Raw genomic sequence first — 144179 nt, forward strand, 5'->3', positions numbered from 1 at the left:
AGTCAATAGGAAATTGATTTGGACATCATTTTGGTCAATGATGGTGGTCACCTATAGAAACCAAATGCATCTAATAAGGATTCCTTGAGGAAAAATCAAACATAACTACAATTAGAGAATATAGTTTTATGTCTTCTCACTCACATGTACATGCACCCATACACTGGAACACATCAGTTTTTCTGCCTTGGTTAAATCCAAACACATAGGATACTCATCACATCAAATCAGCATCAGAGAATAGATGTTTATAATAGTTACATTTTGTTATTCTTGTAAAGAGTGAGTGATTCTAACAGACAGGTAATTACTTTGTCATGACTTTTGTCAATAGCTTAAATATTAAATAACGTATTCGACATAATAAGCGCCCCGCTCTAATAAGCGCCCACGGCGATATTTGCTAATATATTGGCTAGTGAACAATCCCAATTAGCACTCCTTCCGATTGATTAATGTACACAAGACTTATTTATTCGCACATAATACGCACTCGTGCGTTATATGCACCCTTAATTATGGGCAATTAAATTCTGGAAAAATATATCTGTCGTACATAAACATTTCAGGCTGTTAGCATAAACCACAAGATTTATCTTTCAACTCACTTTTTTTTCCACCAAAATAATATTCTAATTTTGAGAGCACCCTGGGCGCTTATTAAGTCGAATACGGTATGTTTCATTGTGAAAGACTCGAGTATGCTGATTTCAGCTAAGATGAATCATTAAAATCAAAATATGTCCACAAAATGTCACATAATCATTGATAGTTAAAGAAGGTTACTAACATACACAGAGACAATGGCTACATTATACAGACACTGAACGTGAGTAGGCTCTGAACAATATTCCAGTTATATCGTGGTATGTCAGCTTACTGTGGAAAGAAAGCCTGAAATGATGCAGGTCTTAGACGTTTACCACTTTGGTGAAACCCACGAGCAGACCCAGAAACAATCTGGGCGAACAAGGATTCGAAACAAGACCATAGGTTTCTGTCATGCCCAAGGGATGCAACTCTGCACTGAGAATCGCGGCACCTTTGACAGCTGGGCAACCCGTGCCCTCTACTGTAAGTGTAGGTAATGCTATCTGTCTTCAGTCTTAGCTGGGGGCATTTATGAACTTACAGATTGGTCTAAAAGTTGTTCAAGGGGTGCTTATTGAAACAGGAAGCAGGGCGCTTAATACACCGAATATGATATTTCATCTGTACATTTTCACAAATAACTTCCTCTAACAAGGAATGTGTATAACATTATAAATATACTTTTACATTCTACTACAACATAATGTTTTCAATTGTTTGTTGTAAAAGAGCGGTGGGGTAGCCTAGTGGTTAAAGCGTTTGCTCATTATGCTAAAGGCCTGGGTTAGATTCCCAACATGGGTACATGTGTTCCCCACCCAGGTATTGCTGGAATATTGCTCAAAGCGGAGTAAAACCGTACTCACTCACTGTTGTATTAAACATCATCACTTAAGTTTGTTTTAGGTGATTTGGATGAATTTCTTCAAGGTGAGTCAGACAACATTGTTAATGCCATTTATGAGGACTTTGTCAATGTGAAAACACACCATCTGATAAGGAAATATTATTAGTTTGTTTTACAAGTCAAACTAGTGGTAATAAACATATATATGCTACAACCTCAGAATACAAAACAAATAACTTCAAATGACTAAATGACAAATCACAATTTGCTTGATGAGTGTCTAACACAATGAATATATGTTGGTGCCATCATTGTCAGGACTAATGTCAAGATTGAACAGCTTGATGGGTTCAGTGTCTTCATGTGGGATGAAGTGGAATCTGTCTTTGCTTGACTTGTATGGAAAAGAGGCCTAACGTTGTAATATACTGTAGGGCTGGCTATCAATATAAATTTTAGAGATCGATAATCATTAACTAAGTAACGATCAATTATCGATAAATATCTGATAAGTAACTTTGAGCAAATATGAAAAAAGCTTAGAGACAAAACAACATATTATACGTCACTGGTGAGTAGTGACATATTTTTGTATGGATTACTTTGTGGACATTTAAGATATAACAAAATCAGTTGCTTGCCGTCTTCGGCAATCGTCAAAAACAAGTCTGCTTCAGTAAATTAAAACTTTATGTCATCAGAATAGTTTGTATAAGATATTATCAATGACACAAATTTCATATTGATAATCATTAATATTTCTTCCCATTGACCATAATTCCGATTATCAATATTTTTTAGCCAGCCCTAATATACTGACAAGAGTTACCTCCCTTTTTACATCGGCCTGAATATGAACACTGAGATATGAACAAACACTTCTTTATTACATACACATGTATATTTGAAACATAAATTGAGGTATACATACAAATCTCCTATAAAATTCATGTTTTGTATAATATCAACAATATAACCTTAATAAAGTCATATTCCATATTAATAAATTCAAATCTTATCAACACAAATGTTTTCCTATCTATGGACAGACCAATAGACAAACTCCTGTTCATACCGCAGGAATTTATACAGGACTTCAAACTAAGGGGGAGAAAAAATAATTATTTTGTTAAAAATTGGTATTATTGAAAAAAGCCAGAGTTTTAAGATTGCATTCAATGAATGACATAATACTAAGTACATAAGTATATACCAGTACTGGTCCTGTTATCAGTGAAATACACTCTACAAAACCATAACATTAGTTAAATATTATGGAATGTTTACTGATGTTTGGGGCCGAATTAAACTATTTGTATTGCAAAAAACTGAACATATATCTTCCCCACTACTAACTTAACATGTACCAGTCATATGGTGGCCATATCAAAATTGGATTTCAACCTCTTCAACAGATTCAAGTGTCATTTTAGGTGGGACCATAGAAGAAGAAAAACAAAAGAATGCCCAGCTTTCAGTATGGTGGAAGTGAAATGTGAGCTCACTAGTGACTACATGTGTACCAAGGTTTATTACATTTTGAACAAATATCACTGAGATAGTCCTATAAGGAAAAATTTCAATATGGCTGCTGTGGAGGCCATATTGATATTTGGATTTGAAACTTTTGAACAAATTCAGGTTCATCATTGGTGGGAGTAAGCATGTGAATTTTTCAGTCTGGTGAGCTAAAAATTAAATTCTTTCTATTCTCATTTGTCACAACATTTATATAGTCACATGTATTTGATGTAAGATTCAAAATTGTGTTGTTTTAATCAGTTGAACTTAATTATGAAATAATTACATTTCAATCTGTCATGTGTTCTCAGTCAGGGGAGACAACTGAAAGGTGACATTGCACCTTCTAACCATACTTAGTCTAATAGAAAAAAATGTATTTCAAATTTCAAGACAGAACAATTTATGTATTTTCATTTCACCCACAATTTTTGCATGTAATTATTTAATTAATAATCCACTGTTTGATTGTAATTAGACTTTTCAAAACAAATTGTTTTATTTATTTATGTTTTTTATGGAAATATTTATTTTCTAATCTCTTAATCAACCCTGACATTTTGTCTATTTGTTATTTTACCTCCCGTTTCTTGCCATGTTGATAAATAAATCCACAAAAAAAAGTAAAATATATTTAACAAACTATCATGACTTCCCAGCATTTTTTCTCAAATGAGGATAACCATCAACTGTGAGTTTGATCCCTTCATCAAGGGAGACAACTGGCTTGTACGCCATGTCCGTTTTGGCCCGATCACAGCTGTAGAAATGATGTGTTCCTGCCAGTGACACTCTCATCGGAGTGAAGGTGGGCTTGATCTCCAGGACAGGCTTGAGGAGTTGGCAGAAGAACTGGAGCACCAAAGCGATGAGGTACACAAGCATGAAGGGGATGTTGTACTTCGGAGCATCGTAACCCAGTCCCGTCAGAATCCTCGTCAAGAAGGTCCAGAAGAAGATAGGCTCATCATTTGTTATATGGTACGCCTGAAAAAACAAAGAAAGATCTTACTGTATATGAAGTACAGCCATACCTAGTTATACAGAGAAATAGGGTCTATCTGGGCCCAGTTAGAGAGAGACTGTATCATCACCTGATGAAGGAGTAAGCATATACTCCCACACATTGTGCTTCAAAAATAAACAAGTTGACGCCCATACATTCTTTAACTAATGTGTATCACTTCTAACATCTTCCCATGGCAAGGGAGTTAACTGACTGTAAAAGTCTAGTTTCCACCCTAGCCGAACTAGGCTGAAATTCTGGAGTTACATTTCGGCTGGACTAACGAGTCTATACATACAAAATCGGGCAATGAACTAGACATCAGATTTGTAAACAACATGGATGTCAACGTGCCGATTTCGATCGACTGCTGGATTTGCAAAGCATATGTACCGTCGACTGGGCCCCGACAGATATTTTCCAAATCTTTTCATGCTTTTAATAAAGTTGCTCAAATGATTTGATGAACTTTGCGAGGTAAGACCTGTTGTATTACAATATAGATCTTGATTATCAAGCAGATCGTCTTGACTGTGCGCCACTGTGTCGTTTAAAGCAAATGCAAGTGATGTGAAAGGGGGAATCTGATTGGACAATAGGAGGGACATAGAAGGGACATAACTCGCAATGGCCCCTGGTGGTGCTACGATCGAGCCCGAAATTCCAATATTTTTCGGCAAGGGTGGAAACTGGACTTTTGTAGTCAGTTAATACCTTTGCCTTTGGAAGATGCACGTCTAAATGCCATTCAAAGACTCAGTCAGTACGGAAACCTCTTCCAGACAATGTTTGGGGGGTTTAAACTTACTGAAAATATAGTTTTCAAAACACTGCCATGTTCTTTTGAGAGAGCAACCAATCAAGGATTAAACGCATTGAATTTTCATTATGTTTTTTGCTGGTTTGATTTCCCTATCAGGCCACAATAGACAGCCCTCATAATGTGTTTCCGCCAGCACACTAGAAGACTGCAATTTAGGCGATATGGTTTTCCTTAATCTAAGAACATAAGTCTGCCTTTTTTTACATACCGGGGTATATAACTTTTGAAGATATTAATCTATGAACATGACTAAATGTTTAAATGTTGATAAAAGTCCAGCACTCCAAGGAGGAAAAAGGGTCTGGTGTTTTAAGAATGCATATTACGCTTAATCCTGCTTAATCTACACTTAAAAGCAATATCTGGATTATTGTGGTAATCTGTAATGGAGAAATCACTTGAATATTCGGGGCTCGTTTATTCTAGTTCTTGAATCAAGAGATTTGAGTGGTTTCTCTGAATTAATCCATGTTATGGTTGAAATATAATTTGTCTACAATTTTGCAAAATGAGCTATTGTTCAGTTTTACTTCATTAAAATATATAATATAATATCAACAACAACAACAACAATAGGCTATTTATATTGAGCATATTTCCACACCACTCAGGGGCATGCTCAAAGCACTATTATTACCCCGGTAAATGAATCAATGTGCACCTATGAATCATTCTCAGCTCCCTGGGGAGTATACAACCGATGCTGCCTGTTAGGCGCTAGAAGGTTAACAACCACATTGCCCTCTCATCCTACCGTGTACCCACTCACTGCTGGGTGAACAGAGGCCCATATTTGAACAAAGACACATGCCTGAGGAGACGCCACACGTGTTACATGTTCTTCAGTGTAAGGAAGGACCAAAGCACCAAGAAACTCTCAGGAGTCATGCTGCTGAACATGGTCACCCATCCAAGGACTCTCCTCGACTGGCGTTGCTTAACTTCACCTGATTTGTAACCTGTGCGCTGTGCACAGGACCACGTGCCGCCAGTTTAAACAAAGGAATGACTGAGTACCTTCCCACACACTGCGGACCCTTCCTTCAGACTCTCCGCTGCCAGAATGTGGCCATGAACCACGTTTCCTACGTAGGTGAAGTCAACAACATTCTTGCCATCCCTGCAATAAAACAAAAACATACCAAAAACTTTTCGGCACATGTTTATATGTGTAAAAGACTTAGCTCATTTTCCTAGCCAAAGTTTGTTTGTTTGTTGTTTAATGGCGGTCTGAAAACAATCAAGTCTGGATCAGACAATTTAATGACATCATCAGCATCAATCTAGGCAATTGGGATACGATGACATGCATCAACCAAGTCAGCGAGTCTGACCCCCTGATCCTGCAAGTTGCCTTTTATGTCAAGCATGGGTTGTTGAGGACTCTCAGTCGAACAGTGCCCTGGTTCAAGTTGCAGGCAGTCCCAGCAATTTTTATCCAAATTCTCAAACTTTGTTTTTCTGCCTCTCAAATATTTTTTATTTTGATCTAGAAGTTGATTATTACGCTTATTACACTGAATATGACAATGTCTCAGTGCCAACCAGTCCATGTTTAAGCCTCTTAATGATAAGGGCCTGTGAGGCAGGGTAACAAAAAGTACCTTCTACTCTCTGCACAGACGCTCTACCCACTAGACCATGGAGGTGTTTTTTTAACACAAAGAACAAATTACAGTGTCCCAACCTGAAAACTGGCACACTCCATGGAGCATTGCTCCAACTTAAATCAATACCATCTTACATATGTGTAGTCAGAAATCATTTTCACCACTTTGTACTAAAACACAAAAATCTAAATCTTGTCTTCAATCTGTATGTTTGTTGTTGTTGTTGTCTAGTGTGTTGAGAAATGAATGGTGATTTAAAGGAAAACGTCAAGTCTGCTAATCTAACCATGTTGATACAAAAGTTGAATTAACTTGTCAATTTTTGGCTGACAATTGTTTCCCGAATTGTATGCAAGCATTTTTGTTTTTCAGCATTTCCACTATTTTAGTGCAAATTTTAGTACATTTAAAACAGCCTTAAACATATATGACTAGTATGTCAACTTGTTGAGAAACCTACCCGATGATGAACTTTGACTTTCCCCTCCTCGCCATGTCAACTGTTGTAGGCACAAGTTGAAGATCACGGGGTCCGAATATCCCATGAGGTCGGATAGCGACTGTGTAGAGGTCAGCACCATTGGCCTGGAGAACTTCCTGGAAGGAACAAATGATTATACCATTAATGAGGGCGGTAGAACATATTACAACTTAGTATTGTATGATACCAGTAACGAGTAGGACATACTGCAACATAGTACTCTATCATACCATTAATGAGGGGTGTAGAACATATTGCAACTTATCATACCAGTAACAAGATTTGTAGAACATATTGCAACCTTGTACTCCATCATACCATTAATGTGGGGTGTAGAACATATTGCAACTTAGTACTCTATCATACCATTAATCAATAATGAGGGGTGTAGAGCATATTGCAACATAGTACTCTATTATACCATTAATAAGGGGTGTAGAACATATTGCAACTTAGTACTCTACCATACCATTAACCAGGGGTGTAGAACATATTGCAACATACAGACAACAGTCAAATCTGAAACTAGTCTTTGAATGGCATTTAGAAGTGATACACATAAGGAAGTGAATATATTGATGTCAACTTCATTATTATGAGGAAACACCATGTGTCTCCTCATAATAAAGAAGTTGACATCCATAAATTCTCTTCCTTAAGTCTGAACCAGGCAAACCAAGAAGCATGAACAACGATCCAGGCCACTAGGGTACGATGACAGACCATCATCCATCGCCTCATCACCCCAAGGCCCGTGTTGGTGGTTCTAAATAACAAGCATCTGATGCTGGGACCCTGTTCTGACCCTTTCTGACCATTTGACTCCTGGAGCATTACACATAAATGCAGGGAAAGTTGTCATGATAATACATGAGTTTGATTCCCCACATTGGCATGGGTGAGGAGCCCATTCTTGGTCTTCCCCACCATTTAACGACTGGCATAGTATAAAAGTGAGGATTTGGAAAACTTCTTTAGCTGGAACCTCAGGTCACATGATTTAGATAATTAATAAGCACGACTGGCATCACTTCAGTTTCTGGGGCCACGGGTGGCCCAGTCGTCGCAATTCACTGTGCAGAGTTATGCCACTGGGAACGCCAGAAACCTCAGATTGTGAGTTCGAATCACGGGTCACCCTGATTATGTGTCTAGGTTTTTAAGCACCTTACCGCTGCTCGCTGCTTTCATCAAAGTGGTAAACGTCTGAGACCTGCATCTCTTCAGGTATCCTCCCACATTAAGCCTACATGCCTGGATACAAATGTAATACTCACAATATACCAAACTTACATACCAACTTACTCACTTTAGTTACTTTTTACCACAGAAGAGGCTCTGGTTTGTAGCATGCAGTTTTCCTGCACCCTCCCTCTTATTTACTTATCCTAATATCAAAAAGTTAATCTTTTGACAACTGTGTTCATTTAGGCAAACTTTTAGACCTGTATTGTCAACAGCTCAATTATTCCAGGTTGTCGTATACCCCTAGAATATCGTTTGTCTGGAAGGTCATCATCTTAGTGCAGTGCACCATGAAGCTCTCTGACCATGTGTGTGGGGACGGCGGGGCAGCCTAGTGGTTAAAGTATTCGCTCGTCATGCCAAAGACCCGGGTTTGTTTCCCTACATGGGTACAATGTGTGAGCCCATTTCTGGTGTCCCCCACTGAGATATTACAGCAATATTGCTAAAAGCATATTTCCTTTTGCACTGGAAAACATCTATATGACAGATTGTTACAAAAGATAGTCATCAAGCAATACCGGTACTAAAAGACTGGTAGACCTAATGCAATCAGATGACCAACACACATCACAGTGGAATTCCCTTCCAGCACACACCAGCAACACATATTGATTAACCACGTCTTGCAAAACCAACTTTAATTGAGTGAACATTGTACAGTGACCAGGGCCCTGTTCCACAAACCGATCTTGGTGTAACGATGGTCGTAAGCCTATGTTGAAGTAACAATCACCTTAGCACCAAGCTCCCTGATCTGTGGAATACCCAGAATGATCTGATCGGTCAGAAAATGCTTTCCCAATCTGTGGTATCAGTGCAGCTGGACAGGCGATTTCATTAATGCAAGAACTTAGTTCTTGCAACCTCTAAACAAAGACCAGAGAACACCTATTACAGGTAATGTCAGAACGACCTTTCTTGGACTTTGACATATGAAATGACCACTAAGAACTCGTCATTAGCCAATCAGAAAGCAGCTTTCTCATTCCATCCAGAACTTACATTCCAGTTTCCCAAAATGTTCCACAATATTTTGAGTTTCAGGAACAACCAACAGTTTCATTTGACTAAACAAACACCATTTCATCCAGGTTGTTCCAGGTTGTTTGTTGAGGTTTTAAATACACCTTTAACAAGAAGGATGAAAATCTCTACTGGAGAGATATGACATTGCAAAGGAACTAAAGGGTGGCACCACAAAATGAACTCCCTGACATCGTGCCATCACAACATTTATGGCTTGATAACCAAGGTAAAGATAGAACAGTCAAACAGCGAAGTGCAGATGGCTCAAGTTATCAGGCACAGATGTGACATAGATTGTTGTTTAACGCCGCACTCAGCAATATTCCATCTATGTGACGGCGATCTGTAAATATTTGAGTCTGGACCAGACAATGCAGTGATTGATATCAAACCACGCAATTGGGATCTATGACATGCATCAACCAAGTCAGCAAGCCTGACCTCCTCATCCTGTTACTTGCCTCTTATGATAAGTATGGGCTGCTGAAGACCTCTTCTAACCTGCACAGATGTGAACCAGCTACAAGGTGATACATTGCCAGGGGTTTTATCACTTCATGCTGTAATCATGAAATCTCTGCGTTTAAGCTACTGACTTGACATGAATAAAACAGTGCTGACATCCAAACACTTTTTTTATCTTCATACCCCTCGAGGAAAAATAGTGAACTGCTCTGTTTTGAGATTGTTGACCTCCATCGAATGTGCTTGAACATACAGCGCTGATCAGTCAACCACTATTTCCTTGTTCTGAAACAATCGGGATGACACCTGTGGATCAGGGTGCCGTTGTACAAAACAACCTTAGCGCTACGACTGTCGTAAGTCTATGTTAAAGTATGGGAGTTACGATCACCTTAGCCCTACGATCGCTCTGTACAACGCCACCCAGGCCCCTGTTTTTTCACACATTCCAGTCCACATTCAAGCCATTTGTGTAACGGAGGCTTGATGGCTACCTTAGAGTGTGGGGGTTCAGACAGTGCCGTGTAAGGCCCTCACCTCACCTGGTGACCCACTACGATTTCTTTGATAAGTAGAAAGTAAGAAGATACTTAAATACCTGATGACAAGATGGTATTTTCATGTCGCTCTTCAGATATGATTAATGCTGCGTGTATACAAGCCACAAAGTACAACTACCACTTATGAGTAACATGATTGATAAGGAGCTAATCCACATGTGGACCTTGTCTTTTAAACGTGTAAACGCTAACAACCCCATCAAACAGATTTGTCGTTTGCAGACAATATCTGTTACTGTGAGATGATGTCACAGTCAAAAAGTGATGTCACATGGTAATGTTACTGTGAGTGAGTGAGTGAGTGAGTGAGTGAGTGAGTGAGTGAGTGAGTGAGTGAGTGTACTTTTTTAAGCCGCTTTTAGCAATATTCCAGCAAAAGCACGACGGGGGACACCAGAAATGGGCTTCACACATTGTACCCATTCGAACCTGGGTCGTAAACTGATGTCACATTTTCCATGTTACTGTGAGATGATGTCAGAGTTGAAAAGAGATGTCACCTTTTCATGTTACTGTGAGATGATGTCACAGTCGAAAAGTGATGTCACAGTTGAAAAGTGATGTCACCTTTTCATGTTACTGTGAGAAGATGTCACAGCTGAAAAGTGATGTCACCTTTTCATGTTACTGTGAGAAGATGTCACAGTCGAAAAGTGATGTCACCTTTTCATGTTACTGTGAGATGATGTCACAGCTGAAAAGTGATGTCACCTTTTCATGTTACTGTGAGAAGATGTCACAGTTGGAAAGTGATGTCACCTTTTCATGTTACTGTGAGAAGATGTCACAGTCGAAAAGTGATGTCACCTTTTCATGTTACTGTGAGATGATGTCACAGCTGAAAAGTGATGTCACCTTTTCATGTTACTGTGAGAAGATGTCACAGTTGAAAAGTGATGTCACCTTTTCATGTTACTGTGAGAAGATGTCACAGTCGAAAAGTGATGTCACCTTTTCATTTTACTGTGAGATGATGTCACAGCTGAAAAGTGATGTCACCTTTTCATGTTACTGTGAGAAGATGTCACAGTTGAAAAGTGATGTCACCTTTTCATGTTACTGTGAGAAGATGTCACAGTCGAAAAGTGATGTCACCTTTTCATGTTACTGTGAGAAGATGTCACAGTCGAAAAGTGATGTCACCTTTTCATGTTACTGTGAGAAGATGTCACAGTCGAAAAGTGATGTCACCTTTTCATGTTACTGTGAGATGATGTCACAGCTGAAAAGTGATGTCACCTTTTCATGTTACTGTGAGATGATGTCACAGCTGAAAAGTGATGTCACACTGCAAGGTAACTGTGAGATCATGTGTTCACTCCCAAGACTACTGAAATAAGAAGAGGGTAAAATAAGCCTACCTATAGAACAAAGGACTACTCCAGTCGTCATCTTTCGTCAACCCATATATACATGAACAATGTCTAATCCCAGACATTATTTTTTATGCATTATTTTTTCTTATGTTCTTTATTTTCACAACAATCACAGAATATGTTACCAAGAAACCTGTTAGGGTATTTGCAAGAAAAGTGTTAGTGTGCAATGATGTCACATTTGAAAAGTGATATAATATTGTGTATGATTCAAATACTTCTAAAATGTATATCATCCAGTACTTAAAACTGACCATGATTTTCAATATTCAGTGCACAGATATTTTCAAGCAGGTGCCATTTGGTGCAGAACTGGGGTGGGTGAGTTCAGCTTCCTGTTAAAGGAACTGGCTGAACAAGCTGAAAGTTTTTTTTATTGCAGCTTTAAGGCCAGACTGTGCAAATATGTATATGTAATGGCTGTGGATAGGTATTTCACCTCAACAATAGATTTGTTTGTTGTTTAATGCCACACTCAGGAATATTCCAGCCATACGACGGCAGTCTGTAAATAAATAGTCTGGACCAGACAATCCAGTGATTCATAACGTGAACAATGATCCATGCTGTCGGAATATGATGACTCCCTCTCAACCGAATTCGACCATCCAATCCATTTGGTCGCCTCTTACCACCAGCATAGGCTGGTGGGGACAAATTCTAACCCAGAGCAAATCATGATGATGCACTCTCAACCCAATCTGACCACCCAATCCATTTGGTCGCCTCTCACCACAAACATAGGCTGCTGGGGACAAATTCTAACCTACAGCAAATCATGTGCAAATACTTTACTTCAAGGGGTGACTATTGTGTACACAAAACACATGTGATGGAGCGTGTTGAACAACCACCTCTTCTGAGGTAGCAAATACATTAATGATAGATAGGCCTCTTATGTGTACACCACAATGCCAAGTGGTGGACAGGCCTGTGAGGTGGACGGCCAAGTAGACACTGGATCACAATATTCAGATTTGGTTTGTTTAAAGGAGTCCAAATAGTTTGACCTCTACCCTGGTTCATATCATACGGAGTAGCATGTACATTTTTTCACACACATCTGAACTTTCATGATATAAAATGTATTATCCAAACAGTTTTGTTTTAATTTTATAACATTAATTTTAATAGTTTCTTTCAAAGAATTTACCTCATATCAACCCTGTCAATTTCTTATACTATTTGGCCTCCTGTATTTTGGCATATTAAGTAAAGTCTATACAAGAAGGGGAAGGAATGGCACATTTAACCTCAGATTACTTCATCTTGAAGATAAAAAAATATTCATTGCTTTTAATACCAATAGTAGAAGCTTGAGAAACGTATTGTTTATTTAATCTTTCATCCATTCATCCTGTAAATACATTTCAATCCAACTGATTCTAGTATTTTGTATCAGAATTTGAGTTGATGAATTGGAAAAACCATTCTGTTTACACAAGAATGAAAAATAACTGTCCTCAAGCCTAATAATGATCACTTCATTCCAATGTCTTTAAATAATCCATAAGTCAACTGTCTTCAATTCTTTACAAACAAAACCTTCAATGGCCGCCAGCGGTCCGGAAAATTTAAAATCCCAATCAGACATTTGCATTTAGGCCACGCCCCCTTCAAATAGCGTATTTTAGTACGACTTTTCACACACATTACAAGTTGTTACATAAGTGTTCCCTCGTTAAAGCGCGCTTCGGTTATAGCGCGTGGTAAAGCATGGCTCCCAAAATTTACTAACATATATAATAAACTCAAGTTTTCCAATGACACGATGTTTTCCCCCCATCTCAGAAAACATTATCAGCTGATCACCGCGATCACGTAACACCGGAAATACCAGTCAACAAATCCGACTGAAGTACGCAATTTAATCCTATTATTATAATATATGGTAATAAAAAAAATGTTCATTGTTTATCTGGACTAATGTTTGCAATATATTTGATTAATTATATTCAAAATTTCATTCAATAATTATAATAATGTTTACAATAATTTCGGCGAAATCGTATGCAAAGTGATCAGTAGATCGCACAACTCGCCGTTATTTACAGCAACCACGGTCAGATTACCGCTATTGGAGCCTTGAAACGAACTTAAGTCACAAGGGAATGGATACACATATCATAAATGCCGTACCATGACTCGCTAAAAGTCATATTTGAAGCAGTTTGACTAAAAAATGTCAACATAACGTTTTCGCAATTGAAATACATGTAGCGCGGGAAGTCCCTACGGTGACTGGTCAAAATCGTTCCATACATCAAAAAATATCCTGCATACAATCTGTACCAAAGTGCTACGCTTATGGTTCTTATAATTTTAAGTATATATGGTGGAAGCTGCAACTAAAATAACATAATGTACTATTCCTGATAAAATAATAATTTCAGATACAATTTCTTCCGACCATTGCATCAAAATTCTTTGAAGTTGATTCATTGGGTACATTTTAACTGAATCACCCGTAGATTGGGAGAGACGTGTGCACAGCTTATTGCTATTTCCGACTTAGTTTACGAGAAAATACACATGGTAATCTTAATCTCTGCATATAAAACAATGCCTTGGAGAGCAGGAAATACATTTTAAATGGTAAATCATCATGTCTAGTGATGGCTTATATCAAATTTCATACTTTTATTGACCAATTTTGTTTTACCTGTTTATTCACCTGAATTCGCTTAAGGGATACGATAACGCTCATCAATTATTTTGACCCCGAAGGTAGCATTGTTTGTTTTTGAAAATGTCCGGACAGAAAAAATTAAATGGCCGGTAAGCAATATTTTAAACCAGACATTTGAGATTCCCAATCGGACATGTCCAGCCCATATGACCGTTTCCCGACCCCTGATGGCCGCCTTACATACTACTCAACATGTGCTAAGGATAAAAACCTTTGTTGGCCAAAATACAGTTGCAAGTTTTAGTGGTACCATAACGAGTTGTTAATGTCGTTATCGAGACTTACCTAGAAAATTAAACCATTAAATGATTGACTTCATTGACATACTACTGTCTGATAGTTACCTTTAGTCTTTAATCCCTGAAGATCCGGGGTAGAATAGGTCTTCAGCAACCCATACTTGCCGTAAAAGGCAACTAACAGGATCGGGTGGTCAGGCTCGCTGACTTGGTTAATGCTTGTCATTGTGTCCCAATTGCGTGGATCGATGCTCATGATGTCAATCACTGGATTGTCTGGTCCAGACTCGATTATTTACAGATCGCCGTCATATAGCTGGAACATTGCTGAGTGCGGCGTAAAACAACAAGCAAACCAAACAAAGGTGTGGTTCTTGGCAGTTACTGATTAATACTCAAGCAATTCAAAATATGAACTGTTCTCTGCTTCTGTAATATCTATAAATATGTGTGTAATCCCATAAATGTTTCCATTAAGACTTTAAGTACCTCAGTGACATGTCCACAGAAATTCTATTTGCACAATTTTTTCAAGTATTATCCTAATAGATTTACTGCGCATACTTCATTGAGGCAGGTGTGTCAGTGCAGCTCCAGCCTGCGGCCTGATAACACAGGCCCATGAACTACCCCCCATGTCAAATCACCTGTGGTGTATGGGCACACATGCTAAACCGTCACTCTGGTTTGCCATCATGCCATAATCCCCACAAATACCAAATCAAATATACATCCTCATGCCCATGCATTAAGATATGTATTTGATATTTAGTACTTAAAACTTCATGTTGGTATTTTGTATTCTGAACATATTGTACTCATTTGTCACCAGTTGGTCAACAGACTGATTTCCTTTCAGACTTCAAGTAATAAAGAAGGTATTCAGTCCATACCAATTTTATTTCTTGTTTTATGGAAGAGTTTCAACTCAATTTTGCTAAAGCAGGACAATGATATCCTTTCACACCTAAGGGTTGCTTACAAACTAGAATCTGGTGATAATGTATTTTTTTCTTGTTTTACAGACGAATTTTAACTAACTTTTAAAAAAGAAAGAAGATAATATCCTGTTCTACTTAAAGTGGTACTTATGCTATGCAATCTGGTGCCCATATAATTACTGACCTGTGTCAAACTGAGACACTGTATGCAAATAGGTACCTGGTAATCATTAACTGCAAGATAGATATACTACTGTATTTTCTTGAGTATAGTGGGCACCCAAGTATAATGCGCATCCCCCTCTAGGGGATTCAGTATTGTGGAAAATAGATTTTTTGAGTATTATGCACAGAAAAAAATTACACCATAACCCTGTAGTGAATTCAGGTAAATGAACGGGTGATAAGAAACTTGGTCAGTACAAATTTGAGATAAAAAATTCACCAGACATGTTGATTTGCCATTTAAATTCTATTTTTTGTTCTGCTAGGCATTGTTTAACAAGCAGATATTAAGATTTACATGCAGATATTAAGATTACTGCGTGTATTTTCTTGTAAACTAAGCCAGATGAAGCAATCAGCTGTACACACGTTTTCTACGAATCTACTGGTGATTCGGTTAAAACTTACCCAACTTTAAAGTTAAAGAACACTTGATTTTTCCATATTATTATAGTTAATCTGTCATGATATTTCTTTAACTTCTTTTGAGTAGTATACATGAAACAATGTCAGTTTACACAAACAGCAGGTTTTTAATGGCATCAATAAAGTTTGCTGGAACTGCCAGTTGATGCAAACCTAGTCTCCCTTTAAAAAGTTTGTAAAAAATTTGGAAGACGTTTTGTTAAAACTTTTCACAACATATTACATGAATTAACCTCAATTGAACCCTGACAACATTTTTACTCTTGATGTTGCCCAAAGACCAAGAATTCAATGATAAGGAAATAATACTTTAGTGTGGCTGTGGTATAAGGAAATCTTCCCATAATTATACAGTCAAACATCATTGTGTCGAACTTACGTCTGTCTCGACGTAAAAACTTGGTCCCTGTGTATTCTTTCTTTATTCATCATTATTTAACCTCTGAAGTGTTGAATTGTATGTGTCAAAGTTACGGTTGTCTCGAAAGTTATTTTCTAGTACAAAACATGTACTCCCAGCACAAAGTTACACTGATAAGACGATCTCGACACGACTCACTGGACACATGGTTTGATTAACATGGCTTAATAACTGCATCCAGTTCAATGTGTCATGGGCCTATTGTTTTGCTGGTTACACTCAGGGACACCTAACTTCAAAGAAACGTTTAATTGATGTGTCTATTAGGGATTACCAGGTCATTTGAGCAACACAATGTGCAGGAGTGAATGGAATCATGTGATTGTCACAGGTGTACCTTGTGTTTACAAATTGTGGAATGTGTCACAGATTAGGATTTGTGTTGATATTCCTTTTGTTTCACTAGTGTCATAAAATGATGGATAGATACCGAAATGAGTTAGTGAGAGTGTTGGGTTTAACGCCGCTTTTAACAGTATTCCAGTAATATCACGGTGTGTCAGGTTAATGTGGGAGGAAATTGATGCAGGTCTCAGACGTTTACCACTTTGGTGTAAGCCACGAGCACGGGTATGGTGCTGACAAACCTAGAACCATAATCGGGGCGAACTTGGATTTGAATCCACAATCATAGGTTTCTGGCGTGCCCAAGGGACGCAACTCTGCACAGCGAATCGCGGCACCTTAGATGACTGGGCCACCCGTGCCCCCTGATACCGAAATGAATCAGTGCAGGTAGCAACGTGACTGAGCAATCTAGTGAAGGGCCTGGTTTCACGGAGAAGATAACTGGATCAGATGTTCCTACATCTGAAGAAAGTAAATAAACAGCAAAATTGATTGAGACTATTATTTGTTAGACATTATTGACTAAGTTTACTCAGATATGATTAGGGGCGGTCGGGTAGCCTAGTGGTTAAAGCGTTCGCTTGTCACGCCGAAGCCCCGGGTTCGATTCCCGACATGGGTACAATGTGTGAAGCCCATTTCTGGTGTCCCCCGCCGTGATATTGCTGGAATATTGCTAAAAGCGGCGTAAAACCATACTCACTCACTCACTCAGATATGATTCCTATTTCGTTTAATCTTTAATCGTGTTATGTTTTATATAAGCTCACAATGCGGAAGTTAAATACGTGAGCTGTCATGTTTTTAATGAGTAAGTATTTGATACTTTTAATAATACATATTTTGTATGTTAATTGATTCAATTACTACGCCACTAATGCCAATAATGAAGAATAATAAAAAAGATGTAGGTCATATATTTCATTTTCTCATTTGTTTTTCACATATGTTTCAATTGGTTCATTCTTCATGGCAATCGGTAGGTGTATGCCAAATTATTTTTCGGTTGTGTCAAACCTAAGATAACTCTAAGTATTCAGTCCCTTCAACTTCCATTCAACAGTTAGACTGTATTCAGTGGTTGAGCCTTGTAAGATATATAAGTATTCCTTATGTCAAGCATTAATCAACTATTTACACCTGTATTGAGGAGATAAATTATTATGTATATATAATCTAACATTAGTATGCTAAACATTAATCACAGAAATGACCCAGTTATTTTTAATAAGTTGTTATCAGGGTACTTAAAAGGTCATTTATCTACAAGCAGAAAACATTAATTAAATCCAGAGTACCACAGGTAAGGAAGCTCACCTTTATTCATTCATATACATAGCTAGTTATTTAGTACAAAAAATGTAATACTCAATAATTTATTACTATTTTTTGATAAAAACTTATCAGAACATTTTTTGTTTGTTTGTTGTTTAATGCTGGACTCAGCAATATTCCAGCTATATGACGGCGGTCTGTAAATAATCAAGTCTTGACCAGACAATCCTGTGATTGACAACTTGAGCATCGATCAATGCAATTGGGATCGATGACATGCATCAACCAAGTCAGCGAGCCTGACCACCGGATCCTGTTAGTCACCTCTTACAACAAGCATAGTCGCCTTTTACGGCAAGCATGGGTTGCCGAAGACCTATTCTAGTTTAGTGGATAGTTGTACCTATTCCAGTCAGTATACCCACAGGGCTTCATTGCCATACAGAACTACCATGTCAACACTATCTTAAGCCTGGGTCCAGCTGTAATTCTTATGGACTGATTCCGCTGACTGTGATATGTAATTTGAAATTTCATTTGGCTCTAATGAGACTCAGTGACAGTTTTATAGTGCAGATTGAAATTTGATGGACTCTGATTAACATTTTCAAGTTCACCTCAAACACAAAAACATTTCTGACTTCTTTCATCATGATTGTATTAGTACAATTCACTTTACGTTTGTTTGTTCTGCTGTTCAAGTATATATATATACACTCATGCCATGGACAGTTACCTAACCCACTTACCATGGACAAGTCTAATTGGGAAAGGACGGGGAAAGATTCAACAAAGTCACATAAATGGGCCCCTTTTAAATAAAGATGAATTGATGTTTTTGTCAAGGGCCAGAAAATGATATGATGAAAACAGGTCATTAAAAGATACATATAACTATTACACTTAAATAGTTTAACTAACAGTTACAAAGGGGTGTTGTACGCTATATGTGGTAAACATAGTTGGGATACATTATTTTTAAGTGCAGATATGACCTGCTTGTAGAGGCATAAATTACGAATATGACCTGCTTGTAGAGGCATAAATTGCAGATATGACCTGCTGGTAGAGGCATAAATTACGAATATGAACTGCTGGTAGAGGCATAAATTATAGATATGACCTGCTGGTAGAGGCATAAATTGCAGATATGACCTGCTGGTAGAGGCATAAATTGCAGATATGACCTGCTGGTAGAGGCATAAATTGCAGATATGACCTGCTGGTAGAGGCATAGATTACGGGTATAACCTGCTGGTAGAGGCATAATTTACGGGTATGACCTTCTGGTAGAGGCATAAATTGCAGTTATGACCTGCTGGTAGAGGCATAAATAGCAGATATGACCTGCTGGTAGAGGCATAAATTACGGATATGACCTGCTGGTATAGAGGCATAAATTACGAATATGACCTGCTGGTATAGAGGCATAAAATGCAGATATGACCTGCTGGTAGAGGCATAAATTACAGATATGACCTGCTGGTAGAGGCATTAATTGCAGATATGACCTGCTGGAAGAAGTATTAATTGCAGGTATGACCTGCTGGCAGAGGCATAAATTACGAATATGACCTGCTGGTAGAGGCATAAATTACAGATATGACCTGCTGGTAGAGGCATAAATTACAGATATGACCTGCTGGAAGAAGTATTAATTGCAGGTATGACCTGCTGGTAGAGGCATAAATTACAGATATGACCTGCTGGTAGAGGCATAAATTACAGATATGACCTGCTGGAAGAAGTATTAATTGCAGGTATGACCTGCTGGTAGAGGCATAAATTACGAATATGACCTGCTGGTAGAGGCATAAATTACAGATATGACCTGCTGGTAGAGGCATAAATTGCAGATATGACCTGCTGGTAGAGGCATAAATTGCAGATATGACCTGCTGGTAGAGGCATAGATTACGGGTATGACCTGCTGGTAGAGGCATAATTTACGGGTATGACCTTCTGGTAGAGGCATAAATTGCAGTTATGACCTGCTGGTAGAGGCATAAATTGCAGATATGACCTGCTGGTAGAGGCATTAATTGCAGATATGACCTGCTGGAAGAAGTATTAATTGCAGGTATGACCTGCTGGTAGAGGCATAAATTACGAATATGACCTGCTGGTAGAGGCATAAATTACAGATATGACCTGCTGGTAGAGGCATAAATTGCAGATATGACCTGCTGGTAGAGGCATAAATTGCAGATATGACCTCCTGGTAGAGGCATAATTTACGGGTATGACCTTCTGGTAGAGGCATAAATTGTAGTTATGACCTGCTGGTAGAGGCATAAATTGCAGTTATGACCTGCTGGTAGAGGCATAAATTGCAGATATGACCTGCTGGTAGAGGCATTAATTGCAGATATGACCTGCTGGAAGAAGTATTAATTGCAGGTATGACCTGCTGGTAGAGGCATAAATTACGAATATGACCTGCTGGTAGAGGCATAAATTACAGATATGACCTGCTGGTAGAGGCATAAATTGCAGATATGACCTGCTGGTAGAGGCATAAATTGCAGATATGACAGAAATGGCATTAGCTGAGCATGTGGTCATTGCACATGCATACAGTAAACTACGGTTATAACAAACTCAAAGGGACCACTAATTTTAGTTCATAATAACCGTAGTTCGTTATAAGCATATATACAACAAATGACCGTGACTAAAAAGTAAGTTCGTTAGAAGCGTGTTTGCTATAAACGTAGTTTACTGTAGTTTCATGCAAAAATATTCATTAGTGTGAGCGTTATGGCTGGGAAACGAAGCCTAGATCTGATTCAGTCTAAATTATTTCCATTGAAACGTAACAAGATAAAATTGAGAATTTTTTTAAAATATCAAAAGGCACCAGTGAAGAGGATTAGCAATGCATATCCCAAGTTTTGTTGGGATATGTTGAACGGTTTTCAAGATATTGCACAGAAATGAACCAAACCCTCGTTTGAGACCAGCATAACCTACTAACCCGAAATTCCCATGGATGTTGCAGTGAATGAATAAAGAGGTTGAAATCCAACATCCACCCTTGATTGATATCACAGTCTCACACTACAACTTAACTGAATTGTTTGATAGGCATTACTTAGAAGTTGACGGATAACAAAGTAGACACACTTTATGGATAACAACTTCTTTAATTACTGTAAAGGCGATGTTTCGGTATAGATCATTGTCAAGCAAGACTGAATGATGATGTTCTTGTTGCATTAAGTGTTTAAGAGGTCGCCTTCTGCCTTAGCAATTTTGGCTGACCTGTCCCTCTTTGGGACTCATGTGTGTGAGAAGGGTTCACATATCTATTGTGAGTTTGCTATTTACAGAATTTTTATTTTGCATTGATATGATTTCTATTTTCGTATATCAATATAATTTCATTTTTATCTTTGGCTGCTCTGTTTATAAGAATGATGAACATGGTACAGAATATATATAGTAGGCGGTAACAACAATTTAATACATGAGAGAGATTAACACGAGTAGGTTAAGTAATGACAACAGAGGGATAAAACTGTAACAACATGATGGACAGAGAACACTTCATTCAGTCTTCCTTGACAACGGTATAAGGATCTATACCCAAACATCACCTTTACATTAATTAAAGAAGTTGTTATCCATAAATTGTGTCTACTTTGCCTTTAACAACTCTATGATAACTTGAAACACTGTGCATGGTTGTTTCTATTTATGTATGATGTCATTTGTAGCTCAGGCCTCTGAAGCATACCCTTCTTCCAAGAGAGTTCCCGCTGGCTTTTGAAACTCTAAAAATTACCAGTCCCCCCTAATTTCTGCTTGTCTAAACTTTCAACAAATAAAAAAAAACGTATGGAAATTATTTGGTTTTAATTCTTTCAACTTCATGTTCAGTGCAAAGATGTCATCTCTGAAGTAACTTACTTAGATCTATATGTCATTCACACAAACTTCAGTCACAAATTTTATTTTTTTAAATATTTTGTGATGAAGTTGTTACAAATGGATATTTAACCTAGAAATAGACAAGGGGAAACCCTGATGGTAACAGACAAGCTGACTTTGTTCGAAAAATATGCTTATATGAATATCACGGATGTTTTGTTCAACAAAAGAGATTGATAAGGTACTTTATTTGCTGGTCCACAAGGACTGGCAGTCACATGAATTACCGGTCCAAGCCTAAAATTTTACCGGTAAACAAGAACGCTGACCAAGCATACTGTTTCTTTTCCTCTATTTGACACTACGCCGTCTATTAATTTCGCGAGAGCCCTTGACTCGGAGTGTATTAGAGACCTGGCTGGTATTAGAAGACCCAGCGTGTATTAGAGGAAATATAGATATCTTTTACAGTTCATATGGGGGTGATCGATCGGCAGCCATTTTCTGTAAATCGATATGTAGGCTATCTATGTATTCATACGCACGTTTTTTGTGTGAAAAGGCTTAATATATTTGAAAGGGGTTTCCGTAGCAAAAAGGAAACCTCTTTTTAACAAATCAGAAGTCATATTAAATTCATGCAATATTTCATAATCATCTAAATTAATAATTGTAAGAAAGATGTAATGACACCAAATGTGATACATGATCTGACACTAAGAGAAGACGTGAATAAGAATGCAGTATATATACTTTAACACTTACCTTCATAATAATCGATCTCTCCCACTACGCAAAAAATGTCAACCATGTTGAATATCAACTGCTACAAAGTGGTTTCATGTCGTAGACAAATAGTATATTTGTTCTGTGTGACTCCTGTAAGTGTTACATATTAGAAATGGCAACAGTATATCACCTTGTGATCAGAATAAACAGCTTTTAAGGACTATTTTTCTAATTATCAGGATCATATTTTTAGCCCCTGAGGCCATGTCGGTCAGACTAAGTCACGTTCATGTTCACAATGCTTACCCTAGATTTCTTAAAGGTATAAACGATAACTCAGTTTGAAGGAGAATATGTTTAATTAAAACATGTTTATATCATTAATTCAAAAGTTTCTTTGATCAAATTGTTTTTGAAAAAAACACACCGCAAATTAACTCCATTATATATATATTTTTGTTATAAATCCCTTGCTCTCTAGAAAAATATATTGGTGTAGATGTAGTGAATTTATTTTCTCTTTTTGATATGTCTTATTTGAGAGTAGGTGAGTGAGTATGGTTTTACACCATTTTTAGCAATATTCCATCCATATGATGATGATTGACACCTGAAATGGGATTCACACATTGTACCCATTAGGGGAATCAGGCCAGGGTCTACGGTGTGACAAACGAATGCTTTAACAACCAGGCTACCCCACCACCCCTCATGGAAGAAAATCTGTCGATAAAATATTTGTGTCAATGGATGTAATAGTGAGCCAGTTTATTTACGAATTAACTTCTATATTCAGAAATGTGGCACACTGTTTTTTCTTACTCTTATAAATAAATATTTCAACAATAATAACTTCACAGACTGCTTATTTATTCATTAACACACACACAAAACTGTAGACAACAACAAATCAGTGCCATCGTTCAGCGCAAAATTGCAACACAAGACCTGTCCATACTATAATCAGTCAATCAGCAAACAATATTTTTTTTCGGTTTATGAAATAAAAAGGCAAACAAAAGTGCTTCATCAGCTAATCAAATATCATAGCATCACTTGCAATTTATTTATGAAACAAAATATCAGCTTCTTGAACATGCTACAGAAAGAAGCCAAATGAGCTCTTATGTACAGACTTGATTATTTTTGTTCTGTGAATGAATAATAATATTTAGTCAATACAACACTTGTGTCTGGGATTAAAACATAACCGATGACATGAACATGCAGAATTACACATGTGTAACTGTAAAGTTATTCACTATTCCTGTGCAGATATAATTCTATATTTCTCCCTACATTCTGCTTTCTTCAAGCAATTCTAACTTTTTCAATATTTTATTTAACCATTTCTACAGGGATTGACATAAACAGTGATCAGGGTGTCAGTTATATTGATGGTCTCAAATTCTCAATAGTGTGGTAACATCTTTCATATATTATATATTAAATATTAATAGCACAAGGTATATTAAAATGTTTTAAATATGTTCGGTCAACTTTGAATAAATACTCAATCTCAAAATTGGCATAATAAATTTTGAGATCATCTATTCTAAGTACTCATGTTAGTTATTAGTCATCATTAGATATTGAAATTGTATTAGAATAATTTAAAGAGAAAGATTTTCTGCACAAGTTTTGTAAGTTTAGTTGCACATTTTATAAAATTATAATACAATATCAACGTTACAACACCATGGCAGACCTAAGTTAATACGTTTTCTACTGAAGAAAAATATCAACAGCTCATGGGGACATCAAATACCCCTAAATAACTAAATATCTTACAAGAAATGTACCTGTTTAACCTCAGATCACATGGCATGAAGTGCATCAATTGTCTGAGGACAACATTCATGTATTGAACACTCTGTACCATAGGCCATCTGGCCTTTAATACGACATAAATGTAACTTGTCCATATTAACACTGAGAACCAAACACTAAAAACAGTATCGATTAGAGTCACAGGTTTGTCAGGATGATAAAAGATACAGTTAAATGAACTGTAAATATGGTAAACACAGGTACTAGTTTGAAACTTGATAAGTTGAGAAGAATCGTCTCACATTTCCGGATGCCAATTTTATTTAACGAAACTAAAACATTGGTCAACCTATTTACGGAATATAAAAATATGTGCCAAAAAAAAAGGGAATTTGGACATATTTTTTCAGCAACAGTTAAATGAAAACCAAACCATGTTTACCTGGCCTGACATAATATACTGGTACCATAGAGTAGATTTAACACAAAGGAAAGAAATATTTAAAAATAAATAAATAAACAAAAAAACACTGGCATGTTTCATAAAAATTAATTATTGAAAGAGGAAACAATTTTTTAGAGTTTATCTGCTCTCAGCTGTTTTTATGAACCATTTCCTCCAAAAATGAAAAGTTTACAAAAGAATTACATTAAATGAGACACAAACACAGTATGACAGACAACTACGTGCACAGCAATAGTCAAATAAAGCAAAAAACATTCTGCAGCAATATGTAACAGCCTTCAGGACTAATCAAATGGAATTTGGAAGAAGGAAATGTATTTGTGGAAAGATGAAACTCTATCCAACATGGATATCACGTTATTCTGCAGCAATATGAAACAGCCTTCAGGACTAATCAAATGGAATTTTGAAGAAGGAAATGTATTTGTGGAAAGATAAACTATATTCAACATGGATATCACGTTATCTTAGCCTCGTAGCATGAGGGGGAACATTTCTTGATTTTTTGGTCTTGATGTGACGTTCATTGTCACTGTCGTCATCGTTCCTGAAGGGCTTAACCTCATCTTTCTTCTTCCTGTGTCGGATGTAGAGAAGGAGCCCCACCCCTGTCAACAGCAGCACCCCGCCCACAGAAGCTCCTGGACAAAGGAAGGGAATGTGGGATACTTCAAGCACATGCTCTTATACGTCAATGGTCAATATTTAATAACCTCCTGAACAGTGTTTTGTTTGTTTGTTGGGTACTGCCGCACTCAGCAACATTCCAGCTATATGACAGAAATAATCGAGTTTGGACCAGACAATCCAGTGATTGACATTATGAGCATTGATCCACGCAATTGGGATACAATGACATGCATCAACCAAGTCAGCAAGCCTGACCACCCGATCTCATTAGTCGCCTCTTACAACAAGCATAATTGCCTTTTACGGCAAGCATGGGTTGGTGAAGACCTATTCTACCCCGGATCTTCACAGGTCTTTCTGAATAGTGAAAGAACTTTGTTGAACTGACTACAGAACATTGTCATGTCTATATTTCATAAAATGACATTAACTGTAGAGGAATGTACTGTTATTAATCAGTCTTCATTTGACCAAATGTTTAAATGTCAGACCAATCTTGTCCCTTGATCAGCAAAAGTTAGTTAATTTCAAACGCCAACCATGTTCATGTTAGAAGTCGTGTTTATATCATTTAACTCATGAGTAATGACATAGTTAAATAACTAGAAACAATTTGCGTCGTCATTTACAATAATTTCAATGAGAGAATCAAAGAGTTTTACATATGGTTTTACATCCCATATCTCTCAGTGATTTTATGAGATCAATTCACATAATTTTCACTGCTGTTCAGACTTTTATGCCCAATGGAATCTGTTTCAGTGGATAATCAAGACTGGTTATTTTGTGGCGTTGACACTATATATTTTCAACTATGCCAAGATTATTGAGAATCTTAACCACACCTATCAATCAAAGAAATCAAAGAAACAACCGAGAAACCATATTCTGTGTCTCAGCTGGATCTGTACGAAGAAATTCAAAATGATGGCAGCCTCTGTACCAGGTTTGCGACATGAGGGATGATTTTGATTTCCCAATTGTCAATTTCCTTCTCATGTCAAGCAAAAATCCATCAGCTTCAGCTTTATCACAGAAAGACACATGTTGCCTACAGCTCATAAAGCCTTTCAGTTAAGGTTTCACCATCAGAACCTGGTTTAGTCATTCCAGAAAGTTTTACAGTAGATATACAGAGGAATTTACTGAATATGACACATTCCTATGTCATATGACACACAGTTTCCACACTGCCTTACTCACTAGCACTTACCGTATTCGACATAATAAGCGCCTAGGGCGCTCTCAAAATTAGGAATAGGGGGCTCTTATTAGAATAAAATTTTGGTGAAAAAAATAGTTAAAAGATCGTAAATTTCGTGGTTTATGCTGACAGCCTGAAATGATACAAAAGAAAAGTCTGTGCGTATTAGACACGACAGATATATTTTTCAAGAATTTAATTACCCATGATATGGGATGCATATAACACACGAGACTGTATTATACACGAATAAATAAGTCTTGTGTACATTGATCAATCGGAAGAGGTGCTAATTGGGATTGTTCACTAGCCAATATATTAGCAAATATCACCAAGGGCGCTTATTAGAGCGGGGCGCTTATTACATAGAATACAGTAATTTCTTTATGAAACTTGAATTGTGAGTGGTGGGTGCCACCTGTACAGAAACTCATATAAACACTTAAAACTATTTGGGTGCTCATAAACCATGGCAGTTTATTTGGAAAATATTTTAAACAAGAAAGAAAATTGGTCTGGTCTTGATTAAAAATTGTAATAGCCTTCTTTTAGATTAGAATGACAGTGAAAAGAGTGAAAAAAATAAGCTAAACACCAAAAAGAAAAAAGTACAATTCTCTTGGTCTCTGAAAAAGGTCCTAACATTTCGTGTATGTCTTTTCCTACCTATAATGATGGGCATGATGTCACTATCAGCAGCAGCTACTTCAACATCGTCTGGCTCCTCCACCTCTACGACAACTGTGGTGTTGACAGACCCTCCAACATTGACGGCCATCACAGTCCAGTTACCTCCATCAGAACTGGAAGCTGTCTGTACGGTCAGAACACTTCCCTCGACTCCGTATCCAGTCTTCTTGTGATCCTCATCCAATGTAGTAGAGTCTGGGACAACCCAGATGGTAAATGGTTCTGGATCTCCCGATGTCTGACACTTGATGGTGATTGTGTCCCCAGTCTGAACAGTGAATGGTCCATTGCAGGTGATTTTTGGAGGAATACATAGCAAATCAGGTGAAGGGATGTCAATAAGGTTCTGGAACTTGAGTCGATCTGGTCCATAGCATTCTACGGCTGTGTGGGATCCTATTTTGGCTGTGGAGACTTGTGGAAGATTCCTCATCCAGTCCAAAGCACAGTTGCATTGCCAGGGATTGTCTGACAAATCCAGATGGTCAAGACTTGACAAGAATGACTGGTAATCTATTGGGAGGATCTTTAACTTGTTGTTACTCAGATCGAGTGTTTTTAAGCTGGTGAGAGGGGTAAGGAGGTCCTTGTGGAGCTTTCTCAGGTCATTTCCATGAAGGTCCAGCACGTGAAGAGAAGTGTCACGCTGGAAGTTTTTCAGATCAATATGACCAAGCTTCATGTCTCCCAGGTAGAGGAAATGCAAGGATGGAATATTTGCAAATGTTTCTGCTTCAACTTTACAGTATTCATTCCCACTAAGATCCAAAGAGTCCAGATTGGGCAGGTTGTCAAAGGTTCCGAGGTGAAGTTGTGATATTTTGTTATCTTTCAAAGTCAGCAATCTCAATTCCTGCAAATCCTGAAAAGCGTCAGCATCAATGGTCGTAAGGGCTGTGTTTGTGATAATGATTGTGTGATAATCTTTGGCATTTTTAACATCTTGGCGTTTCAGGTGGGTCAGTTTGTCAAATGGCACTGACGGTGTTCCAGATATGGCCAGTGTTGTCATGTCTGTTGGCAGACCATTAGGAATGGTCACCAAGTCAGTGTCCTCACAGGTCACTATCATAGTCTGTGTGTTACAGTTGCACTCCATGGGGCAGCTTCTACTATCAGATGCAACACCAGCGAAGACAGAGATAAGGAGGCTCAAACATACAGCCTTTCCCATCATTTTGAATTCAGTGTCACTCTCTGGAAATGACCTGGATGAACTTGTTCCACTTTCAAAAATTCAAACAAAACACTTAAGAGCCATGATGAATAATATTTTTTTCAAATAATTTTTCATCCTGATAAATGTTTTCCAGTTGAACACAAATTCTTCAAATGTTTGGTAAAGCAGTAAAAGTTTATAAAGATGTTAGTAGACTCCAGAAAGAGCAACTGAACCAGTCAATACACAATTTCAACTGAAAAAAATCCAATTACTTCTCCAGTTGGGAAGCCTGAGGTATCAACACAAGGGCAAACCAACACATATATCATATATGCCACTCTATGGCAAAATCACAAAGTATGTGTTCCACAATTTCAGTCAAGAACTTCACTTTTTCTTTCATCAAGCACAACTATGACTTGTTCAAGAGCAATGCTGGGAACTCATATGAAGTTATCCAGTCAAGTGACCAAAGTAAAAGGCTTGGTTCCTTTTATCTAACCCTATCATTTATATCCAGAGGTAGGGAAAATCTTAACAGAATCTATTAAAGATCTGATAAGCCCAACGCCTACATACTAAGTTCGAACTAGAGACAGTGTCTGAATCTACCTGCTGAAGTAGAAGGGCACAGGCTCAAAGCTTCCAGCATTGTCAACATGTAAAAGAGTACTTGATGTTCAATGGGTACAGATTATGCGGATATTATGCTGTATTTGGCAATTTGATAAATGTTCCCATGTAGCAGAGCTTAACATGTCTACGGAAAGAGTAGGTGTGTTATAATGATAAGATTTCTTTGATTAATTGATGAATTTTGACAGTGGGATATATTTACTGTTGACTAAATTTCAGTTCATGGCACCCATAGTATTGGATATGGGGATTATGTATGTTAGGGCAACCTTTTTATATAAGATGGTGAGGTGAGGTGAGGTGAGGTGAGGTAAGGTGAGGTGAGGTGAGGTGAGGTGAGGTGAGGTGAGGTGAGGAGAGGTGAGGTGAGGTGAGGTAAAATGGGGCCCTGTGAAACAATACAATGGGAGAAAACTAATTATAATAAATGTTTGATTTATTTTAATAAAAGCGACAAAACCCCTTCCATATTCATAAGAAATCGCTACCACTATCATACAGTGTTTATGAACCACTAATAAACAGGGCCGATACCATGTACCAGGTGAGATGAGCGTATATCCTGCCCCACCGATGGCACCCATCACAAAACCATGCAATGGCAAGTCAATCATTCACCTGAAAAAACATGGGTACATATGGTACAAGTCAAAATAGAGAATTGCATCACGAATGCATCAAATTTGAACATGTTCTCCACATGTCAACCATAAAATGTTCTGACAAACTTTACTGAGGCATTGAATGTTATTACCTTGATCAAACAACAGCAAGAGTCGTATGACAATCTTGGAAATCTTGGTGAAAAGAGCATGCTTGATTGTAACTCAAAAATTGTGAACTGTAAAACATCCAAGGCTGGACTTGTAGGAATAGTGCTCGGCACAAGGGGAAAGTTGACTATTTGAAAGTTGAAATTGAAGCCCTATTGCCATACAGTCTGGTGGAGAGTGTTCTGTCACTCTGAATCTTTATGAAGAAATCTAGAGATGAGGCGGTCTCAATGGTCTCCTTTGGTCTCCTTTATTTCGAGTTCATGTGGGTAAATGAGTGGAAGGGAATTGCCTATTTGATGGTTATTGAACATTATCAGATCCCCGATATACCTGAATCATAAGTTAATCACAAGAACTGGAACTCACATTTTTCAGCAAAATCTGCTGACCTAAACATACAGCATGCATATATTCAACATCACCACTGGTTTAAATACGAAGCCGTGGGAGCCGTGCTAATTTACACTTGTCAGAGGGTACACAAATGATGTGATCTAGACTACCAGTTGTCTGACTTTCATTTCTTGTGGAAGCCTCGGTGGCTGAGTGGGTTAAATCGCTGACTTTGTGTGCTGGCGATTAGGTGCCTCACCCTGGCAGTGTGGGTTTGAATCATGAATGGGACTCAACCCCCAAAAAGTACGAGAATCTGTTCTTTACAAAGAAAGTGTTATCCCAAATATAACATTTGTTATAAACACTAAGCTATTTCCAGCAAAATATAAGATGTCCTTATGGAAAAATATCTGATAAGCTGGCAGGAACTTTAATTGAAAAATAATGTTCATACTGGCACAAGCAAACTCCATACTTTTAGGATTATTGCCAAAATTATTGCAAATACGATCACTATAGCCGGATATTTCTTACGATGGAACAATTTGACCAGTCACCGTCCAGGCGCCCGTGCTCACGATCTTGAAAACTTTATGTGGACATATAATAGTCAAACGACAACAAATATAACTTTTAACGTGTCAAAGTATGGCTTTTATGATATATGTATCCATTTACTGTGAACTAAAGCTCCTTTTATCACCAATGACCCATGTCATTCAAACCTGGGGTTTTCAACCTAAAATTAAACCTTTTTTGCCCAAACAAAATAGTTCCCTTAGGTAAAAATTCATGTCCTCTGATACCTACTTTTGAGTAGGGCTGTGTATTGACCTGGATTGTGTATTGCAATATATTGCCATACTTTAACCTGTATTGCGATACGTACTGCAATATATTGCCAATTTACATTTTCATGAGTTAATCAGAATTATACCCTGTATTAATGTCAGATACCATCAAGCACCTTCCAAGCACATGACACCTTCGTTATATTCTCAGTATAGAAAGCTCTGCAAACAGGCTATCGCTGTGAAGAGCTTGAAAGATGCGATGTGTACACGCTAATTGATAAAAAGATCGTCAGAGGCAAGTTGTATTAGAGTAATATTCTATTTTCCATCTCCATATCGATTAGGAACACATAAATATACTTATTTATATTTGCCCCAATATATTGCTACATCTATAAACGTATCGCAATACTTATTGCTGAAGATTTGCACCACAATATACTGGTGTACCGGTTATACCGCACACCCTTACTATTGAGTAACACACAAGTGACAGACACCATTCGGATCTTCCCCAGCTGTACATTCTTCTGCTCTGCAATCAGACACTAACCTGTCACATTTCTCTTTGATGCAAAATAAATCTTCAACACTTTCCCTTTTTATAACAGTTCGTGTCAATATTTATTGAAAATAATTCTAAAAGGTCAGTGACATTTATCAAAGGGTGTAAGTTATACCAATACTCAGTTGGCGTCTATCAAAGGCATGGGGTCGACATCCTTACCGTATTTAGACTGTATATTAAATGGCACATGTTATCAATCAAAAATTGACAGAGCAGATTCATAAACTGGGCTTGTAGAATTACTGCCAAAATTAGAAGCGTAAGTGTCAACATTTATCAACTTTTGTTACAATGTTAGTATCTAATTAAAAATATACAGCAACATCTGTTTCATATCACATAATTTGCAATTCAAAAGGTATTGAAAAAACTGAAGTATACTAAATATGATATTGATATTGCAAAGAAACAAAGATAACATTTTTAAGTTCTTAGGAATTCTAAATTGAAGGTAATAAAGATTGCACAGTTGTCAATTTCTGCTCTGTGTCATCCCCGATAATTCAGTGTAATATATCTCTATCATATAAGGATAAATATCCAAGAAATAGCCTTGCCTTTCCATACAAACAGAAGCCTTGTAGCATAAGATGCCTTCCCCTGTCTTAAAACATCTTTTCCAGCTGAAAGTTCATTTATTACAGTCTTTGGATAAATACAGATGCCTTATACATGTACTCGTAAAAAGATTTTAAATGTAGATCCATGCCAAAGTCTGAACCAGTCAATCCAGTGATAGATACTGTGATGTTTGTTTATTGTTTAATGCTGCACTTGGCAATATTCCAGCTACATGACTGCTGCCTGTAAATACTCAAATCTGAACCAGACTATCCAGTGATCGATATTGTAATGTTTATTTATTTATCGTTTAATGTCATTTGTTATTAAATTTCAGAGTTCAAAGATGGGAACTAGCATGGCAGAACATACAGTCTAAAGGGAACATGAATGTTATGCTATTTGTAGCTATTAATAGCCAAGCGGAAAATACTAGAGAATCTGCGTAATATGTTTTTGAATAGATTCTGTTATTCACATGTTTTTACACCAACAAAACATGTAATGTAATGTATCAAATGTAGTAAAGGGGTTGTAAATTGATGTATTGTACGTGGGCCTTGTTTCAGGGGGCAATACTGTATTGCCGTATCACACCACTAATACTATCCCCACATGTACTGGGCCCCGTTCCCCAAAGCGATCTTAGCGCTAAGGTGATCGTAAGCCCCAATTAACATAGGCTTACGATCATCGTAGCGCTAAGATCGCTTTGAGGAACGGGGCCCTGGACTTATGACCAGCTTCTGATGATTTAGGGTAGGGTGTCGCAAACAACCAAGTGACCTCATCTATTTAATCAACTTTTAGGCCAAGCATTGATTGCTGGGGACCTATTGCAAGCAGGAGTCCCCAGAGGGAACATTTACAATGATACGCAATTAGCCAGTAAGCACCTCAGGTCCCGTTCCTTAAAGTGATCTTACTGCTAAGACTATCATAACCCATGTTAAAGTATCGGAAGGAGCTACATGTATGATCGTCTTGGTCCTTTGACGAATGTGACCTTGATTACCTAATATGACAAGCATGAGGTGATGGGGCTTATTCTTTTCCACAATATCCACAGTGAGGGCATCTTTCATGAAGAAACACAGGTAAGATCTGTGAAGCCATTTATATTTTATTTGTTGGTTAACAAAACCCATCAACATAAAAACATAAATAAGAAGAAACCAATTGTCTTTGACAAATATTTTTCAGGACAACACTGTCACAATTAAGCGATATTATTTCGGTATTCTGCAGAGGAAAATTTCACAAGTGTTTTCATTCATTTAAGTTAATTTGTAAGTTAATTTGTCAAAATCCTCTATATAAGGCCAAGTAATTCGAAAGTTAATTTGTCTTAATCCTATAAATAATGCCAAAATCATACCAGAAGCAAAAGGACGCAGCACCATGGCACCGTAGCTCACCTTGTGTATTCAACGTTTTAAAGTTTCAGCAGAAGAAGCGACTTGAGACAGTACTCTTGTCAGCATCAAAACTGAATTTCAGGTATTGTGATTGTTAGGTTTCAGATGGATATTCCTGTAAATTTGAAAAAGGAAACATCAAGTTTCCCGATAGGCTGATATGACCAAGAGTTGTATAGCACCATGCTTGATGTTTTGCCTATCTTAGGCCATGAAACATGTCCTCATCATGAATATTTAAATTTTCAAGTGCCCAATTTCCCTAATCTACTCACAGGATAAGGTCAAAGCACATAATACCCGTGAAGATCTGGGGTAGAATAGGTCTTCTGCAACCCATGCTTGCCGTAAAAGCAACTATGCTTGTAGTAAGAGGCGACTGATGGGATCGGGTGGGCAGGCTCGTTGGAATATTGCTGTGTGGCGTTTAAAAACAAACAAACAAAACAAACATCAAACCACATAAGTTGAATCAACAGTAAAAACCTCTTATGTTGATCTCTAATACTGACGACCTTATTAGTTTGTCATTAGGATTGTTTGTTTGTTTGTTTGTTGTTTAACGCCACACTCATCATTATTCAAGCTATATGATGGCAGTCTGTAAATAATTGTGTCTAGACCAGACAATCCAGTGATTGACACCATGAGCATCGATACACACAATTGGGATCGATGACATGCATCATCAACCAAGTCAGTGAGCCTGACCACCCGATCCTGTTAGTCGCCTCTTACGACAAGCATGATAGCCTTTTACGGCAAGCATAACTCATTTATTTACAGAACAGCAACCAAGTCAGTGAGCCTGACCACCCGATCCTGTTAGTCGCCTCTTACGACAAGCATGATAGCCTTTTACGGCAAGCATAACTCATTTATTTACAGAACAGCAAAACACAGCTGGAATATTGAGGGCTCAATTAAACGACAAACAACAAAGCTGAAAAACATTGAAACATGTTCTGCAACATAAAATTCATTGCAACCTATTCTTGCAACATCATCTACAACAATTTGTTACATTTTTGTGAATTTGTGTAGATTTAATTTGGGGATTATAAATTTACATTCCAACTTTTAAGCTAAGAACTAATATTTCTTCAACATGACAAATAAACAAATTCCAGATATATCCAGCTCTACAACCCTCCAGATATATCGTCATATACCCTTATCTTGTTTTCGCTGTCAAGCATATCACTTGATATCATTGATAAGGGGATACATGCTCAGTTTCCAAGTCTGTTCATGAGAATATTTGCCACTATTCAAACACACACAAATTTCAGCCCGAATGAGGGCAGTTCCATGTCTGATGGTCGACTACAGGAGAATGTCGTATCCACCAGGTAGTGGGACAGTTAGGCGCTGGACTAGAATCTCAGACTGTTATGTAACATCCATGGACTACACAGAGCCTGTGTTTGTGCAGGATAAGCAGAGAGGCGTTACCCTGCCACTGACCCCTCCAGGATTGACTCAGACTACCTGTTAATCTTTACTGTTACTATAACTCTACGTAAAGCTTCAGAAGGAGAAGAACTGGTGCTGTGTACAAGAGTTGGCTGAACATGGGATGAGAGGGTACATGATATATGTTATTTTGACATGGGCAGATACAGGATAGAGAATATTGAATCCCTCAAAATATACCAGTATGGTTATTTCAGATGAACTTGGTAAATAAATAAATAAATAAATAAATAAATAAATAAATAAATAAATAAATAAATAAATAAATAAATAAATAAATAAATAAATGGGATAAGAGGGTACATGATATATGTTATTTTGACATGGACAGATACAGAGAGAGAGAGAGAGAGAGAGAGAGAGAGAGAGAGAGAGAGAGAGAGAGAGAGAGAGAGAGAGAGAGAGAGAGAGAGAGAGATTTTAGTGATCAAATATCTTATCTGGGCTCTTGAGAACCCATCCCCCTACACTGAATTCTTGCAACATATTTATGACAACACTTGGGCCAGGTTCAGTTATTTTATTGACATTTCAATGAATATGAAGTACTGTATATACATGTATAAAAGCAATGGAAGACATCTATAATTTACAATTCATTCAAGTATATATTGTTGACTTGAGTAGGATGACAGTTTGGTGGACACGTTTTGTTCTTCAATTTCATGAATATCATATTGAAAAATATAAAAAGAATTTATTCCAAAGTCTATTTCATTTAATGAAAAGCATTTTCACATGAAATAAATCTAAATAAGTAACAATAATAAATAGATATTTTCCTAAGACATAGTTCCCATATATTAATACTGCAAGGGAACTGAATATCTTCTCTGACAGTGTTTGAGACTAGGGGTCCATGTTATGAGTCATGACTCATTATCAAGTTTGAATCCGTTTTAATTCTTTGACAATGTCATATTAAAACATGTCGGTAACATACATTTATTGTAGCAGTATCACATTGTATCACAAATTACAATGTTAAGATTATCGTGTCCCTAGATGAATACCATAAAGAAAATTTCATGGACCAAAACTTATTTCGAACACTATATTATTTCAATATCTTTTTTTTGAATATGATTTCTATGCATCGAGGTAATATTTGAAAATTGTATCTGTTTTCTAATATTCAAATCTGCTACTCATGAAACTGAATCATGTTTTTCAAAACTGGATAGAATACGAAAATACATGTATATATCCAAAAACATATACTTTCACCTTGATTGAAGGAAACCTTTTACATTGTGGAATAGCACTACTGCAGGTCTCATACAGCCAAGGGCTATGTAACTAATATTCTGTACCAACAAACTCAGGGATGAGGATGAATTTAAGCATGAAACTCCTTGTCGTAACCTTAATGTTAAAAGTGAAAGGTTTCGCAGGTTCAAACATTCAAATAGCATTAGAGAAGACCTCTACCACTCCAGACCTCCCTTTAATTTCAAACACTTACAAGTTATCTTACTAACCCCAAACAATTACAAAGTTGCATGTTTTGCAGAATTGTTCAAGTGGAAGGCATGAAGCTGTTGTTTATAGATCCTTTATCTGGTATTATACAAAAAGCTGAAATAATAAATATATTTTCTTCCCTGTTTGAGTACTGATTAAAGAACTAGACAGAAAACATCACAGGGACTGACACAGACAAAACATTGGGGAAACAATATTAACATTATGACACTCATCTTGAAAACATAAGGAAGAAATTGCACATATGTATTCTCGGCATCTTAAAATGAACAACATCAATGACACTTCAGAACGGTTCTTAACGAATGAGTGGGTGAGTGAGTGTCATCAATATTTGTTACAAATAAAATCTAACATAAACAGTCCCCAAAATCAGGAAATAGCGTTTAAGAGCATCTAATTTTTCAAATATTTGCGAGCTCAGGCACAGTAAATTTGCTTTTGCTCGCACTTAAAATTAGCCTAGTTGCACCCTTGTTTAATCACCCTGAAAAGAATTTGAGTTACATCAGCTTAATATGGGAAGAAGTGATCAAAGTATACAGGATGACATGTTTACGCACTTGGTAAAACCAATGGGTGAGTGAGTGAGTTGGGTTTACCACCACTTTCAACAGCTGGCAAACCAAGGATCATAATCAGAGTGAATCTGGGATTAAAAAACATAATCAGTGGATCCTGGGACAAGTAAGACCAGACTCTATTTTATTGGTTTATGATTTGTGGTGAGACAAAAATTAAATAAAAAGACAAATATGTTGCCCTGTGTTCCGATTCGGTTCTCCTGGTCTTGTCAGTTATGCAGTTAAAAGATTGCATACACAATTATGTTGTTGAACTTGTAACTTTGCAATCAGCAAAAAATGAAAAAAAAATGAAGCACTTATCAGGTCTGACTTCTTTGCCCATATCATATTTCATAAAGCCGTTGCTTAAACATCACTGAAAGGATGAATCTTTGCAGACTTTGACAAGTCATGTAGGCATTATATACAACTCAAAAGAAGTTGGTATGACAGATTAACTATAGTAATAAGAAAGAATCGGGTGTTCTTTAACTTCTTTTGTGTAATATAAATGTTAGAAATATGAGGCGATATCATTTGAACAAATGGATCATATATAAACTTGACATTGTCTACTGCAGTATGTAAGTAAAACAGACTTACCTTGTCTTATCACAGATATATAATATCAAATTTTTTTGGATATCACAAAATGGTTAAACCATGCACACACAACAACACATCAGGAATATTACACATAGAATATCACAGCCAAAAACAAGTGTTTGAGTAAATCAGAATAAGTAACGCATGATCCAAACAGTCTTACACCAAAAGCATTCAAACAATCTGGTACAAGGCTGATATCACACAATCTCATAAAATCTATCAGTAAAACTTCCAACAATTGTCAATCTGAAAGTCTGAATTGTCATGAAGTCATGTTCTGTGATGCCATGTTCATGACACATCAGCTGTCAATGGATATAACAGAGTCATGGAAAGGCAAACCAGTGGTTGATGGCATGAACACCTATCCATTCCAGGGTATGTAAGACACATGGTTGTCACATGGTTATCACTGGTCCCCATGTTAGTCGGCTCATCGAATGAGCATGGCCATGTGCTGCCCCATCAGATTTTAAGCTGCCCCGGAATCCCTACCGAGATGTATTAGATCCAAGCTGTGGAGGTGGGCGCCGTATGTCCTTCAATTCGATGAACAGTAACACCAAACAAATCTTCTTCATCCTCTTCAAAAGGTTCCACTCTGTTTTTAAGGTATTTTTTGTGCATGGCACATGAGAAGATAGTAACGGCAGCAATGATAGTAATGGCTGCAGCAACAGCTCCGATGATGACTCCAGTGTTGTCTGCAGTAGCTGCTTGAACGTGATTTACACTGATGCCACTATCATGAGTCGTAGTAGACGTAGTTGTTGTGCCTGCTGTAGTTGTTGTGCCTGCTGTTGTAGTTGTTGTACCTGCTGTAGTAGTAGTTGTTGTGGCTGCTGTAGCTGTTGTACCTGTTGTAGTAGTAGTTGTTGTGGCTGCTGCAGTTGTTGTGCCTGCTGTTGTAGTTGTTGTACCTGCTGTAGTAGTAGTTGTTGTGGCTGCTGTAGTTGTAGTTGTTGTAGTTGTAGTTGGTGGGATGACAGTTACATGTACAGTTTCCATATCCACTCCTTCTTTGTTGGTTGCTGAAACAGTCCAGTTCCCATCTTCCGCCTCCACTGCAGAATGAATGACAATTGTAAAGTTGTCTCGCAACTCATACCCAAGCACCGGCGTGTCTTCAGCGATATTCACTTGAGCAGGGTTTGTAAAGATTATAGTGGGTACAGGGTTTCCTTCCACTTGGCATTCTATTGTCAAAGACTCACCAACGTTGACAGTGAAAGGACCACCACATGTTATGTTGGGTGGTGTACAATGAAATTCAGAATCAGGGATGGTGTTGAGATTCTGGTACTTGAATCTATCAGGTCCAAGGCAGATCACAATGGAATCCACCTGTGCTGATGCCACATTGGACAGGCTTTTCATCCACTTGCTCTCACAGGTGCACTGCCACGGGTTGTCCGAGATGAACAAACTTTTAAGATTTAAAAATAGGGGTTCCAGATCTTGAGACAAAGATACAATGTCATTTTCCATGATATTCAACACCTCCAAGCCAGTCAAAGGCAAAAGGATGTCTTTATCAATATCAGTGAGTTTATTACCTGGTATGTACAAACCTTTCAATGAAGGAAGCCCTTGAAATGTGCCCGGATCCAAAGATCCCAGATTCATATTCCCAACATAGAGATACTGTAGTGACTGGAGACCAGACAAGCCTCCCACCTCTACAACACAGTCCCAGTTCCCTGACAAGTCGATGTAAGCCAGGTCTGGCAAATTCTGAAACAACCCTTTATGAATTGTTTTAATATTGTTATTAGGTAAAGTTATTTGTCTTATTGATGACAAATCCTGAAAGGTGCCTTCATCAATGGTGCTGATGTCTGAATATGTAATGTAGAGTTCTAGAAGGTTTTTCATGTTTGAGAAATGACTCCGTTGAAGTTGGGAGACGCTTGAGAATCTTGAACTAGGCGTTCCCAGCACAGACAGATATTTGGTATCCGAGGGTATCGCAGACGGGATGCCGACCATCGTGTTGTCTTGGCAATAAACAAGCTTGGATGTTGTGTTACAAGAACAGGTTGCCGGGCAACCGTTGATCAACTGCAATAAAATCATGAACACTGCTAAACACTTGAGGATACTGGACAATGTATTCTGTGTGGCGTCTGACATTTCTTGAGCTTCTTGGTGACTGCTTCAGTGTTCCGTGGATTGATATTTCAAGTGTTATGGTAGTCCCAACTGCAGGAGTGGTGATTGCTTGGTATGTACTTCATGAAGAAATGGGCAGAAATAAGGTTAATATCCTCATATCTCTCACAGCTAAAAAGACCTCTTTGAGTCTGCTAACTTCACTCATATGATGACTTGTGTGGTTCAGTTCCAATAAATAAACCAAATTTGATTTTTTTTCAAACCAATTTTTTACACTCCTTATTTCTGCAGCTTTTCTTGATTAATCCACTGCCCAAATAGAGCATAAATCTCTATACCTTTTCTGATATTGTCAAAAAAAATATCCTCTTGTCAACAGTTAAGTCTCTCAGTAAATACTTTTTGCTCCTGTGTCTGTGAATAAATTTGAAACCTATCCCTTCCTGGATCCTTCACCAGTGACTTTTACACTCTGAACCAAATTACGAAACCTTTCTTTTTATACAGGTTGTAAATTAAGCCAATCAAACATTCCCTGGCTGTATTGCGTTCAAACACTCCCAGATCTGGAGTGGCTAGTTGATTTCTTGATAGGCCCTTTATCTTATGACTCTGATTTGCTTAATACTTACAAGGGAGGGACTTAGAACAGCCTACAAGAGGCTACACAAGGATACTGACCAATGGCCACTCCTGGGAGTTAAGAGCTGTTATTGTAGAATGTGGGATAGACATTTACTGAACATGGGCTGATATTAGCCCTGACACTACAGCTAGAGATCAACTGCCCAATACTAAGGTAACCTGGGCATTTGTTGAAATTCCATTGACATGTTCCTTAAGAAGGAATGTCCTTGTTTGTTTCTATTATTGAGACCAGGATACTGTAAGTCATGCTTGTTGAGTGAGTAAGTGAGTGAGTGGGTGAGTGAGTGAGTTGGGTTTAACGCCGCTTTTAACATTATTTCAGTTATATCGCGGTGTGTCAGCTTAAAGTGGGAGGAAAGCCCAAAGTGATGCAGGTGTCAGACGTTTACCCCCTCGGTGAAACCCATGAGCACGGGTATGGTGCTAACAAACCTAGAAACAGTGCCTTAGAATCACAGCGCCTTAGACAACTGGGCCACCCGTGCCCCCTCATGCTTGTTGAAGTCTCATGCATGGGAATGGGGGTTCTTAGATCGAGGGAGACAACTGTATCAACTAAACCTAGAAATATAGTTATATGGATGCAGCCTGCATGGGATGTTCCTTGTGTGAAGCAAAGCCTAGTTTAGTGAAGAAAACTGGACTCGGAGATTAACATTTGTGTGCATACCAGTAACTTCTCAAACTCATTTAATAACTTGGGCTAGGGACTTACAGTAACCCTGGGTGTCAACTTAGTCTTATCTGTCACTCAGAAAAAGAATACCAAATACAAAAAAAACCCCAAACATTTATGTGAATACTGCCAAGACTAAAACTGAATTGTTTTTAATGATTCAAACTCACAAACTTTATGTGCATCACTGGGAACCAGCAGCGCAAATTGTTTCTGTCCATTCTTGTTTTTTATGTTTATAGGACACATTATTTTTTATCATCCACAACTGGCTTCACAGGACATATCGTTTGGGTGAAACTGCATCACTTCCCTTTGCAGACCATTGTGACATCATCGGTTACCATGACTTCACAATGAAATGACATCACTATTCTCTCTGCCACTGAAGTTCAGATTTTAGTTGTACTTTTTACACTCAAGACATTGGTTATTACTGTAATAGAACTGAAAAAGTTAGCAGAATGACGTAGGAAGATATTTTAAAATATCATCTTTTTGTCTTTTGATATGAAATATATCAACACTTGCCGACAGAAGTTTAAATTGCTACTCAGCCCCAAGTCTGTCAGTAAAAATTCCCAAATGAAATTTATAAAGTTCCTAGTTCATGTAAATAAAGTTATAACTAATATGATGGCTTGGAAGAGGTATTCCAGTATTACAGAGCTCCAGATAAGCTGCGTATCTGCGTAAAGTATGCATCAGAAATGCAGAAATATGCAGTAAAATATAATCCAAGCGTATCAAATATGCAACGAACATTACAGATACGCTACAAATATAAAACTTGTGCGTATCATCAAAATATTGTGAAGTAACCCTGTGTATTCGATTAGCAAATCAGCAACTTGTTTTGAAATTATAAACAAGCACTCCGTCAACCTTGCCAAACTTCACGATGACAGTTACATCATGATCATTTGCCATCACACTTTCTTGTGGAAGTATAGTACTATACTTACGATAAAAACATCACAAGTATCAATTTAAGAATGTAAAGTATTTTCCAAAACTACTTGGCAAAGGATATTTTAGACTGACTGCTGAGTTCATTTGATCTAATTTGCAAAAGAAATATTCGGTATTTGAGTGATCATTCAATGACTTTATCAATCTCTCTCACATGAAGTGTAAGTATGTGGTTGTTTTACAATGCAGTCACCAATATTCAAGCAATACAGGGATAGTCCGTAAGTCCGAGACTACAAAAAATCTTGTTATTTTAAATAATATAGAAGCAAATTGTGCTTCAGACAATTGATTTGACCAATGTTCAAAAAATAAAATCCACCAGTCACGTCTGTGCTTAATATTTTGTACAGACCAGTAACGTTCAGGATGAAGGAATCATTTTTATAAGCTATCATGGTGACTTTGATAAATTAGTTTGCTGAATAAAGTAATCTTATCCTGATCTGATAATTAAGAATTGATTTCAATATTTTATGCCTTTTTAGAAATGTAAAAACGGTGAGCACACAACTCCATAAAACAAAAACATACTTTCAATCTGGAAAGTTTTGCGCCATGACATTATTGCGAGTGGCTGACAATAGCCTTTAACTGTTTTGCAACCCCCTGTTATGATTACCAGAGATCAAAGCTACTCTTCCACGTGGCATTTTAAGTAGGAAGCAGCTTGTGTCAGTCAATGGTTCTTACACTATAGAAGGCTGTGTTGTTCAGTAGTTGACAATGAGGGTTTGGAGTCGAGTGTTTATCTAACAGTATAGACTGGCTGGCGTATGTCTGGACTACTCCGTGTTATGTAAGCAGCTTGACAAGATGTGGCAAGAGTCAAGAGAGACAATGTGTAATGGAGAAAACATACGATGTGAGGGGTTATTTGTTTAATCATGCACTGGCTGGTTTGACAATGTGTGGAAGTAAGTTAAAGAAATATATCTCCTTACTCTTTATGTTTGTTTTTGGTCTGCAAAAATATCTGTGTCATAAAACTATTGCGAGTGTCCGCCACTCGCAGTTTTCGAAGTACTTTCCTGCTCGCAAAACTTTCCAGATTTGCAGTATTGAAGTCAATTTTCATAAATAAATATGTCAACATTACTAACTTCGAAGACTGCTTATTTTATCATTTCAATTTAACAAAAAAGAAGAAGACAACAGTACTTAATCAGTGACATCACTCAGTGCAATAATGGAACACAAGCCCCGCCCATTCTATTACATGTATCAGCCAATCAGGAAACAGTAATCCGAAGCTTGGCCTATTATTATTCAGTTTATGGAAACATAAACGAAAAAAATATATGCTTGGTTATACAATCAAATGCCATTTAATCACTTGCAATTTATTTATTCACCATTCAACACGAGAGCATCGATAACAATAATACATATTTGTTCTATTTGTAGCCACGTCACCATATCTAAATACTGAGCAGTCTAACAATGTGTCACACATTATGTGTGGAATCAAACTCAGACCTTGCATAATAAAAGCTACCACCCTACTCACTCTGCTAAGCACTACATTTCTTATCTCACATGCTCTATCATAGATATACACTTTCTACTGCATTAGCTTGTCAAACACTGAAATGACAAAATTGAACTGACATTAAAAGTTCATAAATTAATCCTACAACATATTAGACGTAAGTATATGGGGCTCTACCCTTTCAACAGACATTCATTCATTATGAAAATGCTTTCAAACACTCTGTGCATTCAGGTTCTTTGTAGACTTTTAATCATGCACTTATTAAACTGACCCAGCACCTGTACAATACGAGCGTATATCACACCACAACAGGGGGTAGTGTTCATTTCAATTGCAGTCTTGATGATTAACTGACACACACAAGCCAGTCAATCAGTTATCTTGAAGGTAAACACATGTTCAAGCTATGGTAAATTACTTGTGACATTTTTCTACGTCACGGCTGCCAATATTGAACTCAAATACACCAAGCGAGTGCATTTATTAAAACGAACGTCATGATCTACGCAGAACGGATTTTACCGGAACTGATATGACAGAGGAGATAGTAAGAGCAAACAACAAAGTGTTACACTGTAAATAACCAGCCTACATCTAAAGCACAGTGGTGGACTATAAGTCACGTTGGTATATTCAACAATAGATTATCAGCTGATTGTCATTGCACTCTCAACAGGAAAACATCAAGCTTTCCTATCACTTTTATTCTTAGAATGTCTATAATTGATTGTCTCAAACATACCACTCCACTTTTGATAGGGATATTTTTTCTCTTCATATCTGATTATCCCCATAACATGTTGGGTAGTACCGGTATATGTCTGTTGAATATTTTAATCACCTTGGAAAGTGAAATTGTCTGATCAGTAACATGATTAAAGTGAGGAAACAATAAATTAATTATCATTAATTTTCCATTGGTTTTTCAAATTTGAGGTGGGAGCATTTTTTTAATATGTATATGTTTCTTAAATCAACTTTTCAGGGCGAGTGTTAGTCTGTCATGCAGACCCTGAAACAAATATATCCAACCAGCACATGCAAGTCTATAATAGTTGGCAAGATTACTGCTGAAAATGAAGAGAGTCTCTGGGCTCCATTTTATTACGTCTTATTACGATAATTAAACAACAGTTTTTTCTGCAAAATATTTTTATTTTAGACAAGATGTTAGTCTAGGTGTGTGTGTACATTTACTATTGGTGGATGTGATTCACATGAAGCATGAATGGACCGCATCCGTGGGAGCGAAAGGTTCGGGGTTTGATCTCCGGCCGCGTCATACCAATAGACGTTTACAGATGATACTTTTTGTTACCCTGCCCAGTCGGGATTAAGGGGCTTAAAGGACAGGTCGGCTTGGAGTGAGTATACTCTGTCTGAGTGGGGTATTCATGTTAAATTGGGGCATGGTATCTCAGTGAGATAGTACTATAAATCAGCATAAGTCCGAACTATTACAAGCAGCCACACACACACACACACACACACACACACACACACACACACACGTACATGCATGTCGCTATATAAGTGCAATAATCTTGGACATGAAGCATGAATGTTGGATTAGGCAAGATACAGGTATGGTGTATTGGCACTGTGTGGTGTACTTCACCAACAATAGAAACAGGCACCACATGAAAGTTTGGGAGAACACAATGATGTGAGGCAGGCACGGCACTGTAGCTCACCTGCATAAGTAGTCGACAATGACAACTAATTGTACAAATGTGCTGTCAGCATTGCCATCCGATTATTTTCTGTTAATGATGAGAAGGAAAGTATTCACAAGTATGCAACAATGAACGTAATATTGCAAGACATTGTTGCAATACACAACAGTTAAATTTGCAACTCTGATTCTGAATATGCCTTCTGAGGTTTAAGCATATTTATCTCATGCCATGCAATATTTGACCAATTGTTCTATACACACTAAACATTCCATTTCAAAGTGTTTTATAAAAATAAACCCTGTAATTGTAACAACTATCAACATTAAATATCAATATGTAAAAATATGAACATAAAATGGAGGATGGTCAGATAAATATGATACAGTCCTAAGACCAATAAAAATGACAGGCACCTTATCTAATTCAATTACACATCTAGTCATTTCAAACTTGCAGGAAAGAGTACTGGTCACTGACCAGTTGTCGCCATTTTTTTCATGTTATTTCTAGAAGATTCCATGGACAAGGTTAACTGTGCCGATAACTTTGATTTGTGTAAAACTATCAGCAAATGCACATATTTCTGTCTGATGAAAAAGTTTCAGTAGATTTTTCCTTTGACCAACTGTTATCACCATAATCTAAACAGCACATCCCACAAGATCACGCACACCATTTCAGTTATACAAGTTATATTTTCAATTTTCTCGGGGGGCGGTCGGGTAGCCTTGTGGTTCAAGCGTTCGCTCGTCACGCCGAAGACCCGGGTTCGATTCCCGACATGGGTACAATGTGTGAAGCCCATTTCTGGTGTCCCCCGCCGTGATATTGCTGGAATATTGCTAAAAGCGGTGTAAAACCTTACTCACTCACTCAGTTTTCTCTGGTACCGCACTTACTTTTTATATTCATTACAATTAATAAGAAATGCTTTTATCAATGTGTTGTCTGCAAAACTGATGTCCACAAATATTCCCAAAATTCGATCTACACATGCTTATCCTCAACACTATGAACGATGGATTTTCGCGATATATACAGGGTTATGCATTTTTGGAAAAATAGCTCAAAAAGGTGTTAGAGTAATTTGGGGAAGAAATGACAGACAGATGGTAAGCTATGACAAAACTGAATGTTTATCATATTATTGTTGGATTTTCCTTTACGTGTGAATTAGTCACATGACACCGCCCGCGTGCCTCTTCTACAGTTGTATTTAAGCAAGGTGATTATATGGTTGTCTTTTTTTAATATTTCTTGACAAGAGTCAGTTTTGTTCATCAATTTTGGATACATATTTTTTCTCTTCTAATGATAAAGAGCAAAAGTAAACCGAAATGCGATCATCTGCAAGCAATAATGGAGAGTTGATGAGAATTGGTCCTCGCCGACAACTGGTCGCCAGAAAGTAGGCATTTGAAAAATCCATGAAGCAGTGTGATTTAGTCCACTAAACACAGTCAGTTGACTGTTCAGTCACGTTTTTACACCACGCTCTTGTTTCAGGAAGTAGGCTTAATTTTCACCATGTATAAACAGTACTGTTATTTTAATGTCAGGTTTATTCCTTTTTCTACTTAAGAGTATCACCCTCGCATTACCCCCAAACAGTTTAAGAATGGACCTCAAAGAGAGAATGTCTCTTAACTTAAAGAATTTAATCTCAGCAGACACCCACTGATTATAGGAGCAAATAGTAGACAATGGCTCCCTTTCATCATATAAAAAATATAAAGTTTTATCAAACTCCTGATAAAAATGTTTCAGGAAAGGGTCCTTAACAAGTGAAACGTCATGACTTCAAAATAAAAAACATTGTTCTTCATGGAAGATATAGCAGTAGTAAAAAGGTAGTCAGGATTAATTTTGATATTTTAAAAATCTATTTTTCATACTTAGGCAAACATCCAAACCTCTAACAATTTATTAATGCTTAGTTTTCCATCACGAATAAATATACACTTTGGTAATACCAATTTCCTGAAAAACATACCTAGAACCCCCTGTGAGTTTGGGAGTATGCAAGTCTATTGATATTTTAAGCTTCTGTCGGCAATGCGAAAGCAACAACAGTGTGGGTAGCCTGGGTTAAAGGAGACGACCAATGCAAGGCCTACACTACTGGGAAGAGTGGTGACACACAAGTGGAGCCAGGTTCTAGAGGGTGAGCTACATCCTGGGTTGAAGAAGATGACTAATGCAAGGCTACACTATTGGGAAGAGTGGTGACACACAAGTGATGGTTGAGCGTGGTTAGCTACATCCTGGGTTGAAGAAGACGACCAATGCAAGGCCTACACTACTGGGAAGAGTGGTGACACACAAGTGGAGCCAGGTTCTAGAGGGTGAGCTACATTCTGGGTTGAAGAAGACGACTAATGCAAGGCCTACACTATTGGGAAGAGTGGTGACACACAAGTGGAGCCAGGTTCTAGAGGGTGAGCTACATCCTGGGTTGAAGAAGACGACTAATGCCAGGCCTACACTATTGGGAAGAGTGGTGACACACTAGTGGAGCCAGGTGATGGTTGAGTGGGGTGAGCTACATCCTGGGTTGAAGGCGACGACCAATGCAAGGCCTACACTATTGGGAAGAGTGGTGACACACTAGTGGAGCCAGGTGATGGTTGAGTGGGGTGAGCTACATCCTGGGTTGAAGGAGACGACCAATGCAAGGCCTACACTATTGGGAAGAGTGGTGACACACTAGTGGAGCCAGGTGATGGTTGAGCGGGGTGAGCTACATCCTGGGTTGAAGAAAACGACCAATGCAAGGTCATCCAGAGCGCCAGACAACTTTTTGAGCAATTGAGTTTTTACTTTAGGGTTTCTATTTTAATTGGGTTATTACATTTTTCATTGGGTAACCAATACTTTTTCACTCATCTAATCAGCATTCTATCGGGGGTTTTCCCAAAATAAGTTAACATTTTAAGATTTAAAAAAAATGAAATAATGCTTTAGATGTATATAACTGTTCTAAATATATAAGCTTGACTCGGAAAATGAATTAGCTCGTAATTTTTTTCCGGAAATTATCTCCTTTGCATGCATGCTGAAAAAGCTTCATTGGGTATTTACGTGAACTGTTTATATAATTTGAGTTCTTCATTTAATGTATGCATTTCTGTACGAAGTTAATTGAAAGTAATTGAGTTTTGAATATTTTGGGGGGTTATTTATCGCAAATACGCTGCTTAACGGTAGGTCTGGCCATCCTGGGTTGAAGACCATACTCGCTCCTGTTTCTAACTAAGCACTGAATTTCATTCATTCGGGAGAGTAATTTGATTGGACTGCTATTTTCAGGATTGTCTTCTTTGTATCTGATTCAAAACAAAGGAATAGTAGAAATGGGTCCAGGGTATTTATCTAAATAGAATGAAGACAATACCCTGGATAATCGATGATGGGTGAGTTAAGAAAGAGCTTGGTTCTCAGTGGCCAACACAAAGCTTAACCCAATTTCCAGTTTTTGACAAGTCGTCACAATAGTATTCTGTTTGCCTGCAATTGGCACAAATGTATTGCAATATATCTAATAAAATAGAAATATCTGGTAAAATGTAATATTGCCAATCAATGTTAATATATACCCTGTACCCAGGTAGATTAGTATAAATGAAACCATGACATTTTGATGTCCAGCATTTGTCACATGTCATGGAGGGGAGCATGGCAGTAGAGAGAATTGCCATTGCATCAGTGGGGGTCATCTGAAAACTCAGATTGAAGCCTGACATCACATTCTGATTAGTTAATTTTAGAATGTTGCCCCACTGTTGCCTGTATCACTGAGGCAGCGATAGAAATTGGTACCAGTCCTATACACTGCCTAATAGTTAAGATATCATCAGGACTAAAAAAATAAAATAAAATTGCCATGTTTAACATGTTTAAGGGTTTTGCTATATGTTATCATTAAAAGGACTAGTGGACTAAAATGTTAGTTTTTAAAGCTGTTGAAGCCATCTTGACACAAATAAACTGGCTTGATATGTCATCCAGAACAAAAGTTTTGAGGTTATTCTATATATTTCTCATTAGGAAAAAAATACAAAATGTCAATCCAATAGAGAAACTTCACAGAAGTCAGATCATTATCAAATTCTTATGTAATCCATTTGTGACGCCATGAACAATGGATGACGTCATATCGTATTGCTCTCAACACTGAATCACCATGATGTAACACCACTGCAACTGATAATTCAGCACTAAGAAAGGGTTAATTGAAAATTATTACACTAGATCTTTCTACTTTATTGGTGGTACATAGTCTGGACACTGAATAACATTTAAACTTGCACTGAATTATTATTCAGTATGTTCATACACCAGGTGTTGTCATAAAATACATGAGTGTTTGTTTGTGTGTTTGTTGTATGCAACACTCCAGCAATATGACAGCAGTGGCTAAATAATCATATCTGGACCACACAATCCAGTGATTGACATCATGAGAGAATAACTATGCAGTTGGGATACGAAAGACATGCATCAACCAAGTCAGTGAGCCAGACCACCTGATCCTGTAAGTCGACTCTTACAACAAGCATGGGTTGCTGAAGACCAATTCTCTTCACATAGTGAATGAAAGAGTGAGGGAAATTGGTTTAACTACTGCTTTGAACAGTATTTCAGTTATGTCACTTCATTTAAACTAAAGGTCACAGATGATAATCAGGGCTACAAGGGCACTGTTACACCAGGACTCTGAATCAAGGGGATTCTGATTTCTGAACCAATGATCATGGGATTGTGGCATGCCTAAGGGATGCAACTCTGCTCAACAAATTCTCCTAACAGTAATAACCTGAAAATCAATCCATCACAACTCACGGCAATAACTCGAGAAACTTGTGATCATGGTGATACAAGGGAACTATTCTGTTCAGGTCCCGACATGAGATGTGAAGCAGAGATCTGAACAAGACATGAGATGTGAAGCAGAGATCTGAACAAGGACATGAGGATGTGTAGCAGGGGTCTGAACAAAGACATGAGGATGTGTAGCAGGGGTCTGAACAAGGACATGAGGATGTGAAGCAGGGATCTGAACAAGGACATGAGGATGTGAAGCAGGGATCTGAACAAGGACATGAGGATGTGAAGCAGGGATCTGAACAAGGACATGAGGATGTGAAGCAGGGATCTGAACAAGGACATGAGGATGTGAAGCAGGGGTCTGAACAAAGACATAGAGATTTTGAAGAATAAGTTGAACAAAATCAAAACCTACTTACCTTTTCCTGCAATATTTTGGTTTCTGTGTAGTAGTCAATGGGTTTGGCAGCATACGGAAGATCTTCTCGACCATTCTTTATATCCTTTCCCTCATACACCACACTGGCACTGCTTGTTAACACCAGGCGCTGGGCAGAAATACATCAATACATACCACACTGGCACTGCTTGTCAACACCAGGTGCTGGGCAGAAATACATCAACATGTACCACATTGGCACTGCTTGTCAACATTAAAGCGCTGGGCAGAAATACATCAACATATTCCACACTGGCACTGCTTGTCAACACCAGGCGCTGGGCAGAAATACATCAACATATACCACACTGGCACTGCTTGTCAACACCAGGCGCTGGGCAGAAATACATCAACATATACCACCCTGGCACTGCTTGTCAACACCAGGCGCTGGGCAGAAATACATCAACATACACCACACTGGCACTGCTTGTCAACACCAGGCTCTGGTCAGAAATACATCAACATACACCACACTGGCACTGCTTGTCAACACCATGCACTGGGCAGAAATACATCAACATACACCACACTGGCACTGCTTGTCAACACCAGGCGCTAGGCAGAAATACATCAACATACACCACACTGGCACTACTTGTCAACACCAGGCGCTTTTTGTCCTGAACTATTATAGTTAAATATTTGCTAAACTAATTGCTAAGAAAGTTTAATCCCAAATATAACATATGTATGTACATGTGACCACTTTTTGTCAATAATACATGATACTCGTCCTCAATTACACCAAGATTACTGTTAAAACATGCAAAATCAGCATCCCATACAATACAGTCTATTTATTCTAAAGATTTATTTTTTTATGATTGTTAAAAAATATTCTAAATTTACTGCATACACTCATCAAGACTTATCCCTGCAGATGTAATTAGTACATTTCTGGAAACCAATTAGACTTTACTGTATTGGAATGAAGCAAAATGTAGCTTACTCTCTCAGCTAGCAAATATTTGTAACAAAAGTAATCTGTTATGTTATCCGTGTATGTACATTGCAAGGCTCCAGCATACTGTTACACTGGCAGTTCACAGACTCTACCACCACAGTCAGATGTAAACAGTACTGGCAGAATTATGTCCCTTTCTACTTAATGACTTTACAATTCCTCACACATTAACAACAATACAAAGACTTAGCTTGTTGTTTATGCTGTAAATTAAGGGAATCATCCTTAGTTAAACAGTTAATATAGTTCTATTATTATTGGACTAGCACATACATACCATAGAGTGATCTTAGTACTAAAACAATCGTAACTTCCATGCTATAACATAGACTTACAGCAGTTGTAGCTCCATAAGATCACTTGTTAAATGGGGCTCAGATGCCAACATAGGTCATTTCAAATTCCAAACCTTGAACGCTTGAATTCTTACAAAAAATATATAAAATCCAGGCAATGCTGATTTACCTTCACACCCTCTTTCTTGCAAGTTGCTATGACAACTTTCGTTCCCTGAAAGTTGACTTTGTAGAAGAGGGCCTTGTTGTCACTAGAGGGCGCTGGAGAGGCACAATGGAACACACAGCTGACACCCTTCAAAGCTGGTTGCAAATCCTAACATACAATAATCAAACATGTCACATAAATAAATAACAAGGAATAAGGAAAGTTATGTCAGTGTTCTAACCATGTAAGGAGTATTTGTAAAACTGGGAAAGTTTCAATTAAGATCAAAATTTATTCTTTCTTCTGAAAATATTACATTGTGGTTTATATTCCAACCTATAATGACTTTACCTGTTGGTTTTTTTTAAGCTCTTCAGTTGTACTTCCTCAATTTGACATTACAAGGCAACAATGACTGAGTTGTCAAACTTCTTGTCTTACTGCAATTTTGATATTGATACATAGTGACTGAGGTTTTACATCGCTTTTCTCAGTGTCATGACTGGTGCTTCACTCATTGCACCCATGTGATCATTTTAACCCAGTAGGCAAACACTCCATTGATGTATGAAAATATTCTATTAATTTTGAATGTAATGAATAAACTGATCGATTTCACTATATCCAAGCTGCACAAGTGCAGGTAAAACATTGCTAGTGCAATGCAAGTAGTGAGTGAGTATGGTTTTATGCCGCTTTTAGCAATATTCCAGCAATATCACGGCGGGGGACACCAGAAATGGGCTTCACACATTGTACCCATGTCGGGATTCGAACCCGGGTCTTCGGCGTGACAAGCGAACGCTTTAACCACTGGGCTACCCAACCGCCCCTGCAGTGCAAGTAACTTTTATTGCCAGGTTGCATCCAGTGCAGGTAACATCTCTCACCACAAGTGCATGGCAGCCGTTATATTTCCTAAAAGCCGAAAACTGATTTTTTTTATAGAACTGTCTGCAAATCCTTTAGAATGTCTCTTTGATTATATTTAATATTCAAAATAACTAAAAATAGAGTGTTTCAATTTATGAGGAAATGGAGCAGCCAATATTTTGGTGGTGCAACCTGATTAATTCACTTGGTTGCACCTGGTGCATGTGGTAAAACAGAATGAAACTGTACCCTGTGAATAATTGTTGTGTTGCAGATCATATATTCAAGAGGACAGGCTTGAAGGGTTATGTCACTGTCTCACAATCAACTGTCCCCAGAACAATGAGCAGGAAGCTATTTTGAACACTCTGATATTGTAATACAGTTGAGTGATAACAAAATTGAATAGGGAACATGCATAAAATAGGCACAAAAATTACAGGTCCTTTATTAGGTTATGATATGTGACTTACTTGTTCGTTACATAGATCTCCTGTGAAGAATTTGATTCTGTCATCATCAAAGGTTTTCCTTACATCAAATACACGACAAGAATAGCCACGCTTAAGGAGCTCATCACAGAGATGGCGGCCAAGGAAACCACACCCTCCAATTACCAAACATGTCTTGTTCTGAAACAAATCAAAATATTTCTGCCTGCAATGAAAACATAAAATGACAAATTACAACTTACAATTACTTTCATATCTTATACCAACACAGTCTTAAGGTTAAGTATTAATTCTGTTCATCAAATTCCATTTCAAAACAATTATTTCAAGTACCGTACATTTTCATAATGTGTATCCCCTATCAACTATAAGAGGGATGACTTTAGAGAGAGTAAGATGCTACAAGAGCTGATTAAAAATACCAAAAAGCCATACACCTCATATTTGACATGGGACTGCTATTCACACATCATTCTTCTTAGATGGAAAAATATACATTTACTGAAATAACTGATAGAGTACAAATTTCAAACAGATATTATTCAATTTTTTTTTATAAGAGTGCTGACAATAATAATCACCCATAATAATCACCCCCATGTGGACTCTAAGTTGGAATTTATTCAATCAATGGTTTGCCTGGCCCAGACTGGATTTTTTACAGGCTACTCTGACATAGTTTGAACATTGCTAAGTAAGGCATTAAACAATATACAAGCGAAATATGTGTGAACATGTATATGTATCAAATGTTCCTGTAGCTTATGAGAAATACTCATAAAATCTCCATAACGAATAGACACTATATACAGGTCGAGGGGTGAGTGAGTTACTGTTTTATTTAACCCCAAAACAAGCAACCAGGATGTTATACATTAATGCATTACTATTAACTACAACAGAGATTTTATGAGTGATTCCACTAGAGTAGCACTGACAACTGATGGAATCAGCAGTAAATAGGTTGGTTGTCCAATACAATCTGTCTGTAGGTTCCATAGTCTTGTGACAAACTTTCAGTTTAGGTTGAGACTAAAGGTCGAGGTTGTGTGTTTTGCATTAGTGCTTCAGAAGAAGATTAGGGTATCAGACCACAGTGAACTTTACTGGGCATGTTTCAATTCTTTTCACCAGTTTTCCTTCATGTATAGTATTACTGTAGGATAATGCTGTAATCATGGATGTTAATGTTAGACCATGACATCCTTTCTTGTAATGATTCTGTTCTTTTAAAACGCATGTAAAAATAAACGAAAACCGAGTCCTATGTCACGATTTGCCTAAAAATGATCTATTCTAATTATTCATTTCTGCTTGTGCCTTGGAAGGATAAAAAACTTTAATCAGTTTTGAAACAATGTTGAATAATCCTTGTCTTTATTGTTAGTTTGCTCATTGAACACAATTCCCTGAAATTACAAGCTTCTTTCAGTTCAAACTCTTAAAGTGGTTCGATATGATGTATGTCGTCTGAGACAGTTTCACCAATCATAGCATCAGAAAAGAACATGTGATAGAAAGATTCGTCTGCTACAAACGTATGAGGCAATTCGAACAGTGCAAAATATTTTAACAGCGGTTAGAGAGCAGTAACAACATCGCTACACACTAAACTAGGACACACAACGGTTGTCATTTTGGTATATAATCATGAACGGACTAGGAACGGCATTAATGTTCATATGATTCATGAAAACTTCCCATACCCGTGAAGCAGCCGCCATACTGTTTGTTGATAAGAGTTTTAGCCAATGAGCTGTGTGATTCCTTCTTGTGCGGACCTAACGTTGTACATAGACAGTACTAACTTTCAAACTAATAACAGATCCAAACGGGCATCTGCTGTCTTCAGGCGACGCGTGGGCGTTTCTGGTGTTTAATTGCGCTTTTTCATGAGTACTATAAATTGGTTATCGTTGACATAAATCCCAACCTAACATATTACTTCTTACAAAGTTACGATTATTTCATGATTAAAATGTTAAATTTATTAATATCAACGATTACGTATAATTTACAGTGCATGAAAGTCAATTTTCGTCGATGGTGGTACATTTCGTAAAAGTTCGAATTATGAACATACAAAAAGCAGAGATAAGACCATGTATACAAAAAGCAGTGATAAGACCATGCATAAGGACTACAAAAATAAGAATGAGATGCAAGTGAAATATGAATAAATATTTATAAATATATGAATAAACGGTTTTTTTAACTGGTGGCATAACAAAAAAGATGTCTCATAGGCACAAAATAGTAATAATTAAATAAGTGGAGTAAGATTGAACACAGTTTTAATAGGCTAGCGCTTTCAACTCGTACCACGTACGAGTCTCATCAGGCCATAACTGAATCAGTTATGAATTCAGTTATGTATGTATGTATGTATGTATGTATGTATGTATGTATGTATGTATGTATGTATGTATGTATGTATGTATGTATGTATAAGTGACTATATATATATATATATATATATATATATATATATATATATATATATATATATATATATATCGTCCTTTTTTACCTCAAATGTTCTCTCTGAAAGTGATACCACTCAAGTATCCATTATTCGTTTTCCAAGTTTAAAAAATTGACTTTTTTCACGTTGATTGTGCTATTTGGATCGGGTTAATTACGGTATATACACGTTTAGTAATTATTTCTTAGTTATGTCAACTGAAAATTGAAAACGGTGCATTGATGGAAAGTCACATTAAAATGTATCCACCTGAATCTTCTAGGGTACACGCGAACATTGTTACTAGTTGTTAACAGAATAGTATTCGTCTTTCAAAGAAATGGGCCAATCAAATTGCGACGAAAGCATCACGTCGGTCCTTATATCCGGGATACCAAGGCGGTCTGTTCGTCTCGAAGATCAACAAAACAGAAGTCATGGTAAGTAACATACCTGTTTACATTCTTAATTCGAGTCTTGAAATTGTTCAATTGCCTTTTGCATTTGTGTTATCTGAATTAAGCTTATATTTCGTTTCAAAATTAATATCAAGACAGTTATTCGTAGCCGTAATTTGGGGAATTTATTCGGCATAAATTTCGAATTTGTTTGCAAGGAACTGTCAGACCGAGATAGCTTCGACCCGATCAATACTGTCCATTACCAGCATATATGTTAATGTTCTTCATCATGGTTCGCCATCTAGTTGTCCTGCCTCTATAGATTTAGTATAATACGTGTCGTTAATGTTTAGTGGAATCAAATTTTGTAGTTTGTTAATGAACTTGTCGAATAGGCCTAATTCATGTCTCAGCTTGTCTAAAGGCATTGAATGGTTTGTTGGACATGTTAGAGCCGCAAAATAGCACACTTTTCAAAACAATGCTCCTTCATAATTATTTCTAACAATTTGTTGAAAAAAAAACCTTGTAACTATCTTAACATGTTACTGAACAAGTGATGCATAGAGGACTTGTGAACTGAGTTTGTACCTTGAAATAATAGTTCCCTTTTGGGATGAGGGGATGTAGGCCCTAGTTATTGGTATAAGAACTGTACATGTACCATAGCAAAGTCAAGTTTTGTTCTCTTATATGAAATCGTATAATAAGAAATAGATGAACCCAAAGGGTGATACAACATAAATGTAAGTGTGCACTTTTGTATGTCCATAACTGAACCATTATACATGTTATAGGTTATAGCTAAGTCAGCACACCAGCAAAACGTAACTGAGCCAAAACAGCACCGATTGGCAAAAACAGCAACTTGCCTAACACCAAAACAGCTACTTTTGCCTGGCAAAAACGGCGCCTTATTTTCTTTACCTTGGTACTGAAATAAAGGAAATTAAACTCACATGGTCACTTGTGAAGACAAATAATAAATCATTCATATCATTTTTAAAAATGGAGGTGCTGTTTTCGCCCGACAATTAGTAGCCATATTCTCCAAATGAAGTGCCTTTTTCATCGAGAAATCAGTGGCATTTTGGCCTGCACCCGCCACTATGAAGTTATAATTATGCAAATCTTTGCTTTCAAGATATTTTTCAATTATTTAATCTTGGAAATAAAGTTTCCTTTTCTGTGACCAACTGAAAACAACTCAGTATCACTAAACCACATGGTTTATGAGCAATTGTAGGCGCTGTGATGGCTTTGCATTTTTAATTACCGACATGATAGAGGTTGAAATCCCAATACTGAGTTTCAGTGAATTTAACAAACATCATAATGCAGTTGGTACGTAACCATGTTACACACAAACTGTTATATGTCAGAACATTGTCGGTTTTGGGAGACTTATAATCCATGATAATGTGGCCAATAAACATGGTATATATATATAGGAAGATGTTTTTAAGGTTAGTATTAGATTTTTACATGAATGCAATGTTGAGAATACTTTGGTAAAATAATAAGAACTTTAAAATCCAAATACTGAATAAAATAAAGATATTTTCCCCAGTTTTTCTGCCAAGGAGTCCTTGATAACTACTTGCCCAATACCTTAAGCATGTTAAGACTAAGATTTTAGCACAGACCGCATTCCAGTGCAGTAGATGATGTGTAAAGACTTGTGGCTATGAACCTGTAAGTACTAAATTTACAGTCAACAAGTTGGATTGTAACAGAAATATTCACTCTGCACTGCAGGCAACATACAAGAAGACCTCGTTGGCTGGTGGCGGCAGGAAGAAGGCGGGGCCCAAGCCGGAACTAACCGAGGAACAGAAGCAGGAGATCAGAGAAGCATTTGACCTGTTTGATGCTGATGGCTCCGGCACAATAGATGCCAAAGAGCTTAAGGTAGAACATTAGTATTGGTTTTTTTCTCACAATAGATGCCAGTGAAATGCCTACAATTTGAATGTTTGTTGTTGAACACTGAGCATGCTGAGAGGGTACTAAGAATGTATTAAAAATTAGATGGGAATGAGATAGCAACAGAGGCTGCTTAGGTTAAAGAAAAGAGTAAAACATTTGCACATGCTTCATGTTTGTGCATATCCAAATATCCTGAATATAAGGTAGGTAGATGATTTATTTACTTTGTCTTTTCTTTAGCATGTATAAAGGACTGATTATCAATAGTTAGGCAGGTGGTGCACACGTTTATGCTAATGGCGTTGAACATGTTAGGCATGGACAGTACCACAGAGCTCCAGATAAGCTTTTGGTGTTGTGGGTATTTTACCCATGCATTTTAAAATCATTGGGTATCAGTAATTCTATCTGGGTATTCAAATTTCTGTTACCCACTAGTTTTTACACATGTGGGTAATTAAGTTAAATATTTAAAAACACTATTCATCTAGTCCCTGCAAACTGGTGTTGTGTGGGTTCGAGAGCTTTATAGGACTCAACAAAATACCACAATACTTCCACAAGAAAGAGTGATGGCAAATGATCGTGATGTAACTGTCATCGTGGAGTTTGGCAAGGTTGACAAAATGCCCGTTTATAATTTCAAAATAAGTTGCTGATTTGCTAATCGAATACGCAGGGTTACTTCACAATATTTTGATGATACGCACAAGTTATATTTTTGTAGCTTATCTGTAATGTTCGTTGCGTATTTGATACACTTGGATTTTATTTTATTGCATATTTCTGCATTTCTGATGCATATTTTACGCAGATACGCAGCTTATCTGGAGCTCTGGTACCATGATCAAGTTGATGGTGATAAAACCTATGGTTCTACTGGAGAAAAATGACAAGGAAAGGTTTATGGGTTGGAGGCTCCAGATTAGGATCGTTCCTAGAAACCAGAAACATATGTAGTTTGTGTAGTGGGCCATTCTCAATGATTCTGGCACTGGGTGGATCAAGTCTTATCTAATGTTGCACTGATGCTGATGGTGACATCCGGTGATAATTTAGATCCTGACTTCAGCTTGTGGAGAAGTCTGTTAAAATACTTAGCGTCAAAGCTTGGGGAGCATTGTGAAAGGATAACACTTTGTTGTCTGTTTCCAGTTTTGGTTTAGGAATTGTAACCTTTGGTGTTGTATGTTTAGACACCTACAGGGTTTTATGTGATGCACAAATGTAGAGAGAAGAATGCACAATAATATTCATTGTACCTACAATCGTGTACAATGCATCAAGAGCAGATATTATAGGTGTCTGTTATTTCGTTCATCAATCATGACCACTGTCCACATGATCATTGATTCATGCCAGGCTCTGAAGTAATTACACCTAAATGTACCGTTCACTAAAACATTACATTACTGTACAGGCCCCTCATATTGCCGGTAAGGACCCTTAAAAATATTTATTAAGGTCCCCTGGACCCCCACTTTCGTAGGTCTAGGTAGAACCCTGCATGGAATCAGGTAATTAGGAGACTAGGGTTTTCAGTTATCATGGCTGATATTCTCAGAACAACAAATTTGAATTTGCAGACATGTTGTGTCATTGATTGACCTGCTAGAAGTAGGACTGTAGAGTTGCTGTACCTCAATTTCTTTGATGTTAAAAAGTTGTGGTCTCCTTTGCTCATTTTATGTACCATGATTCACTGGTTGATGATTAATTATGAGGACAGATCAGGGATAATTTATACTCTAAATATTATTCACATATTAGGATGTGTTGCACAGAGTTCTTTCTACATTAAGGTATGGTGTGTGTGTCTTGGAGTCTTTGAGGTCTTCTCTGGTATTTGAATCTATGGATTCTTGTCATAGGAGGCGACCAACAGGATCGGGTGGTCAGACTCACTGACTTGGTTGATGCATTACATCGTATCCCTATTGCGTAGATTGATACTCATGATGTCAATGACTGGATTGTCTGGTCCAGACTTGATTAAATACATACCGCCGTCATATAGCTGGAATATTGCTGAGTGCAACGTTAAACAACAAACCAACCAAAAAAAAACCTTTAACATTAAACATTGGTGTTATGACAAGACAAAAAGGACCCCTTTTTATGCTCTTAATGTCAATATCATATATATTCATGTTTCATTGTAGGTTGCAATGAGAGCATTAGGCTTTGAGCCAAAAAAAGAAGAAATTAAGAAAATGATTGCTGATATTGACAAAGAAGGAACAGGTAAGATATTTTGATGATGATTGAAAATGTTTTGGAGTCACAGAATTTCACTTTTCTCATGACCATGTTGATGAAATCACATGGCTTTAGTTTATAATCAACAAAACATTAGGTCGGCATTATGAATGAACCATGAGGTAAATATGAGTTACTCTAAATGAGTAATGGACTGGTTAGTGAAAGAACCTACTTTATTACCTGCTAGTTATGTTTCAATGTGGTAATTAGGAATTGCTGAACAAAGGTGGCTGTTTTCACATTGATTCACTTTACAGTTTGAACATGTGGAGCAAGTTGAAGCTTGATGAGATTATTGTCATTGAATATGTGTTGTATGTTTAAAATTGTGTTTGCCATGTTTAAAGCTTGCTATGACTCATCACTGGCCACCCATACAAGACAGTAACTAAACCGAGTGTATATATCTTATGTTGGATTGAAAACAATAGTCTTTCTGAAACTTGAGTTCAAAGCATTTCTGTTAGAAAGTAACACAAGGCAGTAAACTGCCATATAGGCTAAACGGATGACAAAATAACATCAGTGAACGGGTAATATACATTTGACTTCAGTGCACAGTGCTTAATCATAATAAGGTCTGCCAATATTCATTGTCAACTGTTGAAGTGTTTTCCAATAGAATGTGTTGAACTTAGGTTTCAGACGGTTTGTGAAGAATTTTAGCTGTCTTTCTGACCTCTAGGGTTTGGCAATGTGACTTAAAATTTTAACTCACTCACTCACTCACTCACTCTAGGGTTTAGCTCACCTTGCCACCACTGATCAAGCATGTCTAATATCTGAAATATTTGGCTGTATTTTGTTGAATGGGTGAGTATATTGAGGAATGGTGAGTCTGAACGCAGACTGAAAGACATTGCCCATTGTTCCAGGCACAATTGACTTCAATGACTTCCTGACGCTGATGACGCAGAAGATGAGCGAGAAGGATGCCAAGGAGGAGATTCTCAAGGCCTTCCGTCTGTTTGATGATGATGAGACGGGAAAAATATCTTTCAAAAACCTCAAACGTGTTGCCAAAGAATTAGGAGAAAATCTCACGGATGAAGAACTGCAGGTTGGTTACCATGGTTACTGAGATAGGATTGTAGAGAAGTACCGGTGTTTTATCTTTTGTTGGTATTTCCCCTCAATAGGAAATGAGTGAGGTACTCAATCTTATTCCAATCTGATCTTTTGCTCTGATACAATTTCTGTCTGCATTAAGATGTGAGGACCTTCAAAGATCACGTTAGATGAAGCCAGATTGACCTTTGACCGCCCAGTCAAAGTGAGGGATGCATGTTTCTTGAGACAGTTGGCTTTCCAAAATGATTTGGCTTCATTTCTTTAACACCTTGTTTCAGAAGTTTCAATTTTAGCAAAAGAAAATCAACATAGGAACCCACTGATTACCTCGAAGACAAGGGGTGACCCACATTTTATTCAAGTTATACCCTTCGAAATTCTGCATGTAAGGGGACCTTGTTATAACCTTCATGTTTAGTTTGTTTGTTTGTTGTATAACGTCGCACTCAGTAATATTCCAGCTATATGACTGCAGACTGTAAATAATCAAGTCTGATCCAGACAATCCAGTGATTGATATCATGAGCATCGATCGACGCATTTGGGATACGATGACATGCATCAACCAAGTCAACCAAGTCAGCGAGCCTGACCACCCAATCCCATTAGTCGCCTCTTACGACAAACATAATTGCCTCTTACAGCAAGCATGGGTTGCTGAAGAACTATTCTACCCCGGATCTTCACAGGTCCCTTAATGTTTAAAGTTAAAGGTTTTGGGGTCCCTAGATTCAAATACAACAGGAGAAGACCTCAAGGACCCCCGGACCCCCTTAATTCCAAACACTGCTTTAATGATTGAGGTGACAAACATAATCATGATAATAAGGAACCTTTTAAAGTAGGTATGGTTTGAATTTGTGTTTTTCAGGAAATGATTGATGAAGCTGACAGGGACGGTGATGGTGAAATCAATCAGGAGGAATTCTTAAGGATAATGAAGAAGACAAGCTTATACTGATGTATCTATGTACATAGACTGTATATAGGAGTCATTCAGCGACACACAAACGAGTGGGCGTCGCCCAGACAGTGAGGCAGCCTGGTATCATTGACAGATCTGGACGTTGGTCACCATGGGTGTGTCAAAAGTTGCAATGTCATTTTATGATGCTGATTCTGGGTGCAATCTTAAGATGCAAGCATTTGTAGGACAGAATCATTTCATAGTTTTCAGGGGAGATAACTCATTTTTGTTCATCAGAAACATTGGATGCCGATCAACTTTGTGTTAACCTCAGATTACTGAAAGAGTGGGAAAGAAAAGTGTTTAACATACAAGTAAATAATTTCTGATTCGATATTAAACCACATGGACAGTATCATGACATCAACTTTTCACACATCCTATTCTACATATGGCCTCTCATGAACTGCTGTTGAAATGCAACACTGGTGCACTTATGCAATACGTCTTTGCAACCTCAATATCATCATCGGCAATACTTCATGAGCTCAACACAATCTTCCTCCATAACTTGTAAATATATTTGGCTAATATCGTGGCCATTGTCTGACATTGAAGCAAGGTGTAGAACTGAGTCGCGTACAATAACATCCGCTGAACCGAAGCAGTCCTGAGTGTGTGCTCGCGAGACGAGTGTATGTATTAACAGGTTATAGAACGTTGTGTATACAATCCTATGAAGTATTGACGATGACTCAACATCTTTCTCCAAGTTTAAAGTGGTTAGCTTTGGATTCAATGTATTTGTCAAACAAGGGGCTTGGCTTTCTGGGTTGTTGGGCCACATGGGAAAAAAACATATTGTAAGTAAATCCAGCTGACTCAGACATTGGAATTTCAGATAAAACCAATTCAGCTCTCATCACATTTGTTAACTATTTGATAAAATATTGTCAACTATGCCATGCTTCATTCACAGAACCTTAATTGTTTTTGTCGTTATACAAGTCTTGGTTTAGTGAGAAAACAAATTGCCAAAATTGTCAATGACTTCATTCATTTTGATATTAGGAGTATTGTACAATAATTGTCATGTTGGTAGACTTATTTCTTGTCTCCAAGTCTTGAACATGATGACACGTTTAAATAGTTTATGAATTCTGTTTCCTGTTGCACATTTGGTATTCCCGATGTATTTATTCAATATATTTATCAATGGCAGTGCTACATAAGGAACTGTATACGGTTCCCATGCTTGTCAAACATAAGATAATGGTAACCAGGGCCCACTTGCACAAAGCGATCTTAGTGCTACGACTATTGTAAGCCTATGTTAAATTATTGGAGTTACGATCATCTTAGCGCTAAGGTCGCTTTGTACAAGCGTGCCCAGGACTGAACGAAAGGGTAGCCAATGTTTATAATGCTAAACAAAATAACAAATGCTTATCAGCTATACAACCTTAAAAAATGTACTTGTTTTATATTTATCAGTCTTTAATTCAACTTTTCTGCCTCTGTGGAAATATTTCTTTCCCTTTGCCCGCCTCATAACATCATGTTCTAAACATTCCGCCATGTCTACCAAGGGAGCAATGGTCATCTTGATCAAGTTTACATTTTGTATAGGTCTCCATTTATCAAAACAGACAGTATTACTTCCAGTCCATCTCAGTCACAGTACTTAGCATTAACTTACTGCTGGTGCAGCACTTTTCCCTCATCTATTTTGTGTCTAGGCCACTATGCATCAAGACAATAAGTTAGTCACTCTTCTCGAATGCATTACGGATACACTTGCTCCATCTCTGTTAAGTCAATCTGGCATAGATATAATGGAATTATGGAAGAATATGCTACTCAACTTTTGAGAGGGATAATCAGATATATAGAGGTTATCACACAAGTGTGTTTTTGGAGGGTAAATATCCCTATTAGGAATAAACATTGTATTTAGCAAGCCTTATACATGTATATACACTTGCCATATTATGAGAATAATATAATTGTGTATCATGGAAAGATAAAAATATCCCTGTCAAAAGTGGAGTGGTATATATTATAATGTATTATGGTAAGTCATTACTTCAATTATTTACAAGCGTAATGGATTGCTCATATTTCTTCCACATAAAACATCAAAAAGAAATTCTACTATTGACAGTAGTGTGCGTGTGTTGGGTGATATCTGTGACTAGACGTGTAATGTGTAAGATGTTTCCAACAGCACTTTCTCAGTCAATGCAACTAGTCTTCCCAGCACACTGTTTCTGCAACACAAAAACAGGCTAATTTGCAAGAAAATGAAATCCTTTATTACTTGATAACATTCTGATATTCATTATTGGTTTGACTATTTTTGAAAGCCCAGCTGTTGCTTAATGAAGCGTATCCTGAGTTCTGAAACAGCTGGGTCCTGTTTTCGAGAACCACTGTGTGCATTATTTGTTTTGTTACCCCATGCCTACGGTTCATCTGCCTTCCAGAGGTCATGTATTTATTGGGTCACATATTTTTGTCTCAAACTGAATGTAGACATGTTGTACAAAGTGTTCATGTTTCCTGTCATAATAAATAATATTTTGTGTTCAATTTGAATGTTTTGTTATCATTGAAGGGTGTGTGTATTGATTATTCAAGTAGCAGTCTTATCCTCTCAAGAGTCAGGTCTGGGCTTCCAACCTCAAACTTTCTTCCTGGGCTTGGTTGAGAAAGTTTTTTGTTTGTTTGTTGTTTAACACCGCACTCAGCAATATTCCAGTTTTATGACCGGTCTGTAAATAATCAAGTCTGGACCGGACAATCCAGTGTTTGACATCATGAGCATCGATCCACACAATTGGGATATGATGACATGCATCAACCAAGTCAGCGAGCCTGACCACCCGATCCCCTCACCACCTGATCCCTGGTAACTAATGACAAGCATGGTCGCATTTTACAGCAAGCATGGGTTGCTGAAGACCTGTTCTATCCCGGATCTTCAAGGGTAGTTGAGTATGTAACCCAGTGAGAAATGTTACTGATGTACTGAAATGTTAAACAGCAAACCAGCTGATCATGCCCTGAATTATTTACATACTGCCGTCATACGAGTAGCTGGAATATTGCTGAGTGCGGGGTTAAACAACCAAAAACAAACAAATACAAAATATAACGGCAGTAATCCTCCACATGTGTTCTTGCTATGGGTGTTTCAGGCTTGAAAACGTACATGGAAGAAAACAGAAATACAATTGCCAAACAATAATCTACCTTTTAAACAAAGAAGTAAGTGTGTATACATTTGCCGAAGCATCCTCAATAATCAGGGAGTCTTCTATATCCTTGGGTACCAGGCAGAGGCACGTCATAGTAAGTAAGCTTAATATAAGGCTCCACCATTGGCAGGAACCAGTACTCGAAATTATAGAAGAAGTAAAAGCGATGACTTGTATACACCTCCTCGTAAGCCTCGGCTAGACTCTCCATCAAGTGGCCGATGGATTGGTGAGACTGGAAATGGCCATAGAAGGCCAGCATGTCGTTCACAAGGGTCTGGTTCTGACCGGGACCAAATAAAGTACTGGCGTTGCCTAGATACTGAGGCTCGTTGCTATAGAGATGAATACGGGTGTAATTTAGGTGAACGCTATTGTTGAACTTTCCTCCAAGGTCCCCAATTTTCTGAAACGCTCTCAAGACGAAACTGGCACAGTCAAAGGAATCGAACCACATTTTTCCACCTGTAATAAGAAAGTGAACATGAAATATGACATTTGACATGTTACCATGCATAAATAGACCAAAAAATGTCATTAGGAAAGGCTATTAATATGGTCCAGTGCACACGGCGATCTGTCGGTATAATGTTCTATATTGTTCCAAGATGGCTGCACCCTTTGCTAATGATATTCTATTTTTTTATTTCGTATCTTTTCACATTTATACTAAAGAATCACAAACTGCACACTTGAACAAATTCTAAGATGCAGGACTATTAGACGCGGTTGCATCACCGGTATTGGGGTGCGGACTTGACGTGGTTGAAATGCAAGGGCCCTTCCACAAAGCGGCGTTAGCCCTACGATTGCCTATGTTAAAGTATGGGAGTTATATGGTCTTGTTGAACGGGGCCATGGTCATGTAGCTGTGACAATAATTAATCGTTGAACACATGCTGATACTACTGACTCTCATAGACATCTGATAGAGCATTTGACAACCACGGTAATGTTTCAATAAATATTTATCGTTTAACTTACATCCTACCTTTGAATGACCACTTCCTAAGAATTACAATTCACCCAAACATATTTTGTGGGTTTTCTTGGCTGATGAATTTTTTCGGCATCAAAGATCTTGTATTTGACCAATGCAGTTGATGACAGTAGTCGCATGACGTTTAAACGTTTTAAGTGTCTACGGCGTTCATCGTTACCTGGTTCATTTTCAACTGTCCACGTTTCATAGAAAATCCCCGTCTTGTTGTCCCACAGGGTCCACTGCGCAAAGTCGTTAAACATCTGACCTGGTGCAGATAGAAAGATACATGCACTTTCATTAACTGATTAACCCCCTGTGAAAATCGGGGTTAGAATTCGATCGTACCCCGACGATGCGAGTTGGTCCTCGTATAGTCGACCATTTTGACGCCGTCGGAAACAACATATTGGACAAGTCGATGAATTGTTTTTTGTAATAGCGGCAAAACAGTTTCTCCAAGTCCTCCGTACCAAAAACCATACCCCGCCCCATTCTTCTACTGAAGGGGCGGTCGGGTAGCCTAGTGGTTCAAGCGCTCGCTCGTCACGCCGAAGACCCGGGTTCGAATCCCGACATGGGTACAATGTGTGAAGCCCATTTCTGGTGTCCCCCGCCGTGATATTGCTGGAATGTTGCTAAAAGCGGCGTAAAACCAAACTCTCACTCACTCTCTCACTCACTCACTCACTCACTTCTACTATAACCCGTGGAGAACCCGAGGATGAATAGACCAGAGCCTCATGTTGGCTCCGCCTAAATTGAGAATCGGATGGTCAAGTATTGACACTTAGTTTATTGCGTATAATCGTAACCCAACGGCTTTGGGCGTTGCCATGCTATCAACCTTTGGTTTTACCCAGCCTGTGATATAACTACATTACTGCTGACTGCAGCGTTAAACAACATTCCATCACTCTTTCCCATGTTTGCATACCGGTTATGTCCGCCACCTTGGCGAGGGTGCCGTTCTGTGACCAGTGGATGTCGTCGATGCCGTCGTAAATGCAGGTGGCGCCCTGGTTGCACCACTCCAGGGTTTTATTTGGCAGCACGTGGGCGAATGTGCAGTTGAACAGCTGGAACAGTTCGTACCACTCCATGGTGTAGTTGAGGCCGGTGTTCAGGTTCTTGAAGCCTATGGCGTCGTGCATGATGTGCTGAAGTAGGAGAGAAGTCCGTTGCTGTACTACTGGTAACGTTTATAGATCAGAAGGAAATCCAGGTATAACAATTTACTGTGTGATCCTTATCTGAACGGAACCTGGGCGCTAACTTGGATTGGATGGTTTTGGATTTGCAAGAAGAGAAAGGATGTCTGAGGTACGTTACCATCATTTTTGACAACTGACATAAAAAAAATAAAAATAACAAACGTCCATTAACTTGTTCTTATATGCAGTGATATTGTGTTTACTAAACAGTCTGACATATATGACAAAAGCTATATTTGTGATAACACTTTCTCAGTAAAGTACAGATTCTAGTATTTTGGGGGGTTGAGTCCCGTCCGGGATTCGAACCCACACTGCCAGAGAGAAGCATCTAATCGCCGGCATCGCCGGATGGGACTCAACCAAAAAAGGTACAAGAATCTTTATCTCACATTTAACATCTGTTACATATGACCACTTTCTAAATTGCATTGTATGTTCGTTATCTGACATATATTCCCATCACGAGTGATTAAAGTAATTATTTTTTTAATAGATATCATGAAGTCTGAAGCGAAACGAAAGCAAACTTCCAATTACAGGGAATTGACCACCATGAGGTATAAACAAAACTTTATTGTAGACCACACAGTACAGTGGAAAGTAAACTGTCACGTGACATCAACATTTATAGTTCTTTTTATAGAGACAAACGTAAATGTATGTCTTAAAAAAAACGATACAAAAGATTTGCAAACAACAATAAAGACATATAATGCACCAATACGAAGGTTTGAACAGAAACAATTAAAACATTGTACTAATTTATCAATACTGGCACATTTTCAAAAAAAACTCAAGGTGAGCTACAGAACCTATTCCATTCAATTTCTTTAAAATGATGCTTTGTGCTTACAAACTTGGCAAGCAGGTCACCAAACTTGAACTCCCAGACTGGCGCCTTCAGGGCATACACCTCTATAATGTCAGTGGCCTGGAAGGTCGGCATGGTGTTGGCTTCTCGCCCCGTGGGGCAGAACGGGATCACCCCTGCCTGGCAGTACGGATTTGCTGGGGGTCGGGACGAAAACCGTCTACAAAATTACAAATGTATAGTGAAGCCTCATTCATTCAAAATATATTAATTAACAAAATATATCGTTTGAGACGATGTTTTGGTATATGGTTCCTGTTCTTTGTTTTGTTTAACGCCACACTCTGTAATATTCCAGCTGAATGATTGGTTGGTTGGTTTGTTGCTTAACGCCTCACTCAGCAATATTCCAGCTATATGATTGGTTGTTTGGTTTGTTGTTTAACGCCGCACTCAGCAATATTCCAGCTATATGACGGCGGTCTGTAAATAATCGAGTCTGGACCAGACAATCCAATGATTAATATCATGAGGATCGATCCAAGCACAGGACCATGTAACTAATTATAACAATAAAAATAAAAAAAACATTGACGAGACCTAAGGCTATGATTTTTTTGCGAGTTTTTAATTTTTTTTATTGTTATAATTAGTTACATGGTCCTGTGATCCACGCAATTGGGATCGATGACATGGCAAGTATGGGTTACTGAAGATCTATTCTACCCCGGATCTTCACGGGTCTCAAGCTATATGACGGCGGTCTGTAAATAATCGATTCTGGACCAGATAATCCAGTGATTGATCTCATGAGCATCGATCTATGCAAATGGAATACGATGACATGCATCAAACCAAGTCAGCCAGCCTGACCACCCGATCCCGGTAGTGGCCTCTTACGACAAGAACCCTTATCGACTTTGTGATCTTGTATCAGCACCCCGCACCATTCAGAGTGACGCACACTCTTTCAGTTTTAAATATTAGTATTTAGTACAGTAGAAAAGGACCTCAGTACTAAAATCAGGTCGTCACAATGTGTCACATGCTTTTAGCGCATGCCCCCATAACCTGACGTTGTGCTTATGCTATAAATTACTGGTTTGCCAAATGGAATATTTTTAAATTGACTTTTTTCGTTTGTGGAGGTGAAACCCGTGAGCAACGCACTGTAAACCGCAGACATGCAAAGTGTTCAAACAGGTATTCACATTTATACCCCCATAAATGCAAATAACATTAAAGATAATTCTTACAAATAAATAAATCAACAATAGTAACTTTACAGACTGCTTATTTAATCATTAACAATGTAGAAAATGACACGAACTTGGTGACATCGTTCTGCGCAATAATGCAACACGAGCCCCACCCACTCTATTACCAGCCAATCAGTAGTCCGGTAGTAGGTGTGGTTTATGGAAACATAAACACACAAAAAATGCCCCGTGACTAAAAAACCCGACAAATTCACGGATAAGTTGTGGATGAAATGATTTTGTACCCATCTAATTGTTCACGAACGCTTTCATTAGTTTCAAATATAAGTTACGTTTTTATTCAACCATTATTGACAAAAAACACTAATAGGACTTTTGGCATACTACGTCAATAGGGTTGACAAAATTCAAGGAGTTTACTTGATTCCTCTCAAAACAAAACAACTTAACTGGCCTATTTTTACAGTGACAAGATGTCTCATTCCTATCAAAAACCAACAACTCAGCTGCCAGGCTTGTTGTAGATTGTGCAGAAACGTGTTGATCTATATAGTGATTATATGGTGCTTGACTTGTGACTTCTTGACTTGAGACATAAGCATTATTTTAGTACAGTAAACTACGTTTATACGAACACGCTTATAACGAACTGACGGATATAACGTACTTTGTTTAGCCCCGTTCATTTGCTGTAGCAATGCTGTATATGTGCTTATAACGAACTACGGTTATTACGAACTAAATTTAGTGGTCCCTTTATGTTCGTAATAACCGTAGTTTACTGTAGTAATATAAAAAGTGATATAATGTTTCATTTTCATGTTACTATTGTTCCCGCCGTGATATTGCTGAAATATTGCTAAAAACGGCGTAAAACCATACTCACTCACTCACTGTTCCCCATATACAATATAAAAATAAAAATTATCACCAAGGATTTTGGGTACAAATCACTTGGGTACCCAATTTGTTTGGGATACAAAATCTCATCCATCCATGAGCTGCCTGTTGTAGGATACTGAAGTATTCCGGCCATATAACGCTGAGGACACCAAGTATGGTCTTCACACTTTGTGGGACCGCCTCCGTGGTCGAATGGCAGAGCGTGTGCCCAGAGAGCGAAAGGTCATGGGTTCGACCCCCGGCCGCGTCATACCGTTAAAAGATGGTACTTGTTGTTACCCTGTCTGGCGCTCGGCATTAAGGGACTAAAACAAGGACTGGTCGGCTCGGAGTCAGAATACTGTGTCTGAGTGGGGTATCCATGTTAAACTGCGGCATGGCATCTCAGTGGGCTAGCACTATAAAATCGGCATCAGTCCGGACTAGTACAAGCAGCCACATGCATGCATGTCTCTATGTAAGCGAAATAATCTTGGACGAAACGTAAAACCCCATTTCACCTCACCTTTACGCTTTGTACCCATGTAGGAATTAGAACCCGGCCCTTCAGAGTGACGAGCCAACGCTTCACCCACTGGGCCACGCCACGTACCCGATATGACAGGAAAAACACACGCTACTCACGACTTTACCTTTCCAAGTCTCTGTAACACAACTCTGAACATGGTCACAATAGTGACACGCCGTCTTACCGATATGGGACTGGCCATTCTATGGCTGATGCTATTCCAGTGACAGCGAGACATGACCACATCAACACAAGCCTCCCGACAGCCGCCATTTTGAAGGTCAGGTGCAGATTCATTTGTGTGACCCACATGATCAAATGACAACACGTGCTTGTATACTACCGTGGGCTACTTTAGCGGTGTACAACTCGGGGTCCATGTATACAAGATAAGGGTTCAAAGGTTTTCAGATACATTTAATACCGTCTACAGTCTACATAGATAAAGAGCATTTTCGTCACACTGAAATTGCCATGTTTTGCATTTATAGTCAGGTTTGAAAACAACACGGAGATAACTGATTTATTACCACAAATAGGTTCCGTTGTCACCACATACGTCGTTTGAAGCAGTATTGAGAGATAATGCGATGTCATTGTTTAGCTATAACATATATACTACTCAAAATAAGTTAAAGAGCAGCCGATTCTTTCATTATACCACACTTAAAACATCTTTTTAGTGTGTGTGTGTGTGTGTGTGTGTGTGTGTGTTATGATAGTAAAGATGCCGATCGTGCACTATTCGATTAACAAAGTCTGATTAAACTCATTTTGACTTTATATAGTTCGCCCCGTGAAGATTTATGGGTAGAATAGGTCTTCAGCAACCCATACTTGCCGTAAAAGGTGACTATGCTTGTCGTAAAAGGCGACTAACGGGATCGGGTGGTCAGGCTCGCTGACTTGGTTGATGCATGTCATCGCTCCCAATTGCGTAGATCGATGCTCATGATATTAATTACAAGATTGTCTGGTCCAGACTCGATTATTTACAGACCGCCGTCATATAGTTTGAATAATGCTGAGTGCGGCGTTAAACAACAAACCAACCAACCAACCAACTTTATACAGTTCACGCTTATAAATTTATAATTGTATATTCACACTGTGGTATGTTTTCAGACATACGGCATGACAACCTGTTATGACAGCCGTGACAAAAGCCCAGATCGTGGTATGGTATACAAGATGTAATTACTTCGTCAATAAATAATTGTGTTTGATTTGAATGAATATTTTTAGTGGTGACCGTCCTGAACCCATCTGCGCGTTCATGGCATGAACTGTTATTAGTCGTATGAATCATCTGATGAATTCGTCTGTATTTCAATATTACAATGGTGATTTTTATTGGATCCATTATTACCCTGTGCACATGTGATTCATGAATTGGATGCGGAGATCTAAAGCGAATCGATTCAATGTTCAGTGAGTGAGTGAGTTGGGTTTAACGCCGCTTTGAACAGTGTTCCATTTATATCACGGCGTGACAGCTTAATGTGGGAGGATACCCTAAGTGATGCAGGTCTCAGACGTTTACCACTTCGGTGAAACCCCCGAGGGCGGGTATGGTGCTGACAAACCTAGAAACATAATCGGGGTGAACCAGGATTCGAACCCACAATCAAAGGTTTCTGGCGTTTCCAAGTGACGAAACTCTGCACAGCGAATTGCGGCGCCTTAGACGACTGCATGGGCCACCCGTGCCCGATTCGGTGTTCAGAGAAGCGACACTGAAGGTCGTGGGTTCGAATCCCGTTACGCACAGCTTTTGTCAGCACCATGTCCGTGGTTGTAGGTTTCACCAAAGGGAACTTTTACAACCATCGTCACATTAAGCTGGCGCGCAGTGTCATAAGTAACATACTGTATAAAGCAAAACTGACTCACTTTCTCACTCGTGAATTGAGAAATGGCGAAACAAACACCGCCAAGCCTGAATGCGATATCAACATGCAACCACATCCATAGGTGAGGTAAAATTGGGTTTAACGTCGCGTCCAAAATTATTGCACTTTTATAGCGACGTGCATGCACGTGTGTGTGTGTGTGTGTGTGTGTGTGTGTGTGTGTGTGTGTGGCTGCTTGTTGTCCGGACTGATGCCGATTTATAGTGCCAGCTCACTGAGATACCACGCCGCAGTTTAACATGAATACCCAACTCAGACACAGTATACTGACTCCGAGCCGACCAGTCCTTGTTTTAACCCCTTAATGCCGTGCGCCAGACATGGTAAAAACTAGTAACGTCTTTTGATACGACGCGCCCGGGGATCGAACCCCCTGACCTTTCGCTCTCGGGGCGGACGCTCTACCACTAGACCACTAGACTCCGAGCCGACCAGTCCTTGTTTTAGCCCCTTAATGCCGAGCGCCAGACAGGGTTACAACAAGTACCATCTTTTAACGTATCCTCGGACGCAACCGAGGATCACACCCCAGACCTTCCGCTCTCCGGGCGGACGCTCTACCACTAGACCACGGGGGCGGTCGAATAGGTCTAAGAAAATTGACATTTGTAACGACAACGGTCTCTATAGGACAAGTAGAGGACTACAAATCAAAAGGTAAACTCTCCCCCACTCGATCACGAAGAGGTCATATCCATACACACAGCAAGGAACACAAATTGGTACATGATAGGGTTTATTATCACAGAAGATGATGAGAAGCATAAAGAATAACACTAAATTACTGCACCTCCCAAAACCCAAAACAAACCTAATACAAACCACACGCACACAAACGCCCGCCCCCAAAATTAAGTTAACTTATATTCTGAGACACAGCAGTCGATTACCCGAGATCGATAATTTCGGCACACCTATCCACCTAATACACCATAAATACCCCACAGTACACTTTAACACACAACACATGTTGTATTCTACGGGATAGTAAGAGGTCAAAGCCACTGTTATGCTTCACAAATTCGGGTTTGATAGTTCTAACGAACTGAGATACCATGCCGCAGTTTAACATGGGTACCCCTCTCAGACACAGTATACTGACTCCGAATCCTTGTTTTAGCCCCTTAATGCCGAGCACCAGGCAGGGAAAAAACAAGTACCATATTTAAACGTCTTTTGATAGGACGCAGTCGGGGATCGAACCACCGACCTTCCTCTCTCCAGGCAAGCGCTCTACCCACTAAACCACGGAGGCGGTCACATTAGGGCAAATCGATAGTTAATTGTACAATGCTTAGATACGGTTCAACAAGAGGTGCAAACCAATATTCAGTGTTCATATGAACATATAAACCGCCGTGCGTCGCAGCATACTCCTGCGCAATATGATTATTTTTCGCTGAATTGTGTCCACCGAATGTGTTGTTAAACTGGCGGTAGAAGTTAGTGATGTTCTTGGCCAACGAGTCGTCCCGTCCTGAGCCGAAGATTACCGAAGATTTCCCGAGAAATGTCGGTTCTGGTCCATGGCTTACCATCATGGTGTAGTCTGCCTTAGCGCCCGTGTTGAAAGTGACTCCGATATCCGACAATGCTTGGTAAGATCTGTTTATAAAACTGCCGCAGTCGTTGGAAAGAAACCAGAAAGTTGAACCTTTAAAAAGTGGAATAAAATTAGTGTGATATGAATAAAAAAAGGATTAGTGTTAGCAGAGATTTCAAGAGTGCAGTGACAGGTTCGATTCTATACGGATGGACAAAAACAAGGAATGCATGAATTTAATACATCTTTCCATCAAATCCACAGTAAGTCTATAAGAATTTTCTGGTTTTTTTCTGTAAATATTTTCATTTCAGAGACTAGATGTTAGCATTAATATGAAGAGAAATTCATTTTACTACCATGGAGAACAACATTTACCACAATGATACTTAGGTGTCACAATACTGTATGTTAGCAACGTGTGTGCCCCCAAGACTCTGGACAACTGTCTAGCTCCATATTACGCGGGGGCACGGGTGGCCCAGTCGTCCAAGGCGCCGCGATTCGCTGTGCAGAGTTGTGTCCCTTGGGCACGCCAGAAACCTATGATTGTGGGTTCGAATCCCTGTTCGCCCCTATTATGTTTCTAGGTTTGTCAGCACCAGCCCATACCCGTGCTCGTGGGTTTCCCCGAAGTGCTAAATGTCTGAGACCTGCATCACTTCGGGCTTTCCTCCCACATTAAGCTGACACGCCGCTGTTGAAAGCGGCGTTAAACCCAAATCACTCACTCCATATTACGCTTATTGTGGTAGCTCTTGGAATGCAGCACCATTCATCTAGGAGAGCTAGGAACAGACAGGCTGCAGCATGGGTTCTTTGACACGACAACCAAGAACATCCGACAGATGCTCACTGGGGCTCATCTTCACGAGGCAAGGGAGTTAACTGACTATGAAAGTCTAGTTCGGAAAGGGTGGAAACTGCACTTTTATAGTCAGTTTACTCCCTTGCCTCGTGAAGATTATTAAGGCTCTATTCGGGACTTGGTAGCAGTTGGATTTGTCTAGCCCGCAGCATATTCTTGGAGACACGAGTAGTGTGGGGACGGGCGTTGTCCTGTTGAAACTCAAACAATCTCCAGTATTTCCAGTAAAATATACATTTCTGTAGTACTTTTCTGTCTCAAATAGCTTGGGTATCAAAGCTGCACGTGTGATGTTAGTCAAGGTCACATTAAGGCCACATCTAGGTCAAATCAAAAGACTTGTGCACTGCAAAACGGGGTAAGAATATAGGTCCCCAGCAACGTATGATTGCAGGAAGAAGCAAGGTTTGGTTATTACATGAATCGATGCTCATGATGTCTATCATCGAACGCCTGGTCGATGAGTTTCAGGCCGCCGTCACATAGCTGGAATGTTCCTGAATGAGGCGTTAACAACAAACAAAAAACAAACATTGAAATCTACAATTTAGGCCCTGACAAAGCAGTTGGTCGCATTGATAGAACCTCGGGGTATAGTCATCAACTGGGTGTTACAATCATTGACTACTTGATCGCAACTTTTGATTTAGCATACAAAGTTTCTTACCGATAACGACCCTTTCTTTGTTTTGGAGAATAGCCTTACCTGCAGTATCAAGAACATTGCTGCCACCACACTCAATGTTCGTATCATTTTCATGCTCGATCCAGTCAGTATACTGGTTAAACTGGGACCCTGGAACGACCAAAAATATGTGACAGTATTCCTATGGGATAACGAAGGACAGTGGTGGCCATATGGTCAAGGATCAACGTGTTGAGATTCGCCCCTGTCATGAGTCATGGTACCCCTGGCAAGGCCATCTGTTGCCTCCTGTCATGGTTGCTATGAGAGACATGTATCTTGACTGTCTGTTCCTACTTGTCTAGGTTGCTATAAGAGACATGTATCTTGACTGTCTGTTCCTACCTGTCCAGGTTGCTATGAGAGACATGTATCCTGACTGTCTGTTCCTACCTGTCATGGTTGCTATAAGAGACATGTATCCTGACTGTCTGTTCCTACCTGTCATGGTTGCTATGAGAGACATCTATCTTGACTGTCTGTTCCTACCTGTCTAGGTTGCTATGAGAGACATGTATCCTGACTGTCTGTTCCTACCTGTCATGGTTGCTATGAGAGACATGTATCCTGACTGTCTGTTCCTACCTGTCTAGGTTGCTATAAGAGACATGTATCTTGACTGTCTGTTCCTACCTGTCCAGGTTGCTATGAGAGACATGTATCTTGACTGTCTGTTCCTACCTATGATGGTTGCTATGAGAGACATGTATCCTGACTGTCTGTTCCTACCTGTCTAGGTTGCTATAAGAGACATGTATCCTGACTGTCTGTTCCTACCTGTCTAGGTTGCTATAAGAGACATGTATCCTGACTGTCTGTTCCTACCTGTCTAGGTTGCTATATGAGACATGTATCCTGACTGTCTGTTCCTACCTGTCATGGTTGCTATAAGAGACATGTATCCTGACTGTCTGTTCCTACCTATCATGGTTGCTATGAGAGACATGTATCCTGACTGTCTGTTCCTACCTGTCTAGGTTGCTATGAGAGACATGTATCTTGACTGTCTGTTCCTACCTGTCTAGGTTGCTATAAGAGACATGTATCCTGACTGTCTGTTCCTACCTGTCTAGGTTGCTATAAGAGACATGTATCCTGACTGTCTGTTCCTACCTGTCTAGGTTGCTATAAGAGACATGTATCTTGACTGTCTGTTCCTACCTATGATGGTTGCTATGAGAGACATGTATCCTGACTGTCTGTTCCTACCTGTCTAGGTTGCTATAAGAGACATGTATCCTGACTGTCTGTTCCTACCTGTCTAGGTTGCTATAAGAGACATGTATCCTGACTGTCTGTTCCTACCTGTCTAGGTTGCTATAAGAGACATGTATCTTGACTGTCTGTTCCTACCTGTCCAGGTTGCTATGAGAGACATGTATCTTGACTGTCTGTTCCTACCTATGATGGTTGCTATGAGAGACATGTATCCTGACTGTCTGTTCCTACCTGTCTAGGTTGCTATAAGAGACATGTATCCTGACTGTCTGTTCCTACCTGTCTAGGTTGCTATAAGAGACATGTATCCTGACTGTCTGTTCCTACCTGTCTAGGTTGCTATATGAGACATGTATCCTGACTGTCTGTTCCTACCTGTCATGGTTGCTATAAGAGACATGTATCCTGACTGTCTGTTCCTACCTATCATGGTTGCTATGAGAGACATGTATCCTGACTGTCTGTTCCTACCTGTCTAGGTTGCTATGAGAGACATGTATCTTGACTGTCTGTTCCTACCTGTCTAGGTTGCTATAAGAGACATGTATCCTGACTGTCTGTTCCTACCTGTCTAGGTTGCTATAAGAGACATGTATCCTGACTGTCTGTTCCTACCTGTCTAGGTTGCTATAAGAGACATGTATCTTGACTGTCTGTTCCTACCTGTCTAGGTTGCTATAAGAGACATGTATCCTGACTGTCTGTTCCTACCTGTCTAGGTTGATATGAGAGACATGTATCTTGACTGTCTGTTCCTACCTGTCTAGGTTGCTATAAGAGACATGTATCCTGACTGTCTGTTCCTACCTGTCTAGGTTGCTATAAGAGACATGTATCCTGACTGTCTGTTCCTACCTGTCTAGGTTGATATGAGAGACATGTATCCTGACTGTCTGTTCCTACCTATCATGGTTGCCATGAGAGACATCTATCTTGACTGTCTGTTCCTACCTGTCTAGGTTGCTATGAGAGACATATGCCAGAACTACCTGTTCCTACCTGTCATGGTTGCCATGGGAGACATCTGTCCTTTGTTCTCGGGCAGGAACTTGTCTTTGATTCCATCCGTCACACAGACGGCGCCTTGATTGCACCAGAGAAGACTGTCGTCGGTGAGGACACTGGCAAAAGAACATTGACTGATGAGGTACACCCCGTACCAGTCAAAGGTGTAGTTGGTGTTGGTGTTGACGTTCCAGAAACCTATGGCCACGTGCTTCGGAAACTGGCAACGATAAAGTATTTAGAGATTTAATTGACAAACCTAGAAACACAATCATCGCGAGCCGGGATTCGAACCCTGCGATTCAAACCCTGCGTCTGTGGCGCCGTAGACAATTGGGCCACGCGTACCCTCCTTTTGATACCATGAGTAGAACGACAGTACCATCGTGGGAATTTACTGATATTGCTTCAGCTTGAGGCTGACTCGGATGGGCTCCACACACTAAGCATGTATAGGGAATCGAACCCGGAACTCGGGCAGAGAACTTAACCTGAAACGTTGACCGAATAAGGGCCTCATTAAATTCTGCTAACTTTCGTGATGCCTTCACTGTTTAAAATATGTTTTCGCGAAAACCAGGACCGACTTGCACAAAGCGAACTTAGCACTAAGATGATCGTAACTCCCATACCATAACGTAGGTATACGATAGTCTTATCGCTAAGATCGCTTTGTGCAACTGGGCCCTGGAATCATCACTGTTTGATGGTGATTCCTGAACACATGCGGGGCGGTCGGGTAGCCTAGTGGTTAAAGCGTTCGCTCGTCACGCCGAAGACCCGGGTTCGATTCCCGACATGGGAACAATGTGTGAAGCCCATTTCTGGTGTCCCCCGCCGTGATATTGCTGTAACAGTGCTAAAAGCGGCGTAAAGCCATACTCACTCACTCACTCCTAAACACATGCACATGATGTAGTCGGAATCGTACAATCGACGTCGCTTTTGACAAAGATTACTTATAAATATGAATATCCTAAACACAAACATAAACACCTTCTTTGTCCCCTAATTTTGACTCGTTTAGGTCTAAACATGGTTAGGAGCTAGGGTCTTGGGTCTAAATACCCGTATCCTCCAGCACCCCCCTTATAATTCATTTGCGTTTTATGGGGATATAGAATAGAAGTATGTGGGTAACAAGTGGGTAAGAAGTAATCAGATATACTTTCATTGTCAGCTTGGACCACCTCCGGCTCGGACTCAGTATACTGTGTCTGAGTGAGTTAAACTGCGGCATGGCATCTCATGGCGACATTAAACCCAACTTCACCCCACCTCATTGCCAGCTTGCGTTTCTTGCTTCATAGAAATACTGTTAGTCACTTAGCAACAACACTTTCATGAACGCTTTATGTTTAGTAACTTGGCGGGTTAACTTTTTGATTTGTAGTCATCTACTTGTGCTATAGAGACCGTTGTCGTTACAAATGTCAATTTTCTTAGACCTATTCGACCGCCTCGTCATACAAAAATACGTTAAAAGATGGTACTTGTTGTAACCCTGTCTGGCGCTCGGCATTAAGTGGCTAAAACAAGGACTGGTCGGCTCGGAGTCAGTATACTGTGTCTGAGATGGGTATTCATGTTAAACTGAGGTATGGTATCTCAGTGGGCTAGCACTATAAATCAGCATCAGTCCGGACTAGTACAAGCAGCCACATACACGAGCAAGGACGTCGCTATGAAAGTGCAATAATCTTGGACGCGACGTTAAACCCATTTCATCTCACCTTTACACTTTTTACCCATGTAGGAATTAGAACCCGACCCTTTAGAGTGACGAGCAAACGCTTCACCAACTAGGCTACCCCACATACCCAAAATGACAGGAATAACACACGCAACTCAAGACTTTACCTTTCTGGCACTATAAAATCGACATCAGTCCGGACTAGTACAAGCAGCCACACACTCACACGTGCATGCACATCGCATGGACGCGACGTTAAACCCCATTTCTCCTCACCTTAAACCTATTCAAACCTATTTAAATGTGTTTTAATTCTAAACACCCACCCCCAATTGCAAATGGTCGGCCCTTAGGTTTTCTAACGTGTTAACTCCAAACCAAATCTAAAACTGGTATTCTTACGTCTGGTAGATGCATGTTTGGCGTCAAATCGGCATACATGTGAAACAACTCCACTCGGTCATCATCGGAAAACGTCGGCATACTGATACCATTCACGCAGAATGGAGGGTTGGGTGTTTGACATCTCGGGTCTGCCGGGGATCGATGAGGGACTCGCCTGCAACAAAGAGTGAGTGATTGAGTATGGGTTTACACCGCTTTTAACAATATTCCAGCAATATCACGGCGGGGGAAACCAGAAATGTGCTTCACATTTTGTACCCATGTCGGGAATCGTACCCGGCGTGACAGCAACGAGGCTACCCGACCGCCACTGCAACACAGAGAGTGAGTGGGTAAGTTGGGTTTAACCGCAGTTTGAACTGTATTTAATTTTGGTAAACGAAAACGGGTATGGTGCAGACAGACCTAGAGTCATAATACGGAAATAGCTGTGATACGAACCCACGAGTGTTGGATCCTTGAATCTAGGGGACTGCTTTGCGAATCGAATTGGGGTGTCAAACGCCATGATCTAGGCACCAGGTCAATCGTGCTGTTTTACGTTACATTTCAATCCCAGTGCATGTCAGCAATATACTAACTGTGTGAATAGAAACCCGCATAATCAATGGTCCAGAGTCGATTAAGTGCAGACCGCCGTCATCTACAGCTAGGGACCCGTGACGATCCGGGGTAGAATAGGTCTTCAGCAACCCATGCCTGACGTAAAAATGCTTGTCGTAGGAGGTGACTAACGGGATCGGGTGGTCAGGCTTGCTGACTTGGATGATGCATGTCATCGTATTCCAATTCCGAGATGCCAATGACTGGATTGTCTGGTCCAGACCATCTTCCCGAGGCAAGAGAGTTAACTGACTTTAAAAGTCCAGTTTCCACACTTGCCGAACTAGGCTGGAATTCCCGGGCTCGATCGTAGCGCCACCAGTGGCTATTACGAGTTATGTCCCTTCTAAGCCTCTCCTATGGACCAATCAGATTCCACCTCTCGTATTACTTACATTTGCTTCAAACCAAATGGTGGCGCTCAGTCAGGACGATCTGATCGATAATCAAGATCTATACTGTGATAAAACGGGTCTTACATCGCGAAGTGCATCAAATTACGTGAGCACCTTGATTAAAAACATGAAATAGATTTTGAAAATATCTGTTGACAACGAGTTGGCGGTGCACATGCTTTGCAAATCCTGCAGTCGTCCAAAAAAATCTGCATGACAGTTTACGAACCGGATTTCGATTTCATTGCGCGATTTTGATTGGACTATGCATAGACTCGTTAGTCCAGCCAAAATGTAACTCCATATTACCAGCCTAGTTCGTCAAGGGTGGAAACTGGACTTTTATAGTCAGTTAACTCTCTTGCCTCGGGAAGATGGGTCCAAACTCGATTATTTAAAGACCGTCGTCATATAGCTGGAATATTGCTGAGTGCGGCGTTAAACAACAAACAAACAAACAAATCATCTAGCAGGAATATCGCGAAGTGCGGCGTTAAAGAACAACCCCCAAAAACAAACGGGTAAAAATGTCACTTACCGATGCTCAACGGGCCACTTGTGTTGCTGGCTCAATACACATGACAGACAAAAGATGACTGTGAGGATAATAAATAAATTGGAGGACATGTTTTCGGTTACACGGGTCTGTTGTGATAAGAAAAATGCGTTTTGTCAAGTTATATATACAATTCAGTTGTTGGACCCCCTGGAAACTCGAATTTCATCTGAAATTAATTTTGTTACCCCCTGCATTGATTGTCGGTGATTTAATCAAGTATATTAACATGTAGTTACAAAAAGGTTTATTTATTGGTTATTGGTCCTTAATTGTGGTAGTCTACAGTAGTGTATCATGTAATAGATACGTTTATGTTAGCCATGCGATAAACCAATCGGATAATTATGCAAATGATGTCCCCTAGCAGGGACTACTTTTAAGGTCTGCATGTACATCCTTTGGGGCGTTACTCTATATTGGCTATAGTGCCAAATACATTTTGATTAGGGTTTCCTGATGTGTGGGTGTTTCTGTAGTTGGTTGGTTGGTTTGTTGTTTTACGCCGCACTCAGCAATATTCCAGCTATATGACGGCGGTCTGTAAATAATCGAGTCGTTATAACCGTAGTTTACTGTACTTCATTGAGTAAATATATGTCTTAAACATCGATCAGTATAACAATGTCATTATACGACAAAGAGAGTATTACCCTCGTGTGTTTCCTATCGCACTTATAATACATTAGAGTATGACAGATATCTTCAATACATAAACGTACACACCCGCTTTTAATCAGTTACTTACACCCAAACTAATTATTCACGTATTCCTCCTTTGAACAACAGAGAGTTTGAATTTGTTGCCACCTCGAGATCAAAATTTAATATTATAAGTACAGCAGGGCCTACATATATGATCTTAATCTGCAGACTCCCTGCTAGATTACCCTTGGTCTCTGAAAGTATATAATTTTGATAGAAACAAACAACTCCATCTAAATTGAAAAAGAGCCCTAGTGAGATGAAGGATCTGTGGAAAATCTAGACTTGCTTCATTTAGGGTTACAGCATTACAATAAGGGCTGAGCAGAAGGGTAAATGATATGGTTGAGGGACTGTGGGACGGAGTAGCTCCCTACTACAGGCATAGTTTGTCTGCAATGTAGGCCAGATTCGTTATTGTTTGGGTCATGCGTGTTTGGAAGGCGAGTCCTTGAAGCACACCTTACTATCCCATCCCCATTTTTGAAGCCCACCCTACCTACACATCCACCTCCATTTTTGAAGCACGCCTTACCAACCCAACCCGATTTTTGAAGCGCACCCAACCTACCCACATTTTAAGTACACCTTACCCACTCTTTTTTTAAACGCACCCTACCTAACACCCTCACTTTGTTTGCTCACCATTCCTAATTTTTGAAGCACACTATAATATTAACTTATATAAAAAAATTGAATACATTGGTGACATGATTTCATTCAAACAATCACTAATAATATATAATGTGACTAATGTTTGACTTACAAAGGCAGACTATTTCCCGAATGAATCATTTGTAATCATCCAGCATTTTTTGTAATTTTAAGTGCAACCCCACACCCACAGTAAAAATGTATTACTTTGAAATGTCTCCGATATTCAGTACTGTAAAAGAATCCGGACTATAAATTCCTTAAAACTATCAGTATCAACCCTGCAACTTGTACAACATCATGTAAACGACCAACACATGTTCCTGGGGAACTATTCTAACCCAGAATTCACAAGTTGCTTATTGAGTGAAAGTACAGTGAGTGAATAATTGACAACGACTTTAACGCCGCTTTTAACAGTATTCTGATAACATCACGGCTGGGGACACCAGAAATATGTTTAACACATTCTACCTATGTGAGGAATCCGAACTCTGGCCTTCGGCGGGACGAGCGAACACCTCAACTATTAAGCTACGCTACCGCGAATAAGGTTTATGGCCGTTTTGAGAAGTACTGCAGTTGGGATTCGAACCAAGATGCAGCAATCAAGTCCTGGTGCGACTAGATATCTAGATCCTGGTGCGACTAGATATCTAGATCTGTTTGGGGTGGCTTAATAAGTTGAACGCCCAGTCCTGAAAAGAACCAAAACACATTCACTTTCTTGTGAACGCTTCTTTAATAATCACGTGATGTGAGTCATGTGATTTTGTAAACTGTGTCACGTGACTAAACAACATGGCGGCTATATTGCAAAGCTTGCCGCAAGGTGCTTGTAAAATCATTATATAATTTCCTGCTAGAAATACAAACGCACTTACTTTAATATACTATGGAATATTTTGTAAAAATAGATTCCAGTGGTTTTATGCAAATAGTGAAGAATTTGGAGAGTAACGGTAAATCTAAATATAATGACAGTCACTGACCTGGAATATTCGTAGTTGTACACAGAGCTTATGATCAAATTGTAAATAAATATTTTTTTTATGGCCAATGTATCCCCATGCTACAGCGTGTTATGATTAAACCATGGAGGCTCCACCCAAAACTAGAATGTGTACTTTATGAAGAAAGTGCAATGCCAAATATAACATAGGTTACATTTGACCACATTATGCAGTGAGAAAGTCGATCCTAAACTGATTAAACAGTCCATACTTAACTTGTTTCATCTGAGATGATCCATAGACTGTTACAGTTAAAACTTCTTCATCTACTATACTAGACATGGGATTATGTAAGTCAGTTATTTTACTACATTATATTTTATTCATGTTGAAAGTCATTTTGTCATGCCATTGCTATTATGTTTTGTACAGGTTTCCAAGAAGCTATTGCAGATGCAGGTCGACTTCCTCAAGACATGCTTGCACAGATTGTGAGTCATGAAATTTATAATTGTAGGACAAGACTAATTATGGGACTAATTATGCAGAGCTCCAGATAAGCTGCGTATCTGCGTGAAATACGCATCAGACATGCAGAAATATGCAGTAAAATATAATCCAAGCGTATTAAATACGCAACGAACATTACAGATACGCTACAAAAATAAAACTTGTGCGTATCATCAAAATATTGTGAAGTAACCCTGCGTATTCGATTAGCAAATCAGCAACTTATTTTGAAATTATAAACGGGCATTCCGTCAACCTTGCCAAACTCCACGATGACAGTTACATCATGATCATTTGCCGTCACACTTTCTTGTGGAAGTATCGTGGTATTTTTGAGTCCTATAAAGCTCTCGAACCCACACGACACCAATTTGCAGGGACTAGATGAATAGTGTTTTTAAATATTTAACTTAAATACCCACATGTGTAAAAACTAGTGGGTAACAGAAATTTGAATACGCAGATAGAATTACTGATACCAATGATTTTAAAATGCATGGGTAAAATACCCACAACACCAAAAGCTTATCTGGAGCTCTGATTATGTATCATAGAGGGAGAAGGAGTTGGTGGAAGAGCTGGGTCTCCAGAATAAATATTTGTACACAGTTTTACATCCTCTACCCGATATAATTAAGATTGGGCGCAATATGTAGGGATGATACACCAACTGTGCGATCTAAAACATATGATACATTTTTTACTATCCGATAAGTATCACGATACTTGTATGTGCTCATATCTGTGGTGTGTAAGCTACTTATCATAGACAGGATAGTCAAATACCTGGGTCACTGATGATTTACAGATGGCAGTGTCAATATGGCACAGTGTATTAAAATATTTACTTTTTCACTTCTAAATTTCACTACAAAGTAGTGTTTGGTGTAACAGCCATTAAAGTAAACATTTAAGGTATAAATCGATCATTTTTACTTAGTACGCGACTGTAATCAATACTTGTAGTGGGAAGTAAGTTATTGCCATCCACCGATGCATTGGTGTATTGTTCCACCACTAGCAATTAGTATCAACTGCAAGTCCCATTCCTGTGCAGTTATGTCATTCCCTGTTGGTACACACGCTCCAGGGCTTGGACGGGTAACTCGGGTACCCGGGTCGGGTGGGTTCTGAGAAGAACTCGGGTATCTACAGGACTACCCGGACCCGTGGTAAGCCATGTGATATATTGTTTAATGACAACAATGTTCTGGAACTATATGGTTACACTACAAGTCACTATTGTTCACAATTTTTGACTATGCACTCATTCCTTCTGACTTTTATATGTTTGAATAAAGATAAAACTTCAATGAACTTCAGTGTTTGCATGACCAGATCATTTTATGCCAGTATCTAAATACATTTGGTCCAGGGCTACAATCAAACTATTTCAATCGGATAGTTTGTACCTATCTCTTGAGACCTACAGTGGGTAGGGTGGCATGATAGGGGGGTGGGTACCCGGGTAGTAAATTTGGACTCGTCCCAGCTCTAACACACTCATATGTTTTCAGTGCCAGGATGTTGCAACATTTCTACAGTACAAGTCCGGTCCGGTGAAGGCAGAGAAGTACACACAGGTACAGCCTTTCACATTCATCTTATTTAATAATAGTTCTTTCACGAGTCGACCGCCTCCGTGGTCTAGTGGTAGAGCGTAAAAGATGCTACTTGTTGTTACCCTGCCTGGCACTCGGCATTAAGGGGCTAAAACAAGGACTGGTCGGCTCGGAGTCAGTATACTGTGTCTGAGTGGGGTATTCAGGTTAAACTGCGGCATGGTATCTCAGTGAGCTAGCACTATAAATCGGTAGCAGTCTGGACTAGTACAAGCAGCCACACACACACGTACATGCACGTCACTGTATAAGTGCAATAATCTTGGATGCAACGTTAAACCCCATTTCACCACCTCACCTTTCACGAGTCCTCCGAGTTTGTAGCTGGTCCTGCTTGAAAGAGACACAAATGTTTGCTATCATTACATTTTCAGTCAGACGTATTCAGTTTGTAGCAAACTAGAATCATTGAGAACTGGTTTAGAAATACAGCCCGCAAATGCTACTTGTCAAAGAGAACTTACTTGTCTACAACACAAATTATTAGTCACGGGTAACCAGACTAGCATATACTTCGAGGGCTATCAATACAGATCAAAGACATTGATAATCATTAACTAAATATCAATCTATTATCGATAAATATCGGAGAAGTAATTTTGAGCAAATGCGCCAAAAAAGTTCTAAATGAAATCAACATATTTCACTGTTTGGTAGCAGGTATTACTTTAGACATACAAGATATAACAAAAAGAGTTACTTTCCATCTTTAGCAATGGACATTATTGACGATAACAAGTCTGTTTTGGTACATCTAAACTTTATTTCATCACAATAGTTTATGTGAGATATTATTGATGACACAAGTGTTCTAGCATGTATTTACAAATCCAGGCCTGCAACTTACAAGACAGGTTAGTTACATTGTAGTGTCACCAGCCTGCCTGTTTTGTTGCAAATACAAAATATTTCAGACATAGACCCACATTAGTCATTCCTCCCATGTAATTAGTTTCCTGGTAGGTTGAATGAACCCACATCTGTTGCATGGGGTTGTCACCATGGTAACAAAACAACAACGAGCATGAGATGTGTCATGTTGTGGTTCTTGATTGATGAAGTATTGACAATTAATTCACAATGGATGTGTTATGATACAAATGGTATCATGCAGGTTCAGATTCAATATGTCTTCTGTCTATTTTTCCGACTTGCACATGACATGGAAAAGCAAATGACTAATAGGACGTTTTCCCCTAGCATGTAATATATAGGTTGTTAAAACAAAGGTGAATCCGAACAGCTATTGATTAAAAATGAATTGGTGACCAGGTTATTGCAATGCATCAGTGTGCACACTAAATTGTGTTACCATGGTTACAAAGCACATTTTAAGGTGAAAAGAAATCCCCGAAAATCTTTAAATGTCCAAAATATTTAGTGTGTAGGTGTCATATTTGAATTGTTCGATAGACATTTCTTAGAAGTTGATAGATGACAAAATAGATACTTTTTGGGTAGGGACTGGTCATTTGTTACCCCTGTTTGTGTGCGAGTGTGTGCCTTTCTCTGTGTGTGTGTCTTTCTGTGTGTGTGTGTCTTTCTGTGTGTGTGTGTGTGTCCTTCTGTGTGTGTCTTTCTGTGTGTGTGTGCGAGTGTGTGTCCTTCTCTCTGTGTGTGTTTGTGTCTTTCTGTGTGTGTCTTTCTGTGTGTGTGTCTTTCTCTCTGTGTGTGTGTGTGTGTGTGTGTGTGTGTGTGTGTGTGTGTGTGTGTGTGTGTGTGTGTGTGTGTGTGTGTGTGTGTGTCTTTGTCTTTGTGTCTGTGTCTTTCTGTCTCTTGATGCAGTCATTCACTGACAATAATGACCCTCCCCTGATGCTTGTCATATGTTTGAATGACCCTCGCATGCCCTTGTACATTTTTTTTATGACCTTCAATTCCCTGAAAAAACTAAATGCAAAAGAATTTTGTATTTTATTGTTATGACCCTCCTCAAATATGTGTATTATTTTGTATGACCCTCCCCTTGTATGACTGTCATATTTACCCACTGACCCTATAATAAATGGCCGGTCCCTTATTGATGACAGAGACGTTTTGAAGTATAATAAGGAAGTTGTTATCCCTAGAAAGGTGTAATATTTGTTCATGAAAGCAACACAAGTCATTATGACCATGAAAAAGGTTTCATTACAAACTGATCTTTCTTGTTAAAACATAAGTATTCAGGATTTCAAGTTCAATTTGTTGCAGACCAGTGAAACAATATCATTAGTAAACCCATATTGAAAAATATTGCATTGCATTTGAATGTGACTACATCTGAACCAGTGAGTGAATTGGGTTTAACGCCGCTTTTAACAGTATTCAAGTTATAATGTCAGCTTAATGTGGGAGGAAAGCCCCAAGTGATGCAGGTCTCAGATGTTTCCACTTCGGTGAAACCCACGAGCACGGGTATGGTGCTGACAAACCTAGAAACATAATCGGGGCGAACCGATATTCGAACCCACAATCATAGGTTTCTGAAATGCCCAAGGGACGCAACTCTGCACAGCGAATTGCGGTGCCTCAGACGACTGGGCTACCCGTGCCCCCACATCTGAACCAATATCACTTCAAAATATTGTTTCTGCTTTAGTCTTAGTTTTAAAAAAAGAGTCAAGAAAGTCTGTACAACAGGTATCTCTCGTCTCATGAAACTTTGGGGCACGGGTGACCCAATTGTCTGAGGCGCCACGATTCACTGTGCAGAGTTGCGTCCCTTGGGCACGCCAGAAACCTATGATTGTGGGTTCGAATCTCGGTTCGCCCCTGTTATGTTTCAAGGTTTGTCAGTACCATAAACGTCTGAGACCTCCATCACTTTGGGCTTTCCTCCTCCCACATTAGGCTGACATGCTGTGAATACTGTTAAAAGCGGCGTTACACCCAACTCACTCACTCATGAAACTTTTCCTAATTGCTGGAGTGGTTGTGTATGACATGTGATAATGGACATGTATATGATCACCGCAATGATGTTTGTAATAAACAATACACACACTGAGTGTTGAGCTGGCTTAAGACAATGTTCATGGCACACGATGTACTTGTTTGTTCCAGCTACTGGAGGCCTTCTCAGCTAGTCCCACCAAGGTGTCCATCACAAGTGTTGTGAATGCTCTGACCTACTTACTGCGGTAAGCTGCCTCAAACTGATTGTATGATGATGGTAATGGTGGTGATGGTGGTTATGGTGGTGTTGATGGTGGTGGCGATGATGATGATGTTGGTGGTTTTGATTGTGGTGATTGTGGTTGTGGTAGCAATGATGATGATGGTGGTGGTGATGGTGGCAGTGATGATGATGATGATGATGATGATGATGATGGTGATCATGATGGTGGTGATGATGATGATGATGATGATGATGATGAGAGTGTTTTTTTTATGCTGTGATCAGCAATATTTTGGTAATGACGGGCAGCCTGTACGAAACTAGGTGGTGATGTTGATGATGTTGATGATGATGATGATGATGATGATGAGTGGGGGTTGTTTTTGGCTATGGTCAGCAAAAGTTTGTATATGATGGTTGCCTGTACACTAGGCCAAGTCTGGCCAGGCAAACCAGGGGTTGCTAACAGCAACAACCCACACTGTCCAGGTACAGCCACTAAAACTCATCACACACTGTAACCACGGTAAACAACCAATGCTTTCTATGTTTTTAACTTTGCGATAGCATTTTACCCAGGGGTCCGGAAAATTTAAAATCCCAATCGGACATTTGCATTTAGGCCACGCCCCCTTCAAATAGCGTATTTTAGTACGACTTTTCACACACATTACAAGTTTACGTATTCATAATATGATGAATTATGAATTGTTTCAATTTAAATTGTTTAATTCACCGGACAATTAATAACAAATAATATCATTTCAGATTTACATGGAAAACATACGTTTGTTTCTGTTATAATAACGATCTATTAACGTAGTGAACGGTCTAATTAATATTCATGAGTTATATTCATGAGTCTGCTCAAGTGTACGCGTTGTAACATTTGGATCGAGACTATTATCCCATATTTGGTTATCACGTGACCTCACGGGAAAAGTTTTTTTTAAACTAAAGATTTTTTTAAAAACAAGACAGATAATTTAATCACCCAAAATTTTCACCCAACCCTTGCTTGTTTGCACTAGCTTATGACTGTTAAGTCTCTTTTGACATTTTCTCAAAAGCAAGAACAGCTACAAATCTTCAGGTTCCTCGAGCAGTGTTGTTGATTACTTCATCTTGTTTAGTTCATTTCTGATTCTTGTAAATTCACATAAATGTTCAGGTGTTACTGCAGATACTGGCCTACCTGTTTGTATGTGTGAAATGTGTGGCTGGTGGCTCCAAGTGTCTCTTATTTTGTCGTCTTAGTTTTGTTCTGTTTTGTTCTCAGATCTGCTGCAGCATTAAAAATGGACGGTGAGGAATTTCAAAATCAGCTGACCTCATCGGACATTTTTTCAAAGGATGTCGTGGATACTCTGGTACACTCGTGGAACGAGCAGGTAGTGACAGATTTGGAATGTGGGAATGGATGCAAAGATTTGATTGACAATGACAAATCCTGCTGTTGTTATTGAAAATCCTTACCAAATCTGTTCACCATGTGAACGGAAGTCAGTTGTTCGATCCACTGGCTGCATCATACCCAAAATATGTAAAAGAAAGTACTTGCTGTTATCTTGCAGTCAGCATGAGGGGTTAGAACAAGGACTGGTCGGCTTGGACAGAAGTCCAGATTACAATGCACACACACACACGTACATGTACTTGCATGTCACTATATAGCTAAGTGAAATAATCTTGAATGTGACATTCAAGCCCATTTCACCCCACCTGTCCATAGTGAGCCATCACATAAAATCAGATCTTAATTACCGCTACCGCTAGTCAAAGATCTGAGGACGTCCCTTTACAGGACACATCAGAAGAACCTTCATCTGACCACTCGGGTGAGGTGAAATGGAGTTTAACGTCGCGTCCAAGATTATTGCACTTATATAGCAACGTGCATGCATGTGTGTGTGTGTGGCTGCTTGTACTAGTCCGGACTGATGCCGATTTATAGTGCTAGCCCACTGAGATACCATGCCGCAGTTGAACATGAATACCCCACTCAGACACAGTATACTGACTCCGAGCCGACCAGTCCTTGTTTTAGCCCCTTAATGCCGAGCGCCAGACAGGGTAACAACAAGTACCATCTTTTAACGTCTTTTTGTATGACGCGGCCCGGGATCGAACCCTGGACCTTCCGCTCTCCGGGCGGACGCTCTACCACAAGACCACGGAGGCAGACTCAGACCAATCAGAGCGTTGCTTACCAGATCATGAAAGTGACAGAAGGAATGGGATTTCTGATCATGCAACCTCGGAAGATTTAACACAGGGTATTCCGAACACCAGTTACGGGCTTTATAAGTGATTCCAGGCCATCAATGAGCCATTTCAGAATGTTCATTTGTTATGTTTATGTTTATGTTATGCATTTGCATTTTCGCCAAAAAAATGTGCTTGTATTTATTTCATGATTTACGGTATATCAGTGTTTTTGTCATGCTTTACCCAAATTAGATTTCAGAGCTCAGTACTTGCAAATAAATTGACTTGTGCATATTTCTTTGTCAGGGGAGACAACTCATGGCCACCACGTCCCAGTTGCAGTGCCTGAATGTGGGGCAGGTTAGTAGCATACACAGCCGTTGCTCATTGTGATGATACTTCATATAAAGAACATCTGGGACCACTTTTTGTTGTTGAGTTATTTGAGTTATTTGAGTTATGCTCATTTCGTCAGGAGGTGGTTTCAGAGCAAGGTCTTTTTTTAAGAGTCATTATTCATTTCGGAGTGAGTGAGTGAGTATGATTTAACGCTGCTTTTAGCAATATTCCAGCAATATCATGGCAGAGGACACCAGAAATGGGCTTCACACATTGTACGCATGTCAGGAATTGAACCAGGGTCTTTGGCGTTACGAGCAACCGTTTTAACCACTAGGCTACCCAACCACCCCTACTCATTTCGAAGTTGAATTGACTTACAGTATGTGTTTTTAAGTAGTGTTACAATGGCGGTGATGAAACTGTTCCAGCTTTTCTCTTCTGCCACTGCCAGCGGTATCACAGCTATGTCATAGTCGCTTGAGTCCTTACAAACTGGTCGAGGTGAGGTGAGGTGAAATTGGGTTTAACGTTGCGTCCAAGATTATTGCACTTATATAGCGATGTGCAGGCGGATGCTCTACCATTAGACCACAGAGGTGGTCACAAACTGGTCGATGTTTGATAATATACCATGCATCGATGTCTATAAAACGACCCCCACCTAAAGCCGACCCCCTGTACAAGCCTTCAAAATCGAAGCAAATTTATAAAACCTGTCTATAAAGCAAATCTGAATGAAGCTCATCACCAGTGCATACACAATCCCTACATTTGCAATAAATGAGTGTTTATCTTCCGCAGCATAAAATTACATCGAATCCCTTCAGCGAATTCAGGAAAACGAAACAGATCATAACATAAACTTGGTCAATACAAATTTGAAATTTGAGACATGATAATTTACTGATTAAATTATATTTCCTGTTCTGCTAGGCATTGTGTTATATGCAGAGATTGAGATTACTGTGTATATTGTCTCCCCTTTGAAATCCTCCTAATTCTAGGAATGAAAGATTCGCCTTACACACATCGATATACGGTAAGCCACAATCAGTCAGGGCTGTGGAAATTTCAACATTGGGATCGTGTCCTTGAACATGTGAACAGGAGAAACTCACTATGTCTGGAGACAATGTCTACTTGTCCAGATTGCTGACCAAAATGGTTTTTTTCCATGTTTGCGATTTTCATTTGAATTGATCAGATTTATCATCTTTCATGACAAGATTAACATGATTAATGAATTCATTCATTGTGCACGTCGCTATATAAGTGCAATAATCTTGGACGCGACGTTAAACCAAATTTCACCTCACCTCATTCATTGTGAATGAGTGAGTGAGCATAGTTTTATGCCGCTTTTAGCAATATTCAAGCAATATCACGGCGGGGGACACAAGAAATGGGCTTCACACACTGTACCCATGTCGGGAATCAAACCCAGGTCTTTGGCGTGACGAGCGAACGCTTTAACAACTAGGCTACCCGACCGCCCCTCATCTATTGTGGGATGACCATGTTATCAAACGGAAACCATATGTTTTGAGCAGCCAGTGTGATATGCCATGCAGTCTTACAGTTTATGTGCAATTGGCTCACCATTCACTCACTCACTCATGCTATTAACTCACTCACCCACTCCCTTCACCCACCAGTTGCTGGACTTGCAGTGGAGAGTGGGCGTGGCCATCAGTTCGGACGACTGCAAGAACCTCAACTCCCCAACCATCACCCTCCTCCTCACCATCGCTGAGACCGGCGGCAACATCACCAAACACTCCGTCGAGATGACGCTCACGCAGTTTAGGGTAAGTGTTGGACGACAAATGAGTTTCTTACCTTTCTTTGAAATTCTATGATTTATGATTTTGTTATGGTGTGTATAGCTGTGTGAAGCAAGTGAGTTGGGTTTAAAGCCGCTTTTAACAGTATTCCAGTTATATCACGGCATGTCAGCTTAATGTGGGAGGAAAGCCCGAAGTGATGCAGGTTTCAGATGTTTACCACTTTGGTGAAACCCACGAGCACATGTATGGTGCTGACAAACCTAGAAACATAATCGGGGCAAACCCAGATTCGAACCCACAATCATAGGTTTCTGGCGTGCCAAAGGGAAGCAACTCTGCACAGCAAATCACGGTGCCTTAGACGACTGGGCCACATTAAGCTGACATGCCATGATATAACTGGAATATTGTTTAAAGTGAAGTTAAACCCAACTCAATCACTAGTGCTCCTGTAAAAAAACATAGCAGAAACTTTTATGGCACTGTATATATTTGGGGCGGTTTACTCAGGCGTTGTATTCCTACATGGTTTCTGTACTTTAGTGATTGAAAATATCTCTCACTTTGATTATGTTAAGAATGACAATGATATAGAAATTATTGCCCTTTTGTGTTTCGGTACAGTAAATAGAATATGTTAGGAATAAAAAATATGTATTGCTGGGTATGGTTGCCAGAGACTAACATTATACAGTTTGTTTTCCTAACGTATGACATGTCTTCAGCAACCCATGCTTTCTGTAAAAGGCGACTTTGCTTGTCGTAAGAGGCGACTAACAGGATCGGGTGGTCAGGCTCGCTGACTTGGTTGATTGCGTGGATCGATGCTCAAGATGTCAATTACTGGATTGTCTGGTCCAGACTCGATTATTTACAGCCCGCCGTCATATAGCTAGAATATTGCTGAGTGTGGCGTTAAACAACAAACCAACAAACTAATGTATGATATTAATGATGGTAAACCACATGAGGCTAATAACCGCTTATCATATGACAGTAATATGTTGGAACAAGTGTTGTTTGGTGTGGATTTATGTCAGGTGTACCAACAATTGCAGTTGGATATTCTTGTTACAGTCAAGTCTCATTAATCCGACACCGATTAATCCCACAATCGGTTTTATCCGACACTCATAATGGGAACCGATTAAATCTGTGCTATTTAGACCCATTAATCTGACAGTCTCGCACTCTGACACTGAGGCACCTAATTGCCACGAATTACCGAAATCACTCATTAATCAATTTCGTGAATCCAACACAGTGATCTGCATACTCCGTGGTCATTCGCCTACCGAAAACATATTCTGCTAACAATGTCACATAACAATTTAAATAGTTTTCAGTTTTTTATTACAATGTATTTGTATCGTTATCTATCATGTAGTTGTCCGATTTTCCATCATGAATGTTGATACTACTTAATTTCGTTATTCAACATACTCGTTAATACGACATAGTCATATGCAACCATCCATGTCGGATTAACGGGACTTGACTGAATATGTGTCCTCATTATGGCTGTCCTGGCAGCCATATTGGAAATGTTATTTCTGCCCATGAGTCATACATTTCTGTGTGTATCCTTGTAAAACTTGCTGTGCCGTTATTAAGTGGTTACAACCAATAACATATATTACATTGGGTTGTGCCTGCAGCAACTTCGACCTAAATGTATCGCTGTGGCTGCAAAGTTCGGTACCTTACACAGCTATGATTGTTTTCATGTTTATTCTACGTAGACGCAGCTAGGACGTGCAGTATTTTTTCATTCTCTTATTACCCTTGTTTACCAACAATATGAGTTAAAGTTGAAAATATTTCAGGAATATTTTTATGAACTACATATCCTGATAGCTCTATATTTCTATGGCAATAAAATGCCATGTATCAGAAATGTGCAATAATTTATATGTTGTTTTCATTCTATTGCAGAATTTTTCCCGGCAGTTGAAAGAAATGGCAATATTAATGGAGACAGTTTGACGAATGCTAACGGCAACTGTTTTCAAACTAACAGGGATACAAATACCAGTGAATTCCAGAAATCAACACAAATATGTGTCATTACCATAGCAACCAGTACTCAGTGAAGTGGCACATGATCTTGCATCTCTTGTGTACTACCAGTACATATAGGGCTGTCGGTGGGGTAGCCGAGTGGATAAGGCATTGACTCATCATGCTGAAAGACCTGGTTCAGTCCCCACATGGGTATAATTTGTGAAGCCCATTTCAGGTGTCCTCTGTGTGATATTGCTTGAATATTGCTTAAAGTGGCGTAAAACCATACTAACTAACTACAGGGCTGTCTTGGGTGAAGCCTGCAGGTACCTGTATCTGTGCTTGCTGGGACATATTGATAGTCATATGGAGAACCACTTTTATGTAGGACTGCAGCTCAAGGTGTACTGTTATGCTCGGCTGTTATAATATAGATTGCTAACTGCTAATTAAATATTGCTGACTGTGGCATAAAAAATATTATACCCTGAATTTAGAAAATACATGATTCTGATTGGTCAATTAGAAGTTTCAAATCACAATAACCACTTCTGACTGAAACAACTGATTTCACTGAGGAAGCTTATATATAGAAAAGAAATTCATTGTCAATCATTGTCGTCAGGCATTTTGAAATAATCATATATACATTTCTGGGTAATTTGTTACAGGTCTGCGTTCAGTTCTACAAATTAGTGTGGTTAAATCTACAGATAACCTAGCTCCACCTTGAAAACATGATTTAAGTCCCAATTCACTTATGGTGTAATACATATAAATTGGGAATAGGTATTGTGATGCACTGAACTTTGGTGAATCTCTAGAGTCCAGTGTTCTCTCTGCATGGTGGCTGACATACGTTTCTTTGTTGTGTTTTCATCGGTTTATGCCCCCCTTTCACTACGATCACGAATCACCCTGAATTGGAAACTTTCGAAATTCGTGAAATTTTGTGGCTAATCGGGTTGAAAAATATTAAGAATGCCAGGAATGCGTTAAGAAACATTTACAAATTACAAGATTCATGTACGGATCATGCACGAATTGTAAGAATCACCTACGACTAAGTTACGAATATGCTGAATGTTGTTCTTATTTAATTCTTACATGATTCGTAGTTGACTCGGGACATTCGTGGCTGTTTCGGGATGTTTTCGGGTTGAGGACAAGAAAGCCACAAATTGCTAAGAATAGCCAAGCATACAAAAGAAACGATTACAAAGCTGTTTAGGAACATAAGAATTAATTACGAATGGATTATGATACAGTTGCAATTGGGGAACCCTTCCACGAAACGTTTTTGACAAACAAAAATTTCTCGCCGATTTGATGAACTTCCACGAACTGTACGAATGTTTGAGAATCAAATAAGATTCATTTAAGAACTTCAAGAAATGATTGAGATTTATCTACGAACATGAAAAATGTCCTATTCGGGGATGATTCGGGATATTCGTGGTCGTAGTGAAATGTGGGCATTAGACTTGAGACAATTCACTATCACACAATTCATCATGCGATTGTGTACACGACATGAAACAACGTTGTGTGTACAACCCTGTGAGGTGTTGATGGTGCAGTGAATTGTTCACAGACTCACATGGCCACTTTGGAATGTAGGACCCTGTCCGAAGTCAGTGGTTACAGAATCATTTTGTTGCTAATAAATCAGAATGTTTAGTTATACATACCAGTATATGAATGATTATCTATAATACTCAATGGTGCTGCTTGTTATATTTTGTTTTATGTTGTACTGTCACAAACCTGATCTTCAGAGTGTTCAGTATCTTAACTGAAGAAATTTATAAAGAAGTGTAGCTAATGTTAATGAATTTATAACACAGATCTGCTTAGTGTTTATCCTGTTATGATACCCTTAGTGATCCTGGGATAGAATCAAACCTCCCTTGTGGGTAGGTGGGTTAGCCAAGTGGATAATGCTGCATCATTATCATTTTGGGTGAGGTGAAATGGGGTTTATTGCACTTATATAGCGACGTGCATGCACGTGTGTGTGTTGCTGCTTGTACTAGTCCGGACTGATGCTGATTTATAGTGCTAGCTCACTGAGATACCATGCCGCAGTTTTACATGAATACCCCACTCAGACCGAGCTGACCAGTCCTTGTTTAGCCCCTCAATACCTAGCGCCAGGCAGGATAACAAGTACCATCTTTTAACGTCTTTTGGTATGGCAAGGATGGGGATCGATCCCTGGACCTTCCACTGAGCAATGGAGGCGGTCCTTTATGATTATATTGTTTGATAGGAATACTAAAACAATTCATACTCAAGACCTCTGAGGGGAGCATGTGTACTTTTAGCAACTTGAAAGAAGCTGAAAATGTACATTTCCATGGCAGTGTCAAATACTATTCACACGACAACATCTCAACTGACCCAGTCAGCCCCCATCTAGACTGTCACATTATCCTTATCAAATGTTGTGAGGTATACATCTTTATATATCTATATTAAAAAACAGAACTTTTACTACTCCTCTTTTGCTAGGAATGGCATGTTTTTTATCTTTCCATGATTCACAAAACTGTCATGACATGTCAAGAGTATATTTATATACCAGTATATCTGACCTATATCCTTATCAAAAGTTGAGTAGTATACATTTCACGCATTAAGTGCCATCTTCGGGCATTTTGATATTTGACTATTATTCCATGACAACTTCTTCATTGCTTAATGCGCATAATGGTATTTGTTCAGTATATTAATTATATCTATGATACATAGTCCAGCTTGTTATAAATATATATATCTATCTATATCATATATACATCCAGATCTGACAAAGCCCATGTCCTTTGAGATGGTTCTCTGACTCACAGATGCCTTCCAGATGTCTTATACTCAATATGCTCGCACTGTGCACCTGTGAAATATGAAGTGCTTAGTTTGTATTCATGAAAAGACCTGGGAATTTGTTCATGACTATTTTTCTGTACTATTTTGACTGATTTATGTGTTCCTGCAAGTCACTGCTATGAGTGACAAATGTATTTTGCATTCATAATTCTTTTAGAAATACAGCTCTCATTTGTTTTTTTATTTAGTTTCATTAAAAGTGGAGTTATTAGATTTTCAACCTGGTGAGATTATTGTTTTAAAACAATGTCACCCCAGCCAACCGAAGTAGGTCATTTAATCAGATGTTTTAGTTTTGTTGAAAATTATTAGATGAAATGAATTTTGTAATTCCTGTTTCTTGGGACATGTTTGACACTGTAAATGATTTGAAGCCATATTCTTTCTAATATTACAATAATTTTACCTTAACACAAATAATAAGTCATATCTATATTATATCTCCATTTATATGTCAAATCTCTTTATTTGTTTGAAATTTAGAGTTTTACCTTATTTAAATACATACGTATTTTCCTATCTTTCCAAATTTTCACTTTTATGTTTTTTCTAATTTGTTCGTCTTTACATCGTCAGTGCTAGCTTATGTTATGGGTATTTTTCTGTCTGTCAGTCCATCCGTCAGTTAGCACTGAAACTTAAATGTACCACAATGTGATAACCAGTATTAACAACGTAATGTGAAAGGGTGAAGAGTCAGCTACAGTATCCATGTATCCGCGTTGTCTAATTACTATCAGTGTCTTACCTCTCTATCAGTAAGGAAACAATTGTCCTTTTTACATGATTGTCAACAGAATCATAGATATAAGGGAAAAAAGACTGTGAAATATAAGTATAAGGCCATTACAAGTATTTCACAAATTGTTCTGAGAACTTGAAACTTATCATAAAAACACCTGTTGTAACCAATTATTGTTTTACTCAAAAAAATTCGCAAATTCTCCCCCTTTACATGTTATGACACTGAGTGAAGGTGAGCTTCTGTACCTGTACTCTGGTGTTCTTAGTACATGACATTTACTTTTCATATTAATACACTGAACAAGGACAGTTGGGGATCGGGAATATTTTGGGGGATATGTTTTTATTTCTTCACTAAAAAATACCCCTGAACATATTCATGATTCCAAACTTGTTTTGATCGGTTTAGAATTATGGTAACTTATTATGGAATTCTGAAGGTCTGTTCTGAAAACTTTGTCATACATTGTACATGTGTTTCTTATATTTATTTACAGTTGACTGTCCATTTACTTGTTATGACATAGTTCTTCTTATATTTTTTGCCTACAATGATGTATTTAGTTGTCATGTAAGCAGTTGCATGTCCTTCATGTGGTGTTGTGTATGACTACTTTTTGTTGAAGTTGCTGCTCCCCATTTGGCCACACCCTTGTAGGCGTGGTAGATGATGGCTACGCCTTTGTAGGTATACATAGCCTCGCAGGGGGTGTGGCTAAGTAGGTCACATGGTACTGCGTTTATCGCTCCTTGTAGGTGAGGTAGGTGATGGCCACGCCCCTGTAGGAAACATGGCCTCGCAGGGGGTGTGGCTAAGTAGGTCACATGGTACTGCGTTTATCGCTCCTTGTAGGTGTGGTAGAAGATGGCTACGCCTTTGTAGGTATACATGGCCTCGCAGGGTGTGTGGCTAAGTAGGTCACATGGTACTGCGTTTATCGCTCCTTGTATGCGTGGAAGACAACGGCCACGCCCTTGTAGGTGCAAATGGTCTCGCAGGGGGCGTGGCTAAGTAGGTCACGTGGTACTGCGTCTATCGCCTCGTGTAGGCGTGGCATATGACGGCCACGCCCTTCGCGGTGCAACCGTGGTCTCGCACTGGGGCATGGCTAAATAGGCACGTAGTACTATCGCCTCTTGTGGGTATGGCACATCATCAGTGACATGAATAAATATCTTAACACGAAATATATGTGTTCTCTTGTTTGCCAGATGAATGGTATTGACATGTGTTCTGAAGAAAGGCCCGTGGTAGTGGGAAATGTCAGATGTGATTTGTTCAAAGGATAGAGCACATGGACTCTGTGAAGTGGATGATTTTCCCTCAGCATTCCACACCTCGGACTTCAACAAATCCATTGGTGAGATGCCATGGGTGCCAAAACCTATATAGACCATGAACAAGATTAATATAATCGTGGCATCTGACATGTTTAAACACTATTGTTTGGGTAACCCTATTTAAAAAGGTATTCAACTGAATGAGTGAGGGATTATTGTTGAACGCCGAGTCAGCAATTTAGTAGCTATTGGCGGTGAAATTATTCAAAATCTCAATGTATCAACTTACGAAAATTCATGACCTGACAATTGACCCCACAGATCTGCATAATCCGTGCAGTCAATAACAACAACAGGTGGGAGGTTTGCATTGACGGATACTTTACGACGTGAGGGCCGAGACGTCGCCCTGAAACGTCATTACAAAGAATAATGAAGTTGATATGTATAGAAAAGGTGTCATGTGTTCCTGACTTTGGTTGCCTGATTTGTGAGACTGTGTTGGTAGTATGTGCTGTTTATTTGTTGAACGCCGCACTCAGCTATGTGATCGACGATTGTCTGTAAATAATCAAGCCTGGATCAGACAATCCAGTGAGCATCGATCTGTGCAAATGGGATACGATGCCATGCATGAACCTTGTCGGCGAGCCTGACCTCCAGACAACAAACAGTCGCCTTTTACGACAAGCACGGGTTGCTGAAGACCTATTCTACCTGGGATCTTCACGGGTTTGTTTCATGTGACTATCATGGTTGTGTTGGTTGTCTATGACTGTCATGGTTGTATATGGATGCACGGTTGTCTATGACTGTCATGGTTGTATATGGATGCACGGTTGTCTATGACTGTCATGGTTGTATATGGATGTCATGGTTGTCTATGACTGTCATGGTTGTATATGGATGCACGGTTGTCTATGACTGTCATGGTTGTATATGGATGCACGGTTGTCTATGACTGTCATGGTTGTATATGGATGTCATGGTTGTCTATGACTGTCATGGTTGTATATGGATGTCATGGTTGTCTATGACTGTCATGGTTGTATATGGATGCACGGTTGTCTATGACTGTCATGGTTGTATATGGATGTCATGGTTGTCTATGACTGTCATGGTTGTATATGGATGCACGGTTGTCTATGACTGTCATGGTTGTATATGGATGTCATGGTTGTCTATGACTGTCATGGTTGTATATGGATGTCATGGTTGTCTATGACTGTCATGGTTGTATATGGATGCACGGTTGTCTATGACTGTCATGGTTGTATATGGATGCACGGTTGTCTATGACTGTCATGGTTGTATATGGATGTCATGGTTGTCTATGACTGTCATGGTTGTCTATGAATGTCATGGTTGTCTATGACTGTCATGGTTGTATATGGATGTCATGGTTGTCTATGACTGTCATGGTTGTATATGAATGTCATGGTTGTCTATGACTGTCATGGTTGTATATGGATGTCATGGTTGTCTATGACTGTCATGGTTGTCTATGACTGTCATGGTTGTATATGGATGTCATGGTTGTCTATGACTGTCATGGTTGTCTATGACTGTCATGGTTGTATATGGATGTCATGGTTGTCTATGACTGTCATGGTTGTCTATGACTGTCATGGTTGTATATGAATGTCATGGTTGTATATGGATGTCATGGTTGTATATGGATGTCATGGTTGTCTATGACTGTCATGGTTGTCTATGACTGTCATGGTTGTATATGAATGTCATGGTTGTATATGGATGTCATGGTTGTCTATGACTGTCATGGTTGTCTATGAATGTCATGGTTGTATATGGATGTCATGGTTGTCTATGACTGTCATGGTTGTCTATGAATGTCATGGTTGTATATGGATGTCATGGTTGTCTATGACTGTCATGGTTGTCTATGACTGTCATGGTTGTATATGGATGTCATGGTTGTCTATGACTGTCATGGTTGTATATGGATGTCATGGTTGTCTATGACTGTCATGGTTGTATATGAATGTCATGGTTGTCTATGACTGTCATGGTTGTATATGGATGTCATGGTTGTCTATGACTGTCATGGTTGTATATGGATGTCATGGTTGTCTATGACTGTCATGGTTGTATATGGATGCACGGTTGTCTATGACTGTCATGGTTGTATATGGATGTCATGGTTGTCTATGACTGTCATGGTTGTATAAGGATGTCATGGTTGTCTATGACTGTCATGGTTGTCTATGACTGTCATGGCTGTCTATGACTGTCATGGTTGTATATGGATGTCACGGTTGTCTATGACTGTCATGGTTGTATATGGATGCACGGTTGTCTATGACTGTCATGGTTGTATATGAATCTCATGCATTGTCGGATGTGTGTGTCTGTTGGACACAATTGTGAGCCTGACCACCCGACCCATCAATTACAAACAAACCGCAATTGTGCATGCATCATATGAAGAAATTGATTACTAAAAATACCACATCTAAGCATTCTATTGGTATTTTGAAGGGAATAACCAAAACTGTTCTATTACTATAGTCGAAGGGGAAGCCGTTTGGTGTGAATTGTCCGGATGAGTGTGGAGACTGGCTTCGACTTCACAGACCTATTATCTGTTGAACAGTTAAACGGATACAATTGCCCCCTGAAGATCCGGGTTAGAAATGATCTACAGCAACACGTGCTGGTAAGAGGCGGCTAACAAAACAAAAGAAACAGACATCACAAATAAGTATTTTATTGGTATTTGGTGGTATTTTGAACAGAAGAACCAAAACGGTTGAAACTTGGAAATACTCATCTTCCCTAGGCAAGGGAACTGACAGTAAAAGTCCAGTTTCCTCACTTGCCGAACTGCTGGGATTTCGTGGCTCGATCGTAGCGCCACCAGTGGCTGATAGAAATTATGTCCCTCCTACTGACCAATCAGATTCCCCCTCTCATATCACTTGCGTTTACTTCAAACAAAATGGCGGCGCATAGTCAAAACAATCTGATCACTTGATGACCTTGATTAAAACATGAAGAGATTTGGAAAATAACTGTCGACGCCATGTGGACGTACCCATGCTCTGCAAATCATACAATCGACCGAAACCTGCACAGCTGTCGCCATGTTGTTTATGATTTCGTAATGCGTTCAACTAAGTCCAACAAAATAATTCCAGCCTAGTTCGGCAAAGGTCGAAACTGAACTTCTATTGTCAGTTAACTCCCTTGCCTGGGGAAGAATTATTATAGGGAGGGGAGACCATTTGACCTGTATTGTCAGGGCGAAAGGAGTGGTGGGATGGCGTAGTATATTTTGTCACCGAAAACATGACATTGTGTTCCATGTCCCTGTTCCGATTATCACCGTTTTCATATAGCAATGTATACATCATTTCATTTTAATATTTCATATAAGCCTACAACTAGGAATAAACGTATCAACACATTTTGCAACAATAAAAACTACAACTTTCTTTTGGCAGTCATGTTACTACTATATTAGGAGTAAAGGAATAATTTTCAGTTTCCCCAAAGACAATAATATATTTATTAAAAGCTCATCACTCTAAAAGGGAACTTTTGCTCTCTCTAAATTAGACGTTACGTTAATGCTATAACTTCAGCCTCACCCTCTGCCAAATGTTCTACTCATACCCCGGTAGCGGAACTACCATTTTGGTAGGCTCTTCTGGAGCTTGGGATGTTAACTTAGCATACCAAAATGCTTCATTGTAATGTAGGTACACATAGTCAAGGTTTTTCTCGTCCGCCTTGAAGTATGACATCAGAGTCTGGGCCAAGGCTGCGTCTCCGTCAACACCGAATATCTCCGTGTGGTTGCCCAGATATTCAGGCCTCTCTGTGTAGGCGATGCCCAGCCAGTAGGAGGGTTGAAAGTCGGGATAGAACCTCACGCCTAGATCATAAAGGGCTTGAAATGCCCGCTGCACAAAGGTGCCACAATCCCAGGTCTCTGTCCAATATGGACCATCTGAAATTAAATGGAAGTGAGTGTGTTTGGTGTAACGCCGATTTCAAATATATATATCTGTCTGTTATATCACGGAGTCAGCTTAATATAGGAGAAAATCCCCGAGGAGTGAAGTCGTAGAGGGATCACCACGTCTGCTGACAGAACAAGAGTCATTATCAAGGCGAATATGTGACTCGAACCAACGTTCAGCGGATCCTGAAACGGTCACGGGACGCCACTCTGTACATCGGCTGCACTCTGCGGCTGTTCAGACCATTAGCTACCCATGCCCAAGGCTTTGGAAAAAACCAACAACGCCTGAGAGTATTTCTCAACGCGGATGAGAAATTACTTTTTTCAGAGTATGCAAACATTGAAAAAACAAGACTAGAAAGAAATCGTGGTATTTATCTAGATAAAACAAATTTAAGTATAATGATAATTTTTCAGAGGAGTACAAACACGTCCACATTTTACAAGTGGCATATTTACTCACGTTACACCAGCGTACATGAAACGCAGATATGGAGAAATTACATGTACATTCTACGCTCTCTGTGTTGTTATAGTGTGGGGGCGATGGGGTAGCCAAATTGTTAAAGCGTTCTCTCGTCAAGCCAAATGCCCGGGTTTGAGTCCCTCGCTACCCCATTTCCTAGTATATTTTGCTTAGTTTGCATCGATATAATGACATCAAGTGTTTAGTTCTACTAAACCATGCCATGATTATACGCAATGAATTAACCATGTAGAAGAAGAGGATGCCAATTGTGCTCTTAATTGTGTGAGTTCGGTGAGTTCGAGTTTAGGTAGTGTAAAAAACAGATGACTGCGCTCGTTTGATACCTTTTGAATTGCTCCTAGTAACAGAAATAGTATCTGACAGCCGCTCGGGTAGTAATCTCTTCATCCTATTAGAATAATACAATGTTGGATTATCGGTCTCACTAATCTTAGAAGGGGCGGTCGGGTAGCCTAGTGGTTAAAGCGTTCGCTCGTCACGCCGAAGACCCGGGTTCGATTCCCAAAATGGGTACAATGTGTGAAGCCCATTTCTGGTATACCCCGCCGTGATATTGCTGGAACATTGCTAAAAGCGGCGTAAAACCATACTCACTCGCTTACTCTGATGCCCATGACGAGTACATACGTATGGCGTTGCTGTATGCTTCCTAACTCACCTCTGGAACGCATCAGGTGTGACGAGTCGCCATAGATGCCGGTATTGTTGTCCCACGTGACCCAGTGAGCGAAGGCATTGATGACTTTGCCTGGAAAGATGTATCCATAACAAATTTATAGACTTCATAATAAGTGAAAACAGCTGAGTTGATTACATTCCTTCAGATAACATTTTCAAGCTGAAAGCACAAGCAGAACCATTCAACAGTTCACTGACAGGCACATTTGGTGCATGCACAGTCTTGACTTTGTCTGTGCAAATAGGACCGCCTCCGTGGTCAAATGGTAGAGCGTCCACCCGGAGAGCAGAAGGTCCGGGGTTCGATCCCCGGCCGCGTCATACCAAAAGACGTTAAAAGATGGTACTTGTTGTAACCCTGTCTGGCGCTCGGCATTAAGGGGCTAAAACAAGGACTGGTCGGCTCGGAGTCAGAAAACCGTGTCTGAGTGGGGTATTCATGTTAAACTGCGGCATGGTATCTCAGTAAGCTAGCACTATCAATCGGCATCAGTCCGAACTGGTACAAGCAGCCACACAAACACACAAACGTCCATGCACGTCGGTATATAAGTGCAATAATCTTGGACGCGACGTTAATCCCTATTTCACCTCACCACACCTCTGTGCAAATAGGGTTACCGTGTCGATAATATTTATACAGAGGATAACCTCAGAATATAGCATATACAACCTTCTCCAGATGGAATGACTCTCACTTGTCCACATTGAAATGCGTCGATATAATAGTGCGAGCAAGGGGCCTTGCATCACTGTCATGATTCACTGCATAACCAGCTTAAAGATACCCTAAAAACAATTTGTAACACCCCAAAAGACGAAAATATAATGACTAGACAGTAAATGATTATTTGCTTAATTACAGACACTTAATGGAAGACTTGCCACGGCTAAGCTAAAAGCTTAGCTTAGCTCATTGCTTGGTGCCTACAGATGGCGCTAAGGCCTCTGAGTGGCAATGAAGGCGCCATGGCGGACCTTGTGGACCTACCGGTTGTGTTCGCCACCTGATGGCGCTCTGCTGTTGGCCTTAGGAAGGTCTTGGAAAACTTGTTCTTGAAGCACGATCCGGCTTGGTTACACCAGAGGAGAGAGTCATCCTCCAACACATTGGGTTTGGAGCAGTTGAAGGGGCCGAACATTGGGCACCAGTCCAAGGTGTATTTGAAGCCGGTGTTGAGGTTGTGCAGACCGATACCAGCGTGTTGAGGTATCTGGAGTGAGTGAGTTGCGTTTTTACGTAATTTGGGTATATCATGGATAGACAATAGCTGCCAAACAACAAAGAGCAGCATCTGGGTACGGCGACACACAATCAGCTCACTGTTTGGGTAAAACCTGAGGATTGATTATTTTCCCCAAAATGTTCGGGAACAGATAACCCCAAAATATCAAATGGTCGACATTGGAAATGAGGTCTTTTACCTCACAGAGTGAGTGAGTATGGTTTTACGCCGCCTTCAGCAATATTCCAGCAATATCACGGCAGGGGACACCGAAAAATGGGCTTCACATATTGTACCCATGTGGGGAATCGAACCCGGGTCTTGGACGTTACGAACCAACGTTTTAACTACTAGGCTACCCACCCCTGTTTACCTCACAGATGCATGGCAGTGAGTGCATAGGAAAACGATGGGGCGTCCACACGACGTGGTGCTTGGTCCATTGTGTATCTATCATTCACAGATTCACTATTGGTAGACAAGCACTACTGGGTGTATATTGTACCTGAACTCACAGGCTAGTGCAAGCACTGGACACTTTGGACCGCTTCTGTCTCGAGGACAACATGCATGGTGTACTCTTGTTCCCAACACCATCGGCAACAAAAGTGGGTTTGTTGAGAAATAACACAGTGTTCTCACCACAAGGTCGATGCCTGGCACCGGGCCTCCATTGCCCGTCATGCTGTAAATCACGATGACGTCGTCGTCATTAAACGTTGCCATCGGCTCTCCGTCGAAGCAGAAATGTTGGTCGAATGGGAGTTTACACCGAGGATCCACTGGTGGTCTACTGTCAAAGCGTCTGAAAATATTAAGGGTGCACATGCACCAGAATGGTTAAGATGTTGCGCAAAACAATATTCCAGCTATGTGACGGTGGACTGTAAATAATCGAGTCAATTGATACAATCCAGTGATCGATATTGTGAGCAACGATCCGTGGTCTCTGTCGGGATACGTTGAGACGAAATCAACCAAGCTTGAATATCGCTGAGAGCGACGTTGAACAACAAACAAAGAACACCAACAATAATGATGTCTATGTCACGGACATTTCTATAATTTTATGTTTAAGATAGCTACGCGATAAATCGCAAAGAACAATGAAGAACGAGGAGTAGTTTATTTCATGATAAAACATTGTTCTATCATTACGTCATTTCCGGAGATTGGAATATGTTCTCGCAACTTGATGACGTCATAAATTGGACGAAGACACTTCCCTCTCAAAAATAACAAATATAGCTGGGCTTCGCAGATACACGCAGTGGCCGAACGATTGTATCCAAAAATGACAGAGATATGACAATCGTTATTAGAATAGGTACAGGTGATCGACACGAGGATTGTAAGAATATACGGGGGAATACCAACCTTATCCCACCTGTTCGTAACATGGACTTGTCCTACATTTTCGAGGTCGGATTCTATTCAGGGAGTCATTATTATTAAAATTTGGGTAAATATTCGTAAAGCTGGCACATTTTATCAACATCCTTAAAGCGACTGTACAAAACGTTAATATCTTATGTATTGAAACAAACGACTCCAGGGCCCACTTGCACAAAGCAATCTTAGCGCAAAGATGATCGTAACGCCCATACTTTAACATAGGCTTACAATAGTCTTAGCGCTAAGATCGCTTTGTGCGAGTGGGCCCGTTGTTTCTCATACAATGAGGGTTTCCTTGCAGTGTTTTATTGTATGATTAACAACTCCCACTCGCCGTTTATATCTTAAATACAAAAATGTTTGAAAAAGCTTTATTCATGACAACATGTTCGTTTCAGAACACACACAGATAAGCAAATCATACACGAACCACAGTTTCTGGGCCACAAATGTCACCATTATTTCACACACTGGCGTCAAATCCGGGAAATCTTGAAATTGACAGGTCAAATCAGATCCCTTGTGTTAGTTGTTATGTTCATGTTTATGAGCTGTGACTTCAGTGGTGAATCAACTCTACAATGGTGTAAGCATGTTTTTTGTTCCGCCCAAATTTAGTCCCGTCTCGGAAAAAATATCAGGATTACTAGTAAATGCTCAAAATAGCAGTGAAAATATTCCCACCCTGTAGTGAAAATTTCCAGTTGACGGGAACAAATGTTTGGGATTGTTTATGAGCGACATTCCTGTATATTATTAATATGCAATATGAAATATCAGCGAAACTAAGACATACACTCGCAATACAAATAAACATAATCTAAAAGAAAAACAAAAGAATATGAATAAAAAGGAAAGCATGAAAGAAATCCTGATAGTTGATTAATTATAAATGCAAATGTGAAAACATGTAATTAAAACCTATGAAATGACTGTATTTATGTCAAGTAAATTACACAAAAAGGCAGTCGCCAGTGAATACCAGGGCTGAGGTGATGAAGTATCCTGAAGACTTAGATATCGCACCGGAAATAAGAATTTTTAAACATGGTAACATGGATATATTATATGTTAAAGGACATGTCAAATAGGAAATTTCCAACAAAGAGCATTTGTTCCGACCGGAAAAAATATTTTGCAAGTATTTGTTCCATGCTTAAAATTCATGTACCCTTTCTCTCTTCTCTCTTTTAGACTCTTGACAGTTTCACAAGATAGAACCTTTGTGTGTGAAAGTTTCCGTATGTCCGGAACAAATTTCAGTGTGATAGGAACCAAGACTTGATGTTCCAGAGGAGCAAATGTTGGTAGTAAAAGTTCCGCCGGAACTTATATGGGGAAGGGACCAAATCTGGTTTACAGTGAGACCACATCAAATATCAAAATTCACCAGGTTTATCTCCTAAATAAAATACAGTTTGTGATATTATTTTGTAGTACAATCATTCTGAATATATAGAGCTGTTTTTTTATTAGAATGATTAGTCATTTAGTCCCGGACAATTTCACCGTGAACCTAAAGTCTGGATTAACGAGGTTTTACTTTAAACTGTTTTCAAAGTAACTCACCTGTGCGGTATAGTGTAGTCAAGACTCCCAGCCTTGGCTGTTGTCCCGAAGAGTCCATAGGAAAAGAGTATCAGTATTGTCAGACACATTGTCAATATGGTGATACTGTTTGACAAAATTGTTTGGAATATTTCTTTTCAAAACATACTACATATATATAGATGTCCATGGTACGGATATGGGAAGGTAATTAATTTTTAATTTGATTAGTTCGCAGGACACATCCCCCACCAGGACAGTTTTGCTGACCACATCATGTTTATTGATGACCCGGGCATGTCACTGCGTGGTCATTTTAATATCTTGGGTTGTGATCGGGTCAATTGATGTTCACATTTTGTACATGGTTAACAGATATGTGGTTCTGAGCCCCGCAAAAACTGAATTGCTTAATGGTGAAATATTTTGTTGTGGACATTACATGATGTGATAGGGGTACCTCCACTAAAACATAAGTCATTTGAGCAAATGTTATGACAAGTCAATAAAGTAAGCAGAAGTCTTTGACTTTTGGAAAATGGACCGCCTCCGTGGTCTAGTAGAGCGCCCGCACGAAGAGTAGGAGGGCCGATGCTCGATCCCCGGCCGCTTCATACCAAAAGACGTTAAAAGATGGTACCCTGTCTGGCACTCGGCATTAAGCGGCTAAAACAAGGACTTGTCGGCTCGGAGTCAGGATACTGTGAGTGGAGTATCCACGTTAAACTGCGGCATGATATCTCAGTGGGCTAGTACTATAAATCGGCATGAGTCCGGACTAGTACAGTCCCTTGGACACGCCAGAAACCTATGATTGTGGGTTCGAATCCCGGTTCGCCCCGATTATGTTTCTAGGTTTGTCAGCACCAGACCCGTGCTCGTTTCACCGAAGTAAACGTCTAAGACCTGCATCACTTCGTGCTTTCCTACCACATTAAACTGACACGCCGTGATATAACGGGAATACTGTTAAAAGCGGCGTAAACCCAAACTTCACACCCGGACTAGTACACACATACAAGCACGCACACACACACACGCACACGCACGCACGCACGCACGCACGCACGCACGCAGAGGCATTTCGATATATGACTATTATTCCTCGTTGCTTAATGTGCACAATGGTTTTTGTACAGTATATTAATCATATCTATGATACAAAGTCCAGGTTTATATTATATAAATCGTATACATCCAGATCTGACAAAGCCCATGTCCTTTGAGATGGTTCCCTGACTCTCTGATGCCTTCTTCCAGCTGTCACATGACATATACTCCATATGCTCGCACTGTGCACCTGTGAAATATGAAGTGCTTAGTTGGTATTCATGAGAAGACCTGGGAAATTGTTCATGACTATTTTTCTGTACTATTTTGACTGATTTATGTTCCTACCTCTCATTTGGTTTTTATTGAGTTTAATTAGAAGTGGATTAATTGGATTTTCAACCTGGACAGATAATTGTTTCAAAACAGCCATTGGTGTCACAGGAACTTTTGTTGTTGAGTATATATTTACAGTTGACTGTCCATTTACTTGTTCAATGTTATGACACAGTTCTTCCAATATTTTTTTGCCTACAAAGATGTATTTAGTTGTATTTAGTTGTCATGTAAGCAGTTGCATGTCCTTCATGTGATGTTGTGGAACAGTTTTTTATCCCTATTTGGCCACGCCCTTGTAGGCGTGGTAGATGATGGCTCGCCCTTGTAGGTATATGTGGTCTCGTAGGGTGTGTGGTTAATAGGTCACATGGCACTGCGTCTAACGCTCCTTGAAGGTTTGGTAGGTGATGGCCACGCCCTTGGAGGTACAACCTCGCATGGGGGCGTGACTAAACAGGCACGTGGTTCTGTGTGGAACATCATCAGTGACATGAATAAATATCTTAATACGAAATATGTGTCTCATTTTGTTTGCCAGATGAAAGGAACAGACATGTGTTCTGATGTGATTTATGCAAAAGAACCTCAACAAATTCATCGATGCGATTCCATGGGTGCTAAAACCTATTTAGACCATGGACAAGATTAACATAATCTTGGCAGATAACATGTTTAAACACTATTGCTTTGGTAACACTATTTAAAAAGGTATTCAGTTGAATGAGTGTGTGATTATTGCTGAGCACCTTGTCAGCAATTTAGCTGCTATTAGCACTGAACATGCTGAAGTTATTCAAAATCTCAATGTATCAACCTACAAAAAGTCATGACCTGACAATTGACCCCACATATCTGCATAATCCGTGGAGTCAATAACAACAACAGGTGGGAGGTTTGCATTGGCGGATACTTTACGACGTGAGGGCCGAGAAGTCGTCCTGAATAAAGAATAAAGAAGCTGATATCTATAAAAAAGGTGTCACGTGTTCCTGACTTTGGTTGTCTGATTTGTGAGACTGTTGGTAGTATGTGCTGTTTATTTGTTGGACGCCGAACACAGCAATATTCCAGCTATGTGATAGACGACTGTCTGTAAATGATCAAGCCTTGATCAGACAATCCAGTGAACATCGATCTACCCAAATGGGATACGATGCCATGCATGAATCTTGTCGGCGAGCCTGACCACCAGATGCCATTTGTCGCCTTTAACGACAAGCATGGGTTGCTGAAGACAAATTCTAACCGAAATCTTCACGGGTTTGGTTGTATGTGACTGTCATGGTTGTATATAAATGGCATAGTTGTCTATGTCTGTCATGGTTTTATATGTCTGTCATGGTTGTATATGACTATCATGGTTGTCTATGAATGTCATGGCTGTCTATGAATGTCATGGTTGTATGTGAATGTCATGGCTGTCTATGAATGTCATGGCTGTCTATGAATGTCATGACTGTCTATGACTGTCATGGTTGTCTATGAATGTCATGGTTGTCTATGAATGTCATGGCTGTCTATGAATGTCATGGCTGTCTATGAATGTCATGGTTGTCTATGAATGTCATGGTTGTCTATGACTGTCATGGTTGTCTATGAATGTCATGGTTGTCTATGACTGTCATGGTTGTCTATGAATGTCATGGTTGTCTATGAATGTCATGGCTGTCTATGAATGTCATGGTTGTATGTGAATGTCATGGTTGTCTATGAATGTCATGGTTGTCTATGAATGTCATGGCTGTCTATGAATGTCATGACTGTCTATGAATGTCATGGTTGTCTATGAATGTCATGGCTGTCTATGACTGTCATGGTTGTCTATGAATGTCATGGTTGTCTATGACTGTCATGGTTGTCTATGAATGTCATGGTTGTCTATGACTGTCATGGTTGTCTATGAATGTCATGGTTGCCTATGAATGTCATGGCTGTCTATGAATGTCATGGTTGTATGTGAATGTCATGGTTGTCTATGAATGTCATGGTTGTCTATGAATGTCATGGTTGTCTATGAATGTCATGGCTGTCTATGAATGTCATGACTGTCTATGAATGTCATGGTTGTCTATGAATGTCATGGCTGTCTATGAATGTCATGGTTGTCTATGAATGTCATGGCTGTCTATGAATGTCATGGTTGTCTATGAATGTCATGGTTGTCTATGAATGTCATGGCTGTCTATGAATGTCATGACTGTCTATGAATGTCATGGTTGTCTATGAATGTCATGACTGTCATGGTTGTCTATGAATGTCATGGTTTTCTATGAATGTCATGGCTGTCTATGAATGTCATGACTGTCTATGAATGTCATGGTTGTCTATGAATGTCATGGCTGTCTATGAATGTCATGACTGTCTATGAATGTCATGGTTGTCTATGAATGTCATGGCTGTCTATGAATGTCATGACTGTCTATGACTGTCATGGTTGTCTATTAATGTCATGACTGTCTATGACTGTCATGGTTGTCTATGAATGTCATGGCTGTCTATGACTGTCATGGTTGTCTATGAATGTCATGGTTGTCTATGACTGTCATGGTTGTCTATGAATGTCATGTTGTCTATGACTGACATGGTTGTCTATGAATGTCATGGCTGTCTATGACTGTCATGGCTGTCTATGACTGTCATGGTTGTCTATGAATGTCATGGTTGTCTATGACTGTCATGGTTGTCTTTGACTGTCATGATTGTATATGGATGTCATGGTTGTCTATGAATGTCATGGCTGTCTATGACTGTCATGGTTGTATGTGTATGTCATGGTTGTCTATGAATGTCATGGCTGTCTATGAATGTCATGACTGTCTATGAATGTCATGGTTGTCTATGAATGTCATGGCTGTCTATGAATGTCATGACTGTCTATGACTGTCATGGTTGTCTATTAATGTCATGACTGTCTATGACTGTCATGGTTGTCTATGAATGTCATGGCTGTCTATGACTGTCATGGTTGTCTATGAATGTCATGGTTGTCTATGACTGTCATGGTTGTCTATGAATGTCATGTTGTCTATGACTGACATGGTTGTCTATGAATGTCATGGCTGTCTATGACTGTCATGGCTGTCTATGACTGTCATGGTTGTCTATGAATGTCATGGTTGTCTATGACTGTCATGGTTGTCTTTGACTGTCATGATTGTATATGGATGTCATGGTTGTCTATGAATGTCATGGCTGTCTATGACTGTCATGGTTGTATGTGTATGTCATGGTTGTCTATGAATGTCATGGCTGTCTATGAATGTCATGACTGTCTATGAATGTCATGACTGTCTATGAATGTCATGGTTGTCTATGAATGGCTTGGCTGTCTATGAATGCCATGGTTGTATGTGAATGTCATGGTTGTCTATGAACGTCATGGCTGTCTATGTCTGTCTATGTCTGTCATGATTGTGTATGGATGTCATGGTTGTCTATGAATGTCATGCTTTGTCATTGTGTGCCTGACCATCCGACCCATTAAGTCGTCTCGTGCGACAAGCAGAGGTTGCTGGGGACCATTCTTAACACAAACTCGCACACCACCCACAACAGACGGGAATGGGCCTTTGGGGATTCCTGGTAAGAATATATATCCCTAGACTAATGCTTAGTCTCTGATGATGAATGATGAGTGCTGATTACAGGATTCACTCTAGGGAGTGTCTGATGTGGGCTCTTTATGTTAAAATTTTAAAATATTCCAGAGGGAGGTACACCCACACTTGCCCATACAGCACAATGTTAAAATGCCCCATTGTATTTCAAAATGTGAGCATTTTTTTCAAATTCAGGGGCTAACAGCACAAGGCCCTACCCAAGAAGTATCCCCGAAAATACACACAAATACGACATCTAAGCATTTTATTGATATTTTGAAGGGAATAACCAAAATCGATCTTTTAATATAGTCGACGGGGAGGCCATTTGGTGTGTATTGTCAGGATGAGAGTGGAGACTGGCTTCGACTTCACAGACCTTTTATCTGTTGAACAGTTAAACGGATACAATTGCCCCCTGGAGATCCGGGTTAGAAATGATCTACAGCAACACATGCTGGTAAGAGCCGCTAACAAAACAAAAGAAACAGACATCACAAATAAGTATTTTATTGGTATTTGGTGGTATTTTGAACAGAAGAACCAAAACGGTTGAAACTTGGAATTACTCATCTTCCCGAGGCAAGGGAACTGACTGTAAAAGTCCGGTTTCCTCACTTCCCGAACTGCTGGGATTGCGTGGCTCGATCGTAGCGCCACCAGTGGCTGTTACGAATTATGTCCGCCCTACTGACCAATCAAGTCCCACCTCTCATATCATTGGTATTTGCTTCAAACAAAAAATGGCGGCACCCAGACAAGGCGATCTGATCGATAATCAAGATCGTTTTTGTAATAAAACGGGTCTCAACTTGCGAAATGCATCAGAACACTTGATCACCTTGATTGAAAACATGAAACGATTTGGAAAATATCTCTAAATTAGTCTTTTAAGTTACTGCAACAACTTCAGCCTCACCCTCTGCCAAATGGTCTACTCATACCCCGGTAGCGGAACTACCATTTTGGTAGGCACTTCTGGAGCTTGAGACGTGAACTTAGCATACCAGTACGCTTCATTGTAATGTAGGTACATATAGTCAAGATCTTTTTTGTCCGCCTTGAAGTATGACATCAGAGTCTGGGCCAAGGCTGCGTCTCCGTCAACACCGAATATCTCCGTGTGGCTGCCCAGATATTCAGGCCTCTCCGTGTAGGCGATGCCCAGCCAGTAGGAGGGTTGAAAGTCGGGATAGAACCTCACGCCTAGATCATAAAGGGCTTGAAATGCCCGCTGCACAAAGGTGCCACAATCCCAGGTCTCTGTCCAATATGGACCATCTGAAATTAAATGGAAGTGAGTGTGTTTGGTGTAACGCCGATTTCAAATATATATTTATGTATCTCTTATATCACGGAGTCAGCTTAATAGAGGAGGAAATCCCCGAGGTGTGAAGTCGTAGAGGATCACCACGTCTGCTGACAGAACAAGAGTCATTATCAAGGCGAATATGTGACTCGAACCAACGCCCAGCAGATCCTGGAACGGTCAAGGGACGCCACTCGGCTGCAATCTGCGGCTGTAAGCTACCCATGGCCAGGGCTTTGAAAGAAAACTAACCACGTTTGGGTGTATTTCTCAACACGGATGAGAATTTTTTTCAGAGTATGCAAACATTGAATAAACAAGACTAGAAAAATATCCAGATATTTATCTAGATAAAGCAAGTTTAAGTATAAAATAGTGTTATTTTTCAGAGTATTACAACCTGGTCCACGTTTAACAAGTGGCATTTTTACTCACATTAGAAAAGCATACATGAAACGTAGATATAGAGAAACATCATTCTACGCTCTTTGTGTTGTTATACTGTGGAGGGGGCGGTCGGGTAGCCCAGTGGTTAGAGCGTTCGCTCGTCACGCCGAAGACCCGGGTTCGATTCCCGATATGGGTACAATGTGTGAAGCCCATTTCTGGTGTCCCCCGCCGTGATATTGCTTGAATATTGCTAAAAGCGGCGTAAAACCAAACTCACTCATTTACTAACTGTACTGTGGAGGCGGTGGGGGTTGAGTCTCTCGCGAACTCCATCTCCTAGTATATTTTGCTTAATATGTATCGATATAATGACATCAAGTGTTTAGTTCCGCTAATCCATGGCGTGATTATACGCAATGAATTAACCATGTAGAAGAAGAGGATGTCAATTGTGTTTTTAATTGTGTGAGTTCGGACGTGGATAGACAGCCTGACCCCTAGCCACAGACCCGATGGCTATGAAGGCAGGGGTAGGACGCTGTCGGGTGTGCGTGTGTGGGTGCGTGCGTGCGTGCGTGCGTGTCTTTCTTCGGTCTCTGGCCAACACGATTTGAGGAAATACATGCATGCATCCTTCCTTATTGAGCGTCAGTTTGGCCTGTCTCAGCGCAAGTATCAAGTTCTTAAGGTGAGATGATTAGGTACTTGAGACCTTTCACGTTGTCGTTATATTTCTTCTTTGGTCTTCAGTGGTTCCTGTGGCAATCTGATAGAGACTTCACAGAGGCTCTGACGTGGTAATCGGGAGCCAAGCCCCAGGAGTCGGGCTTTGAGGAGCATGGTCTTCATACTCAGCCGACCCGTGAAGATCCGGGGTAGAATAGATCTTCAGCAACCCATGCTTGCCGTAAATGCTATGCTCGTCGTAAGAGGCAACTAACGGGATCGGGTGGTCAGGCTCGATCATCGATCCCAATTGCAATAATCGATGCTCATGATGTCAATCACTGGATTGTCTGGTCCAGACTTGATCATTTACAGACCGCCATCATATAGCTGGAATATTACTGAGAGCGGCGTTAAACAACAACAAACAAACAAACATACTAAGCCAGCCTTATCCAGATTTAGTCAGTTTATCCTGTCCTCTGATGCTCATGGGGGCGGTCGGGTAGCCTAGTGGTTAAAGCGTTCGCTCGTCACGCCGAAGACCCGGCTTCGATTCCCAAAATGGGTACAATGTGTGAAGCCCATTTCTGGTATCCCCCGCCGTGATATTGCTGGAATATTGCTAAAAGCGGCGTAAAACCATACTCACTCGCTCACTCTGATGCTCATGACGTGATCATACGTATGGTATTGCTGTATGCTTCCTAACTCACCTCTGGAACGCATCAGGTGTGACGAGTCGCCATAGATGCCGGTATTGTTGTCCCACGTGACCCAGAGAGCGAAGGCATTGATGACTTTGCCTGGAAAGATGTTTCGATTACAAATTTATAGACTTCATAATAACTGAAAACAACTGAGTTGATGATATTCCTTCACATACCATTTTCAAGCTGAAAACACAAGCATGTCATTTGGATCGCAGAACCACTCAACAGTTTACTGACAGGCATATTTGGTGCAATGGCAATGGTGGCGCCGTCGTGGACCTTGTGGACCTACCGGTTGTGTTCGCCACCTGATGGCGCTCTGCTCTTGGCTTTAGGAAGGGCTTGGTAAACTTGCTCCTGAAGCACGACTCTGCTTGGTTACACCAAAGGAGAGACTCACCCTCCAACACATTGGGTTGGGAGCAGTTGAAGGGGCCGAACATTGGGGACCAGTCCAAGGTGTATTTGAAGCCGGTGTTGAGGTTGTGCAGACCGATACCAGCGTGTTGAGGTATCTGGAGTGAGTGAGTTGTTTTAAAAAAAATAAAATTTGGGTATATCATGGATAGAGGTTAGAGTCGACAAAACAATAGTCGCCAAACAACAAAGAGCAGCATCTGGGTACGGCGACACACAATCAGCACACTGTTTGGGTAAAACCTGAGGACTGATTATTTTCCCCCAAAATGTTCGGGAACAGATTAACCCCAAAATATCAAATGGTCGGCCTTATTTAAAGGGGTCTTTTACCTCACGGAAAGGGGAGTGGGGTTATTCATGGCTGTGGGTGCACAGTAAAGGATGAGCCTTACACACGGGCATTTACATGGTGTGGTGCTTATACATGGTCCATTGTGTATCTGTCATTCACAGATTCACTATTGGTAGACAAGCACTACTGGGTGTCTATTATACCTGAACTCACAGGCTAGTGCAAGCACTGGACACTTTGGACCGCTTCTGTCTCGAGGACAACATGCATGGAGTACTTTTTGGAGTGGGTTTGTTGAGAAATAACACAGTGTTCTCACCACAAGGTCGATGCCTGGCACCGGGCCTCCATTGCCCGTCATGCTATAAATCACGATGACGTCGTCGTTATTAAACGTTGCCATCGGCTCTCCGTCGAAGCAGTAATGTTGGTCGAATGGGCGTTTACAGCGAGGATCCACTGGTGGTCTACTGTCAAAGCGTCTGAAAATATTAAGGGTGCACAAAACAATATTCCAGCTATGTGACGGTGAACTGCAAATAATCGAGTAAATCGGTAGAATCCAGTGATTGATATTGTGAGCAACGATCCATGGTCTCCGTCGGGATACTATGACACGACATCAACCAAGTCACTGAGTCTGACCACCCGACCAGAATAGGTGGGACCTATATTCTAACTCGCAATCCCCACGTGGGGAGGGGAGGCTTGGTATAGTGAGTGATTGAGTTGGGTTTAACGCCGCTTTTAACAGCATTCCAGTTATATCACGGCGTGTCAGCTTAATGTGGGAGGAAAGCCCGAAGTGATGCAGGTCTCAGACGTTTACCACTTCACTGAAACCCACAAGCACGGGTATGGTGCTGACAAACCTAGAAACATAATTGGGGCGAACCGGGATTCGAACCCACAATTATAGGTTTCTGGCGTGCCCAAGGGACGCAACTCTGCACAGCGAATCTCGGCGCTTTAGACGACTGGGCCACCCGTGCCCCCATATGTATTATAGATATACCGGGTTGGTATAGAGGGGGCTTGGTCGATAACATGGCATACTGTTACAGCGATCCTTACGCTGTCTGAGATTAGTGAGACTGATAATCACACATTGTATTATTCTAATAGGATGAAGAGATTACTACCTGAGCGGCTGTCAGATACTATTTCTGTTATAAGGAGCAATTCAAAAGGTATCAAACGAGCGCAGTTATCTGTTTTTTACAAACCCTAAACTCGCACCATTTGTATTGGATCGATGCATATTTTGTCTATCTCATGATTGCTGTAGCGCATTAATGCATAACACCTGATTAGTGATGTCATCCGATTTACTGACATATGTGTGTGTGTGTGTGTGTGTGTGTGTGTGTGTGTGTGTGTGTGTGTGTGTGTGTGTGTGTGTGTGTGTGTGTGTGTGACAGGGTGCAAAACTTGATGTGATATGCACCTCCAAAGGAACAAATGTTGGAAGTGAAAGTTCCGCCGGACTTACATGCGCGTGGAACCAAATTTTGTTCACAGTGGGACCACATCAAATTTCAAAACACACATCTCCTAAATAAATTACATTCTGAATAAATAAATGATCATGATTAGTCATTAAGTCCCAGACAATTTCTGAATCTAAAGTCTGGGTTAACGAGGTTTTACTTTAAACTGTTTTCAAAGTAACTCACCTGTGCGGTATAGTGTAGTCAAGACTCCCAGCCTTGGCTGTTGTCCCGAAGAGTCCATAGGAAAAGAGTATCAGTATTGTCAGCCACATTGTCAATATGGTGATACTGTTTGACAAAAATGTTTGGAATATTTCTATTCAAAACATACTACATATATATAGATGTCCGTGGTACGGATATGGGAAGGTAATTAATTTTTAATTTGATTAGTTCGCAGGACACGTCCCCCACCAGGACAGTTTTGCTGACCTCATCATGTTTATTGATGACCCGGGCATGTCACTGCGTGGTCATTTTAATATCTTGGGTTGTGATCAGGTCAATTGATGTTCACACTTTGTACATGGTTGACTGATAGGTGGTTCTGAGCCCCGCAAAAACTGAATTGCTTAATGGTGAAATATTTTGTTGTGGACATTACATGATGTGATAGGGGTACCTCCACCATAAGTCAATTAAGCAAATGTTATGACAAGTCAATAAAGTAAGCAGAAGTCTGTGACTTTTGGAGAATGGTGGCACAGTGATGAAGTACTTGCAACAGCAATCCATGGTACAACACTAGGGATGGATGCCCCGTCCTATGCTACCGTAAAGAGGTGGGCAGCTGAGTTTAAACGTGGCAAGGGGAGCCTTGAAGACGACCACCTTCCTGAAAGGCCAATACACCAGACATAATCCAGAGATTCTCCGATATGGTGATCACAGACGGGCAAATGATAGTTTCTAGGAAACTGGGATAAAATCCCCCCAACATCGTTGTCAAAATTGTATCAGTGTGGAAGGGGATTTTGTTTCACAAATTCATTTTAAACTCTTTAGGTCAAGTCTTTCTATGTGAGACTCAGAACATATCAATGGGTGGCGGAGCTGTTTCCCTTGCACATGCCAGAAACCTATGATTGTGAGTTCAAATCCCGGTTCGTCCCGATTATGTTTCTTGGTTTGTCAGCACCATACCCGTGCTCGTGGGTTTTACAAAATGGTAACCGTCTAAGACCTGCTTTCCAACCACATTAAGCTGACACACCCGGATATGACTGGAAAACTGTTAAAAGCGGCGTTAAACACAACCCACTCACTCAATCACGCCTCGCAGTACAAGCAGTCCCGCTCATTATAGTCCGATCTTTCAGTTTGATTCAACACCTCTCTCCGTCACTTAATAGAACGTGATTGTGTCAGAATAGTACTGACTGTTTGCTATGTTGGTGATCTGTGACTGTTATGGTTGTGATGGATGTCTGTGACTTGTTGGTTGTGTTGGTTGTATGTGACTGTTATGGTTGTGCCGGTTGTGTTATACTGACGTGGCTTTGTTGGTTGTACGTGGCTATTATGGTTGTGTTGGTTGTCTTCGACTGTTATGATTGTGATGGTTGTCTGTGACTTGTTGGTTGCGTAGGCTGTCTTATGATGACTTGCATCCCTTGGCCGTTCCAGGAGCAGCTGACTGTGGTTCTTTATCACCGAATCGCCCTAATTATTACCCATGGTTTGAGTTTACCTTACCCGTTCCCAAATTAAGCTGGAATGCCTTCGTAGAACCGAAATAAAGTTGGCATTACAGCAACTCACACACTGCAATGGAGGGGCGGTCGGGTAGCCTAGTGGTTAAAGCGTTCTCTCGTCACGCCGAAGACCCGGGTTCGATTCCCGACATGGGTACAATGTGTGAAGCCCATTTCTGGTGTCCCCCGCCGTGATATTGCTTGAATATTGCTAAAAGCGGCGTAAAACCATACTCACTCACTCACACATTGCAATGGCAGTATCCCGGCGTATCAACCAGAGAAGCCTGTCACATGACCTAGTGCAAGCGGCAAGCAAAGTGAAAGAAACACCCGTAAAATGCGCCACACACCCATCGCTCCAGTTCACATCGTTGTTACCATTCTTACTAATGTTTACCCCCGTGGGTACTCCAGGGAAGAATACGTACAAAGCTGCTCATTTTTGGCGTAAGAGCCACCTTAAATAATGGTGTGTGATCGCACGAGACAACGGGAATTGTTTCTTATGAACGTTCTCAACCACTGGTTCGGCTATCTCCAATATGTTCAGCCCACCATGATAAGGCTGAAATTTTGCCGACAAGCTGCGGCCCAAACCATATCAAAACAACCAAAATGATTTGATCATCTTACATAGAATCACAGTGGAAGTCAGTGCGACGGGAGTAACTCACCCGCCGATAGATATCAGACTGACACTCGGATTAGCAGGAATAGTAGCTCACCTGTCCAGTTTGTAACACTCAAATGGAAAGAAACACTCGTAAAATACACCAAAACTCCCACTACATATTTCAACGTAGTGTGTTCACATTGACTTTTACTCGTGTGGTGTAGGGCAAAGAGACAGAATAGGTCCCCAACGGAACATGGCAGCGTGACCATTAGAAAGAACTGGTTAAAATAAAATGACAATAAAACCACTTCGTCTTATCGGACATAACCATTTATTCGACTGCAGTAAACTACGGTTATAACGAACTCAAAGAGAGCTCTAATTCTAGTTCGTTATAGCCGTAGTTCGTAATACGCGTGTTTTTCAGTATATATACAGCAAATTTACGGGACCCAAAAAGACAGTTCGTTATATCCGTCAGTTGTTTTAAGCGTGTTCGTTATAAACGTAGTTTACTGTATGGCTGTCAAATCATGCTTCATAATGGATCTATGACGGAACCATGACCTAACATCGTCTAAAATAAACGTTGAGCTGATGAAGTCGTGATGTAATTCGTGGATTTTGTAAAATAAACATGTGTAGGAAGGGCGTATATTTTTTTTTTACCTTAAAATATATAAACCACAAACATTAACATATGCGGTCGATAAAAATGGAAAAGTACTAAAACGCACTGCCGTTATAATGGAATAAGGGATAGGCGTCTTTCACCTAAAAATATCATAAATGAGTATAAAATACTAGGGTTTGGGTCAGATTATGTCTCCAGTAACCCAAGCTCATACTGGACGTACGAGTGGGCTAATAAGGGGATCGGGTGGTCAGGCTGTGAATTGACTGATTACGTGTCATTGTGCCCCGATGGCATGGATCGGCACTGTATTTTTAGGACCAGACTAAATTATTAACTGGTCGCCGTGGAATGAGTGGGGCGATAGGCAACATTCAATTTCTCCCTTGTAGCGTTTGGGACCGCCTCCGTGGTCTAGTGTAATGGGGGGCCGAAGATCCGGGTTCGATTCCCGACATGGGTACAGTGTGTGAAGCCCATTTCTGGTGTCCCACGCCGTGATATTGCTGGAAAATTGCTAAAAGCGGCGTAAAACCATACTCACTCACTCACGTCAATGCATGGAGTCTCGTCCCGAGAAGCTGAAGGTCTGTGGTTCCATTCCCCTGGTTGCGTCATACCAAAACATGTTAAAAGATGGTACTTGCTGTTACCCTGCCTGGCGTTCGGCAGTAAGCGGATAAAACAAAGGATTGAATACTTGAGTATCCATGTTAAACTTCGGCATGGTATCACAGTTGGCTAGTTCTTTAAAACCGGCATTAGTCCGGTCTAATATAAGCAGCCACACACCCTAACATGCACGTCGCTATACGTGTAATAATCTTGAACGTGACGTTAAACCCCATTTCATCCCATGTGTAGCGTTTGGGTGGAGATGAGAAACATCATTCATTCATGGCCTTAAATCCCTTTCGATATAAAGTTTAATATAACCAGCATCGCGAGTGGCGTCTGATTTGATCACCTTCGACATTGCAGCGAGTTGTCTCCCTCAAGAAGAATATTCACTTTTTGACCTTCCAAACTCAATATGCAATTCAAAATAGTAATATGTACATTGATTTGTGGATTCAGGCAGCTGCAGACGACACGTTGTTGTCCGCTCTGTATTGAAAATGGACAAGACGTCATCCGACACTGACAACGTGGGTCAGTAGGTCTGAAGAAAGTTTGATATGACCCAGAGGCGCCCGACAATCAGCCGGTCGGTTACCATGAAGAAAATGACTAACAATTGAAGTCTTCGCCAGGACACGTAATGAACATTTGTCAGGTAATCAATCCGTCAAGAGAGAGTGTCGCCATCTTGGAAAACATTTACGAAAATCGAGAGTCGGTCTCCTTGTCGCATGCTTGGGCGGGCCAGTGACATCCGGTTTGTGTCTTGTACAACTAGACTCTGAAAGTGTCGGAAATTGGCGCGCCAACGTCGTAAAAGGCTTTGGGTGGAAAGGAAACGTCAAGTGACGGTTCTCGTACAACGAACTGTAAAATCAATTGCTTCTGAGACTCTTGTCTGGACAGAAGAAGGACTCTTCTGCATGATGGGTAAATATGCCATGCAATGTCGAATTACTTTTTCTTCGCCGACTTCTGCTTGTTTGATAAGAGTAGTTTCTGTCGGAAACATATGCAGTTCCCGGTGATATTTGTCAAAGTCGGAGACAGCGCTGATTCAGTAATTGTGTAATACGAGAAAAGGCGAGACTAGACGTGATGAGACATTTGTCTCACTTGGCTTTCTTCATTTGAAAAGGTCATCAGTCAGTGGAAACGAATGCAAATTATTCAAATATATTATACATTTGATTACTATCAAACTACTTTAAATTTATTAATTAAATTAATTTGTTTATGATGCTACTGTCCTGGAAACAGTGGTGTAAGGAGCAACAAGTCGCTCTGCAGGATTTTGCCCCTTTGTTACCCAAGGTGGTTGTAAGTTCGAATCCCACATTCGCCAAAAACAATGGTCCAGGACTGCCAGAATTCTTTTCGTGATCGATGGATTCTATAGAGTGGTAAACCCCTAATTGGTTCATTGCGTGTTAACATTCCACGACGGCGTCGAATCTTGCTACAGGCTCCACCTTTTACAGGCAGTTGTCTACAGTGCATTGTCTCATCTCAATATGAACGTTTCCTTGCCGATTTCTTTGGTTCACTGTTAATTCCGGGGTAGAATAGGTCTTCAGCAACCCATGCTTGCCATAAAAGGTGACTATGCTTGTCGTAAAAGGCGACTAACGGGATAGGGTGATCAGACTCGCTGACTTGGTTGATGCATGTCATCGATCCCAAGTGCGTGGATCGATGCTCATGATATCAATCACTGGATTGTCTGGTCCAGACTCGATTATTTACAGACCGCCGCCATATAGCTGGAATATTGCTGGCAGCGACATTAAACAATATTCACTCACTTCAAAGTAATAAAAGGTAATACGTTTTTCACTGAACGTTTAAAACATCGTGTGCTTTATTCCCACAAACTGACACATTTAACTGAAACACGGATTGAACAAGGCGGCGTTAAACGCGCACATACCCGTATCATCACCGCCAACCACCACCACCACCACCTCATCAACAGTCTAGTGCCTCCCTCTGCAGCCTAGCTCGCGTGATCCGTCATCTCGTAATGCATCTCCAGTAACGACCGGTATTGATATGATCCGGACTTGGCTCTGCATCTGTGACGAACGCTGACGTTAATTGGTGTGTATGATGCATCATGTTGAACAGTCGCACGCAGGTCCGGCCGTGTTCGGTGACATGCCTTGATAACATGGTCAACCGGTGGTTTAGATGAGGTGAAATTTGGTTTAACGTCGCATTCAAGGGTATTGCCTTTATATTGCGACGTGAATGCAAGTGTGCGTGCGTGCGTGCGTGCGTGCGTGCATGTGTGTGTGTACATGTATGTGTGACTGCTTGTATTAATCCGGACTAATACCGGTTTTACAGTGCTAGCCGACTGAGATGCCACCTTTTAACGTCTTATGGTATGACGCAAGGATCGAACCAACGGCCTACCTCCCTCCGGGCGGACGCTCTTTCGACAAAAAAATTGTGAAATCGACTCATTTGGTATTTTTATTTTGCTCAAAAACAACCAACCCCAGTCGCATAGTTTAATGCTTGTTGTTAACTGCCTAGTAATCAATCGGTGTAAACTACATAAATTGTCATTGCCACGGTGGTCCAGTGGTCTAAGTTGCCGCAATTCCTGTTTAGAGTTGCGTCCCTTAGCTCGCAAGGATCCGCAGATGATGGATCGAATGATTCGTCTCAGTTGTGACCCTTTATCTATCTGCAACATTCATGTGCCCGTGGGGTAGGCGTGGCACTGTGGCACTCCTACAACAAGATCAAATTCCTGTGTAGTGTTGCGTCCCTTACCTGGCAAGGATCCGCTGATTATGGAATCAAAAGATTGGATTGATGAATTGTGATCCTTCATCTGCAACATCAGGTGCCCGTATGCTAGGTCACTGTAGCAATCCCAAAACGACAAGATCAAACGGGATATAACTGAAATACTATTCATAACGAGGTTAAACCCAACTCGCTAAATACGTTTTAACACGATACATGTTTTCTTTTTCTTTTCTTGCAGAATTCGTGTAACTCTATGGATGTCAGCTTATTTATTGTGTTTTATTAGTTGAATATAAATGCATGCTGACCCATCCATTAAACAAGTTTTCAAACTACATGTCTAACACATTTTAAGATTCAAAGCCATGTGTTAATAACAACTATTTCGATACAAACAACAAGAAGCACAGTACTTGTGTGAGTGGTGGGTTCTGCCAGAAGCGCAGGACATGCCTTCTGTTTTCGCGAACATCTGGTGTCAGCACTGATTCATTCATACAAATTGAACCGCTAATGGAATCTCTTCCAGTTATTTTCGAGACTGTTCAGTCTCTGACAGAAACGTTCAGAATGTTTCGGATTATGGGTATTTGTTAATGTTCCTTGGTAGATTCGTGACACAATTATTGAAAATGAAGCATATCTACACGATGACGTCGTTTCTTTCAATACCAAGAGTTGAATAGCGAGTTTATTTTAAGAGCCAAGGAAAAGCCTTTGTTGAGGTATAAGATAGGAGAATTTGATTACCTGGCTCCATCGTTCTGACGCACGGTCTATATTGAGTTGAAGGATGTCTGATACGTGACCTTCTTTGAACAAACCAGGTTCACTACATTCGTTCTGGTCTTTAATTTCATGTTAACGGGATAATTATTGGTCTACGAGTTTCAGTTTGAACGCCAGATGTCCCATTAACGTTCAACGAGACGCCTTACATCTATACATTCAAAGACCCAACGTGGCCATCCGTCATGTCATGATAGCATAGATGTTTTTGCCAGATCATCTGTATTCTTGGTTGGTTTGTTGTTTAACGCCGCACTCAGCAATATTCCAGCTATATGACGGCGGTCTGTAAATAATCGAGTCTGGACCGGACAATCCAGTGATTAATATCATGAGCATGTATCCACGCAATTGGGATCGATGACATGCATCAACCAAGTCAGCGAGCCCGACCACCCGATCCCGTTAGTCGCCTTTTACGACAAGCATAGTCACCTTTTACGGCAAGCATGGGTTGCTGAAGACCTATTCTACCCCGGATTCTTCACGGGTCCATCTGTATTGTGACACCGTGACTGACAGATACATGTATTCAGTGCATGTAGACTTTAATAAACAAATGTCACTTTGATAGATTTGTTTGTTTGTTGTTTAAAACCGCACTTAGCAATATTTCAGCTATATGACGGCGGTCCGTAATAATCGAGTCTGGATCAGACAAGCCAGTGATTGACATCATGAGCATCAATCCACGCAATTGGTATACAATGACATGCGAGTCAACCAAGTCAGCGAGCCTGACAAACCAATCCTGTTAGTCGCCTCTTACGGCAAGCATAGTCGCCTTTTACCGCAAGCACGGGTTTCCGAAGATCTCTTCTACCCCGGATCTTCACGGGTCCACGTAAATAGAACAGAGATTGCCCAGATATCACCTGACAATGCTATCACAGTATGTGAGTGTATTTGGTTTAGCTTTACTAATGTATTTCAGTTAATCACGGAAAGTGTCATTGCGCCCATACAGTAACAGATGCAAGTTCTGAAAAGCCCCATGGGGATGTTGGGGTAGAATAGGTCCTCTGCAATCTTTGTCTATCTTACGAGACGACTTTAATGGTGGATCAGCTGGTCAAGATGGTTCATTGGGTTCATTATGTGTCATCGTACGGTGTGGATCGATACTAAAGTAATGGATTGTCTGGTCCAGACTCGATGATTCACAAGCCGCCGTCATATTGCTGGATTATTGTAGATAGGCAACCTTTCCACTGAAACTGACAAAGATTTTACCATGTTTTGCAAAAAGCGAAACGCTGACCTTGACCTTTGGCTTGTCTTAACCAAACCCTTTCCTAAGCAGGACGCTATCCCAGAGAAAGTATTACCTAGTTTAATGTTTATTGTATTAACAAGTTTTGAAAAAGTGAAACTAAAAACTTTTTTTGTGAGTTTTTCTTTATCATGACCTTGACCTTTGACCTTTTCGTGACATATGCCAAAAGAATTCCCAAGGGCCATTTGGAAGAGGTCCACGGGCCAAGGAAGAATTATCTCTGATGTCAATAATCTCTGTGTAGAAGTTATCACAAAAATCCCTGTCGGCGGCGTTCAAACTCCAACAAAATATTTTAAATCAGTCGTTTTCCATGGGGATGCTTATAACTTTATTTGCTCCTACAGAACATTGCCCGCCCCTCATCCACAATACAACTCGGAAATCAGTTCCGGCGAGCCGGTCATTGTCTTTAATGGATGAGATGGTCGTTTTATACATGTTTTATGTACGATGCATAAGGTGGGATGAGACGGTGAATGTCCGGCTATTAGTGAGCGGTGTAATAAATTGTTAATGCGAAGAAGGGAGACAAATTTCAGGCTGTACCTTGGAAGGCTGAGTATACAATCTTGGCCCCGCTCCACGAAGCGATCGTAACGCTATTTCGATCGCATCTCCCATGCTTTAAGATAGACTCATGACAGTAGTAGCGCTACGATATCGCTTTGGAACGGGGTCTGTCACAGAACAATATTCATTAATATACGAGACAAAGACATTTGCATGAACAACCTCTACTGGGTGAGGTGAGGTGAAATGGGGTTTAACGTCGCGTCCAAGATTATTGCACTTATATAGCGACGTGCATGTACGTGTGTGTGTTTGTGTGGCTGCTTGTACTAGTCCGGACTGATGCCGATTTATAGTGCTAGCTCACTGAGATACCATGCCGCAGTTTAACATGAATACCCCACTCAGACACAGTATACTGACTCCGAGCCGACCAGTCCTTGTTTTAGCCCCTTAATGCCGAGCGCCAAACAGGGTAACAACAAGTACCATCTTTAAACGTCTTTACAGAATTCGAACCCCGGACCTTCCGCTCTCCGGGCGGACGCTCTACCACTAGACCACGGAGGCGGTCAACCTCTACTGAAAGCAGAATCCATTGTATGATTCCGAATATATCATAATGTGCTGCTTATAAACCACTACCAGGTGTTCGCGAAAAAGGTGATTATATCCTGTCACACATGGCATCCATCACAAACACATGCAAAGGCAAGTCAATTGTTAACCTTAAACACTCGGGAACATAATTATAATTATGGTACAAATCAAATAGGGAACTGCCTCGGAAATAATTTGATTTGTCAAACCACCATATGTAATCCACATGTCTACCATAAAACGTTTTGATAGCTTTTCTGATGCCTTGTATGTTTTAATCCTGATCAAAGAATGACGTTTTTTATAAAAATAAAGTCGTATGATGCTCTTTGAATCCTTCGTAGAAAAAACATGCTTGATTTTACCTTAAAAACTGTAAAATGTGGACACCAAAGGCTGGTGCTGCTGGAATATTGCTCGACATGAAGTGAAAATTGACAATTGGAAAGTTGAAGTTGTCCCTCTTGTCATACTATCGTGTGGAGAATGTGTCACTCAGGCTAGATCTTTCCATATGAAACAGATAAGGCGGTTTCGCTGGTCTCTTTTACTTCAGAATCTCGTTCAAGGGAATACATGAGTGGCATGGGATTGGCTATTTGACGGTCATTTGATGGTCAGATCATGGATATACATGAAGTTTTAGTTCAAAATTCCCGATACATATGCAAAACAGATCAGCAAGAAGGAGAGCACAACTGGTGTCCACAGGGACGCCAACTTCTTGCCTGAATGTCTTATCCCCAGAGACCGCCTCCGTGGTCTAGTGGTAAAGTGTCCGCCCGGAGAGCGGAAGGTCCGGGTCTCGATCCCCGGCCGCGTCATACCAAAAGACGTTAAAAGATGGAACTTCTTGTTACGCTAGGCATTAAGGGGCTAAAACTGGTCGGCTCGGAGTCAGTAAACTGTGTCTGAGTGGGGTATTCATGTTAAACTGCGGCATGGTATCTCAGTGAGCTAGCACTATAAATCGGCATCAGTCCGGACTAGTACAAGCAGCCACACACACACACGTGCATGCACGTTGCTATAGAAGTGCAATAATCTTGGACGCGACGTTAAACCCAATTTCACCTCACCTCACCTCACCTCACCTCACCTCTTATCCCCAGATTTGACATAGATGTTATCAATGAGAAAGTCCAGCATTTCACAGATTGTTGTCTCAGTAAACTTCAGATGACAATTTTCTTGAATTGGCCCTTTGGGATAGTGGTGTACAAAGTACAAAATACTTTCGGTGAATACAAAGAAAGTCGTTGATTGTATTAAGGATTTGCTGGAACATTTGTTGTATACAGCAATTATTCTCTTTTTGGAGACCGCCTCAGTGGTCTAGTGGTGAAGCGTCCGCCCGGAGAGCGTTAGATCCGGGGTTCGATCCCCGGCCGCGTCATACCAAAAGACGTGAAAAGATGGTACTTGTTGTTACCCTGTCTGGCGCTCGGCATTAAGGGGCCAAAAGAAGGACTGGTCGGCATGGAGTCAGTATACTGTGTCTGAGTGGGGTGTTCATGTTAAACTGCGGCATGGTATCTCAGTGGGCTAGCACTATAAAATGGCATCATTTCGGACTAGTTCAAGCAGCCACACACACACACGTGCATGCACGTTGCTATATAAGTGCAATAATCTTGGACGCGACGTTAAACCCCATTTCACCTCACCTCTATTTTTATGGATTTTTGGGGGGCTTGGGAATCCAGTGCAAATGAAAAATAGACATGTCGTCAGGTTTTAGAGTCGTCAAAAGTTGATAGTACTGATCAAATTTCTTCCTCACACTGGCCTTACATGTGGCAATAAGAAATACCGTCTCTGACTGAAAGAAAGGGAACGAGAAAGCTATTGTCACTATTGGATCTATGGTTTAATCGTCGGTTGATCCCCATTCTATCAAACTGCATTACACTAAGACGATGGCAAGCCACAATTACGACATAGGATTGAACTATAGTCGTAAAAGAAGATTGGTTTCCGGGAGAAGGGCATGTTCGGAGTTAGTTTAGGCATTTGACGACCTGTTTAGACATTTGACACTTATTTCTTCATTTTTGTACAATCCGATGTCAAATAGTTTTCGAAAAGCGGCCTCTGGTGACCAATACTGTCATTACATCCTTTATCAATTATAGTACAGTCAATCTAATTAACCAACGCCTATATTCCAATTCGGTACCTGTACCCCGCAATATATGACGTCAATGAGACTGTCCCCTAATACTTCAATAAAAAAACCAAGAGTTTTTCACAGCATGGACTTTGATTTTGTTGATCTGCGTTGATAAGGGTGGTACCAACCTGACGCTCCGTGTCGCGATTTTCAACCATATCAACCAACTTTTGTGAAGCAATTGTGGTTTTCGACTGAAGATGTACATGATGTCATGTTCGTTGTTGTACGCCGCACGCAGTATATTCCAGCAATATGATTGTAACCTGTAAATAATTGAGTCCATTGGACCAGACCATCCTGTGATTGACATCATGAGCATCGATCTACGCAATTGGGATACGATGACATGCATGAACCAGATCAGCGAATCTGACAACCCGATCACGTTACTCGCCATGATCATCTGCGTTGAATGTTTCTGTAGCAAAATAACGCAAGGTTGTATTTATATCAAGTTAATGGTTTCTAGTAGTTACAGGGGTGGTCGGGTAGCCCAGTGGTTAAAGCGTTCGTTCGTCACGCCGAAGACCCGGGTTCGATTCCCGACATGGGTACAATGTGTGAAGCCCATTTCTGGTGTCCCCCGCCGTGATATTGCTTGAATATTGCTAAAAGCGGCGTAAAACCATACTCACTCACTCACTCACTCTAGTAGTTACAGAGTTATAGGTGCAAAAAAGATCAGAGACATATTTTTTGCCATTTCAATACAATGATCAAAACGCCTCATTAATATAATTGTCTAGTAGTTATGGATATGAGCTTAAAGTCGGCAGCTTAATGTGGGAGGAAATCCCAAAGTGATGCAGGTCTCAGATGTTTATCCATTTGGAGACACCTACGAGCACGGGTATGGTGCAGACTAACCTGGAAACATAATCGAGGCGAACCGGGATTCGAACCAAGGATAATAGGTTTCTGGCGTGAATACTGACCCTGATAGAATGTAAGCTACGTCATATAATCCACATCTGATTCTCTTAACCGAAGCTCAGTAATTACATTCGATATTTTTATATCTCTTGCTTTCAGATATTGACAATCTTTGATACAGCCCCGCGTAACTTTGTTATCCAATTTCCAATAGAGTGGAATTAGCGGTAATGAAAGGATGGCACAACCTCTCCTTTGAACTGATTTCCCCAAAGGGTTGTTTTGTTTTAAACTTGCATTAACAAATGGAGACTAATAAAACTGAACAGTACGCGAAATCATGCATGTTCCCCGCACTTCGCCAGAAGAAGCTAAAGAGCTATCATGTCCATACCGTAGTTCACGTAAAATAGACCCCATTTTCATATTGGTTATGGGCGGTTCTGTGTGGAGGTGAGGTGAGGTGAGGTGAGGTGAGGTGAGATGAGGTGAGGTGAGGTGAGGTGAGGTGAGGTGAGGTGAGGTGAGGTGAGATTGGATTAACGGACTGACCATTAATTTTAATATTCCCGGGGGCTGTATCGAAATTAGATATATTTTCAGCTACAGCTACAAAACCAGATATTTCATTATTTGAACTATGAGTCTGAATTGTATTCAAGAAAAACACCTTGAAAACAATATAAGGTAGGAAATTTCTTCTTTTTTTGTCAACAGTCTGAAGCAAAACTATTTTTGTCAAGAAATTTGTATTTTTCTGTACACCCGCCTCTCCATTCCCAGAATATATAAAGGTCGGTACCTAACGTCGGGTTCAAAGCATTGCACTTATATATATAACGACGTGCGTGCGTGCGTGCGTGCGTGCGTGCGTGCACTTCTGCTTGTGCTAGTCCGGTCTTAAGCCGGTTTTAGAGTTCTACCCCTCTGAGATACCATGCCACAGTTTAACATGGATACCCCACTCAGACACAGTATACTGGGTCAAAGCCGACCTGTTCTTGCTTTTATCCTCTTAATTCCGAATGCCAGACAGGGTAACAACAAATACCATTTTCTAACGTCTTTGTAATGACGCGGCCAGTGATCGCACCACCGACCTTCCACTCTCGGGCCAGAAGCTCTATCCACAAAACCACGGAGGCGTTCTGTGTGTGAAGGCTGGGACGGTGACATTTTTTATAGGTTTTCACGCATGCTCAGAAGGACCCCAGTCTTTCTTCCACAGCAACAATTGTTATACAGGTAACACCGAATGTTACTTCTGATATACAAAGGTCAATTATAGTTGACGGTGGACATGATCCAGTTTACCAAGTTCGGCGGAGAGTGAGTGAGCGCCAAACTCCATACCAGCTCGTGTGCTCATGGCGCTTACATTATTACCCCAGTCAATGGATCAGTGAGCACTCGATTTTCATTCTCAGCTCCCTGGGGAGTATACAACCCAAGCTGCCTGTCATTGTATGTTGGAGGAAAGCCCGAAATGATGCAGACTTTAGACCTTTGGTGAAGCCCACTAGATTTGGTATGTCGTTGATCACGACAAAACCTAGAAACATAATCAGGGCAAACCAGGGATTGGAACCCACTGTGAGAGTCTGCTACAGTGTGTAACGTTCACCTGAAATACAGTAAACAACGGTTAAAACGAACACGCTTATAACGAACTGACGGATATAACGAACTTACTTTTTGGTCCCAACTATTTGCTGTAGTTATGTTGTATATATGCTTATAACGAACTACGGTTATAACGAACTAAAATTAGTAGTCCCTTTGAGTTCGTTATAACCGTAGTTTACTGTATAGTGAAACTTGTTCAGGATTTCTAATCGATGATCCTGTTTGTCTGTCTCTAACATGGGGAGATGTGACTTCCACAATGATGCAGTTACGTTTTAATCTAAGTGTTCAGTTTTTGAAACAGCAAATTCGGATGAGAGACTAAACTGACATGCCGTCACATGAAAACCACGTCGTTATTCCAAGTCCCGTCACCTTGCTCCCCTGTCTCGGAAATTCAGCCCTCTTTACGTAACTACTGACAAATTGTATAGACATTTGCTTGTCATTAATTGAAAATAATCGCATCACGACTGGCATTTCGCCAGTGAATATCTAATTTTTTAGCCGTCCGCATTTTCAAAACCCATGCAGCTACAGCATATAACTTCAGCGTTTCTAGAACAGTTTGTGGGTAAACTCTAGCATACGTCGGATTAGTAAACAATAACCCCACGCATACCCGGGCCACCCTACTCTATTGCTTGTCGGAGGCGGCCTCTACATTTAAGAGCAGACGACTTGCAACTGGCTGATTGCTGTCATCATACCCCGAGGGTGAGGGACGTTGCGAATAAAGGTACGATTATGTTAAGGTCGCTGTGATATAATGAAATTTGCTGACTGTGTGTAATGCAAACAAGCAAACAAACAAACAACAAACGACGACACCTATCACGAAATGATGAGTTGAAGCCGGGCCAATGTGGCGTCATTCCAGTTATCAAATGTCCACGTTGGGATTCCCAGATAGAATAGTGAGAACCCCATCAATCTGTGCTAAGCGAGTAAATGGATCGGGCGGTCAGGTGATGACTTGGTTCTGAACGTGTTATTGTTGTTCACAATATCAATCACAGGCTGGTTTGTCTGGTCTGGTCCGGACTCGATCACTTACAGACCGCCGTCACATAACTGGAATATTGCTGAGTGCCGCGTTAAACAACAAACAAAACGTTATCAAATGGCTTACATTACGACAACGAAGGCCGATGTTGGCTTTAAGTGATTGATTTGTTGATTCAGAATGTTGTCCAACCACACGTACGTCAAAGGGTATTAATGTTTTTGTTCGTTGTTTACCGTTGTTGAACACTTAGCGATGTTCAAGCTATATGACCGCCGTAAATAATCGAGTCTGGACCACACAAACCAGTTATTGACATCATGAGCATCGATCTACGCAATTGGGATACGATGACATGCATAAACCAAGTCAGCGAGCTTGACCACCCGATCCCGTTAGTCGCCTCTTACGACAAGAATGGATTACTGCAGACCAAAACTAACCGGGATCTTCACGGGATGGCTGTCAATATCAGTTTGAGTGTACGACAACTATACCCATTGGTTGGATTCAAGTCTGACACGATACATGTCCTGGCAATATTATCAAAGAAAAATAATGTCATTCTCCGGTATTTGTGCAGCCGTGTGGACAATGGGTAAACCTTTTATTAAATCTAGAATGAACACTGCACAAAGCACAACCATCATTAAAGAGACAAGTGCCATTGAAGGGTTGAGAATTATTGTTAACGGACATCATAAGGACGATGATATTCCGAGGTAAGTTTAAAATTGCCGCACATCAACCTGAAAAGTATAAACAGTAAATAACAAATCAAGGGAGACGACTCTCGGACATGCGCACAGGTAAAAATCTGGTCCAACCGCTGAATCTGTTCGCCAATATCTATCAATAGTATTTTTAAATTCGAAACCTTCGCGTGAAAAACACATCCAATACGTATGTTAATAAAAGGGAGTTATTACTTTATATATTGGGCACGATTCTAACACCGGTCAAAGAGAAGTGTGCTCCAACAAAAAGCAGTCTGTGGTCCGAAGTTAAATTACGCCATTATTATTGCTTTAATCTAAACCTGTTCATTTCATTTGGTCACAAACACCATATTTACGACCTATATATTGGCGTGATTGCTAGATAAATACACATGCCTGATGACGTAGCGTCACTATGGCAGTATAAGGATAATAAGGAGTCACATGAACCTAAGCATCAATAGATATGCCCAACATGGTAGCCCTAGCAACAGTTTACTGCTCTATATACAACCACTTTACATCTGTCTCCATGGAAACCACCTCGTTTCAATCTTTTTATAAAAGAAAGTAAATTACGTGGTTTTCTTTTGACAGGATTATAGCAAATAATTTAGTTGAAATGGGGTTTAACGTCGCGTCCAAGATTGCACTTACGAGTATATAGTGACGTGCATGCACGTGTGTGTGTACTAGTCCGGAATGATGCTGATTTCATAGTGCTAGCCCACTGAGATACCATGGCGCAGTTTAACATAAATACCCCACTCAGACACAGTTTACTGACTCCGAGCCGACCAGTCCTTGTTTTAGCCCCTTAATGCCGAGCTCCAGACAGGGTAACAACAAGTACCATCTTTAAACGTGTTTTGGTATGACGAGGCCGGGGATCGAACCCCGGACCTTCCGCTCTCCTGGCGGACGCTCTACCACTAGACCACGGAGGCGGTCGATGGATAATGGACTGGATAGGAAGGATAATACGGGAGGACATGGAAAGTAATAATCTGATGCAATCTCGACCTTGTCCCGTGAAGAGATTCCAGCGCTATGACTAACCTGACTCCCACACTTAATCATATACTTAAGGTAGTCGTAGTGCTGAAATCAGTTTGTAGAACGAGGCCCCGGCTATTCTGTGACGTAGGTGAAGCCCAGCGACGCTGTGGGTAATGCAATACTTATACATACCGCAACCACCTTGATTGAATGCCGTCAATATGTTTGTACCGAGTTCGTTCTGATCTTTGCTGCACAAGGTAGTACAGTGACATGTGTGAATGGGTCTTACTATGTTGTTTCGATACACATAGGCCATACAGATTCAGGTCTAATGAATAAAGGTGTGGGAGGTTTTACGCCGCTTTCAGCACTAATCCAACAATATTACGTAGGGAAACAACAGAACTTGGCTTTGCTCGTTGTACTTTTGTTGGGTATCGAAAACGAGCCTTTGGCGAGACGAGCACACGCTTTGACCACTGGGCTACCAACCAGACACCAAGTCGTATGGCGAAATCGCATCGCGGGCGTTAATTTTGTCTGTCATACAGACCCTGAATCAAATATATCCAAAACAGCTCATGCAAGTCTATAATGTTTGGCAAGTCTAGATTACTGCAGTATCTAAAAATGAAGAAAGACTCTGGGCTCCTTTTTATTATATTTTATAACTATAATTTAACAACTGCTTTTTTCTGTAAAATATGTTCATTTCAGAGACTAGATGTTAGTCTAGCGTCAATTGTACACCTCGACTCGTCTTAGGTTGAACGTAATCTACAGAGGCACCACGTCGTATGGTGAAATCGCATCGCGAGCATCACTCGCAAGCCGTCTCCCATTCTACGTTCATCGTAACCTATCAGTGACAAAACAAATCTTATAGCAAAAAATCGCATCGTGCAAACTCCGTAAAGTCTTTCTCTCCCTTCGATAGAAATGTTATGCTTTGAAATGCCTGTTTGGGTTAAGACGGCGTCCTGAACGGTGACCTGACCTCCGCGTTCAATGACTTTCCACATAAACAATATCGGTAGTAGAATACCTTTCGTAAATAACCCCTCCTTGTAAACAATTGATAGCATCCACGTGGCCATGCTGGTTTGATGTTGTGTCGGTCATGTACATCGTTACCTGTCAGTCATGTCAATCAAAGCTGTTCTGACGCACGTCAAGAGAACGGATACAGTTGAAATGTACACGCTGCCTAATCTCACCAGTATACAAAGCTGGAACCGATCATGACGGCCGATTTACCTAGACTGTTTATGACATTGATCAAAGATTTTTGTTGATTCATTTCACATTGGAAAGTTAGGTAAACAATCATTTGCAACTTAACGGTGCTGTAGAAAAAAACACGTAACGTAAATGACAAAAACAGACACAAAATACTAGGATTTGCTACAAATGCGTATTATTGCAAATGCAATTATCTCCATAATTACTAACAACGTGTGCACGTAGCCGAAACACACGCCCCCATCTGGGCTTGAATTTATCTTCAGCTACCAAAATGGCGACTAACGGTGTATGCGTGGCAAGGTTCGCCAGCTTGGTTGATGCATGTCATCGTATTCCAGTTGCGTAGATCGATGCTCATGATGTCAATCACTGGATTGTCTGATCCAGACTCGATTATTTACAGACCGCCTCGTATAGCTGGAATATTGTCGTTTTAGTCAACAAATATAGCGAACAGACATAGTTCGGCATGTCACTTGTCATTAAATCCGCCATAACGACACATTTCAACCAGTACATCGCATTGGTTGAACACGCATGTCACTCGTGGTCATGGTAACCAATAACAACAGGAACCCCCGATATACAGTTAGAGAAGGGTGTATATCCGGAGAAATCATATGTACTATAGGCTTAAAAAAACGAAATACCTCTCGGTCATCGGCGCGTTACTTTAAATCAGTCATTTCTGTCGCCACGAGAAATATAACATTTCCCGTCATTTGAAGCAGTTTCAGTTATCCGTTCTTGCCAACGGATAAATTATGAAGAGCCAAGTTCAATGTGTGCCCAGTACTGTCTTTTCGTGTTAATAAAAGTGTTCCTCTCCCATCATTTTTTCCAATAGCAAATAGGAAGTCTGTTTTCACTTTTTGGAAATTTGTGCCTGAGAAACGATTTTTGGTAAGGTATGCAACCTTAACGTATTAGGCATCGAACCCTTTATTTTTAGGGGCTGCTTTTTCATTCTTTATTTTATCAAGAAGTGTCCTATTTTCCCTCACTTATCGACACATGGCCTTTGTTTTCAATCGTTTTTAAAGATTTAGCATCAGTGAGTCATTATGAATTTCTACATTATGACATGATGAATTCCTACATTATGACATTATGAATTCCTACATTATGACATTATGAATTCCTACATTATGACATTATGAATTCCTACATTATGACATTATGAATTCCTACATTATGACGATACTGTTTTGATAGACGACTGATATTTAACACCAAGGTCAGCAATATTCCAGCTAAGTCACAACGACCTATAAATACCCAAGTTTGGAGCAGGCAAACCAATGACAACAAACATGATCAACCGTTCAGGTCATTGATGCACGACGACATCCCGGCCACTAGGGTCGACCCCCTCCCCCGATCGGCACAGCGGCACACTTGTATCATACTCTAGCGGACGCTGACATACTACCGCCAACGCAAAACCTTGAGCCAAATTCAATTTAAATTCAGCCAATAACGAGATCTGATAGATACACATAACCGAGTCAAGAGTATATATCAAAGTCTAGTTTTCAGGCTTCGACATAAAATAATTGACACGCTTGTCTCGGCAACATGTTACCGAACACGAGAAAGAGTAAATATGTTACAATAAAATGCCTAACCTGTGAAGATCCGGGGTAGAATAGGTCTTCAGCAACCCATGCTTGCCGTAAAAGGCGACTATGCTTGTCGTAAGAGGCGACTAACGGGATCGGGTGGTCAGGCTTGCTGATTTGGTTGATGCATGTCACCGATCCCAATTGCGTGGATCGATACTCATGTTGTCAATCACTGGATTGTCTGGTCCAGACTCGATTATTTACAGACCGCCGTCATATAGCTGGAATATTGCTGAGTGCGGCGGTAAACAATAAACAAACAAAACAAAAAATTAAAATGCCTCACCGAAACTTTGATATATTTACGACTACCCCACAGTGTCATTTGTTTGAGTGATCCAAGGGTGTTCAACCCTTGAGATCCCAATGGCAGTTCCCACCATCCCACTGTAAATTACAGGCGACTTTTTTTCATGGCATCTCCATCCAACCCACGAAGTGACCTGATGGTTGATCCATGGGTAATCTCATTAAAATCATATCTTAGTTATCGCTGCCGCTAAACAAGGATCTGAGGACATCCCATTACGGGTCACGTCAGACCAACCTTTCGCGAACTTCGACCGACCAATGGAATGACTGACAAGAAGTCGACATTAGCCAATCAGGAGGCAGCTTTACTGCACGAGTTTCAAACTGGTGATTACGCTTTGAAACATATTTTGACATATACTCGATTTAAAAATTAAGAAATGATCAAAAGAACATTCTGGAATGGCTAATAGATGGTCCAGATTGTATGAATACAGTCATAAATCCCCTAACTGTCGTTCGGAGTACCCGGTGGTATTTTTTTTTCGAAGTTGCACGATCAAAAATCACATTCCAAATGTCACATGCCCATCTGATAAGCGACGCTCTGATTGGTCAGATGAAAGGTCGTTCTGACGTGACCCGTAATGGGCTATCCTCAGATCTTTGTTCAGCAGTAGCGAGAACTAAGATCACAGGCACACGTCACAACAGCCCAAGGTCGGCCATGACTATTTAACACGTCAAAATAACTAGATAAATCCATTACTCATCGACACAAATAACCATAGCGCAGTTTATCGTCTCCCGTACTCTGTAGAAAATTTAATATCGACCTCTCTATTCAGTTCATTGAATGTGAATACCATTGCTGCTATTATTGGTGTAATATCAATTTTAAAGTACATGAAACTGATAAGAGAAACAGGTTAATCCTTTCCTATTTCCTATGGCATTAGATCAGCTGACATCGTCAGATATGTGTCCATTTCCAGTCATCTCTCTCAATCATAGGAGGGAGCGTCTCAAAAGTTTCAGTGATTCTGGAAAGGGTTGTGGTTAGTGGGTGATAAATGCAGGTTTTCATTTTGCCGTAAAAGTCGACTATGCTTGTCGTAAAATGCGACTAACGGGATCGGGTGGTCAGGCTCGCTGACTTGTTTGATGTATGTCATTGTATCCCAATTGCATGGATCGATGCTCATGATGTCAATTACTGTATTGTCTGGTTCACACTCGATTATTTACAGACCGCCGCCATACAGCTGGAATATTGCTGAGTGCGGCGTTATACAACAAAGAAACCAACAAACTTTAGTCACGAGTTCTACAACAAACATGAAGTAAACGAAAACAGTTATAAAATGGTTTTCCTGATATTGATACACGCATCCAAACCATCGAGATGGTCAATACATGTTCAAACCCATGGGGGGTTCCAGGTAAGAATATTGGTTCCCGGCTATCTATGATTGTTTTTTTTTTAAAGAGCCGATTAAATGGATCGGGCGGTCAGGCTTGCTTACTTGGTTGAATGCATGTCTTTACTTTCCAGTTCCGTGGATTGATGCTCATGATGTCAATTATCGGAATGTCTGGTCAAGAGTTGATCATTTACAGACCGCCGTTACATAGCTGCAACATTGCCGAATGCAAAAAAAACCCAATAAAACAAACAGCCATCACATCTAAATATTGTATTTGTGTTTGATGGTATTCTGAACAGAAGTAGCCAAACTGATCAACTGACTGTCTTTAAACTGCCACAAGTAAAAGAGTAAAGTTTGATATATACGAATAGGAGACCATTTGGTCGTATATCAGGGTGGTTGGGGTGAATGGGTGTGGGCTTTGAGCAACAAACAAACAAACAAACACACAAACAAACATTGAGCCATGAAACAAACGACGCAGTACAGAAACAGACGTTTCCAATTATCTACTTAACATTCAGAAAATCGATTCACTGAAATGAAGACGAAAGCCATATAACAGACAAACACACAAACAAACAAACAAACACACAAACAAACAATCAAACAAACTAACAAACTGAGGGTCGGGTGTTCACGCTGTATCACCGCAACTCACGGTTTTAGGACGTAAATCAAGCTGACAGGGTTGGTGGGCCTTACTCGATTATTTACAACAACCAAAAATACGTATACCCTCCCCCCCCCCCCCCCCCTTCGTGTGATCAGAATGTTATTTTAAGGCCACACATACATGTAACTCAGACTTATCCCATACCTACTTCTACATACTTATCCCATACCGTATGAATCAATATATTTGTAAATTAAACCCATGCTCACGTTCTTTAACCATGTAAGACTCTCAATATGAATACAAGACATCTACCACCTTCCTAACCATGAAGGGGCGGTCGGGTGATATTGCTGGAATATTGCTAAAAGCGGCGTAAAACCATACTCACTCCTAACCATGATACATCACATTGTCACGGCTTGGCCTCGTTTCACAAAACAAATTAGCTCTAAGGCTTTCACACTTCGAGTTAAGTTCGAGCTAAGGTTGCTTTGTGAAACGGGTGTAACTTCAGATTAAGTTACCTTTATTTCTAACCTAAGTGGTTAATGTTACCCTTAGCTAAGGCGGTTTTCCTAAAACGAGGTTCTAGTCAAGATCCGACTGTGTCTGTGAGGTTGTCACAGGAATTCCCTGCATGTAATGGCGTGTCTGTGAGGTTGCCACAGGAATTCCCTTCATATAATGGCGTGTCTGTGAGGTTGTCACAGGAATTCCCTGCATGTAATGGCGTGTCTGTGAGGTTGCCACAGGAATTCCATTCATATAATGGCGTGTCTGTGAGGTTGTCACAGGAATTCCCTGCATGTAATGGCGTGTCTGTGAGGTTGCCACAGGAATTCCCTTCATATAATGGCGTGTCTGTGAGGTTGTCACAGGAATTCCCTTCATATAATGGCGTGTCTGTGAGGTTGCCACAGGAATTCCCTTCATATAATGGCGTGTCTGTGAGGTTGTCACAGGAATTCCCTTCATATAATGGCGTGTCTGTGAGGTTGCCACAGGAATTCCCTTCATATAATTGCGTGTCTGTGAGGTTGCCACAGGAATTCCCTTCATATAATGGCGTGTCTGTGAGGTTGCCACAGGAATTCCCTTCATATAATGGCGTGTCTGTGAGGTTGTCACAGGAATTCCCTTCATATAATGGCGTGTCTGTGAGGTTGCCACAGGAATTCCCTTCATATAATGGCGTGTCTGTGAGGTTGCCACAGGAATTCCCTTCATATAATGGCGTGTCTGTGAGGTTGCCACAGGAATTCCCTGCATATAATGCCGTGTCCGTGAGGATGTAACAGGAATTCCCTGCATGTAATGGCGTGTCTGTGAGGTTGCCACAGGAATTCCCATCATATAATGGCGTGTCTGTGAGGTTGCCACAGGAATTCCCTTCGTATAATGGCGTGTCTGTGAGGTTGCCACAGGAATTCCC

The 144179-nt window shown here is 40.0% G+C and overlaps 8 protein-coding genes across 10 annotated transcripts; 2 read left to right on the plus strand and 6 right to left on the minus strand.

Moving 5' to 3' along the window:
• Nucleotides 1-2110: 2110 nt before the first annotated feature.
• On the minus strand, nucleotides 2111-55194 carry LOC124115631 (sterol-4-alpha-carboxylate 3-dehydrogenase, decarboxylating-like). Its single transcript, XM_046476687.2, has 7 exons — nucleotides 55161-55194; nucleotides 53476-53634; nucleotides 52151-52297; nucleotides 50699-50827; nucleotides 6859-6995; nucleotides 5806-5908; nucleotides 2111-3946 (listed from the first exon to the last, which is right to left on the minus strand). The coding sequence occupies exons 1-7, from the start codon at nucleotides 55176-55178 to the stop codon at nucleotides 3605-3607; spliced, it is 1035 nt and encodes a 344-aa protein (XP_046332643.2). The 5' UTR covers nucleotides 55179-55194; the 3' UTR covers nucleotides 2111-3604.
• LOC124115630 (leucine-rich repeat-containing protein 24-like) lies at nucleotides 22765-29241 on the minus strand. Its single transcript, XM_046476686.2, has 2 exons — nucleotides 27457-29241; nucleotides 22765-25597 (listed from the first exon to the last, which is right to left on the minus strand). Exons 1-2 carry the CDS (start codon nucleotides 28655-28657, stop codon nucleotides 25419-25421), a joined length of 1380 nt encoding a protein of 459 aa, XP_046332642.2. The 5' UTR covers nucleotides 28658-29241; the 3' UTR covers nucleotides 22765-25418.
• Nucleotides 55195-55556: 362 nt separating the features above from the next.
• Nucleotides 55557-65080, plus strand: LOC124115641 (caltractin). The gene is made up of 6 exons (XM_046476698.2): nucleotides 55557-55619; nucleotides 56257-56358; nucleotides 58078-58230; nucleotides 60411-60492; nucleotides 61386-61570; nucleotides 62453-65080. The coding sequence occupies exons 1-6, from the start codon at nucleotides 55557-55559 to the stop codon at nucleotides 62540-62542; spliced, it is 675 nt and encodes a 224-aa protein (XP_046332654.1). The 3' UTR covers nucleotides 62543-65080.
• A 653-nt stretch (nucleotides 65081-65733) lies between these two features.
• LOC124115632 (ceroid-lipofuscinosis neuronal protein 5-like) lies at nucleotides 65734-71728 on the minus strand. The gene is made up of 5 exons (XM_046476688.2): nucleotides 71574-71728; nucleotides 68801-68978; nucleotides 67668-67890; nucleotides 66909-66998; nucleotides 65734-66213 (listed from the first exon to the last, which is right to left on the minus strand). Exons 1-5 carry the CDS (start codon nucleotides 71699-71701, stop codon nucleotides 65789-65791), a joined length of 1044 nt encoding a protein of 347 aa, XP_046332644.2. The 5' UTR covers nucleotides 71702-71728; the 3' UTR covers nucleotides 65734-65788.
• Nucleotides 71729-74039: 2311 nt separating this feature from the next.
• LOC124115645 (ceroid-lipofuscinosis neuronal protein 5 homolog) lies at nucleotides 74040-82355 on the minus strand. Of its 2 annotated transcripts, XM_046476703.2 has the most exons (5): nucleotides 82256-82355; nucleotides 80717-80873; nucleotides 78616-78841; nucleotides 76420-76509; nucleotides 74040-74956 (listed from the first exon to the last, which is right to left on the minus strand). In XM_046476703.2, the coding sequence occupies exons 1-5, from the start codon at nucleotides 82342-82344 to the stop codon at nucleotides 74565-74567; spliced, it is 954 nt and encodes a 317-aa protein (XP_046332659.2). In that variant the 5' UTR covers nucleotides 82345-82355; the 3' UTR covers nucleotides 74040-74564. The 2 variants fall into 2 exon arrangements, with proteins under 2 accessions (XP_046332659.2, XP_046332660.2); XM_046476704.2 differs by lacking the exon at nucleotides 76420-76509.
• Nucleotides 82356-84414: 2059 nt separating this feature from the next.
• LOC124115633 (COMM domain-containing protein 6-like) lies at nucleotides 84415-100976 on the plus strand. 2 transcript variants are annotated; one of them, XM_046476691.2, is made up of 8 exons: nucleotides 84415-84464; nucleotides 85018-85076; nucleotides 86613-86678; nucleotides 89763-89839; nucleotides 91097-91208; nucleotides 92332-92385; nucleotides 94023-94175; nucleotides 96090-100976. In XM_046476691.2, the coding sequence occupies exons 1-8, from the start codon at nucleotides 84434-84436 to the stop codon at nucleotides 96138-96140; spliced, it is 603 nt and encodes a 200-aa protein (XP_046332647.2). In that variant the 5' UTR covers nucleotides 84415-84433; the 3' UTR covers nucleotides 96141-100976. The 2 variants fall into 2 exon arrangements, with proteins under 2 accessions (XP_046332647.2, XP_046332646.2); XM_046476690.2 differs by lacking the exon at nucleotides 84415-84464 and adding an exon at nucleotides 84494-84594.
• Nucleotides 100977-103781: 2805 nt separating this feature from the next.
• LOC124115646 (ceroid-lipofuscinosis neuronal protein 5-like) lies at nucleotides 103782-110504 on the minus strand. The gene is made up of 5 exons (XM_046476705.2): nucleotides 110416-110504; nucleotides 108094-108256; nucleotides 107217-107439; nucleotides 106206-106295; nucleotides 103782-105042 (listed from the first exon to the last, which is right to left on the minus strand). The coding sequence occupies exons 1-5, from the start codon at nucleotides 110502-110504 to the stop codon at nucleotides 104696-104698; spliced, it is 912 nt and encodes a 303-aa protein (XP_046332661.2). The 3' UTR covers nucleotides 103782-104695.
• A 5372-nt stretch (nucleotides 110505-115876) lies between these two features.
• Nucleotides 115877-120962, minus strand: LOC124115648 (ceroid-lipofuscinosis neuronal protein 5-like). The gene is made up of 5 exons (XM_046476706.2): nucleotides 120849-120962; nucleotides 119492-119654; nucleotides 118753-118975; nucleotides 118464-118553; nucleotides 115877-116663 (listed from the first exon to the last, which is right to left on the minus strand). Exons 1-5 carry the CDS (start codon nucleotides 120935-120937, stop codon nucleotides 116317-116319), a joined length of 912 nt encoding a protein of 303 aa, XP_046332662.2. The 5' UTR covers nucleotides 120938-120962; the 3' UTR covers nucleotides 115877-116316.
• Between the last annotated feature and the right edge of the window lie 23217 nt (nucleotides 120963-144179).

This window comes from Haliotis rufescens, unplaced genomic scaffold (genome assembly GCF_023055435.1).
Source record: "Haliotis rufescens isolate VD_foot unplaced genomic scaffold, xgHalRufe1.0.p SCAF_7, whole genome shotgun sequence".
Classification (NCBI taxonomy): domain Eukaryota; kingdom Metazoa; phylum Mollusca; class Gastropoda; order Lepetellida; family Haliotidae; genus Haliotis; species Haliotis rufescens.

Bases quoted from the DNA above. Each gene is read 5' to 3' on its own strand.
- LOC124115631 (XM_046476687.2), bottom strand. The intron at 50,828-52,150 runs GTAAATCAGCAT...ATTTCTGCCCAG, and splicing joins GCAAGAAAGAGGGTGTGAAG to CGCCTGGTGTTAACAAGCAG. The intron at 3,947-5,805 runs GTACTCAGTCAT...TTGTTTTTTCAG, and splicing joins GGTCCGCAGTGTGTGGGAAG to GCGTACCATATAACAAATGA.
- LOC124115646 (XM_046476705.2), bottom strand. From the start codon at position 110,504: ATGTGTCTGACAATACTGATACTCTTTTCCTATGGACTCTTCGGGACA. The intron at 108,257-110,415 runs GTGAGTTACTTT...TAATATTTTCAG, and splicing joins GACTACACTATACCGCACAG to ACGCTTTGACAGTAGACCAC. The intron at 105,043-106,205 runs GTGAGTTAGGAA...ATTTAATTTCAG, and splicing joins ACACCTGATGCGTTCCAGAG to ATGGTCCATATTGGACAGAG.
- LOC124115648 (XM_046476706.2), bottom strand. From the start codon at position 120,937: ATGTGGCTGACAATACTGATACTCTTTTCCTATGGACTCTTCGGGACA. The intron at 118,976-119,491 runs GTGAGAACACTG...CACTCACTCCAG, and splicing joins TGCCAGGCATCGACCTTGTG to ATACCTCAACACGCTGGTAT. The intron at 118,554-118,752 runs GTAGGTCCACAA...ACATCTTTCCAG, and splicing joins TCAGGTGGCGAACACAACCG to GCAAAGTCATCAATGCCTTC.
- LOC124115632 (XM_046476688.2), bottom strand. From the start codon at position 71,701: ATGTGGGTCACACAAATGAATCTGCACCTGACCTTCAAAATGGCGGCT. The intron at 67,891-68,800 runs GTAAGCACAAAG...CTCCTACTTCAG, and splicing joins GTGACCTGCTTGCCAAGTTT to CACATCATGCACGACGCCAT. The intron at 66,999-67,667 runs GTATGCAAACAT...TATCTGCACCAG, and splicing joins CAAGGTGGCGGACATAACCG to GTCAGATGTTTAACGACTTT.
- LOC124115630 (XM_046476686.2), bottom strand. From the start codon at position 28,657: ATGATGGGAAAGGCTGTATGTTTGAGCCTCCTTATCTCTGTCTTCGCT. The intron at 25,598-27,456 runs GTAGGAAAAGAC...TCCTTTGTCCAG, and splicing joins CATCATGCCCATCATTATAG to GAGCTTCTGTGGGCGGGGTG.
- LOC124115641 (XM_046476698.2), top strand. From the start codon at position 55,557: ATGTATACAAAAAGCAGTGATAAGACCATGCATAAGGACTACAAAAAT. The intron at 58,231-60,410 runs GTAGAACATTAG...GTTTCATTGTAG, and splicing joins TAGATGCCAAAGAGCTTAAG to GTTGCAATGAGAGCATTAGG. The intron at 60,493-61,385 runs GTAAGATATTTT...CCATTGTTCCAG, and splicing joins TATTGACAAAGAAGGAACAG to GCACAATTGACTTCAATGAC.
- LOC124115645 (XM_046476703.2), bottom strand. From the start codon at position 82,344: ATGTCCTCCAATTTATTTATTATCCTCACAGTCATCTTTTGTCTGTCA. The intron at 80,874-82,255 runs GTAAGTGACATT...TCTTTGTTGCAG, and splicing joins AAGTGGCCCGTTGAGCATCG to GCGAGTCCCTCATCGATCCC. The intron at 76,510-78,615 runs GTAGGAACAGGT...TGGTCGTTCCAG, and splicing joins TCCCATGGCAACCATGACAG to GGTCCCAGTTTAACCAGTAT.
- LOC124115633 (XM_046476690.2), top strand. From the start codon at position 84,528: ATGGAATATTTTGTAAAAATAGATTCCAGTGGTTTTATGCAAATAGTG. The intron at 86,679-89,762 runs GTACAGCCTTTC...TGTTTGTTCCAG, and splicing joins AGGCAGAGAAGTACACACAG to CTACTGGAGGCCTTCTCAGC. The intron at 89,840-91,096 runs GTAAGCTGCCTC...TTTTGTTCTCAG, and splicing joins GCTCTGACCTACTTACTGCG to ATCTGCTGCAGCATTAAAAA.